The 109,263-nt window shown below is 41.6% G+C and overlaps 11 protein-coding genes across 13 annotated transcripts; 3 read left to right on the top strand and 8 right to left on the bottom strand.

The window, feature by feature from the left end:
* Nucleotides 1-23,982: 23,982 nt before the first annotated feature.
* Nucleotides 23,983-25,302, bottom strand: LOC128723319 (tubulin beta chain-like). Its single transcript, XM_053817048.1, has one exon. The coding sequence runs from the start codon at nt 25,300-25,302 to the stop codon at nt 23,983-23,985; it is 1,320 nt and encodes a 439-aa protein (XP_053673023.1).
* A 6,609-nt stretch (nt 25,303-31,911) lies between these two features.
* Nucleotides 31,912-37,322, bottom strand: LOC128724366 (uncharacterized). Its single transcript, XM_053818092.1, has 4 exons — nt 37,306-37,322; nt 35,557-36,803; nt 33,113-33,291; nt 31,912-33,035 (listed from the first exon to the last, which is right to left on the bottom strand). Exons 1-4 carry the CDS (start codon nt 37,320-37,322, stop codon nt 32,313-32,315), a joined length of 2,166 nt encoding a protein of 721 aa, XP_053674067.1. The 3' UTR covers nt 31,912-32,312.
* A 1,056-nt stretch (nt 37,323-38,378) lies between these two features.
* LOC128725609 (arfaptin-2) lies at nt 38,379-39,705 on the top strand. Its single transcript, XM_053819367.1, has 4 exons — nt 38,379-38,430; nt 38,556-39,391; nt 39,479-39,586; nt 39,661-39,705. The coding sequence occupies exons 2-4, from the start codon at nt 38,582-38,584 to the stop codon at nt 39,703-39,705; spliced, it is 963 nt and encodes a 320-aa protein (XP_053675342.1). The 5' UTR covers nt 38,379-38,430; nt 38,556-38,581.
* Nucleotides 39,706-40,759: 1,054 nt separating this feature from the next.
* LOC128725564 (protein arginine methyltransferase NDUFAF7 homolog, mitochondrial) lies at nt 40,760-42,197 on the bottom strand. Its single transcript, XM_053819318.1, has 4 exons — nt 42,069-42,197; nt 41,311-41,985; nt 41,070-41,249; nt 40,760-41,001 (listed from the first exon to the last, which is right to left on the bottom strand). Exons 1-4 carry the CDS (start codon nt 42,180-42,182, stop codon nt 40,822-40,824), a joined length of 1,149 nt encoding a protein of 382 aa, XP_053675293.1. The 5' UTR covers nt 42,183-42,197; the 3' UTR covers nt 40,760-40,821.
* A 566-nt stretch (nt 42,198-42,763) lies between these two features.
* Nucleotides 42,764-44,606, bottom strand: LOC128724364 (sodium channel protein Nach). Its single transcript, XM_053818090.1, has 10 exons — nt 44,390-44,606; nt 44,213-44,328; nt 44,014-44,147; nt 43,827-43,926; nt 43,667-43,759; nt 43,414-43,597; nt 43,304-43,351; nt 43,140-43,233; nt 42,962-43,080; nt 42,764-42,906 (listed from the first exon to the last, which is right to left on the bottom strand). The coding sequence occupies exons 1-10, from the start codon at nt 44,604-44,606 to the stop codon at nt 42,764-42,766; spliced, it is 1,248 nt and encodes a 415-aa protein (XP_053674065.1).
* Nucleotides 44,607-50,000: 5,394 nt separating this feature from the next.
* LOC128726513 (uncharacterized) lies at nt 50,001-51,571 on the top strand. Its single transcript, XM_053820328.1, has 3 exons — nt 50,001-50,325; nt 50,393-50,686; nt 50,772-51,571. The coding sequence occupies exons 1-3, from the start codon at nt 50,001-50,003 to the stop codon at nt 51,569-51,571; spliced, it is 1,419 nt and encodes a 472-aa protein (XP_053676303.1).
* Nucleotides 51,572-56,076: 4,505 nt separating this feature from the next.
* Nucleotides 56,077-56,496, bottom strand: LOC128725288 (helix-loop-helix protein 15). Its single transcript, XM_053819020.1, has one exon. It carries the CDS (start codon nt 56,494-56,496, stop codon nt 56,077-56,079), a length of 420 nt encoding a protein of 139 aa, XP_053674995.1.
* Nucleotides 56,497-59,362: 2,866 nt separating this feature from the next.
* LOC128723357 (mitochondrial pyruvate carrier 2-like) lies at nt 59,363-60,146 on the bottom strand. The gene is made up of 3 exons (XM_053817088.1): nt 59,996-60,146; nt 59,862-59,902; nt 59,363-59,780 (listed from the first exon to the last, which is right to left on the bottom strand). Exons 1-3 carry the CDS (start codon nt 60,078-60,080, stop codon nt 59,535-59,537), a joined length of 372 nt encoding a protein of 123 aa, XP_053673063.1. The 5' UTR covers nt 60,081-60,146; the 3' UTR covers nt 59,363-59,534.
* Nucleotides 60,147-62,975: 2,829 nt separating this feature from the next.
* LOC128725554 (deformed epidermal autoregulatory factor 1) lies at nt 62,976-71,731 on the bottom strand. The gene is made up of 5 exons (XM_053819307.1): nt 71,663-71,731; nt 64,236-64,920; nt 63,552-64,070; nt 63,230-63,465; nt 62,976-63,146 (listed from the first exon to the last, which is right to left on the bottom strand). Exons 1-5 carry the CDS (start codon nt 71,729-71,731, stop codon nt 62,976-62,978), a joined length of 1,680 nt encoding a protein of 559 aa, XP_053675282.1.
* Nucleotides 71,732-75,252: 3,521 nt separating this feature from the next.
* Nucleotides 75,253-87,956, bottom strand: LOC128725533 (catalase). 3 transcript variants are annotated; one of them, XM_053819286.1, is made up of 2 exons: nt 87,797-87,956; nt 75,253-77,039 (listed from the first exon to the last, which is right to left on the bottom strand). In XM_053819286.1, exons 1-2 carry the CDS (start codon nt 87,848-87,850, stop codon nt 75,579-75,581), a joined length of 1,515 nt encoding a protein of 504 aa, XP_053675261.1. In that variant the 5' UTR covers nt 87,851-87,956; the 3' UTR covers nt 75,253-75,578. The 3 variants fall into 3 exon arrangements, with proteins under 3 accessions (XP_053675261.1, XP_053675262.1, XP_053675260.1); XM_053819287.1 differs by lacking the exon at nt 75,253-77,039 and adding an exon at nt 78,978-81,144 and having other exon boundaries at nt 87,791-87,956; XM_053819285.1 differs by lacking the exon at nt 75,253-77,039 and adding an exon at nt 78,978-81,147.
* Nucleotides 87,957-92,410: 4,454 nt separating this feature from the next.
* LOC128724363 (ficolin-2-like) lies at nt 92,411-93,583 on the top strand. Its single transcript, XM_053818089.1, is given in 2 exon segments — nt 92,411-93,375; nt 93,454-93,583. Coding segments are annotated over 2 exon segments (1,095 nt in total).
* The last annotated feature ends 15,680 nt before the right edge of the window (nt 93,584-109,263 follow it).

The raw sequence follows: 109,263 nt of genomic DNA, 5'->3' as shown, positions 1-109,263 counted from the left end.
ATTCGGGTAAAGTAATTCTTAAATGGAGGGTAATTATGACATAGATTACTCCATTTTTGCCTATCTTTTAAAGAATGCACTCTCAAACGTGCGTTTCAGTAGCATTGAAATAATACTTCTTCTTCTAAAATGGTTCAACAGCTGCTGTCGCGAGTGAAATGTAATATAATAAATGGTCCTCCACGCGATCTCGAAGAGGATGCGCGTTAGCGAAACAGACAATGATCACTAACAGCCCAACGGCCAGTAATGGGCTGGTTGGCGCAAGCCCGGGCTAGTGGGCGCATATAAATACCGATGGAAAACGCGCCATCGGTCTCTTTCTTAACCAACCATCCAGAATAAAGGCAGAAATTTTAAAACTCCCCTTTCAGATGTTAAAAAACTACTTTAATTCATTTAAAAAAGAGGTTGCATTCGCAACAAATGCTGTACAATCAAAGCCTACCTTGTTCAGGCTTTCTATGACATATCCAAGTAGTGTGTCCTGAGCAATAAAAAAAGAAAATTTCTAAAACAAAAACTAAAAATGTTGAAAATTTTGCCTTTATACGAAGCTGAAACTTTTCTTGCCACATACAGCTAATTTGTCTACCTATATGTCGTACACAGTCAGATTGCCTCTTTATCTTTGGTACTATCCCTTATAGTTGAAATCAGTTCAAAACAATAGCTATTAAACCCATTGCGCCAACAAGCCAACACTGTGACGAGATGAACCATCAACGCTAAACAAAACCGACCAATTTAAGTATTTTAACTTCAATCTTCTAGCTCACTCATTTAAAACGATTAATCAATTTCGGAATAGCCTTCCCAGAATCCTCGCCTGCAGCGTGTTCCGAGAGTTAAACGACTCAAGCGTACACCGGCGCAAACGGCCGAACCAGCAAAGCCCTTAGAACGAAACGATTGACAAAAACTCTATTCAACTTTAAATCATTTTTCGCCTCCATTTACCTCGAATGCGGGTCGGTTTGCGTGCGCCCTGCTCCTTTTTTTCTCTTTCTTTCTTCTTGTTGTCTCTGCTCCATTCACCTGCGTCACGTCATGATGACGAAAAATATCCCTTCTGCTCGGGCTCGGACAGGTCGGCAGCTTGCAGCCAATCCGTTGAAGGATCCGGATGAATTTCCTGATTTCCCAGCGAAAATACCCGCGGCCGTTGGACCGGAAGCTTAACCGAGTTTAAAACCGCGTCATTCGCACACCGCACTCAAACATCCCCCAGGTCCGCTTTCTCTCTCTCTCACACATTTTATGTGGGTGGGTGTGAGTGTGGGGTTTTTTTTCTTTCTTTTCGTTTTTTGGTTTTGCCATTCACTCAGCAATGGCTTACTGGCCTCGCGCTTTCGGTCATCAACGCCGGCTAATGATATTTACCCTCGTAACTTTTTAATGGAACTTTAAAAGCTACAACCCCGTTCGGTAAAGCGAAGCCAACCGACCGGTCTGTGGTGGTGCCACCTATCCACCCCACCGACCCCCCAAATGCGGGTAATTTCCGACATTCCGGCAGGTCAAGATCGTAACCGGATCGTCGGTGAACTCGCTGGCTCGGGCGAGATGGGATTTCGGGAGCCTCCAGTTTCGCATTTCAGCGGGCACCGTCCGTCCGTATCGCTTGACGGATTAGCAGTGGTTTTAATGAAATCATAATGAAATTACTCGGTTTCTGGCCGAGCACAGCCTTTGTGGTGGCCAGTGCCATCGTGGACAACACTGGATCACTCGAACCGTGATCGTTTGCTGCAGAAAATGGCTGGTGTGCGAGATTTCACCTCCGCTAAGGTGGTTGTAATTGCTCACAGAGATCATTTCCACGGGGGTTTTTTTTTGCATTTTTCACTTCGTTTGTAAGTGCGGGAGAGTGTAAACGGTCAATTTGAAAAAGAAAAAACGAGATCGTTCACAACGGGAGCAGTACTTTAGCCACTTACTTGCGTAATGACACACAACGCGCTGCGTGAAACGTGTCCTTTTGTGTCGTGGCGTGAATTCCACCCGCTATCTTTCCTTCACCATTCACACCCAAAAAAGTTTCCCACACGAGCCACCACAACGGGCGTAAAAGCTCGTCGCAGCTCGTTGCGTTCGCAAAATAGTTTGCAAACGCTGGCCATCGAGCTGGAGCTCGAAAAGCTCGCAAAAGAGCTGACGTTATCAACTTTCTGCCATGGCATACGTACGTACGTAAAGGTCGAACCGGTTCGTGCCGGAAATGTGGGGGGATGAGCCAAGTGCCTAAACACGTCTGGGAATTGTTTTAACCCGGCGAGTCTGCCTGCAACAGCTTCCCCTTGGCCGACTGCAGGGAAAGTATGCAACTGCTAATGCCCCGCCAGCAGTTGTCCCAGAAAGTAGACATCATTTATCACAATTTATTACCACATGTCTCCCTGATGCTGCTCTCCCAGCGCTCTTATCCGGTTCCGGGCTCTAGAGCAGCTCGTTCCAGTGTGTCCCCATGTGCCCTAGCATGCTGAGCGACGAAAAGTTGTGGCTTCCAGTGGAACTGGTTCGAGAGCACCACAAGATCCCGGAGAAATGGCCAACGTGGTCTCTTGAAGGCGCGATGGGAGGCAACCAAAAAAAAAATAATATCAATTTTATATTTATGGAAATTTCTTTATGGAAAGCCCCGATCTGAAAGGATGGGGAGCACTGCTTTGTCAGCAGCTTCCAGCACCGTCGTCGTCGGGTGGAAATAATCGCGTTGCAATGGCGTAATGCTGGCGAAATAACAGCGTTTGTGGCGTATCCAAAATTCATGCATGATTTTCACCAACCGGTTCACAACCAAGCTCGCGATTCAACCCAGACCTTCGACTGACCAGGGACCAGCCAGGGTTTCTTTCGTGCTAGTGCTCTCGTACAGGGAAGAAAAAAACCCCACCATAACCCGTGGTCGCTCGAGTGCTATGCAGCGTGCATTCGAATTGTTCCAGTGTTCTGCACCGCACAAGCAGCTCGTCTGCAAACGCGATCGCGCTAGATAGTTGGGAGAAAATTGAAAATTTTGTCCACGGATTGCGCGCGGATTTTCCCGCAAATGAAACCACCGAGGCTGGACACCGATTGACGAACATTTCAATGACGGCGCGAGCGAAAACATTCCCGCACGACCGGGCGTAGATAATTATAAAACTTTTCACCCGTCCACGGATCGGGTCGGGCCAAAAGCTGCATTGTTCCATGGCCGAGGGTTGCAATGGGGCTGATTTTGGGAAACAAACGACAATTATAGCGAACGAAGAGGGGCACCATGACTAGCCCGAATGCTGCTGAATGCAACCACTGGCGTTGGCGTGGCGTGAAACATAGCGATCAAATTGAAAATATCTTCGAACCCAATTCAACCACCTCTTGCGTTCGGGAGAAGGAAAACCGCACGACCTTGCCTGAACCAACATCACCCTGCTGCAGGTGATCTTACCAACATTCAGCACATTTGCGAGGTGAGTAAAGGCATGTGTAGCCGGCGCATGGGAAACGGTGGTAAATTTGAAGTTGATTGCCTCTTGATTTACTTTCACCCGGCAGCGTAATATTTGCGGGCTCCTTGTCGTGCTCCCAGTCGTGCTCGCCGGAATGCGTCTTCAGGATGCTGCCGCACGTTCTACGTCCAGATTATTTTTGCAACCACAAATGGGCGAACAGCTTTTGTGTGCAAAGCGGCACAAAAGCATAATGCTTTTGATGTGCAAAAATTACCCACCTAAGAGGATGTGGGACTGGTGACCTTTGGTTTACTTTGCATGTGGCTTATTCGAAGAAGCATGTTCGAGCAGATAACATTAGAATTTCATTTAAATAATAATTTACCTCGAGCCGGGAGAAATGTCCTGCTGGGAGAAATGTTTGTAAAACTGTGTAAGATTGAACGGTGTTTTTGTAAAAAAAAATGCGCTTCTGAAGTACCCATGGAGCTTTTGTAAATCGAGAAAGACCAACGAAAGGTTACAAGAGATGTAAAAATGTTATCATCTCACGTAATACCATTTTTGTAAAGAAAAGTATGAAATTTTGATATTATTACAATCATGTAAATCATGGCTTTTTAAAGTAAATCGTTCTGCTACATATTGCACAAAACCTCGTTGACACTTTCCCAAACACTTCACTCCCTCTGTGATACGTAGATTTTGCAAAAACCCATTCCATCATGTCTCACCCCGAAAAACCCGGACATTTGCATACGCCTGCCACATCTGCCAAAGGCTGCATGTTTTCTCCATTGCCTTTTCTCATTGCCAGCGGCAGACGAACATACCGTTGCATATGCTGGTGAGCTGATTTCTGGATTATGGTGTCAAACTAACAAAGTATTACGGAACAACGGGACCCAGCCCCACCCACCCGAAGGGAATCGAACACGGTGAAACAATGAATGTTTGAAAAGGATACTTCCAAGAATGGAAGAACTATTACGAAGCCAAACCAAACGCTCGGCGGATACAAATGCTGCCCGTCTGCACCGGCCAGGGCCATGGGGGATAAATTCTTGTGTCAATATGCTCCGAATAACGGGGCGAGCGAACCGGAACTTCCTGCGATCCTTTCCATTCCTTTTCCCGGGACCAACTTCAGCCCCTGCCCCTGGTTACGGTTCGCCGGCAAATAGCAGCCCGAACGACGGTGCAAGAAAAGAGAGAAAGTTTCCCGGCTATTAAATTTGTTTGAACTTTGCATTAAATCTGCACCGGATAACCAGAGGAATTGTTTTCCCATTTCTCATCGATGCCAGGCTTCGCTACGCCACACCGCATCCGGGTTCTTGTGAGCGGAGTTTGCCACGGCCAACATTCCCGTCCAATTATGCATCGACGGAGCAACGTCACCCTCAAGCTGGAAGAGCTGGCATATTTTCCACGTACGGTACAGTAATTCAAAATATGCATGATCAGATAAATGTAATCTAAGCATCGGCGTGCACGGAACACCAAACTAGCAGCCCGCTTCTTAAGGGTGCTCTTTTTTTTTATTTTACAGCGCCACTTTTGCGACTTCCGGGAAATCATTAATTCTGCGTCACTTCGCGACCGGTTTCCAGTGTCTGCCTTCGAGCTGAGGCTTATAAATGATGTACCTCGGTGGTGACCTGCGGGTGATCTACGAGCCGGTACTTAGCACGTAATCCATCTGCGCCTTTGCAGCGTCAGTCATTTGGGAGTCTGACTTTGGACGCGAAAAAAAAAAACCGGGCTACTACGATCCCATCGTTCCGGTGGCCGTGCGAAATTTTATCGTGTCACAAAAGCTAATGGCAAACGACAAGATTCAAGCAGACGACAATTGATAACAGACGCGTGAAGATGTACAGCGTGGAGGGAACATGTTGGGGAGAGAGATAGAGAGAGAAAAAAAACAGTCCCACACACCCACACACTCACACCACTTGCACGCGGAGCGAACTTTGCCAACTGCAAATGGTACGCGGACATGAGCACGAAAAGTGCAAAAGTGTGACATTATTCAATGTCGATTGCGACGAGATAGAGTGCACTTCATCCGGCGAAAGGCACCCCGCAGTCGAAGCGGTCGAAGGGCAAGGACGAAAGGAACAAGGACCCCGGAGAACGTGTACGAGCTGGAGATGGAACGAGAGCCCGGGAAACGGTTGCCGACATCTTCTGGGTAACATCTGGGCAAGATATCCAAGTTGGCGTTGCTTCTAGCGTCTGCCGTCTTTGGATGGAATTTGCTCGAAAGTTAACGCGCACGAGACGTCGTGCAAAGAAACTAGCGTAATGACAGTAAAGTATGCTCCCCCAGCAGGGCAGGGAGTTCGGGGGAGTTGCATGGAAATGAAATAAATGAGAATATTATATTTTTAATTAAATTATTCTCCCCTCCCCGGGGCAGGTGTTCATTAGACAGATATTTATACATCTCGGTGCGATCGTGAGTGGTGATGAGCTTCGAGTGAATTGATATTGAGCTGAACAGTAGGTATGGTTTTCCCTCAGCGATGCACCGGGTGATAAAACAATCCCTGAAACATGTTTGCAAAGTTACATCATTTATCACCATTGCTTATTGCAATTGACTGCGATGCTAGATGGATTTAACACCTTGCGTGGCAGGCGTTTTTTAGGAAAGTGCACAAAATGCCACGATTCAAGTGTCTCTTGCTCATACGTCCGAGCCAAAAGTTTTTCAGATACCTAGAATGTGAAGAATAAGAGCCGGTGCAACCGTGGCTATGACATATAAGCAAGAAACGCTTGAATCGTGGCGTTCAATGTAATTTCTATTTAAAAAAAAGTTAGCCAGACAAAGTGTTAAATAGCATACTTTAAATTTGAAAAGATTTAAATAAATTCGTTGACAATTTTGCAACCTCCTTCGGTTTGGGATTCACCTTGAGTTTCTTATACGTTTAAATGTTGTGTATGTTCTTATGTTCTCATACGATTAAAAGTTGTTAGCTCATCAACGAACTTTAATGCCAGTGAAGCTTACATTAAAAAAATGTAGATCATGTTGCTCATGTTGATGAAATAACTTCTAATGCAGTTGAAACTGCACACTGGCTCTTTGACTTGGTTGAACCCCTTCAAACACAGGTACATTTGAGCACCTGCTTCAATTTCAAATTCAATCCAATTAGCCTGCCTTCTGCATCCTTAGCAACAAGACAAGTTTGAATCTATAAATATTGCCCCACTTGGGCGGGATAAGCAAACTTATGAAATTTTCTTTTGAAGGGCAGCATCTCAGCTTCTCTAGGCACATCAAACACCATCTCTTCCCAGGGCTGAAACTACTCCGTGAGGTTTCTGGTTGGTTCCTCATGCGGAAACAAACGCAACCAAAGGCTCAAACAATGCCATCACAACAAAGTGCACGACCTACCTACTGGTGGCTACCACATGCTTGCGTTACAACAGTTTCTCCTTTCTTTTTTTTTTTTGCTCTTCTTCTTCGCCCAACTCCAGCAAAGGCTGCAGGTGAGCAAACGCTTCTGGCAGTAAAACTTCATTACTTATACATTGACATGATATTGATTTCGGTTCGAGCGTTCGAGCCTTCCACTCCTGACGCCCGTTCGTGAATGATCCTTCGAGCCGCAATTGTGCAATCGGGCGTCCCCGGAGCAAGGTAAACATTGGTGCAATCGAGCCACTGCCAGCGATGCCAATGCCGAGACAGTGCCAAAAACACGGTAGCACTTTGACTTCGATGGGAACAACAACACGTCAACCGTTTTCGGTTGAAATTTATTCCGCAAAGTTCCCGTTGACTGGCTGGTTTTTAGCATCAAAGGACTTTGCCGTAGCAAACTTATCTTCCGGGCCATCGGCTCGTGAAATTGAAGGAAACTGCACGTGGAGCAGTGCTTCGAGTGGCAACCAGGCCAAACATTAGTGTGTGTGATTTTTTTTTTTTTTTTGGAAAGAGTTGGCAATAAACATGCTCCCATGGTCGAGAGCCGGTGCGCTTCCTCGCACTTACTACAAAGGACCGCACAAAGTCGGTACGCTTCACAACACTCATGCATATCAACTAAGGCGATCAAAGGCAATGAATTTTAAATAAGCGAAATGATCACACACGACGCTCATAACCCGGCGGGGACGGAGATGAGCAAAACTCCCATCGTCCACGGGGCCATGGGCCACAGCGTTGTTATTAGTTTTCCGGGCTAAGAGCTGCTGAGCTTTTCCACTCAGAAGGCGTGCAGAAAAAGTCGGACATTGGAGGGCATAAAACAAAACGCCCAAATAAAGTACTAAGCCCCCACAAAAGCGTGTAATCATGGTCGAAATGGTCCACCCATCGCACCACGCGTATTTACTACAGCGCAACAATTAGCGTGCAGTTATTGGAAATGTTGACGATTCGCATGTTTACCACCACAAACCGCTATTTGGTCGCACAAAGCGATTAAGTAATTGCGTTTGTGCGCGTTGTGTCGACTCCGAGCTTCCCCCTTTCTCGATGCGGCTTTATCTCACCGTGCTCGCACGCCCGGAAAACGGATGAAACCGAGGCCCAGGACACGCTTCCTTATTACATAATTTTCATGAATATCCCCCCGGCGATAATCAGCCGGACGGGTGGGATGCGCCTACTGGCTGCTGGCTGCGTGTCAGTTTGCCGTATAATTATATTCGTCCACTTGCCACGTCACTCAGGCCACCACCGAAACCGAAAACCGACCGTGTAACCCGAAGCAGCATTTTCCCACTTTCCGAGGCCCCAAAGCTTCTGCAGCCATTGCTGCTGCTGCTGCTGCTGCTGTCACGTTGTTTATTCACCAATTGTGTTGAATTAAATTACTCAACAACGCGAACACGGCCACGGTTGCCCGTGTTGTCATCCCCAAGGAGCGTTAACGAGACTGACCTGGCCCCTCGGTGGAGTGTTCGCGATGTCCGCTGCTTCTCACCGTGGAAACCGTGAATTGCCATTGTCGCTGAGCGAGAAGATGAGTTTTCCGGCCCATGGTGTGCCCCGGCACAAAGGCCGGACGACTACAGAAAAGGACGACAGCTGTCATCTTGCGGGCATTTTTGCCTGCCCACTTAATTTATGCGGAATCGAGAAAAATCTAATTATGCCTGGATAACCGGATACCCCTGGCTGCCGGTGATACGCTGATCCCGGCACGTAAAGTAGCGGTAAATAGTTTATCCCCGCTCAAATTAGATCAACTTAAATAGACGTTATTTTATGGCTGCGGTCACGGCGGAAAACGAATCCGCGTGCTGTCTCGGGTTAGGCGTTATCGCGTTATCACACGCTCAAATCCTCCCTTTCATAAAGCGAGGATTTAGCCAACGCGCGAGCTCTGGCAAGCTAATCTACCCACTAGGAGTGTGGAGCAACTCGTGCAGTTGTGATCATTTGTGATCAAACCAGGCCGAAACGAGCGCGTGTAATGAATTTATTTCCACCATTATTTAGAAAGAACTCAAAACCGAACTAAAATAGTACATTTTCATTTCACCCAAGTTGGGGTGTTTTTATTTTGTTTCGTTCAATCCCATGTGCACCGACGCTCGGTCAATGCTGGAAGCTGGAAGTAATAAATGTTAAAAGTTTTTATTCCATTCTTTCCCCCACACTGCCTCTCCCTCTCTCCCTCCTGCTGCATCCCCCAGGTCGAGAGAAACGAAAATATTTGTACATTCCTTCGCATTCCGGTGCTGTATTTCATTTTTTTTGTACATTTTTTTTTGCCCACTCGCTTCCTAAGCCCTTGAGACAAACTTCATACGCTTGACGGCACGAAAAACGTGCCTCATCGGAGTAATATTTCCATTTATCTTCCGCTCGCTTTCCCACCACCACGCGTTATGACGCCTCCCACAAGCTGTAGTTTCGAGCGAGCACACAGACACACACCCACCCACGTATGGCACAGCCGTACGGTCGTACAATTTAGTTTCCGTAAACATATGGTCGTGCCCGGGCCCACTTCCGGCTCGCTGTGGGAGCATGTGGGAAGTTTTGTTCAGTTTTTGCGCCTCCCCCCGGGACGTTGCAATGCACATGCCCGCTTGCACAGGCCGTCCCGGTGCGGCCAGGACCCGCGTGTGGCCTCTAACAACGAGCGCATACCAGCGCAGGACCGGAACGCGGAAACAGCTGCCCCTTTTTCGGTGGCTCGGTACGATCGTAAAGAAGCATCGCCGACCATCGCGTCGGTCGCCAGTGGGTGAAGCTAAGTTTTAATTATTTTCCAATGGCACGTGGGCGCGTGGGCCGTGCGCCCACAAACCGCATTGTTTTCAATTAATTTTCAACAACAAAAAAATGGCGCCCCACCCGCGCGCTTAGTGTGGACGATGATCGGACGTACCTCGTACCGGGGCGATCGGAAATGTAATGAGAAAAGTTACGGGTCAAGCCAAACGGAACCGGACGATTATTTCATCTGTCGAGGTTGGTGGAGTCACGGCCATGGTTGCCTCACAGCACACTCTAGCAGGTTGGTGTTTGAATCGCTAAAAAAAAGAAGCAATGCGAAAAGTGTGCGATGTTTTTTGTTTACGTTTATTTTGCAAATGTCATTCGCTACCGTCGCAACTGTCAAAATCAAGAAAACGCAGCAGCATATGAAAACGGAAACAAATTACGATTTACGGCGGACGCACAAATCGGCGATTAAGCGAGCAAACACAAATAAGACATCCGTTTTCTTTTTCTTTCCAGTTTTTTCTTTCTCCCCTTTGCCCGGCTCGTAGATCAAAATGTTTGTTTGATCATTATTACTACGCATTCGTGTACCCCGCCATCATCCATCAAATAACATGCAATCGCTCGAAAACTTTCCCAACGCCGCCAGCCCGTGCAACCGTTGAGTTATAACGCGACATAAATTATGCTTACGTAGCGCCGTAACTGCGCGCCATCAAAAATACACCGTTCCTTGATCGCCGCCCTGAGTGTCTTTTCTGACGCGTAGCGTCCGTGCTCGTATGAAGACATTTAATATCCGAGGTCGCGATCACTTCAAACAGGTTGAACTTGGAATCCACGCAACATGGATCACTTTCGCTCGCTTTTACGGGCGTTTTGTGATGGCGAACCCGCGGCGTGAAAGCACAGGCCCTCAGTACGCTAATATATGGCTGGGTGCCATAAACCTGATTGTTATGGTTATGACACTCATTTTCCACGCTGATAAGAAAAGGTGGCCGTGCGCCGGGCAAATCACTTTCTCCCGACATTGGTGGTGGTGGTGATGGGTCGCCTTCGCTCGTTGTGATGGTGGTAGATGGTGGATGATTGATCAAAGCAGCCCGGTTTGCATGCCAAACGCGACGCAGAAAGGACCCACGAGCGGCAGCGGCACCCAAGCACCGTTCATCGTAAACATCCTGAAGTGGACAATCAATCATTGTTAGCCGGTGGTTGGGTTGGGTTGGTGTTGTTGCGCCCGCCAAACAAATACGTCTTCATTCGGCTGAACGAATGCAATATTAATATTTGATATCTATTTGTTTAATGAAAAGTAAATACCGCCCGGTCCGAGGTGGTTTTGCGGTGGCGGTAACTTTTCGTTCCACCAGCAGCAGGGAAATGAGTAGGCAGAATGGCGTGCGAGCGGCGGGAAAAGCCTCTAGGCTCTGGGATCGGGGGCTGATCCTGACACCGGGAAGCACCCGACCGAAACGACGCTCGCTCCCGCTCGCTATTTCCTTCCAAAGGTTGCCCTTTCGCTGGCTTTACTCGACTCCACCCTCGCACGTTTCCAGTGAAATTCGCGCCATTTTCTCGCTGGCCCACCGCTGCGCGCTGAAGATGATGAAGTAAAACCCATATAAAATGATGTACGCCTTTGACGCTCGCAACATAATAATCATGATCGTAATGTTTGGCCATCAACAACAATGATGACAGCGCCAGACAGCCACACGCGGTGTCCGTTGCCGTCGCCGACGCCGTCTCTTCGCTTCATTTTCCACCATTTTTTATGTTTCGGTTCTTTCATGTTTTCACCTTCTTTTTTTTTGTTTTGGTTTTCGTCAGTTCGCTCGCTTGTTTGGCTCTTCCCAGGCCGACGGCGCTAAGCAGCCCGTTTTTCGCACCCTGTCCAAAATGGGGCAGCCCGTAACCCATCGCGGCACAACATCCGGGGCCAGATTTGAAGGGGCTGCTGGCAAATCGAGGCGGCTGCAAAAGTTACTGCTACATTTTACACTCCGTTCCGCCAGCATGAGCTCGAACGGTGGGCTGCTCGCCCGAAATAGCCCCGAAGAATGGGAGCCAAATCGAAACGCCATTGCATGGAGCGCGCGTGTACTCGGTGTGTGTTTTATTTTGTGCTTTATGAACCATCATCTGCGCCTAAGTATCGCAGCTGCACAGCTGAAAGCTTGGCCCTCGAATGGCCAAGAAATCGTACCTTTTTGGTGCTTTTTTTTTGAAGGGGGAAAAAAGGAAAAATGATGCACGGATCAGCATTCGCCGGGGACTCAAAAAAGCAGGTGCGCCGGTACACACTTTTTCATGTTCAGTTGGTAAACATACGATTAAGGGGTCAATGGAACTCGACATACAACTGGCACTGATCTTAAGAATAGAATTATGAGAAGGTCGAAATAATACGGAACTTTAATCTTTCTTCTATTTGGGCCTGTTTTTTTCTAAATAAAACAAAACTAACAAAACACCGATCAGTTGAATGCAGATCATTTATGAGATTGGCCTAATATTGACGTATAATGTACATATACTGCTTTTGAATTCTAAAACTCACTGTGTTTCGAATCCTGTGCTGTGAAATTGAAAATTTAAGTTAAATTCCTCTTAGCCTTTGAAGTTTTTGAGTATTATTTGATCTCACAATGCACTACCTACATGCTGAGTATTGCATTTTGAGATCAAATAATCCTCAAAAACGTGAGAATAATATAGCTGCTGCATGTGTGCACCTTTCGGTTTGTTCTCTATTCATCCCCAAAACTATGCAGCCCAAAGTAATAAGCTACACACCTGTGGTTTATTCCAAGTATAACTCTGAGCTGAGGAGAATTACTGGCTTAGCTTCATCATTCGTTTCGTTTTTTGTTATTTTTTTTTGCTTTTTTTGCTTTTGTTATTTTTTTTTGTTGATATAACCGAATTAATCTAAATATTTTTCGAGTCGCTTTTCTTCTACGTATAAAGCATAACAAAATTTGCTCTAATCATTATTTCAGCAATCAGAAGTTGTTTGAGTTTCGATAAGGTAATTTGTCTTTCTAATTAAATAAACTTAAGTAGTTCTATATTCAAGTTCTAGTTCTAACAAAACAAATAAAAATATAAAAATTTTATTCAACGCTCAAAATACTCCATTAATGCATACTCCATTAATAGAGCTTTTAATAAATTGTTGATTCGAACAGCTTTATGCGCTACACAATAAACAAAATATGCTATTGAGCAATTGACGCAATCTAAAGCAAATACCCAATTGTATGGGGATTGATACAAGCTGATATGTTTTGTCTGCCATTATGGTACGTCCAACACCAGATCCTGTGGGCCGATAAATTCATTGGAAATGAAACTCAACCATGTCACCATAATCAGCTAGAATGTTACCTTCGAATCGATTGTAATCGTTCGTTTTGGTCAAAGACTGAACCGCCTGGAAACTACTACAACTGCGACCGTAAGATATGTGGCAAAGTTTCTTGGGTAACCGGCAAAGGCTTAATTATATTAATGTTAATGTTCAGCTTATGCACGGTGCTATCATAACTAACCACGCTCCCAGAGGTTTTCCCCACCAAGAACCACAACCTTTCGCATAACGTCATGTCCAGCAGGCAAACTACCGAGAGCGGCACACTTTAGCCCACGCCAGAATGGCGCAAAACTATATACTTGGTACGAAATGTGTTCTCAATGGGAGCTACGCAACGTGAAACTGCGCTAGTGTCGGTCGAGTAAACTCGATTTTTGGATGCGAGAGCACGTAAATACACGAACCCGAAACGTACCTCACCTCGTGCACTTGGGGGGTAATGGTTAAGTAATTAACTTGTATTGCTGAATTTATGAGCCAACACAGATGGCATACAGAACACCGAGCATGTCACATTCGCCAAACATTTCGCCACTATTTTGCTAGTGTAAATAAATGTTAACACGATCGCATGAAATGGATAGAGATTTTTACATCACTAAATTGAAAGCCATAGTAAATGTGTATCAAATGCTGCGAATTATTGCAATTTTATTACTGCAATTAATTTTTTTTATTATAAAACTTTATAAACAACTCTGAAACATCGTTAAATTTTTAAGTTCACGAAAAACTACCTTTCAAGTTCGAGTTCTAGAATCAAACAATTTGATTAACTTGGAAAATAGTACATCTATTTTTAATCATTTTGTTTAGTTTGTTTGTATTGACACCCCTAAAATATAGTTAAACTAACCAGCTTGCAATTTTGAAGTTCGCTTTCTATTATCGAGCAATTTACCTAACATAAAAAACGCTCCATATTTTTTGAATCATTTTCCTCACAAATTCTGTCATGCCAAATATGACAATATTACGATATAATACACAATTTTGTTTGATAATTTTTGTACCAGTTGCCAACGAACGTAATTCCAAGTAAATCCAACACATCCTAGAAACTAACTGCATTCTTTAGGTACATGAAAGGAGAAAAAAAACACACATTTTCCGCTACGTCCTTTGGTGCCACGGCGGAAAGAGGCAAACATTTACCGCTATTTATCCTTCCGATTGCGCCACGCGATAGCGCTTCGTTTGCCTAAATGATTACGTACCCGAGGCTGCTCGAGGCAACGATGAATGGTTCGCGGCAAAACAAGCCATCTGCATCCGGGCGCTCATTTGCCGGCTATCAGCTACAGCCCGTCAAAAGGATACAAAACCACCCGCCCTATCTGTCAAAAGGAAGGCACAATAACGGGAGCTCCAACGGGCACAGTGTAAGGACTAAAAGGAGAAAAATCTTTTAATTTTCCAGAAATGCACAGACCACTATTATTATAGCAATCAGTTTAGCCGAAGAAAAGAGCGGCCAGATCATACCGCTGACAATGGACCCGAAGTACCCGGGTGGGTTTTGTTCCTTACGCTCTTTTGTTCCCGGAATTCCTTCCCATCCTTTCGTTTTTTCGTTTTTGTTTTTTTTTTTTGAGCGGTATAATGCCACCTCTAGCTTGCTGTTGCTGACTGGCTGGCTGGGTGGCGTGGATGCTCCTTTTCTTTTGCTATTATTTGCCTCCCGCTTTTCTTTCGCAAATGCGGGTAATGTCATCGAGTGCCTGTTGCTGGCAGGGATGGTTCATTCCTCAGCAAAAGGGCCGAACGGTGCCACGCAGTTGCCGGTTTTGTGCACAAATGAAGAGCGCTCGCAACGAGTCCGGGCATAAGAAATAGCGTGGTAAAAGCGAGCAACAACAACGGCAACAACAAAAACGCACCGAGCACCATCACGGATTCCGTGCAAGTTCCGTTACCTTACACTTGGGGGAAAGTTTCATAATTTCCGGCATGGTTTTGATGCAAGATAGCGAAGGGACTGTGAAGCAGCCCTTCTCATGATTGTCCCATGATAAGTGTCCAGGCGGTGGCAGCATTGCAGGAGAAATGAACAGCACATACACACACGCAAAAAAAATACACCACGCCACTTTCTCGAAAGGCCAAGCCGGCCAAGTCTTTGAGCTTGCGCTGAAGCTGAGCGAAAAGTAAACGAAGCAGTTAATAAGGGCTAATGACATATTCGAGGCTTTTGTGCTCAGAAGCAAACTCGTGCCGCAAAATGGCTTTATCGGGTGCATAAATTATCTCCCAATACGGTTGACTGAATCGAGAGCTTTGTTTTGTTCGGCTGACGCGGGAATTAACAATCTTTTTTAACATCTAAAAGAATCGTACGCATTGTTTGCCTACATAATTAGACCATCCATTTTAGTAATGATGCGCATTATGCAATGCTGATTTTTGTTCCATTAAATTGGTCCCATTTCAATACAAGTTTCTTCTTCATATTGCTTGTGGTCGCTACAGCTCAAAACTACTAACTTAACCTGTGATACATTCAACTTTCCCATCGTTTGGAATGCAAAAAAAAGGGAATGATTAAGTTCAAAGGGTAAAGGTTGCCTGTTTACGTTTGTTGAAAGAAACGTTCTGTTGAAAGAAACTTTCCGACACGCCGAAGGACATCACACCTCGTCTGTTTCCTTAACAAACTTCAACGCATCGAACCCTTGTCACGCGATTGAATAGTGTGTTTTTCCTGTCGATCCTACCTCCACAGACATCCCATCGGATTCTTTGCGGGGCTACCCAACGGTTAACGGCTAACGGAAATTGATCGCATCACTTTTCTTCGACAAAGCATCAACAAAATCGTGGTTCTTGCCGTGCCACAGGCTTCGCGCATCGCGTCTACGTTAATTTAAACCGATTCATGCGCCGTATGTAAATTTGAAATAAAAACACCCCGCCAGGGAACGGCGACAGGGAAAGAAAAGCCAAACAACTCCAATTAAGGCACCCAAATGTTTATCATCTCCCCCACGGCGCCAGACAAAACCGCAATTCATCAATATTAAAACCGCCAATCAGCAAAATAGAGAGCCTGCTGTAAGGCGAACGTATTGTGTTCCACTCGTGCACTCCTTCTTCCAGGCCGCATAACAAATGCAGCACACTGAGGAACATAAACAATGACGAGTTTCCGGCCGTCGAGCTAGCGCCTTCCGTGCTTTGCTGACGAATACCTGCAAGTTTAATGACAACCCCTCACTGACGAGGGCGCCAAGTCGGTGCAAATAGCTGCAAACAAGTACAAAAACAGACACCATCGGGTACCCCGTCGAAAGTAAAATAAAAAAAAGAAACGACTACGAGGATCTCTTGTCTCTTTTTTATTTATTTTGAGCTCTTGTTTCTTCAATGACCACAACATTATCATGCAGCGCCCGGCCATTGGCTCCTGCTGCTGCTGCTGCTGCTGATGGTGGTGCTGCTGGTGGTATAGAAAAAAAAAAGCATGTTTTCCTGCCCTGCTCTCATATTCCGGGCACGTACCAAGATTATGGGACCTTCTTTTCCACCAGCAACTGTAACTGCCAGTGCGTGCATTTTATATCAACATTTTCCTACATTTCATCCATCCCGCAAGCCTCCCGCAATCGTGTGCCTTTTTGGCCACGCCGTCACGAACCATGAGCCCCGCGCTACATCTGTGTGAATTGGAGCGCCAGATAAATTTTACGAGCCGGCGCGAGAACACGCTGCCGGTTGCAACTGTTTATGAACAATCCGGAATGTGTCTTGGTTGGAACGGTTTGGCCCTGCCGTGGCCGCTCATGCACACCAGCAAATGGAAAGCGTACGGAAGGGTTATGTATTTGCGAGCACTTCCGCTTTTTTTCTTTTTTTTTTTGGGAGGCTGGTGATGAATATCAAAACGCTCCAGCATCACTCCAATCACGCGAAGCATGATCAATCACAATTTTTGGCCAACGCCAGCAGGGTGGCTGCTTTACCTGACCTGTCCTGATATTGAGCTGCGTTGTACGTGGATTAAAGATTTGTTGGCATACATTTCCTATCGAGTAAAGGTACTGAAAGTTAAAGGCTTGTTTGTGTGTTTCGAAAGCTTATTGTTATGCAATAATACTCTCGTTCATGAGAATACGGAATTTCTTTAGCTTGTGTTTGTATTTTGTTCTAAAAGTTTTCTTTTTATTAGTTTAAGGGTTGAGGAAACATTAGTTGAGGGTTGTTGACATGTTTCAACAACCGGTAAATTTAAAAGTATATGTTACATATATAGTATAAGTGTATGATATTCAATTGACCTTTCTGACACTGGTGGCAGCATTCCAACTTAGTTTTCGGTATAAATTCAGGGATATGAATCAAAAGCATCTAAACCAATGCATAACCTCAATAAAACATTCTTACTGAGTGGTTCACGATTGAAAATAATCATTCAAGACATATACCGATTTAAATATCATTCCAAGATTTACCAAGTGGGATTCCAAACAATGTTTCAGAACAAAACTAAAAAAAATATGTTTCATTCAATTGACAAGAAAAGCATAAAATGTTTTAATTATGCAGTTGCGCACTAATGGAGGCGCCCAGTATTTTGTAATATCTTTTTTTTTTAAATAATCTACGCGCTAGTTTATCGGTTTTTACTGTTTCCAAAGTTGCAAAACTATGCATATACGATAAAAACAATAATTTACACTGATAGATCTTGTTGCGATTGTTGTGCTGAGTTTTAAATGGACTTATTTTTTTTTTTAAATAGCCAAATGGAGACGCCCAGTCTTTTATTACTAAACGCTATCAAAAAAACTATCATACATGAAAATGAAAATATAAAAGCAATAAAAAAATGTTTCACCAATACATTTTATCCCTTATATTTGCAAACATCTTCCAACGCAAGTTTTGTCGCAGTTAGAATATTAGAATTATAAAACCACTCTAAAAACAAATTGAATCAAACAGCAGCTAGAACGAAAAGTGTCCCATTAAACTGAGTTTGAAGTTGCTGACCCGTTTTTACTGCAGCTTGATCTCGTTCCAATCAGAATTATTATCAAAAACCCTCACTAGGAACTTTTGAATCGCCTTACGAAACGAAGCAATTGTGGACAAATTTTGCCTCGCGCTGCTAATACGCTGCCGGTACACCGACAAGGAATGTCATCCCGCAATCCCATTCAACGAAAGAGTTTACTCCGCTTTTATCACACCCTATCGCGATTCTGCCAAAGTTATTGCGCTAGTTCCGTCCGCTACCCTGTCCTAGCTCTGCTGCACATTTATCTAATGTCAATCGGCTCCGAAGGATTTGAGCGTGTTTGAAGCGCACCAAGTTTTTCACTTTCGTTCGCGCATTCGAGAACCCCGTACAAGTCGTTTCATGTTGCATTAGAAACCATTGAAAGAAACGTACTAATGATTTGGTATGCAATTGCTCGCGGATTACTTCCGCTACGAAGTTTGTCCTCGCTCCGTCGGCGCTTCGGCGTAGTGCCGCACGAGGACCGGGTTTGGCCGCAAAACTTAAGAAATCCTACTTTTGAAAACTCAATTTACCTGCTTTCGAAGGCGGAAAAGCAGCTCCACAACTGCACAAACTTTGGGCTGTGTGCGGCGTGACGCGCGGCGAAGCGCTTCCGAGGATGCCGAAACTGGAACTCAAACGAACCAAATATCAAAACCCGTTAAACTCCCGGAATAGCGCGGAATGCAATCGTGAAACAGCCGTAACCACAAACGCCCACTCGGTGCATAAACTTTCCGCGGCATTCGTTTGTGCTTATGCGGGCGTGAGTGAGCATGGGGTTTATTTTTCGTATCAATGTGTCGTTTTCGTAAATTATACTCAATTGTTTGCATTTGTTGAGATGGACATTAGTAGTCCTATACGCTACGTGAGATTTTTGCGATTGCAATCACTTCTGTGAACTGTGTATGTGGAGTCTAGTCTTTGAAATGTAAGCTTAGTTTCCTTTTGAAATGATTATTTTTCTTAAGATATGTTTTCTTTATTTTCAAATTCTTTTTTAAATGGTTTCACATAAAACTTTCTAATGTCCTTACAATGATGTAGAAATGATAAAATGGTATGAACGTTCTTACATAGATTCTTCCTCTTCTGCTTTGTTTATTTTAAAAAATGCATCCCAAATTACCACCGCACCTGCATCACGAACCAATTCAGGAATTAATTCAGCAATCTAATTAAAGCGTCATCTGCATCATATTCAACCCATCGTATCGCCATGCGGTACCATTTCATCAATGTGGTCTGATTTCGGTACCATTTCATGTGAAGTGCCCATGTCGAGCAAACAACCCTACGCCCGCCCAGCCAGCGACACATAGCCATTTTGGTGGAGCTGTCGTTACGACTCCACATGCCCACTGCCTGCTTAAAATATACCCACCCCACTCGCCACCCCGTGCCCGTCCCGTGTGACGTACAAAAATAATGAGATTATAAATATTTCATGACTTGCTGTAGTGATAATGCATTATAAATGTGTGAACGTCGTAAGTAAGCCGAGCCGCACCGAAGCACGAACTGCAATTGCGATTCCACAGCATGCCGACATGCGGTTACGTTTTTGTGCCTTCATTTTCGCGAATCTTTTTGCCCGGGCTGGGTATATTTCCTGAGTAACTTACTGCTTCAACCGGGCCCTGGTGATGGCTTCTCGGCCAGTCGGCATACTTTTCGTTCTTCTTCTTCTTCTTCTTTTTTCTCCTGTTCCAACTGGCCGTCCATTAGACGTGTCTTGGCGAGGCACTAGGCACTCGAAAGCGCGACTAAAAGCGCGCAGACACAGAAAATATGACTTGCTTCGTCAGCAGCTGACTCGTTTAATCCGGATAATGCAATTTTCCATCCCAGAACCGCTAACCGGGGGTACTTTATTGTAACCCCTTGTCATGCTATTATGAGTACAGTAAGCAAAATAACTAAGTTTACTTTAGAGTTTCGCATTCTTTTCCGTTTTTGTTTTCGTACCCACCGAAGGATTGTAGCATTCCATATACACGTAAGGAGGTTTCACCGGTACTTTTATTTTGGCTTCGCTTAAAGGCTTATTACATTTCCCAGAAAGGCTTACGCTCTTTAAATTCGTATGATGTATGTAAGGGAACTGTACGGCATTTAGAACTCAAGTTAATCACGAAGCTAAATATACGCTGTCAAAATGACCATGACCAACTGGCATGTTTTGAAAATGGCTACAATATCCTTCGATAGTCATCCAAGCAACCAACCATTGAACGGTTACGTAGCCAGAATAATGCCACATACCTATGGCATGTTTTACAATCGTAAAAACGCCTGCTTCGACGCGATCATGCGTATGTTACTTTTTAACATTCCAACCGGATTAAGTTACATTGCACACAATCGCACTACGTGCCGCACAAACGTGCCCCGTGCCATTCCGAAATGTGCCCGTTAAAGCGAATGTCGAGCGGGAGCGAGTTGAAAAAAAAATAGCGATCATCGAGAATACAAAGCCCGCGGCGCTCTTATTAGCACATCGCACGTACCCGGCACCCATCAAACCATCATTTGCAAAACCGATTGCAATGCTTTCCCTGCTCTGGTCTGTCCCCTCAACCGCATGCTTGTGGCAACATTGATCGCATGAAACCAGCCCACTCGGCTGAAAAACAAACATCACGCAACGGCTCCCCGTGAGGTCCTGTCGCCGCACGCTTCCGTGCGCGCACGGAAAAGGCACAGCAACTATTGACGAGCGGTAAACACTAATTGAATGAAACCGGAATGTTTTATCCGCCTGCACCGGCACCGGCGAAACGACATTCCTTCAAATCAGCGAGAAGCGCTCCGAACGCAGTCTACTGGACTGCGATTAAATCGGTGTTGATTACATTCCAATTTTAGCACTTTGAAGTCAATTTTGTGGAACGAATTTAACAAATATTCCCGGGCTGTGGGAATATTTTCACCAAAGTATCAATAGTAGCGTCTTTTTTATCTCTCTCTCTCTCTCTATTGCTTTCCCTTCACCAAACGATCTTGTGTAATGAATCGCTTCCAAAAATCGTTCTCCGCGCAGTGAAGGTTACACTTTCGTTTGCCGAGGCACATCCGTTGAACGGAAGGTATACGGGCCACCGAACAGGGCGAGGCACTAACAGTATTTTGATTCAATTTGCTTACTGATTGATGGTAAACATTTGTGTGCCATCATTGTGATATGAGAACAATCCGTTTGCTGTTTATTTGATTTCTCAAAATGTTTATCAACACAAACATGGCGTATTTGAACGTTAAATACCGTTCGGTACGCGACACACCAGGCACATGCGCCACAAAGGATTGAATCGCATGCTTTGTGCGATCCGAAACACCCGTTATTGTGTCCATAATTCTGTTCAAAATTGAACCTTTTTTTCAAGACCAAGGGTGGTTTTTTTTTTGGAATATTGAAGAGGTAGAGATATTGTGTGTAGCAAATGCTCGCCAGCATTGGCAGAATACATCTTGTTTTCTTGAGGTTGAAAAAAATAAAGGCATTGAAAGAGAAATCGAAGCAAAGCATAATATGCATAATATGTGCAGAGTGCGCATAACAGGAGTTCCATTCACACATTTTCTTACCATGCAAATGTGTTTTGAAAACATTTAAGAAACAGAAAAAAACCCATAGTATATGTTGTACACATTAAACCACAAAATGGAATATACTAAATTGTTGCATTCGATTGAAAAATTGTTAACAGGCACTCAGTGTTATATTTCCTGAAAATAAATGTATTAAAAAAATTGCTGACTACATCACAAAGAGGTAGCCCAATATCTTTTCAATGAATATATTTTACTATTGTAAAAAATTCCAACCAAATGCCCACTCAAGGTCAATTCAACTGCAGTTCCCGTTCAACGATCCCCATTTCAGACCGCGACGTGCTTTGGTGAATATTCATTTGCCGTAAAAGAACAAGGACACTTTATTTTGTTTTTAAATTGACTCCGTAATAAACAACTCTGTTTGCGTAATTTGGTGTCTTGCGTTCGGCTATCGTACCGAAACCGAAAGAACCAAACGATCATATCGGTTGTTCGCTGTGCGCAACCAATTTGCATGTTCGGTTGGCCGCGTTTTTTGCCTTTTGTTTTAATTATAACTTCAGTAATCATATTTAAGTTTTCCAATAAAAATTAAGCGAATTTATGATTTCATTCCACGAAGCTCCAGCGATGTAAAGCCCCAAAAAAGAGAACGTACTGACCCGAATGTAACCGTACGTGCCGTTGTCGGATGATGGCCGTTCGCCCCAGGCTTCCAGGTATGTATGTTTTTTATTTAGTACAAAAGAGAGTTAATACCTCGTGTTGATATGGAACGGTGGATGTAATTCTGAAAATTGTACAACGAGCAATAACTTTGATCTTAAAATATGTTTAAAAATGTGTCCAATTGGAGATTATAAAAACCAGCAATTAATTATTATGTAAAATCGAGAAAGATCTATAAATTCAACTAAATATTATTGAATCATATGATTCAACTAGATATTATTGAATCATAAAACATGTAACTTTATGATGGGCTGTATGTAATGTTTTTCGTATCAAAATTAAATTTAGCTTCTTGTATTTTTTTTTTCACAGAGAGTAATTTTTTAATACATATTTGAGCCAATTTCTATGTCAGTAATTGTATCTGCATAAACACATTTTTAATTTTTTTTTGTATGCATAAACAAAAGTTTAACAAAGTTTTATCATTACAAATTACCGCTATGGTTAAATTTCTTTTTCATTTATTTTCAAACAAATGGTTTTTCATTGTTGAAATGCAAAAGCACGATTTTTGGCTCCTGCATAACCCTTGGACGATTAATGTTGTGCGGGGGCCTTATCATCTTTCCTTTCCCATTTCCCTACTGGCCAGCCAGCGCACGTTTCCAGCATACCATCCCCATTGATGCTCGAGCACGTTATGAATAGAATACCGAACGATGGATGGCACAATGGGAAGAAAAACGGCATTTTAATATTCCCCATTTCAACAACATTTGCCAAGCCCGCCAAGGTTAAGCATTTGCTCAGCTTAATTGTCAACAATGTGCCGCAAACCGCACGCTCACGGCAACCAGCCAGCCTCACAAACCGCATGCCAGCGGGCCACCGACACCTAAACCACATGAAAGATTAATACTCCCTAAATGCAACCTCATATTTCATAGCCCACTCCCACGCTGGAAAGAAAAGTACACCCAATTTCGCTAAGTTCCCGACCCCCGACCCGGTTCCGGGCGCCACGAAACGGATCGGTCAATATGTGTAATTAAAAGCCATTCGTCATACTATCCTCGCCGCCGTCGCCGTTGACCGCTGTGCGATCTTTACCTAAACGAGTCCGGGAGCCCAGATCTGGGCACTCCGTTATAAATGATGTCGGATATTCATCGCTGACTCGGCACGGAATTATTATATCTTACTCTCGTGCGTCCGGCGAGCTTCTCTTCCAAAGGGCAGCCAGGCCACTGCTCCATCGGGTTCGTTCAGCTTCGGTCAGCTTTAGCGCAAGATGTATGGTTCCTTCATGATCCGGTGCACGGGGGTTGAAACAAAAATGGACATTGACACGAAATGATAATAAATTGCCCCATCGAAAACGGGACATCGCACCCGGTCCCGGGTGGCCAATCGGTTGCTGTTTTTTTTTTTTTTTTTTGGGGGGGTGAAATGTTGGAAAATTATACGCAAACGATACCCGGATTTAACTTTTCGGAAACAATCGCTCCCATCAGCTCCCAGGGTCACAGATTGCTTGAAAGGGTCCGATAACACATAATAGACCGAAAAAAAAACGCACGAAAATAAATTATAATCAAACACGCACACACACATTCGGATATTGTGCGTAAACCAGCGGAGCAGAGATCCTAACTGAAGCGGTTTATATTTGCTGCTAGAAAAATGAGCTTATTTCACGTGTCTTTCGCGCATGTTACTCATCATCTGGATATTCGACCTTCACATTACCCGCCTGTTCGTAGCTTCCGTACTCCTCCACCAGTTCTGACAGGTTTTTCTCCATCTCCGTGAATTCCGCCTCGTCCATTCCTTCGCCCGTATACCAGTGCAGAAATGCGCGCTGTCGGTACATGGTCCCAAACTGATCCATAATGCGCTTGAACAGCTGCGTGATGGCCGTCGTGTTGGCGATGAATGTGGCCGCCATTTTCATGCCTCGCGGTGGCACATCACAAATGGCCGACTTGACGTTGTTCGGGATGAAGCTGCAGAATGACATCTCTTGCTTCGAGCGCACACTAGCCATGTGTTCTTCGATCATACGCGTCGAAAGTCGACCTCGGAAGATCGCCGCTGCCGTCAGGAACGTCCCAGCTTGAGGATCACAAGCCGCCATTAGGTTATTCCGGCTAAACAGCTGATACACGAGCTCGGGCACGGTTGTCTGACGATAACACGCCGCATCACGACAACATAAAGGGGCGAATCCGGGGACAAAAAAGTGCAACCGACGGTACGGCACCATATTCGTGAGCAACTTGCGCAAATCGGAGTTCAGCTGGCCCGGATAACGAAAGCTACACGTAATGCCCGCCATTGTGGACGCGATCAGATGGTTGAGATCATCCAGCCCCGGTATTGGGAGTCGCAGTGTGTTCACACAGATGTCGTACATGGCTTCATTGTCGAGACAGAACGTTTCGTCACTGGAACGAATCATCGAGCTAAGTGCGAACAGGGCGTTGTACGGTTCAACCACCACCTCGGACACCTTCGGCGAAGGGATAACGCTGAACGTGTTCGTAATTTTGCCCGGAAAGTGATCCTTAAGCGTTTCCAGCAACCGTGTACCCAGCCCAGATCCGGTGCCACCACCAATCGAGTGCACTAGCTGGAAACCCTGCAGACAATCGCATCCCTCGACAAGACGACGCGTGTGATCATCGATCTGATAGAGAAGATCTGCACCCTCGGTATGATAACCACGGGCCCAGTTATTACCAGCGCTCGTTTGCCCAGCGATGAAGCTATCCGGCGAATAGAGATTCCCGTATTGACCACAACGGATGTAGTTCAGTGAGCTTGGTTCGAGATCCGCAAAGATCGCACGTGGTACAAAGTTGCAGCACGGCGACTCATCGAAGTAGACGTTGATGCGCTGCAACGGCAGATAATGCTCTCCCACGAACTGCCCGGACGTGTTCAGGCAGTGCTCTTCGCAGATGTACTGCCAAAAGTTTTCCGCCACACGGTTACCACATTGGCCGAGATGAAACACTACAATTTCTCGCATATTTCTTCTGACGTTTCTATTTTTTTTATTTATTTTCTAATTAAACTTCCCCTCAGACGCACTAGAATTTGGAGCCGCAACTGATTGACATTATTTTGAGAAAATAGCGCATTTCATGGCATTGGTTTTGTCATAGCCTACATAGCATAGGCTCCATCATCGATGTCTTCGATCTGCTTCAAATATATGTCAGTGACAAAAAGGTGATCGTAGTATGCTTATTGGGTTTATTTTCCCCATGCAACGAAAGTCGCTTTTCTACGCATCACCCGCACCAGGTTTTCATCATAAATGAGATGCAACGTGAGACCGTGCATCCGAAATAATGCAGTGCTACTCGTGCTGCACTGCGGAGCCATTTCCTATTCATATGAACTAATAACGACTATCAATTGAATTCCTGCCAACACATTCAAAATTGGCATTTATCTTAATGCGATTTTGAATATTGATACACAAACTACATATTTTATCACCGCCGCTGTCGCCGCCGCCGCCGCCAGCGATGTCCTTAGTCCTGGAGCATCTCGCTGACAGTCAGAGACGGCGCTCGCTCGCGTTTCCGCCTAGAAGGGTCGCTCTCAGCACGCAGAACCGAAGCCAGCCGGTTCCTCCCTCGTGGCTCGTTTCGGTGGCCGGCCGCGCGCCCACAAGCCTCTATTAATTCAGTGCAAAATTGATGTACCCTAATTACCTGTGATTAAGATTGATGCTGTTTACTTGCGAGCGCATTGCCAGCGCGCCAACCGAGTACGGGCGGCCCAGGCGGCAAATGGAAAGGATAAAACATTCAGCAACATCACAACGAGCCAAATGGGATCCGGTGTCCCGGTCCCACCGGGGGGAAATGCCGTAAATTGGAAAGTTAATTATTCATCGGGCCCACCCCGGAAAAAGCGACATGGCTTGTGGGTTTGATTTGTTGACCGTGCAACCCCGTGCCGTTCGGTGGTGCCTTTTTTGGCGTGATGTATAGTTTTCTTGGGCGGAACTTCTTCGCATACGGAATGAGCTGGCCGTTGCCGGGCTAGCAAAACTTATTAATTACAGCCGGCGAATACCGATTTACCCGCGTCTCGCCGTCTTTTCGTGGCAAAACCTCACGCCCTGAGCAAGTCCAAGTGCTCGGGATCGATTTTGGGCCGGCCAATGGAGAAAGCCTACCGGGACCGGTTGGGGAGCTGCCTTTTTCTGTGCTTAACTTTCGAGAGTCCTCGGTAACGAGTTTTTAGCCGAACTTTTCGCGCAATTCTTCGCTTGGGGTGGGTTCAAAAAGGGATTATACTGTCAGCGTGTGCAAGTCACTCTGGAATGTGGCTACACAACTTGTACTTTTGTTCTTTCGAGGCACCATCAACGATTATTTAGTTGAAACACGATGTACTGGGTTCGCTTTGAGAAAACTCTTTTGGAAAATACTTCATCCATACGCCATTCAATCAAATTTGTGCCATTATTCGTACTCGGTATTCGATTTTATGCATCATTTAACGTGAATATTTTTCCATATTAGCAGAAGCTTTTCTCAAACATTAAAAATATATCGTGTAAACTTAATATTGATTGTGTACGTGGAAATTCAATGGGAAATAATGCTACACTACTTATATTTTTGTATAATCGAAAATATGTATCGCAGTGAATTATTGGAAATTGAATGTCTGTCATTCGACAAAAAATCCTCTTAACGAAGCGATTTCGTGTTGCCATAACGTAACGCAAAAGCTTCTTTCTTTGGAAATGACTCATATAAATTCCCCACCGGAGGATTACAGAAATTCTACGGCGGAAAATATTCACCCACGCGCCGTCTCTTCCGCAAACTGAAGCTTCCCTTATCCATCACCTACACGATCGCAGTATTTCACCCAAGGATCGTCCCTTAATCAGACGGCTTTCGTGCGACGAAAAGCGCATCCTTGCACAAAGTGCATCGCGCGCAAAACCGCAACCTGCAATCATAATCGTTATTAACATCAATTAAACCCCACCCTGGTGGGCGCGCGATCGGTCACGTGTGCACCTTTGCCCCACCCTTCCTTACCAATTCGACGCCCGTTGCATATGATTGGCTAATTAAGAGCATTATTCTTGTGCGTATAATCCTATTATCGCCGCGAAACACCGCCCTCCGGTCGAACCAGCGCAAGCAAAAGAGCAAATAAATCTCGATCCAGCGAAATGGTACGATTTCCGCCATTATTTACCACATCAATTCAATATTCATTAAATCCCACCCATTACACCCTGCCGCCAACCATCGCCACGTAGGGGTGGGTTCAGTCTTAACCGAGAGTTTTCCACCTCCATGCCATCAACGTCGCTAACAGCCCTGCGAGGACGTGTTAATGTGTCTTTTTTTTTTTGCTTGGCCTCTCACTCCCAATGCCCCTTCAGTCCATCCTTCGGTAGGGGCACCTTTCGATCTGCGGCAGGATCGGAAGTCGGAACCGAACCGACCCGAATGGTTCGGCCACTCCGTAGCACAATTCCCCAACAATCCGTTAAAACCAACCAATCCTCACGCAAAAAGAGAAGCCGACCTTTCGGCGGCGGCCAAAACGGACCAGCGATAATCCCTTAAAGCTCGGCATAACACTTTATGTGCCGCCCGCGTGGCGGTTCCACCGTTGGCGACCACATGAAGGGATCCTTTTTGGGTGCCGGGCGGTCCAACTGCCGGTAGGTGAGCTCAGGTGTCGTTCGAATTAAAATTGCCACCCCCGGGCCTGGTAGCCGGGAATATTGGAATGTATCGAAACGGGTGAAAAATCGCTGGCCTCCCCCAACGAAAATCGTCCGCTCAGGCGGCTGTGACGGCAAAAACCGGAACAGGAACCGGAAAGTGGCCCAGGCTTCGACCGACCGGAAGCCACCGGAACGGATGGACGGCTGGGGGCGCTGTTTTTGGGTGGCGCTACTTGCGAATTAATTTTATTTTAATGGTGCTTTCACGAATTTAATTTCGCCGTCATTCACAAAACGGGCTCCAGCAATTGGTTGCGTGACCGAGACCAAGCGCTCGCCAGCCAGGGAACAAAAGGGCGCCCCCACTCGAAACGATCCAGGGGGGGCGTGAACCCTTTCGCGTGGTGCCATTTGGTATCGATGGGATTTTTCTGTACCCGGGGTGATTTTTTTTGGCTTCAGTTGCTGCCCTTTTATTCAGCGTAAAGTACCCTTTCCGAGTGGGACTACCCTGTTCCTGCCGTCGAGCGATCGAACCCGCCCGATTTGCTTTGCCAACAGCCACTAAACGATGGTACGAACGTACACAGGGCTGGCCGACGGCGCGTACGGTTTCACTGTTCCAATATCCCATTTGGTGCACTGGTGCCGACGATTTTAAGGATATTTTTTTTTTGCTTTTTCGTTCGGCGCAATAAAACGAAACTACAAATTGTTCGCTCACAATTTGCTCCGATCCAAGCGATCGTCGCACAATCGTTCGGACTGTGCGTTCATGGCCAACTTGATTGCGCGAGAGAAATGGAAGAAAAAAAAGCTCCTCAAAGGCGTAAGGCGTCAATCAGGGGTTTGGATATTTCGGATTTTATCGCCAAAAATTACCCCAAAAACTATAATCAGACCGCTCAGGTGATGATGCAGCAGTTAAGAGTTGCAGCGAGGAAGTAGGAAAAAATATTGTTACCTTACGGCGATTGATTGCTTCAATGATAATTCATGTTTTGTTTGCTACAAGAGATAAATCCACTGAAAAAAGTAGTTATACAGTTGCACAAAATTGATCTTATTTTCATGCAGGTAAACTTTGTTTTTTATCAACAGGACAGGGAGGTCCAAATCCCGTAAAGGAATTTCAATGAACAAGGATTTTGGTTTGTTAGAATTAATTTTAAAATACGTACTGCCTGGTAGATATTTATCGTACTGGCGTTAATGTTAACGTTAAAAAAATCATAAACGAAACAAACAATATTCTAATAAATGCATTGCCGAGTTGGAATTGTATTCCACTCAGTTTCACTTGATACATTTTATTTTCTCCAAATGACTTTATTCTTTGAATGTTAGGAACGGAGCCAATTATATTCTCATCATATTCTTTCTTCCTAATAGCGTTACATTGTTCGACAGTATATTGCACTGAGTATATTCACAATGTATCAGCAATTCAAATGAATAAATGTTGCATTGATGGCTAATTTATAAGCACGTTGCATATTTGCTTCAATTCAATTGAAATAACTGCTGATTGATTTCAATATAATCAACCGAAACATGAACATGAATACACCTCCAAATATGAAACATGAATATTAAGGATAAAGACCCCTTAAGATTGTAGAAAGTAAATCAAACAATGAATCAAACATCATAGCAAATTTTTGATGAAAAAAAAACTTACATTCTATTAAATCAAATACAGTTTCCAATTAAGTTATAAATAAATGCAAATAGATATGCACTCCTGTACTAAACCGAAAACATAACGCATTTTACGCGATACTACTCTCCTCAGCTGCGCAGGAGCATCATTATTAGGCTTGTAAAATAATGGCGCGGCACAACCACGTTCGCAACGCTTTTTGAATGCAACGTTTGTGCTCATTTCTTCCTCGCCCGAATCAGCAAATGAATCAGCCGCCGAGTGTCCGCGCAAAAGCTTCCACACCGGACAATCCTTTCGCCAAAGTCGCCTGCGGATAGCTTCAGCCTTTCGCGCGGTATGATCCGTTTTATTGAATAAAATATTAATGCGCCACGTATTACTTTTCCGTTCTATGCCGTTTTATTTGGATTTCGCCCCGGCATTTGCTTTTTTAATCTTTCCCTCTTCTTTTAGTTTGTTTTGTTGAGTTTGCGCTTGCCTTGACTGCATTTTCACCCGCGCGACGATGCTTTTTTTTTTGCTTGTGTCTCTCCCTTCGCCCCACCAAGGCATTTGCTCACAATCTTCAGAAGACCCTTACCAGCGAAGGGCCACTTTGGCGCTTTAACTAAGCTCTCCACTTTCGCCGGTTGCCAGCATCAGCAAAACTGCCAACACCGGGATATGAAAAATGCAAGAATAAACAACACACCGCGGGATGAAACCACGGGGCAGCGCGTTTTTGCTCGAGCCGAGTCCTGGCAAAATTGCGGACGAAGGACGAAGGACGAAGGCACACTCCTGGCACACCCGCTGGAAATGGGAATCAGCCGCAAAATGGTGACCTACGTACGGCGGTACCCAGAACGCCGACAACCGGCAAAGATGTGAGGCTGGAATGGTGGATTTTCCAACCCACTCCACTCTGTTTTTCAAACATCCAAGCCTCCAAACCCACACACCACGGTGATTGTGAACCTGCAGCGCTGGAACCGGTGCCCGGTGTGTCATCGCGCGCGTTTTCCCTATCTTATCATGCACGTAGTAAAGTTTTATCGCACAATGCTGGCTGGCGTTGCTGCCGCCCCCAACGAAAAGGGCCGTGGCAACCGTGGCAGCTCGTGCTGGGTTGACACCTGCGGTGCTCACGGTGCCTGGTTTAATGCACACCGTACCGTGCCGTTACGGGGGCGAAAAGGGGCCTGCCATTTTTCCGAGCAGTTTTTCCATTTTTGCCACCACTGCCGTTTTATTTTGTGCCGCACTCTTATCCACTATCGCACGGGGGGGATATTCCGCTTGTTCCGCGCTGGCCGCTAGCTTCTAATCCTGGAACTTTGCCAAGTGAAAAGTTTCCTAAGCTAGATTATTGCATTATATATGCATCTTTCGGCGGCGGTGCTTATCAAGGAGCCACCGTCTCTTACATCAAACGTGTAATGGAGCAGCTTTTTCGTTGCTGTTGTTGTTGCTGTCATCTTTTTGCTTAACCTCCACAATCTGAATGCTTTTGTTTCTTTCACTTTTCGGTAGATAAATGGCGCCGGATAAGTAACATCCACGCGAGACCATATGGGGCCTTTGTGTCGGCGAGTATCCGGCATTAGTGATCGCAAGCCAACCGCTCGTGCTGGTTGTGGGAAGTGAGTAAACAAAAAAAACACACACACACGGACAGAACAAGCAAACAGCAATATTTAAAACTCATTCAATTAGCGTGATATTTGATCAACACACTTCATTGGAGCGAGTTCTCTTTGCTTCGTTTGCTTTTCCAGCATGTAATTCCAATGTTAATTTAGCCAATGTGTATGTTATGTGCTGTGTGTATTTATGGTTTTAATCAACCATAACATGCTAACTTAGGAAGATAATTACTTACATTAAGTGGTTCGTATTTACCCAACATTAGACAGACTTAGTGGGTGTTTAATTATCGGTGCCTGATAAATGTTCTGTAAAGCAGCAGCAATCGAAACGGATCAAAACCACCTTTATATTTCAGTCAAAAAAGTGCATCTGTTTATATCGGCTATTGTTTTTAACAAGCTGGGAGAATGAAATTTCCATCCAACAATCGAAAAAAAACCATAATCAATCAAACCGTCACCATACTGGATATTATAATGTAGAAAATTAAAGAAATACATTATTTTTGTGAAGCTCTCTCTATGCAATCGACAGCATCCGATGGAAAACTAGCAACATTTCCTTCTTAGAACCAAACAGTTGTGGAATCGAGCTAACAACACTTCAACGGTGTACAGTTAAAAGAAAATTCTTTATTGATATTCATCCGGAAATATTTCAAAATGTTAATTAGATTGTTCATAAATACGCGCTCAAATTAGACCTAGATGTTGCGCCGTTACCGTAAAACTAAGTGCGTCTATGCATTTCCTTAAATTACCATGTAGAAAGCATTGTATGTAATTAACGTAAATCATTTAAAATTAATGCAATCGAATTTATCCATATAATACAGCCGAAACAAATTGTCACGAGTTTATGAGGTTATTGCCGATTCCCATATATCTTCGCGCTTCCTGTGCTTGCCGAACGAGGAGTTCATACATGTTCCTGCCATCAGCCATGATCAGTCGATACGATGCGACGATATAGGTGCGGACGTAATGTAAAAATATAAGGAGGTGGTATGGCGTGGGCATCTCGAGCTTTACATGCCACCCGTTACCATCGACGGCATGACTCCTCGCGCAGGTGGATATCCGTCGGCTCGGGCGATGGCAGTCGGCGGAGGACCAGCGTACTGATAGCCCACTCCTGCGCCATAAGGACCGTTCAGTGCCATACCGGGATGCGCGTAGGCAATTGCACTGGCCATGGCAGGGGTAGCGGACAAACCGATGGCTGCTCCGGTCGGTACTCGTGTGCGATCAGCTTCCGAACGCCGAGCACCGGCTGCTTGGGCGGCGTAAACGCCTCCACCATACGCTGGTTGTACTTGACTCGTGGCTCCGTAATGTCCACCGTAGCTACGATCGTCCATTCCGTACGGGGCTGCAACGCTGCTGCCGGCAAAACCGTTTGATGCCATACCGTTGGTCGTGCGAGACAGTCCACCGACAGCGTAACCTCCTCCGACACCGTAACCACCAGCACCGGGACGTGATCCAGCATCCCGGTGATCGCGATCGCTCCGACCAAATTCATCCCGACGCGGATACTTAGGACCACGATCTTCATTGCCATTGCGGTATATGCCGTCATCGCGTCCTGGTTTCGAATCGCCGAATCGACTACCTCCGCCCATTCTTCCACCGCGAGGACCACCACCACGGTCGCGGCCACCATTACCCATATTTCCACGCATGCGACCACCGCCTCCACGGTGACGGCCTCCACCGCGGGCATACTCTTGCAGTTCCGGGTTGATATACTGCAAATGACAGAAAGCGTTAAACATCCACGCGAATTATGCTGCTTTGAATTCAATCTTATTTGCTCTTCCAATACCTGATTGGCATCCTGAAGCACACTGATCAAGTCAGTAGCCTTCGATGAGTTGGCTGGAGTGAAGAACGTGTACGAAGTACCTTTGTTAGTTGAACGCCCCGTTCGCCCAATGCGATGAACATAATCTTCGGTGTTGTTTGGGAAGTCAAAATTAACGACAAACTTTACATCGTCCACATCTGGGAAGCATCGGAGCAAAAGGCGTAACGTAATGAAAAAAAAAAAAACAAAAAAGTTTTACTAAACAAGATATTGGTGGACAATTGTAAACGATTGGAATAAACCACACATCACGGTCTAAGCGCTTGCGGTTATGCCAAGCACTTTTCCCTTTCATCGCAGAAGCGTACACAAATACAAAACAGAAGCAAATCTACATACAACTAACGTAATGCATAACAATCGGAAAATCGGTCAGTCATTGCGATTTTAGAACGTGATCTCAGCTCGTTTAAAAAAAACGATACCTCAAAGTGGGTCATAGTCAAACAAACGTAGTCATTTAAAGAACGCAGCATCGACATATTCGTCAATAGAAAACTATAAAGTAATGCAATCGGCTCGTAATTCGAAATTCGGAAGGAAAACGACACACGTTACTGAAATTTAAGCAAAATTTCATGAACCACATCCAACACACATATTATGTAAATATAAAGATATACATTTTGTTTCTTAATCTGGGTTCAAATTTTCGACAATAAAAAAAAAACAGAGTAACCCCCTTAGCGTCATAACAAATGATATAAATATTAACACAGAACATGAGAACAAACGAAGCTACAAACGAACGAAAATATGTTGCCATCGGTTCACCCTACTCTACCGATTATGGTTCCCCTTCATTAATGTGTTAATGCGCGAACAGTTCCTTAAAGCACTCGTATGCCCTGGAGCATTCTGCTATAGTATCCATCTGTCGTACACCATAATATTGTGTTTATGCTTCCCAAAAAGCTCAAGGATTTGAAAGGCTAAAGCTGTCTACGAGTCGCCTCTCTTGTTAGCGAAACAATTGTAAACGTGTGCACTATGAACTCTCAACGTACGGATGTGCACGTATAAGCAGGATGTACATCTAAGCGGAAACCCTAGCCGAGAATAATACGGTCCACTGTCGTAAGAGTTGCTCTACAGAGGAGATGGCCACTTACCTATACATCAATTCGACCATCCAGGCGGTCATCCTTAAAATGCCATCTCCATCCATCCCACGTTGATCTCGTCAACTCCGTACGGGACCGTATCTTTGGGCCCTTCTATGCCGCCAACAAACGAACTATTATCAAAATGCATGCAATCCTGTTCCTACGTGCACGTCGCCAAACAACTGCGTTGGCGATCCGTTGAGATCAAGGGCAAGTGCCACGAAGTCATCGAGCGATATAGGACGACGATCGCGCCACCTCAGACGATTAGGCGACTCTATCAGATCTGGGCCTTTTGCAGATACAGTGGGGATAGTGAGCTGTACCCATTTAGGAACTGGCGCGCATTACCGACTATAATCAAAACGCAACTAACGAAGGCGAGGCCGTTATGACTCATCACTCAGAAAGATAAGAGGGGGCACGAATTCGTTAGACACCCTTGACGATCCCTAAACTTGTCATTTGTGAAGCGGTAATTGCACCAATCAGCAAAAACAACCAGAAAATCTATCAGGCAACGAGCACTCCCTATCTCCACGTGATTCGTCGTCATCGATCAGTCCGCACGAAAGCATCTCCACACCAGCCACTATCCATTCTCGATCGCTCGGTTGGCTGATATGGCATACGCATCAAACGAGCGCCTGCCAACGAACACTCGACGGACGGAATCCGATTTCTTCTATCTACGAACGGAAACACCAAGCATTGACAATCATCTACAAACCCTGCTCCGCCGTGCGACGCTTTCTGTAAAAGAAATATAAGAATAAACGAATAGTTTTGTTTGCATATAGCCGATTGTCAATTGCGTTGGTAAATGCGTGCTTCCGTTCCAAGTATGATCGGAGGTAAATCCCTCTAGGCATGGATTCCGTGCGACAAGAGAACGAGTTGAGATTTTGTCACGCTGGTGCTGATAGTTCCTCGAGACAGATGAGCGGACACCACGAACAAACGAACACTGGTGTGGTACGCCTTGTTCGCCATGGCATTATAATGTTGTGCCACTCACCGAACGATGAAGCACAAAATCATTTTGTCTGTTGATTCATTTTGTTCGTTAACACGCTCGATATAAACAACGACTGACCAGAGTTCGTAACCAGATACGGTTAAAAATAACAAAATGTAAGGAAAATACGTTCGAGAAATTCAATTACATCGTCCCTGCTACCATCCACTACTACCACAAAACAGAGAAAACCAAAAATGCAAAAGGCACATATATGAAAATAGGTTTAGCAGTTTCGCCAACTGCTGGCAAATTCTACCGTATACAATAATTCTCACCTAAACCGCGCGAGGCCACATCTGTCGCGACCAGGATACCATTATTCGAGCGGCGGAATGTGTTCAGAACGTAATCGCGGTCCTTTTGAGATTTATCGCCGTGAATTCCATCCGCACGCCAACCCTGCCGACGAATTACGTTCACAATTTTGTCCACTTTGCGCTTCGTTTCGACGAAGATGATGGTTTTGCCATCATTCTGCGCTGAAATTTGCTCCAGCAACTTGAACATACGATTCTCTTTCTCATACTCTTCGCAGCAATCGATAATTTGCAGAATGTTTTCGTTCGCAGCCAGATTCAACGAGCCGATGTTTATCTGAATGTAATCGCGCAGGAACTCCTCAGCCAGCTTGCGGATTTCCTTGGGCCAGGTAGCGGACCACATCAGCACCTGGCGATCGGGACGGATTTGCGAGATGATCTTGCGAATTTGCGGCTCGAAGCCCATGTCCAGCATACGATCGGCTTCGTCCAACACGAGGTACGTGCAACGGCGCAGATTGGTTGTTTCACGCTCGAGAAAATCAATCAACCGTCCCGGAGTGGCGATTACGATCTCAACACCACGACGAAGATCATTCTCCTGCGGATATTTTGACGCTCCTCCAAACACACACGTATTGTAGATGCCCATTCGACGTCCGAAATCGTCGCACACCTGCTTTATCTGCTGGGCTAACTCACGCGTTGGCGCCAGAACCAGCGCAATGGGACCGTCACCTCGCACGATACGCGGCTGGTTGCTAATGTGCACCAACGCAGGCAGGATGTAGGCGAGCGTTTTGCCACTACCCGTCTTGGCGATACCGACCATATCGCGACCGCTCATTGCAATAGACCAACCGACCGCCTGGATGAAGGTCGGTTCTTTAAATGCCTGTCTCTGGAACTCATCCAGCATGTACTGCGGAAAGCCACTCTCGTGAAAATGAAGTATGGGTGCAGGCACATTCTTTCCGTACACCGTTATCTCGTTCTTATCCAAGTACTGATCGACCTCCGCTCGAGAACGGTTCAGGACGCTGCTAGCTGGCTGGAAGAAGTTTTTCTGGAAAGCTTCCAGCTTTACCTGATCCCACCGGATGCTGCGCAAATTTTCCCCGTTTCGTTCCATGCGATCGAAACGCTTCTCCACCCGGCCACCGTTGCGGTCGTTGCGTCTCATTAAGCTAGAAGTACCTCCGCCTCCGAAACTACGACTACTTCGTTCAGCACTGCGACTGTCTCGGCCACCACGGCGTATCCTGCAAAAACGAAAAAATAACGTTAACATTGTGCCTTACATTTACACGCGAATGGTTGCTGGCTGAAATGCCTACATTTTCAATACCCAATTTCAAGCAAATAGCACCAAATAGCCGCAGGAAATCCAAACGAAACCACAGCTGGCTGCCTAAAACAAGATGGCGTACGGTTGGAAAACTTTTGTTTTGTCCACAATTCAACAAACCGCTGTCGTTTCTTCGAATCGTTTTCAAGTTTAGCGTAGGGAGAGGTGGGAAAACTACCGTGATTTGACAAATAATGAAAATTTTGTCTGACACTTCAGAGCCAAACTGAGAAACATAAATGTTAGTTTAAAAGCAAACTGAACGTTGTTCACGATAGTTTCTCTATCTTTGCGACTTTTTATTAAATGATGTTGATTGTCAGCCTTGAAAATGAGATAGTTTTTGCTTAAAAAGCCTTAATTAAAATCCTAAGCCAACGTACAATATTGCAGCAGAAAACACGTTTTGATCCAACCTTGTGTACATCCACATTATGTTTCGTGGTACTTCGAACAAAACATTACTACAGTAAACAAATCAGTTTGAACAAAATGCGCAAACTGCAACATGGATGAATCTAACCGTGAAGTGTTATTTCTCTCAAAATTACAGTTTTGTGAGTTCAACAAACCGTTACTTGTGGAAGAAATTGCTCTAGCTGATCATCCTGCTTACATTCACTATGGTAAATGCTCAGTCATAGGAAAAATAGCATTCATCGAAAATAGCTTAGAAAGCTTACATATTCCTGATCTGCCTGAGTAAGAGACACTGATTTTTTCATTTGAAAATGCGTCAATGAAATCATGTCTCCATTTTTTTCATCATTTCATTTTTTCCAGAGAATTACAGCTCGCTGATAGTACATGCAGTATCCAACTTCATTTGGAATGCTACCATGGTCCAATTGTGAGAGCCAGCCATGTCGAAGTAACAGGGATAGTAAAGTTACAAAACACCACGAGTGATTTCATAACGGACTCGGAACATTTGCGAAACACTCTGCTTATGCATACAGATCGTTCCAAGTTTAAACAAGAATTCGAAGCTATGATAAATAGCTATCGCCCATTTATTGAAGTCAACGATATTCGCACGGTTGCCAAGGCACGAGAACTAATTGCATGTAATTTAAAAATGAGAATGCTTAGCTCTTTTCAAACAAAGTGAAATTAAAATAGAGAATCTTTCAACTTATAGGCTGGGTACCAAAATGAGCATTGTATACATATCAAGAAGTATATGTGTGGGATATTTTATTCAGTAGAATATATGATAAAGTATATTATAAATTGAATTTCCTAACGCATACCTTACAAGCAAAAACCAGCATGAAATCGCAAGATAGAAAATGAAACAATGGTTTCCCGTTGGCCGATTTGCCAACCCTGCAAATAATATCAGAAAGCCGGCATGACTTGAGTTATAACTGTCGAACGATCCAAACAGCTTTTGACGTTTGGTGTGTTTTCATATGCGCAGGCGTTCGTGTCAGATACCGTGGAAGGATGACGTTTGTCGCGAAGTATACACAAAACGAAAAAAATCTTACTATCTTCTAATTTTCATCTACGAAAAACACTGTTAAATTAGAGTAAAGGTAATTGCAAATGCCATTAATATAAAGAATAAACAACTTTTATTTCCGCCATTGCCCTATCGTGATTTTTCCACGAGAAACGTTACAAAATGTGCACGATTTCTGATTCTTTGTTTCATATCCAGACAGGAAGTGAAGTTAACCAGCAAGTATGAACAAATCGAACGAAAAAAGTATACACGAAATGTTGAAAAACACTCCGTCCATGAACGATAGTACCGATGTGGTACATACAGGCTCCGAGCAGCAAACCATAAAGCACTCTACCACGTTGACGCTACGCAACGTCAGCAATCACAGCCTATCCTCGCCGACATCGGTCAGTCTGGAAGACGAATCGGCATACATTAAGAATGGCTCTTCAAAGCTAGATTCATTTCGAAACTGGAGCATCACTACGTACAAGTGCACCAAACAAATCATGCTCGAAAAACTCGGCAAATCCACACGCACAGTCGATCTGGAGCTTGAAGCGCAAATCGATCAGCTGAAAGAGACGCAGAAAAAATATCTCAGTATATTGCGCTTATCGCGTGCGTTCACTTCACACTTTTACAATTGCATGCAAACGCAAAGCCTATTGTCTGAAACATTCTCCGATTTAGCGCAAAAAAGTCCCGAATTGCAGGAGGAGTTTCTTCGCAACGCTGAGACCCAGCGTATTCTTACGAAGAACGGTGAACTGCTGCTGAATGCGTTGAATTTTTTCATATCGTCCATCAATACGCTGTGTAACAAAACGATCGAAGACACGCTGCTCACAATTCGGCAATACGAACTGGCCCGCGTGGAGTATGATGCCTACCGAGTAGATATGGAGCAGCAGCGAACAGGTGGGAGCGAACCACAGCAAAAGTATTCGAACGATGAAGTGCAGAAAAAATATGAAAAATGCAAAGACCAGTACGAAAAGCTGCGTTCGGACATAGTTGTTAAAATGCAATTTCTTGAAGAAAACCGGGTAAATAATCCTTCTCGTTGGCGCACATTGCCTTACTCATACCCAAGTTTCACAGATGTTAATTTATTTATTTTACTGGATCTTTAGATCAAGGTCATGCACAAACAGCTGCTGCTCTTCCATAATGCCATTGCAGCATACTTTGCCGGAAATGCGAATGGTCTAGAAAAGACCCTACAGCAGTTTAATATCAGCGTGAGTATTACCCCAAAATATATCGTACAACATGTACTGATAACCGATAATATTTCTGATTTTTCGGATTATAGTTGAAGAGTCCAAATTCTGTTACTAGTTCATGGCTGGAACAGTAGGATGTAATGTCATTCCAAACAACCCGAGGATCTGATGAATCATTGTCGTATAAAGTATTTGAACTGAATGTGATTTTGGCTCCTAACGGGCACGAGGATCAGATGTACGCATTGTATTTTCATTCTCACTTAGAACAGCCCGTTCATGATGATAGACGACATGGCTCCACTATACGAGGAGAAGGAGTATTTGAGATTAATTCCCAATTTCTACGACGTTGAATATTTCTCATCATTTTAGGTTCCTACACTGGAGATTTCGCTTTTACTTTTAGTTTGTTTGCTACATGCTTTTTTTGTATTTAACCTAACACCTTAATTAACGCTGTAAACGTAAATTATTTTGCATGTTTTGACCAACAGTAAAAATAACCTAGTCATATTTTTATTTTTGAATGACAAAACAATACGATTGAAGCACCGCTTAGTGTTTGTTACATTTAGGTTTCTACAGATTGCAAGTGTTCTGCACACATCTGATCATTTCACTTGGAAAAGCTTATCTTTTTACCTTAGAGCCTGCAGCGAAAAAATCGTTGGATAGCGTACGTCCATTGTCCCTGTATAGCATTTTCCAAAAAAACAGAGAGGGGCTTTAGGAGATCAGTGAATCGGTCACTATCTTCGCTGGCTACGGTTGAACGCCAATCGAGAATGAATATAGTCAGAAAGGATATACAGCACCATGACCGCACACATGAACCCACTTAATATTAGGAGGTAATACACAATCACACCAAAAAAATACTCGTAAAAACACGTAAAAAACTCACATTGTGGAGTTGAAGATTCTGGGTGTAGGCAGTCTGTACACTACATTCTCACATACACGCTCACGAAAGCAGAACGGCACGTGCGATAGGGGTCATACAAGAAAAAATAAATAAAAGGAAGCTTGCATGGCGTGATTGTGTTATTGGATGACGCCAATGTTCAAAAGTTCGAAGCAGAGTTGATGGAAAAGATGTTTTGGTTTTCCATGTAATAAAATGTAACGTAAATTATAGCTTCTCAAAAATAATAATTAAACTAAAACAATACCTCGAGTTTTTAATTTACTTAGATGAAATCACTTTAATTTTTATTTTAAAATGTCCAAGTTTTAATTTATCAAATTTACTCTTTTGGTTCAAACCCAATCACTTTATTGGAGGCCTGCAGAAAGCTCTTCAAAGACGAAGGAAAAACCGACAACAGTTTGAAACGGTCACCCATTTTAGACGGATTCGTCAATTCCTCATAGCCTTGCTGCAGGATTACCTTGTAATTTTCATCAGCAGTTGCATTCAACAAACTCTAATGAAGACAGGAGAAAATTTTAAAGCTAACGATAATCATTTCTTTTTTTTTAGTTATCAACTTACTTTCAATCGTGTAGAACCCTGCATCGCTTCAAGGAAAACACCCTGCGGAACAGGGCCGAGCGTAATAGCTGTTTCGTCCTGTTCGAGGAAATGTTTTAAAAATCCGAAATCCACATCAGCTGTCAAATCGGCGCTTCCAGGATCTTGAAGCGGGTCATGCAGTTGATGATTTTTGAAGGACTGTAATACATTTCAAAAAAAAAATGTAGCGTATACCTTTGTTGTGATAAAATCTGCTTACTCTCAGTGTATCCGTTTTGTCGCCCTCATGACCGTAATCGATTATCAGGCCGAAGCCACCATGTTTTTCAAAACGTTTCGCTATATTTTGGACGATTTGTTCTGCTTCAAATGAAATTTCAAGTCGTGTCCGTTCCTTCAGAAGGTGCGCTTTGCTGTCGAATCTTTTCCCGAACACTACCGAGTAAGGCGTTGCTTTTGAGGATTGTATAAATCGGAAGCCAGGTTCGCTTTGTTTAGGATCTATGTCTACAAGAACCTCTTTCCATGCCGCACTATCCTCCTTGGCTTTTTTACAAAACACGTGCACCGGAAGTGCATCGAAGAACTCATTTGCAATAACGATGGAAAATCCTTTCGGCACATCCACAATGTCGCTGTACCAACGAACGCTGACACCGGAATTTGTTGTTCCTTCTTGCACGTGCGAGTCGTCCTCATCGATTGACAGGCGATGTGATTTCCCATTGCAGAGCCTTTCGGCTTGTACTTGTTGCAAAAGTGGACTCATTTCCACTAAGTGCACACTGATACGATCCTTCGATAGGCCCAACTTTTCAAATACTCGCAACATATCTTGCATAAGCGTACCTTTACCCGGTCCAAGTTCAACAAGCTGGATTTTACCATCGTAGTTGAATTTTTGCAACTCATTTATACACCAAACCGCAAGTAGCTGTGGACAGAAAAGCAGAGTGTTTCAGTATGGAAATCATCGTAACGACCTAAAAAAGGAATGGACAATTGTAGCTAAGTTACCTCGCCGAAAATTTGACCAATTTCAGGAGCCGTTACGAAATCACCGCCTGTACCGAAAACCTTGCCTTTTGTGCTGTAATATCCGGCACTGGGATTGAGCAGGACCTCTCGCATGTATGTTGCGACCGTAATCGGTCCCGTGGCGCGTATCCTAGCATGCAGTGTTTGCGCCAATGGTCTCCTTTCCGAATTGTTGGGAGCCTCCTTCGCAACCTCGCGACGTAAGTTTTTTAATTCCGTAATTGCTCTTCGGTTAACGGCTTTGTAGCATTGTGACCGGCAAATTACACGTGTTGTGCCGTATACTGGTGGCGTACTTAGCAGTCCTAGTAAACGCGAATTGCAACACTTTCGTAACGTATTCATTTTGCGCCGGCCAAGACAACAACACGGCCCGGCTGATTTGTCAAAATAAACGCATACCCACGCACTTACAAAACTACGGACGGAACAACAAAATCTGTTTGACAGCACATCCAAATAAACACAAATTGGGGAATTCAAATACGAGCATCCCAGATCTGTTGCAAATGAAAACCTTTTTATTCATCCTACAATAATTAGTTTTTTTGTTAAGCAAAAAAGTTATATTATATAAGTGTGCCAAGTTTGTTATACAAAACATATCAGGAATTTCATGTGTGATTGATATTTTGAAAACGTATAATAGCAACATATATTTTTCAATTAAATTTTTACTTTTTATCTATTACGATCCACTTGTTATTGGAAAATTTCACTTTCAGGTTGTATGGTTTGAAGAACATTGAGTAAATAAGCTCTATGATGCTTATTAGCGAGACTCCAAAAAATAATCCTCCAATGCCACCTAATGAGACTGAACATAATATTTTACAATTTTTAAAGTCAACGTCACCGTGCTCGTGACTTACCGACAAAATCAAGCTTATTTCGGATTACACGTCTTTGGTAGCGGAAAATTGGGACATTCAGCACTTCGAGTATGACTTTTCCTGGTTCCGAAGCTGTTTCTGTAGACTGGTACGTTTCACTAGCAATCGAACAGTTGAATGCAGGTTATTGTGAGAATAGTGCGTTTGGAATTCTTACCCAATCACGTGTGTTTCCAGAGATTCACATGATTGCATGCATGAACTTTCTTTATGCACGGCATGTACGTGTTTGGTATAATATTTTACGTTTGCTGGAATACAAAGTAATGAGCTGTGACTACTCATATGAGATCTTTTTCTGTCGATACGCTTAGGTCATACCTTTGTTTATGCAGAGAAGACCTTTGAAATCGCAGTAGAACTCTTCAACTGAAAATAAAAAAAGCTTATAAAACCTATGCAAAATAAAACAAATACAACAATGTGCTCACATTCTTTCGGAGACGTTGGAATGGTGCAGTTGCAAAACTGCAGCTCGAGTTGGATTCGATTATATAAAAAACACTGCGAAAAGCTATACGCTAACGTCGGCGATAGTCTTTCAGAGGGAAATTTGCAGTTCCGTTTGTCGATCGGCTCATCTTTTACCTCTTGCTTGTTGACGGTTTCGGTGATCTAGCGAACGGCAGAGTACATTTTATGCAAAAGTTAAAAAGAATTTAAATGATTTTGTTACAATCGCACCTGAAGCATGAAATGAGACACAAAGCCAGACTTTCTGAGCGCATAAAATGGCTCCACAAAGTTGGGATAGTCTTCGGGGCTGTGAATGTACATCTTAAAAAATGAAAGAAGCAAAATTCTGAAGCATTTTGGAATGCCGTTTCCGTTCGTTGTTTGTTACCATGTAATTGATAGTATCGTGATTTCGATAGCGAAACTCTAATCTTCTTTTACGGGTCCAAAAGTTAAACTGTAACGGTAACTGTTCAAACTGTAACCCACTAAAATAAATAAAAATGTTATGGAAAAAAGTACTCGAGCTAAAATAATGTATCACTAAATACAGGATGATAAATCATGGAACCTACTGATTATAGATACTGTTGGTCGTAAAGCAGCTCCCCATTTCGGTAAGCGTAAATTCGAAGAGACGGTCACAATCGTACGGTTCTCCAATAAACTTCACGTCAAACAAGACCTCCTTACAATCGGAGGGAAGAAACTAAAGCAACCAGATATTAATCACTCAATCGTCGTTTGTAATATACATTTGGAACATTTACTCACTTTAGTTTTCATTACTTGCAGATTGAGATTACAGGTACTGTTAAGACCCTCGCATATACCGGTGATGTCTTCGTCCAGGTTACTATTTGGGCTAACGAACAGATAGGTTTGCGCCACTTTCGGCCACTGGTAAATCGAACTGTAAATTAAACAACCCAACATCAATCAAGAACCTACTAGCGAAGGCATTCATAGTAGCCCACCTTTTGGTTGGAGTAAAGTTTGTGGCCTGCCAATACTCCTTCAGAAAGTTCGATATCTGATTGGTGCGACCTTTTGCGTAACATAACGAGATGGCCGGAAATGTGCTGTTCCATTCGAGATAGGATGTGTCTGGATTGACGCTGATCGTATCCTCGTACGTATCGATCGTGAAGAGCAGAATACACACCATCGATGCGAATGATACGCACAAAATTAACACCCAAAAGCATCTGCAAAAAACTGACTTTAATATTCTTAACAGTAATAAACCTTTTTTACAAAAATATCTAATTGGTTATCCCTAACATATGATACTTATAAGTACTAGAAACTGGCAAGTTAGATTAAAACAAATAACCTAAAATCTAAATATACTTTGTAACATTTATCGCATTGTTTTCAATAACTACAAAACATGTAACGCAACTTTCAAAAGTTACATATGATTTCTACGCTCAAAAATGGATCCATTTATTTTGCAGAATTACTGCTTTGCCATATGGCTGTCTGCTTTTAGGGCGACAAATAACAATTTCTTACAGGCTTTTCTGCTACTGTACGGCTTACTAAAAACAAACTTAGTTTTCTGGTTTCCTTTAAATTTGCTTACTGTCGACAATATTTTTATTCATATCATCGTAATCCGTGTACTATGTGCAATTGTCGCACACTTATGAGCATAATAATCTATTTCATCCAAACTAAGGATAATATTTTTTTTTCATCAGACATTTAAGCATAACCAAATAGAGCCATTGAGATTATTATTTGCTTCATATAACCTAGGTAATTGTGATTATATACTATGTTTAAAATCTATGTTTTACTAAAAATAGTTATAATGAACAGTAGTTCATGAAATAATCTCTGATATGTCATTTTCAGCATAATTGGAATCAGTTACTTACCTTCCATAGTTGTTACACCTAGTCCCAAGGAATTTGATTCCATTTATCGTACTGTTATCTACTGCTTGTCGCAGACGATAGCTAATCAAGAGTTTGGTCTTTAACGCTCCCTCAAGCTTGCGAGATTTCTTTTGCGGAACAGAAAACGTTTGTAAGTTTAAATTGGTTTTGCGACGTTTTTTCGCCCACTTTGAATAGTTGTGTTGTTTTTGTTTAAAAGCCAACCAGGATGTAGTATGCATGGGCATTATTAAGGCATTGAATGCAACACTCCTGTTACGCTTTGCTATTTTATTCTATTTGTCACCACACACCGGAAAACGCAGCTCTAATGAACTCTAAACGTTGGTTTTCCAACCGCTGCAAAGTGATAATGGATCTTTTAGTAACTTATTCGATTGCTTTTATGTACTTGGAACGATACGGACTTGCGTGTTTTATCCAATACTGCTTTCGTGTTATCGTAACGAGCTCGATTTTTATCAAAGTCCAGCATATTCTGCAGCACGTTATGCTAATTACATACTGGTTGTTCTCATATCTACACAAGCCGTTTAACCGGTCATATTCACAATTATAATTGCGTGCAGGATATGATTCATTTACAATTACCTTTAATGCTAAAGCAAATCATAATGCTGTTTGCGTATTTTACGAAAAAAATATGTTTTAAACATTTTATCATTGATTATCTCATGATTGATAGGTTGGAGGAATCATGATGGATAGATCAGATTTAGATTAATTGGTGGAATAAATCAACATTTGAGTTATTTCTACACTTTGAGAAATTTTTCCTATTTGCTTTTTTTCCGTGTGTATTGCTCATTGAAAAAAGCTACATATATATTCCAGTCGGAGCCCCCGACAATATCAAACATATGTTCAAGCGAATTGTGTGGATTACTGCGCCTGAAAAATGCCATTAATCTTTTTTCAGCGCTGGTTATAAAAATAATTATAAATAAACACCACTTTCCATCCCAACCGGCACCACCCACCGACCGGCATTAAACGCAAACCATGCTTGAATGAAAATCCTTGTTTTTCCCCCAACGAGCAAGTTCCTCTTCCAGCAGACAAGACAGGAAGGCATGTACTTTAAGCACGCGATACAGCTGTACAAGCCATTTTCACCAACGGCTCAGGGGTTTATACAGCGAAAATAGTTTAGCACACCCAGGGAGGTGGAACGAAAATCAACCCATATTTGCCCATATTAAACAGAAGGGCGTTTTTCATGGCATGCTACGAGATTCCATTTGAAAAAACAAAGCTAAATCTTCTTTTGCATAATATGTGTTCCGATTAATAAGGGAGTAATCGTGACAATTTAGTTTATAATTTTAGGCTTGATTTTATACAAAAAAAAATTGTTTGAGCTTTAAGTCGTGCTTCGCGCAAACTCGTACCCAATTCTTACGAACGAACGGTAGCGGAATGTTCCAGCCAACATCGACATTCGATCGAACGAGCTGCAAAATGCCAACGTACTTCGTGCCTGAGACAAAACAGCCCACCTCAACCAAGCGACCGAAATGCCACCGATAACCCACAGCAACGGGTTCGTTGTTTATCGTTGCACAACACGGAGTGCGTTTTTCCGCGAGGAAAATCAATTTCCACGCGATCAGCATAGCACAACACAAGGACCAAACGTTCCCGCAACAGCAGTGTACCGGACACAGCAGCGATCTAGCTTGTGCAATAGTGCGTATCGTGAACAGGGTGCAATTCGTTTTATTTTACGCTGATGCATGTTCCGTTCGAACCGTAATCGTGTTTGGTGTTGATCGTCTGCAGTACACGTTTTCCGGTGCGGGAAAGCAGTGGTAAGTGGTGTAATCCTGCAGGACTCCATCGGGCTCAGGCGTCGCCCTCCGTTTGTGAGGCCATTCTTTTTTTTGCGCCTTCCAAATTACAAGTGGACATCGGGAGACGTCCACTCGTCAGTCGAAAAGTGATTTAGACCTGCCATCTTACCGTACTCCTGGCGACCTATCGATTGCACTGCAATACGATCCAACCCACACCTAATGTAATGATGGTAATTTTCCGCCAAATAATTTCCCTCACTGAGCCTTAGGAGGCCTTTGTCGCCCGGCGGAAAACCCACTGTGAACCAATTGTTTCGTATTTAACAATCCGCCGCCCACACACACACGCAGCCGGCGCACCCTCGTGCCAGCTTCGTACAATTACGCAGGGTGTCGAAGGGGCGGAACAGCAAATCCGGTAGTGATAAATTGTTCCCCAGACAGATTGTGAAATCCCATTTTGGCAGGTTGGTCCTGTCGGGTACCGACGAGCGCACATGTGTCCCTAAACGTGACGACCGTCTCGACCATCGGGTGGGATTTGGCGGCCAGCTCTGGCTGCAGACAGGTCCCTGGGAAGGTCCTGGAAACGGTGTGGCAGGAAAGGCAGTCCTTCTTTTGCAAGTTTCAACGCGTACGCGTACGTAACCCGGAGCACTTGCAAACACCCTCTCGTGGGCAGGTTTAAGTAGCCACGGGTTGCCGCATAGCAACGACGGGTGCTCGGCCTACTCCGTGTTTGGTGGAATGTCTGCAGGAAGAAAAAAGAAAACAACAACCAATTGTCATAACCGTAACAAACAATGCGCGCTGATGGCAACGATCGTTTGTAGAACGTTGAGTTTAGAGTCGCGCTTTAGTGTTATATCCTTTTTTCTTTAAACCATTTTATCATTGATTATCATGTGGAGTCCTGCGTCAGTCCGCCAGATAAATCGCTATTAACATCGCAAAATAACAAACAAAACCAACCTCGCTTGAAACAAGGTCATTAAAATGTATGATATTTTAAGCCTATTTTGCCGCTACATCAGACACCCTTAGCTCAGTGAATGCATTGCTACATGCGTTCGTACCCAAACTCAGCAAAAAAAAATCGCCGATCCGATGTATCGGAGGGAAATACAACTCGGAGGGAGAAAACGTACTCTCACCCTACCAGTAAAACCACTACGCTCTAGGGTAATTGAAACACGTGTTGATTTCGGGATTAACTTAGAACCCGATGGCGCATCCTTCCTGGCGCTGCCGGTGGATTCCCTCGAGAGCAATGCTGGTGGAAAACGGCGGGACACATTCTAATTTTTCGGACACCCAGCTTCAAAGCGGGCTATGAATGCAAACGCCCATAATTACTGTGTAATTGGTCGATCGTTTTTGAACGGGCAAAAACTCCACTCAGGCCAACACCTGCACCCTCATCGTTCGTTGCCATCGCGAGATGTGGCCTTAAAGGCCGCGCGGATTGTTCGCGAAGGCGTTTCTAACCCCTCGGTACGGATTAACCACCGGATAACCGAACCGGAAACGATCCGATCCGTCACGGTCACCGCCGATTGTGCGGCGTAAGTACACATTATGCACCTAGTGTGCACGCTCTCAGAACAGCGCGTGTGAAAGTCAAACGTCGTCCTGGGCGTGGGTCGCCTTACACCAGGGGCACCGGACAGATAAGTGCGTGTGAATTGGCGATGAAAATATGATACAACATTCAATTACAATTACGCCTTGAGGGTTTGCCGCTGGGAGATAAACTGGCTCACTAATCAACACCCACAAGGAATGGTTGGGAAAGTGTCCGCCTGCAATTAGAAGCAGCGCCACGTTGCCGTGGAATTTAATCTTCCAAATTGTGTAGGGTGGCATTTAGATCGCCTCTCCATTAGATGGGCGGGAGCTGTTTGTCGTACACATTTACACGCAGTTTTGAATTTTTGTAAAATTGAAATCAACGTGCACACGAACAACACGTCTGCACGTGGTTGACGAATTGGATTTTGGGCCGTTGTTGGTTGGAATGTCGTGCCGAAGGAGGAATACATAAAAGGCAAACCACATAATTTGGAGCGTGTTTGTGGAATTTCTGAATTATGATTATCGTTCTTGAAACCGGTAGGAATATCATTTTTTTTGTCACAATCGAAAGATGGGCTGTGAAATGATTGATGAACAGAAAAACCTCCATACAAATGAGCACATGTATGGGTGTGCTTTGTGTTGTGCGAGAAATATTGGAATAACATTTTCCTTTAACTTTTATGTAAAAAAAACCACCAACTCTGTGCGTTAACAAATTTAAATTTAACATTTATTATACGATTTTCGATTTGTAGGCAAACGTAAGCAAATCAGTTTCTGGAAAGCGAATATGACTTATCGGCCGTAAAATATTGCGCAGGTTCTTTTTTATTTCCATCATGTTCATGATGTCTAACAATTTCTAACATTGATTGAGATTTTATAAAAAAAATTTATAATTAGATAACAAAAAGTAGCTACTCCTCAGTTTAAATATATTTTCCATGTATTTTTTACAAGTTGTCTACCACATGTTGTATATTTATTGCCATTAAATACAATTTCAATTATTAAATTAAATACAATTAAGATCAATTTAGTAAATTCTGAACTTAAAACAAGCTGAATGAGTTTGTGTGAAACGAGATAGTTTTAGATACCGTTTTTTTTTAACTCTACCTTCTTGTCCCCAAAAATTATGGTGATATCTTCTACATACATTTTGTAGTTCCATAGCGATCTCCTCATGAAATCTCGTTTGCCAATAGCTGAGCCATTAGCTTAACTCCAACTGCTCGTTCCTACCGTCCTATCCTAGATCCCATTAGCTACCACGACAAAATGAACGACATGCTCTCACCCGACATGATCAGCCGGTTTCGCGACCTAAAGCTGCTGGAAGCAGGTGAAGGACCTCGACCCGATCCACCCCAGCACGAGGATGGACTGCCGCGTCACCAGCGTGCCCTCGGGGCACAATCTGCCGCCACCAAGTCACAGTTTATTCCGGCCATCTGCAACTTTCAAACGGCTCGGAAAATGGCACAGGAAAACCTCGAACACCAGCCGCTACCGGATGCGGTCATCGACATTGCATTCCGCAAGGCACAAGCGGCCGGTTTTCCCAACCCGGGCATGGAACTAAGTGTCGGACCGTACGCCACAGGTGAGACATCCGGTGGGTTGGCCGCCCTTTCAATTTTGCCGTTTAACCGCGCACACACTCATTCCAGGTGTCGGTTGCAAGAACTACAAGGCAGGTCCAACCAAATGCACCAAGTACCGGGTGTATCGGCCAAAGACGTGTGGCGTCATTCCGAAGGTTCCGAGTGCGCTGGACACCTTCGATCGGCCGGAAAGTGTCCGCGTAAAGAAGAAGGTAGGTGCGATGGATTTGGCCATCGGTTGGGAATTTCGCACCAAACACGAACCAAACGCTCAAACGTACATGGACGGATCGAAACCATCGGTCGCACCACCCATCTTTGAGGTGGTCGAACCGGCCAAGGACCTGAATCTGCCCGCGGGTAAGCATACACAACCCTCAAGGGAGACGGACTGTTTGCTTGTTCAATCCTTTCAATTCCCTCACGCGTGTTTGTTCCCTGACAGTGGTGCATGCCGGCGGCGTGTTCTCCAACACCCTCGGTGAGGAGGACTTCTTCGATCGGGACGTCATTCGGCAGCACAAGCGCCTGGTACGGCCAACCTCCAATCGCTGCAAATGTGGCAACGGATCGGCTCGTTCGTCAAAATCTCCCAATGCCACACGTCAGCAGCACCAGCAACAGCAGCAACATCGCAAAAGCAGTGGCCACAGCAGTCAGGATAGCCGCCGGGAGCAGACACAACAACGGAAACACCAGCAACCTGAGCAATCCGGCACGACGGAGATAAACAACAACAACCTGCCGGCGGTTCGTGGCTCAGCTCGAGGCCATGGCAAAGAGTTGGCAGAGTTACAACGTCATGGTGCCAGTGCCAGTTCGACAGAGCGTCGGATGCACGAGGCTGCGGCCAAACACGCGGAACGCATCGAACGATTCTGTCACAAGTTCGCACCGGAGGACGATCATCAATTTCCGTACAACTTTCACCAGGAGTATCGGTGCGCGTTCAAGGCTGGCATTCCGCAGAGCAACGTGTCGGGAACGCTGAGTAGCTTCGACACGGCACCAGGAGGACAACCGCGCAAACAAACCGACTACCGGAAGTTGCTGCACATCCCGAAACCGCGGGAACCGTACACGAAGAAGAACTACGTGATCGATACGCTTGCGCCACCGTTCGCTTTTTGGAAGAAGGGTTCCGGCTATCCGGACTACTGGCGGTTGATCAGCGTGTACCAGCAGGCGTACAACAAACCGATTGAGAAGCGGAAGTACCCGCTGCTGAAGACCGTGTACCAGTAACTGACGCACATCGCCACTAGAGGGCGCGCATCAATTATTGCAATAATCCTTCGTCCTTCGTGCACCCAGCTCCAACCAGCCTTTTCTTTTTTTAGTTAATTTGGGTTCTTTTTTTCTTTTGTTTTAGATGATTGTCGATTGTCACTGATAGCGCGCGCATCTAACGGGGTACTTGAGGTACTCTTACGTGCACTTTGTAGTCTGATACGTGACGCAAATAAAAATAAATAAATAAAAAGGGACGTTTCCGGGGGTCTCCAGGGAAAGGGAGATCTCTTTGCCAAAAAAAAACCCGCATGTTTTTTTTTCCCCGATCGTGTGTTGATTGCATTTCGATTTCGCAGGGTCGCGTTAAATTTATCGTCTATTAGTAATCGATTATTCATCGCAGCGGGAATCGATTTTCTGCGAGACTTGTTCGTGTTATTGTGTTTGCCGTTTATTAGGTGGCTCAGTTTTGTCACTTTACGCTCAGGCGCAATTTTGCTAAATGTGTGTCCTGGGAAAACTTTCCTCAACACTTACACGGGTACCCCGCTCTTATATTGGTGGCGTTTCCCAACCGGCCAAGCGGTGGTTCTAGTGATGAATTAGCTCTACTAAGGAAACTACTGCAAACTCAACCAATTTAGTTGATTTGCATCTTTTTTTTAAATCCTTCTGTGCAATGGGTTTTAGAATTTTTAAACAAGTTTGTTTAAAATCTCATTAAATCGTTTTTCTTCAAAACAACGGCTACCCCCTTTTTTCTCACACTGCAACTACATCCGTCTCACTCACATAATAGGAGCTCGTAACTGATTGCGAAAGAGAAAGACTCTCATTCTCCCGTGTGGCCCACTCAATAAGAAAATAGATTCTACAAATATGCCTATAAAATCTATTAAACGCAAGAACTACCACGTTTTCAACCAAGGCAACTCCACCGCGTCCAGTCAAAATGACTGGTTGTTCAAAAGCAAACATTTTTTAAGATCTGATTATTATTTGCATATAAATTTGAGGTTTTAGGTTTTGATTAATGAACTATTGATTGGTTGTTGCTAATACTACAAAAGAAACTATTTTTTAACCTAATTTACATTGCAATTTACTTGTTAGGTAAAATAACAACAAAAAAAAGTAGTTTGTAGCGTTTCACATTCAAAGTTTGTTTTTATTAGTTGCTTCATCATTTCTTTTAACGATTTCAGTTTTTTTTAGTTCACATCATTCAACAAAAACTTAACTAAAACTCACATACATTCATTAGCAAAACGTTTTTTTTTACAAATGTAGCCCTTATTTGTACCGCATTTGCCGCATACATACTTTTTACACACGTAACACATGGTTTCTTTTGTTTTATTGTTGTTACAATATCCAACTTGACACCATTTTCTTGTAAGAATTTGATCGTTCGCTTCAGAAATTGTTTTTAAAGTTTTTCTTTTCGAGAGATGCTTTTTGGAGCTTTCTCAGTTTTTGTTTCTATCCACTCCTCTGTAAGATCTTTTGCTAGATAAAATAAGAATTTCTCTTGCGTGGATTCCTGTTGTTACTTTGTACAGTATCCATGCATTTATTCCAGCAAAATCCAGAATGTTAAAAAATACATGAAGTGGCCATCGCCTAGAGGCATATTTTACAGAGTATTTTTTGGCCATCTGATTGGCAATATCTTCACCACATTTCGTGTTATTGTAATATTCGATGGATTCAGTTAAAAATATTCTCCTTTTTTAGCCACAACGACCGATTTATGTTTTGTGCTTAGAATAATAACTTTCTTCTTGGGTTTACTTTTATATACCGTGAGTGAGATATTGTCAGATTTGTATTCAACAGATGAAAAACGGGGCATGGTGTCCTTTTTTGTGTTATGAGGTTCGTTTGGATAGTAATTTTGACGCAAGTGGTATGCTTGTAAAAAAAATTGTCAGTAGTTACATTTCATCCTGCCATAGTGTAAGGCTCTATGAGCCTGAGCACAACATACTTCCCTAGGGGTTGAGAGTCTGGTTTCTTATCGTCTTTTCCAAGGTATGGAAACCCATTTAGAACGTATTTTGTTTGCACATCACAGGCCAACCAAAACTTGATGCCAAATTTGGCCGGTTTATTTGGCAAGTATTGCGTGAATCGACATGTTGATTTCGTTTTAAATAGTTGTTCATCAATTGTTACATTTTCCCCAGGTTTAAAACAGTTTTGGCTATTCAGAAAAAACTTTTTCCAAAGTATGGATCTCATAGCGAATTTATCGGCATTTAGGAGGCGTCCAGATCTTTTTTCTTTGTAATCGAAACGGATATATTTTAATATTTCTTCAAACTCCTTTTGGCTCATAGTGTTAGCAAATAATGGTGGACCCCATTCTCGGCTCCATAAGTAAGACAACTTAAGATTTTTCATTTCGTATGCACTCCGTGCATAAAGTATTCCCAGAAATGCTTTTAATTTTGCTTTCGGTAACTTTCATTCTTTTTTCAACACACGCAATGCCTCGGCTTCCGTACAATCTTTCACATGTTGAATTATTGTATCATCGATGAGAAGTGAAAACGCATTTATTACACTTTCCGTCATGATGTGTTGTTTTGCATATCTTGTAGGACCGTTTTTTTAAACTGTTCCATCGGAACATTTTTCGTGAATTATGTTCGATTCACTTCCAGCTTCGTCCGAACTTGATGTTATGCGTGCACGACGTTTTAGTACTGGTATAATGTCTTTTGAGTCATTCGTATCATCATCGCCAGTGATGGAGTTGTCGTCTATGCTGAAATGTATATTCACGTTTGCATTGCTCTCTTCTACTTGAAGCAAATCGCTGTCTACTAGATTTGAATATTCCATGGCTACTGTTCTTCAAATAACAAACTGTTTTTAAATAATGCAGCGATGACACTGAAGCAGCTAACGTCGTCTACAACTGAGCAGATACACAACGTGTCTTCAACTGATAAAGTATGAACAAAATTATTTTCAAAGTGCGAACGATAAAGCAATAACTTCTTAGAAAACTTGACAATGCATGCAAAGTGAGTCAGGTCGGCATAAAAAGAATTTTTCCGTACTCATACAAACTATTCCAATAATTAGAAGCTCCCACGACGTACTTATTCGCTTCCAATTGTTTCAATTGTGAATTGATGAAACTGTATACAATTTTTTTTATCAAAGAGTAAACTCTATATTGCAGTTGGTAAGTCTATTTCTGATAACTTTGTTTAAGCATTTTACACAGAAACAAGCTGTTCAACATTCGATCAAAATATCAGTCAAAATGACTGGATCCGGTAAAGTTGTCCATGACCGTAACTTAATCCAATATTTAAATGAATATTTTATTTTGGAATACAATAGAAAGATTATTCCATTCAATGTGTAAAAGTCATGCATTAACATCGGTTGAATCATTTTACCCTAAAAAATAATTACGATTGAATGGTAATGACTGATCAAAATGACTGGTTCGGTGTTTCTAGTGGCTTTTCAAAAGATGAATCTTCATAATTACCAAAAGGGTTTGCACGTAAGAGTTTTCATGTTGTAGAAATAGCACTTTAAAAATCATGTTCGACGGTGGCTATCAAAAATGATATCCATGGTAACCAGCGTTTTGAAGGATTTTCTTCTTTGTTTGCTTTCCCTTTAAATTTTACCATTTCAGATTCATTGTTTGTCTGCTATCTTTGTCCTGTTGACTGATGCTAAATTGGGCACATTGAGCATCAGGTTCAGTTCAATATGAGCCAAAGGGATTTGTTTATGTTGAATTCCTAGTGCAACTTGGACTAGTGCTGGCTGGAACGGCTGCAAATGGACTATCTCTCACCGACAAAACAAGATGTAAAGCTGAGTGAAGGTCATCTACATATTTATTTAGTTTTTTATCATTTCTATTATCATTATTATTACTATTGCAACATATTCGTTCGATAGCAAATTTTCACAACGATGAAATTGATAAAAAAACACAAAATAAGTATATATTAATACTATAAACATTCCAAAGCAACAAACTCGATTGCCTCTGAGCATTCTCATATGAAAAGCGTGACAACTATGGGTTCGCATCGCTATCATGCTTAGGCATTTCAAGAATTTAGTTCCATGAGAATCATTATATGATTGATGGTAAATACATATATTTCACTGCAGTCACACTGGTTTGATGTTCAAATTCAAGTAAATCAACCACCCACTCAACAGTAGCAGATTCTGTTAACATTACAGGCATTGTACAGGCATTTCACAGCTTGCCGAATCCGCAACAGTGCAGGAATCCGATACCCTCATGGAGCTATGCATTTGCACATGTTGTGTATTCCAACTTACCCAGCATTGTCACTACTATATTTTACCCAGCTTTTGGCAATGCTTTGCTCTGGTTCTCCGAACTAGACACTAAGCAAACGGCGTTTCTTTCCAGTTGACAACGCCTCGATTTAGCACGATAGTTTGTATACAGACTGACGGTTTATTTAGCGAAACTTAGAAACAACACAACAAAAGCCAAATCATGCATCCAGCACGTGATTCAGATACGAGATGTAACAGATGGCCAGCTTGAGGATCTCGATTTTGGACAGCTTTTTGTCTGGTGGCAGCGTCGGAAGCAGCTTTCTCAGCTCCGAGAACGCCACGTTGAAGGCTTCGACGCGAATCCGTTCACGTGTGGCGTGAGCCGTGCGGTATTTGAGCGTGGCACGCCGTCGTCGGCGTCGTTCCTCACGGGACAGGTTGGAAAATTCTGTCTGCATTGTTGGGTCTTGCTGTTTGCGCTGTCGTACAGGACCTGTGCTGCCGTACACCGGTTGGTGGCCGGCGGGATGGTGATCGTGGCTGGGTGGGCAAATTTGGGGTGTCTTGGTTCGTGGCTTACGGACACCCACCGCACAGGAGGAAAGCTCCATCGGATCCTTCAACTGATAGACCATCTGCAACGGATATGGCCAAGACCACGGGAGAGGTGAAATGAGTTTGGGGTCCTTCCTTGTTATCTATCGAGCATGGTGTTTGGGGAAATGCTCAAAGATGGTATTTGTATTTTGTTTCTTTTTTACATTTTTCGTCTACGAAAATGTTGTCAAACATCAAACGTTACTGTTACACTCTCCTTATTACAAGCGTTTTTTGGGGCTTTTAATTTTGAAAGAATGTTTTAGAAGAATCTTTTGTCTGACATTAAATGGTAGGGCTTTTTTCTAAAATGTCTAGGCTTTAGCATTTATGTCGTTTTGTTATCATTCTCATAGGCTTGTATTACTTAATACCTTCCGCTCCTATTTGTGTTACTATCATCCACTAGCAGCAATACCTCTTTTGGTCATAGAAGGTCATTTCAACCAAATGCTCCTTGCGTTATTATTTATAAATAAAACTAAAGTTGCTCATGTATCAAACACTGTTAACCAATTATTGTTTGCTATTGACTTTAATTATTCCAACGATACAAGCTACCGTATTTTATCGAGTATAGTGCGCATAAAAAAGAATTCTGATAAAATAGTACCTATGCACTTTATTCGGAAGTCACCAAATCAGTAAGTGAGATTAGCTGAATAACTTTGTGCAGGAAAAGATTTACCGGGTGAAACAGCCTACTGACAGATAAGCTGGTTAATAGTTTTGGTTTGATTTCTCTTTACCACGATTATTGTTTCCAACATCAAATCAAAGTCAATCAGGCCTACAACATCACAAGTTTGCCAATGGGTCCTTGATGCTTCGGGTGGCATAAACAAGGAAGTCATTGAGAAGTCATTCAAGAAAATGAGAATTTCAAATGCTTTGGATGGAACAGAAGATAGTGATCTCTACAAAGATGACGATTCAGACCTTGAAGATGTAGCTGCTCTGAAACGTGATGAGATCGACAGCGATGATGAACAATTGAAAGGATTTTATGAAGATCAAACCTACTCAGTTTGATTTTTGTAAATAATTTTTTTTCAAAAAGTTTTTTTCCCCAAAAATTTGATTGTAAAATTTAGGTGCGCGCTACACATGTATGCGCACTATACTCGATAAAATACTGTAATTACGTAAGAATAATTTAAGAAAGAGTTTTCTATCTAGAACTTTTGATCTTGATAGTTGGCGTAGGATATTTAAAAAACATGGTAATCAAACAAAATGAGCATATTTAAATCTCATATCGCCGTATGTCTTTAAATTATATTTAATTGCAAAAAGTGGCATAAAAAAACTAGAGTGATTTGCATTTGAAGTATCGTGGGGAAATTTAGAGAACCGTAGAAGTCTCTATGTAGAACAATGTATTTTTTTCGAAGCTCGAACGAACGATAAACTTTGATTATACAGATTTTAACACAGCATTTTATTTTTATAGGTCGCATGTTTTATGTTACAGTACTAACATTTGATTTTGAAAGTGTTTTTTCTTTACATTTTCAACCTGAAACTATTATTTTCACAATAACCACATGATAGATATAATTACTTTTAAGCACTGCAGCTTCGTCGAAATACACTTCTTTTTCGTTCGTTCGAAATATAGGGAAAGTAAACAGTCTCTTTACACCAAACTCTTAAGCAATGCGTTTATCAGAGTCCATTAAAAGCCAGGAAATATCTATTCCCTCAAAGTATCACCGTTTCACTTGCAATGTTCAACGTCCGCTTCAATTGGAGTGCAAAATTGTACTGCATAAAACTACGACCAGCAACAGCATCCAGCCAAGCAGCATCCTGCTCGGCCATTTTGAAAACCCAGCATCCTTGCGCCTCGATTGGTTGACAGACGACTGTAGCTCCTCCTTTCTAAGCCCCCGGTTGAATTTAGCGGATATTATTGTTCTTGCAGCTGGGTACCGATTACGTGGCACGCAGGTGCAGCACTTGAAAATTTATAAACACCAATCTGAAAGAGTTTTATTCTATGTGATATTTAAAATCGATAAATGTTTCCAACAAAACTGCAGCGAGGATATACATTTGTAGTGAAAAATATGTATGCTGTATTCTCTTAGAGCTTACAAATATGTTGCAGTATTGTTTATTTTTATATAATCTTATTTCTGAAGTCTTTTTGATGTATTTTTGTATAATCATGTTTTTAAAGCAGAAAAAAAGGTCACATTTATCGCTACTAACAAGTCTAGCTACAAAACGCGTCGAATCGAATTTATGTCGAAATCGAAGAATAAAATTGATTCATAAATATGTAAAAAATTCGATAACCATCATAATGGTTACAAGAAACAATCCTTCACAATGATAATTATTAAAACGAGTAAATATGTTCTGATGAATTCCTTCGATTTTTCATGATTCACGAAACATTAAATTCGACATAGCAGAACATCAAAAAACAAACAAACAAACCGCATAAAGCTTGAAATTCTTGAATTTAAAATCATATAGCGTTATCAGCTATTTAAACTTTAGGAACTTTGAATTAATCGATTAATTTAAAATTAGTTGAAAAAAACTAGCAATTTTAGGTTAAAGCTTGGTGATTACGATTGATAAATGAATTATAATATTATGATATAGGTTATAAGATTCGTAGCATTAAAATCCTTTCCAATCCGTATGCACTTCGTTTAGTTCAAAATCTGGGAGCAAATTCTCATAATTTGTATACGCTTGTCGGCATCATTCATAGCACCTCAGATCGCATTGCTGATTTGTTGAAAAATCATAATATTTTAAGATTAACATAATTTCTTTCAAGAACATAATGTTAGTCTGCATGTTATATGTTTAATCGTTGTTGAAATGATTTTTCTTTCTGTATTTATAACTAATGAAACACTGAGTGAACAATTTATATTATCAATTGTGATACATTTTGTGCAATTATTTATACTGTACACGATCTATTAACATCATTTACATCAAATTTGCACCGTACAGTTTCATAAAGAATATGTCAATCTGCAATGTTTTATAAACACTGCTGTGGATCATTCGCTGAGAATTCAGATGCATCATTCGCTTACGTCGACGATTATTCCTTATTCGTCGTATTCTCTACCTTCGGTGCCTTGCGAGAGAAATCCCAAGCACGGTACAACTGCAATATTTGCGTCCCGGCAACGAACAGATTTACCGAAAATAATCCCCAGTTTTTAGGGATAATCACCAGCGAATATCGCGACCAAATGATTCCGGTCGCCGCCAGAGAACCGGCCTGAGAAATTGACAGCTGATCCGCAGGACGTCGAAGGTCACTCAATCCCGCAACTACCAGGCCCTTAAAGCAAAAGTTTTATAGATTACAGCTTATTGCATCGCTATTTTCTGATATTGTAGCAGAAAGGAAACATTAACGAACCCATTTGAAGACGGGTGCCCAGAAAAACACAGTTTTGGGACCTGCAAGAGAACGGTTTATTTACCATTACTGAACAACAACACAACCAGCACAGTGTTACATAAACATCATCGGGAATATGCAATTCGGCTTACCAGCAGCATGATTCCACAGGGGTCTTAAAGCATTGGGCACAAATTTGTCGGCCACATTCACGACACCATGGTATATCTTCGACATGTTAAAGGATATTCGAGGTAGTTTAGGAAATTAACAGCGTTTGTATCAGCCGCAAAAAGAACTAAAAATAATCATCAACACCACCCCAAAACATATGATACATCAAAACAACTGTACATTGAGTTTACAGCTCCGGGTGAAATACTGCATACTGGAAGGACAAACGTATCCCTTTTCATGATGTACATAGAGTTTTAAGCATACCTAATGCAAAAATTAGTAATATTTCATTTGTTGAATGTAAAAATTAGTTTTAGTAAATATATCATAGTCTATTACATAAAACTGCCTTATCACTGGGGTTTAATAATGAGCAAATTTTTACAGTTAGCTCACCATCGAGCTGTAGCTCAATACAGTGGTTGTCAGAAACGTATTGCATCGTTTCAGTTTAATTTTCCAAATCAACAGTTACTTATCAAATATATACATTTAAATACGGAAAATCGCAGAATAGCTTCATCGCGAATCCCATGTTGCAATTTTAACTAGATTGGTAAGGTAATTCGTAACGAAATAAACGGAATGGAATAAAAATAGATGATAGAAAGTCAAGTTCAATGTATTTTTTTATATTTGCCTTCATTAATGTTAGTTTTCCGTTTATTACAGATGAGTCTGGTACCTGTATTTTTGCTAAAGTACAATTTGGTTTCACACTATGCTCAAATATTTTACATTGACATTGAATGATCATGGTTCTTCATTTCCTAGCTTTTATTCTTGCTAATGTGTTGCTGTGTTTTGTAAAATCCATGGTTGCGATTTCAATGATCAGTTATATAAAGAATGATCTACGAAATTTTACTTCAAACGCGTAATTATAGGTAGTATTTTGATTTTGAAACCAAATAAATGGAATATTCTATTCAATTGCTGAAGAATGTCATTAGCATGTATTTGCATTGTGCACATTCTTGTGTGTTCCCTCTCAATCATTCACATAAAATATGTATCTTAATTTGGTCTCTAGCACTATTGACTAATTCACTGCTACAGCTCCAAAATGATAATTGATAAACACTTTGAAGAACCAAACACAGCTACCATACATGCAAAATGTGTCGTCGATACTTAATTTAATCTTACATTTAACTCGACATGCCATATTTTCATTTACTTGATACCCGAGAAGTATTGGTTCATGAGTAGTAGGTAAGAATAGAATGCTATTTTGGTATGGACACGATGATAGTATGAGCAACAACTTATGTACTGTGTTGGAGTCATAAATTTTCCGGTTTTTTTTTTCAAATATCCCTTCCATAAATCCTACCAGCTGCCAACAGTTTTCTTTTTGCACTGATATTTTGATAGTGCGTGCGTGCGATCAACCAGTTGAGAAAAATAGCAAACGGCCCAGAAGAAAACAGCGATCTATTATCGTTTTTAATAATTCCACATTTAAACCTCGCACATGAACCATGCTGCAAATTTTATACACGCTACATTTAAGCAAGAAAAATTGCACATGTACTTTGAAGAAGACAACTCTCCCTTTACAATATTGTTGACGAAATTTTAGCAAAAAATTGCGAATGCGGTACACACGGTAAATACGTTATGCTCGTTACTGCGTAATTTTACTCATAATGACGAGCCTGAACAAAAAAAAAACAAATCTGAAATAGTTCAAAGAAACACAAATGAAATAGAAACATGACAAATAATAATTGCGCAACGAATTTCAGAAGAATAAATGAAAAAAAGACAAAACTTTTAAACAATTAACACAACAAAAAAGAAACAAACGGAGAATATTTTATATAACCTTGTTCATTTTTTCAAAACCATTTTCTTTCTTTCTACTATGCAGTCTTTCTATGTCCTTCGTCTTTACACCTAGGTTATCGAACGGATGAATTACGGGCTATATTGACGATAAAAGTCAACTTAGTTCAATCTTCCTATGCACACGTCAAGGGAACTTTAATTGAATTGCATCGATCCGTTACGTGGTCTATGCCACCTAATCTCTACAACTTTTCTCTTTCGATTAAACTTATTTTTAAATCACGCCTAAAATATCTGCTGCCCCTATAAAATCGACACAATTTACTTTAAATCGGAAGTACCTCGTGGTCTACGCTTAAATGACTACTTGCATGTTATTACACTGTGACCAAAGCGTAGCTTATCGTGGAGATAAGGCTAAAAATCAAACAAACAAAAACATACTTGTACGTATTTTCCACGTGTTATTACCAATAAAGGACGTTTTCTAATAGTGAATTAAATCCTCATCATTTCTCGAATTTAACCACAATAACAAAATATATAATATATAATAATATTACAAATAGCAATAAAAATATGTCCTGTACAATATTTGCAAATATCATGCAGTTCAAGGTGAGAGATGCTTTGATTCCGAACGGGAAAAGTCATCAGGATGCAATAATATTAGCGAACCGACAGAACGCGTGGTGATAATATTTTGCCCCCCTTTGTCCTAAAGCGAATGAACGTATGTGAAAGTCTTTGATGCTCATCTGAATTCGAATGCTGCTAGCTTAGAATACAATTAGCAATTGTGTGAGTGTTGTGTTTGTGTGAAAACAGGAAAAATATAAGTCAGCATACAAATATCCATGACAAAAAAAAACACACACACAATTAACCTATCGGACGAGACGGGAACAGACCTGAATTAGACCATGTTACAGCTCTTGTGATTCGTACCGCCGCGTTGGATAGTTTCCCATCCAAATGATAAATATTTTGCTAGTTTAGGAAACTATCCAGCACAGCGTCAAAGCTATGCACGGATTGGTAAGTTGGTGGAGTAGCCTCTAATGTTCATCATCGGAGCCCAGCCGTACGATCGAACAGCATGTTGGTGCCTATTGATCTGGCTTTTCCCTACCGGGATGGGTCCGATTAGAACATTAAAGGCTATTGCGTTTCGTCCACTATTAGCATAATCTGATGTGTGGCTTCCTGGGTGCTCCTTACGCACTCGTTCTGATGCGTAATCCAGTCTTTACGTTGACAAAACGTGGAGCAGTATGGCGTCCTTCGGCACAGCGAGCACTCGGCCAGGGCTTCCCGGTTGCAGTTGGCGCACTAAGAGTGTCCAAAGGGCAGATCGTTAGCATGATTCGGAAATAAAATGAATCCCTGTTGCCGTATCGAGCGACCGTACGTACCTTCTTGTTGGCGTGGATGGATCCCGGCGGAATGCAATTACTGTTAATGTTCTGCTCCTGCTCGAGCTGCGTCACGGTCAGTATTGCTGCGTCCCGTTCCCGCTGCATGCAATCGATCTGACGATTGTGGAGGTCTTGCGTTTCGGTAATGCACTTGCGCAGGTCTTGCATATATTTCGAAATTTGCGTGCAAAGCGATTTCATTTTTTCAAACGGCAAATTGGCATCGGCTAGAACTATCAAAAAAAAAAAGAGAGACGACAAGGTAAAAACCTCGTAAATCAAGTGGGTAAAAAGCCTTTTGCGAAAAGGATCAACTTACGCTGTGTCTGTTGGTCCACGAACTCCGTCGTTGCGTCAATACCATCCGTTAATGACTGCCACGGTTCCTCTTTCGCAATGGCCAACTCGTTCTGCAGATCCTGCTCCTGCTGAACAACCTTAACGGTTGTGGTGGTCGTGGTGGTGCTCGTGTTGTTGGTAATAATCGGCGTTGCATTAATCGTCGTCGTCCCCAGCTGCTGCCGTGTTGCTGCATGCACTTGTGCCGCCTGAACCGCAACTTGCTGCTGGTTGGCGAGCGCGGAATTAACCACACTGGTGACGGTCGTCCCCGCGGCATTATTGCTATTATTGCTGATGATGGCATTGTTGGTGTGGTTGCTGGTCGCGTTGTTGACGACGGTTGCAGACGAGTTGGGCGAACCACCGATCACAGTTGTACTCGTGCCGCTGCTCACAATGATCCGTTTTTTCTTCTCCAGTTGGGGTGGTTCAGGATCGCTTTGGTTTCGCCGACGGCGCTTATAGGGTGTGAACAGACGCACTGGGCCGGTTGCAGCTGGAAAGGAGAAGAATTAATATTTATTTCACTGTTACATTCCATAATTTGTGATCCTGGTGCGATCTCTTCCTCCATTTATCCTGTTTGATCAAAGCTGCATGTTCAACATGGCATGCAGCAAAAACGTCAAAGGATCTCATACCACCGGAAGCGGATACTCACTTTCGCCTGACTCATCGTCACAGCAGGCCGAACAGGTACAGCTGGTTGCGTGCGGTGTCAAAATGCCCTCATCGATGAGCGTCTGCAAGCTTCGCCCGCCGTACCTTATCGATCGTTTCCAGTCTTTACTCGATCCTCGGCCACAAATGTTCTCGAACTCACTCGGGGTGTACCAACCGTCTTTGTGCTTGATGCACTTCCCCCGTCCTCCCGAGCCCAACCGGCTCTTGAACAGTTCGCCCGTCGTGGTTTTGCAGCGAACCTGCAGCACCTCCAGGTTGGCCATTTGATTCGCCAAAACGCTATTGCTTTCGATCCGATACTCCTGGGTGGAACCTTGTTGAGAGCTTTGCTGGGAGCTGTTTTGCGATTGGCCACCTTCCACTAGCACTGAGTCGTCCTGTTGGGTGTTTGCATCGGAGGCACTCTGCTGCTGGATAACGATATGCGTGTGGGGCTTTAGTTCTCCTCCCAGCTCACTGACGACGGTGCTGCTCGAAACGAATCCGTTGTTGTCCACGCAAATCATCGGCTTGAAGTGCTGTATTTGATCTGAGGTGAGCACATTGAATGTGGCACCTCCAATTAATGTACCGACCGGGAGAGATACTGGCACCTGCACCACCGTATTGCCCGTTTGCACGTCCGATGTGGTCACAAGCCTTGTTCTTGGAGGTAAAGCAACCTAGAAGGAGTAGCAACAGCAAAAAAAACAAATTAATGATTATATTCCGTGTTATGTTTTTCATCGTCTTCTTGATTCTCTCTGAGAAAGGAATAAATCCTCATGTGATGTAGAAACACTAAGGACTCGATTTCATCAATCGGAGGCATACATTTTCTGTTTTTTCTTCAAATTGAAATAGTTATTCAGCCGTCTCATTGCTGTCAATATTCAAATTGGTTCAAAAATTTCACTGAACCAACCACGTGTTTACTGCATGATGCTGCGCGTGTGCTGGTAGGGTTTAAAACTCGCCAGAAATCCTTCCTGTACAGCTTATATATAATATACCAGATGCTAGCATGATCAGCTCTCCATGACAATTACTTGCCAGTCGGCAACTCAAGAAACGAAATGAAACATGTGGGCTAAACTATAAAGAGATCGACTATAATGAAAAAACCGTAATAAGAATAACGTTACAAATAAAAAGTAAAAAATATTCTTTAGAAGTATTGTCTATTATGAATACTTAAAAAAATGCAATCAGCGAATGGCATTACCGAAAAAAAAATGTTCGCATTATTATCATTAGCTCATACATTAGCAAAGAATGTTTTAAAATCTTACTTTTAATCGAATCAAAAGATTTATGCAAGTCCGAAGCTTGCTAGTAGATGCAAATTAAATCAAACATCTGATACAAGTTTTTTAGTATTGTTAGTTTTATTGTATTGTGTTTAGTATTGTTAGTAGAACTACAGCATACTGTAGAGACTAAAACACCCTATTTTTTGGGACAATTGTAAAATTGATAATGATTTTAATTTATTGGCTAATGATTCAGAAATATTAATTATTGCGAGTAGATAATAAATATTCAGGCTGATTAGCGACTACCAAATACATCTTATTACTTGGATACCCATAAGTATAGATTTTTCTTCATTTTAAATAAATTTGAATTTATTCATGCATTTAATTTGTTAATTTTTTGAACCGGTGTTTGGACGTGTGTTTATCCTACACACAAAAGCTTTCGGCTATCAAAGATGCAATCTTTAGACAAATTATTTAAAACACAGGAACCGTACCATAAGGTAGAAAAGTTAATTCACGATAAATTAACCCCTTCACTGTCTTTTGATTTTAGAAAAACGGGTCAAAAAATTGTCACCCTTTTTTATTTGTGTTTTGGAAAAAACGTGCTCTAAAATTCATAAAATTAAAAGTTTGTGTTGTATTTTGCTGATTTAAAGCAAAAAAAATGTTAATTGTTAAAATTGTAAAAATTTATAAATTTATTACAATTTAACTAAAAAAGTAAAAAATTCAACAAATAACAAAGAAAAATTAAAAAAATTGAAAAAATAACAGCGCTCAAGACAAATGAGGAGGAATAAAGAAAAACCAAAACTGCCCGAGCACTGCACGTTGGGAAATTGCCGGGATAAAAATAAAAAAAAAATTTAAGATTTTTGAAAAATTTTGATTATTTTCTTAAAATAGAGGGTTAAACTTAGTCAACATTAAAATATTGTGGGCCTAAGTCCTCTATTCTCAGAGTAACAGCCTGTCAAAGTCAAAATGTGAGAAAAAAAATTGAAAACTTTCAATTTTTTTATGCTATCTTTAATAGTTTTTTCTCTTAAACTAAGCATACTAAAATAAAATTATTTATCATTTTGAAAAGATTATCTTATTGTTATAAAATTGAATATTTTCAATTTTTTAAAGAGTTACATCATCCAAAAATTGAAATTTTTTAGAGAGTTACATCATCCAAAAATTGTTAAAATATGAAAAAAAAACCATGTAGAATCATGTTTTTCTTTATAAAAGACGATTTTTTTATAAAGCTTCAAAAGTCTTCAAGCTAAAACATCATACAGGTTGTAGGTACAACAGCTTATCTTTCATTTCAATACAAAATCTTCTGCCACTTTGTGCCACAGCACAAGATAATCATTTTCTTGTGAGCCACGATACAACCAACCGTTTGTGAGATTTTGGTGAGACATAAGGAATAAAACTTCTGACGGTAATTTAAGCAAAATTACTTTGAATGTGGACCTTTTTGACAAAGTTTATTGAAAAACAACACTAGTAAGACAACACAAGAGTGTGTTTTGATAGATCAAGTAGGGATTTTATGCACCATGAAGGTTTTCCATCCCCAATTTTCACCAATTTTTCCTTCAAATCTCTTGTCAAAGCATCAACTTTTTGAACTTAACGGTAATCGTGTTTGGAATAGAGGCAAAAGAAAGAATTTTGCAATCAGATCAGAAAATTGAGACAAATTTACCTACTCTACTTGAAATGAATGTGTAATTGAATGAAACCAGCAATAATTTTTTTTTACATTTTGACTGCTGGCTTATGTTATGAGTTGTTGGCTTGTATAACAAATACTCTCTATATATTTTTGCTACGCCTAACGATCATGAGAAATGTTTTTATTATTCGGGCCCTTATTTGAGTTCGTTCTCACGTGATAAGCATTTGAAAGTAAAGAAACAAAATATACATCTTTGTAATATCAGCGTCATTTTTGTATGTAACATAAAATTAGCAATGGTTATAACCCCGGTCAATAAGCTGAATCGGATATAAATACCTTGTCCAACAAGAGATATTTTGGCAATTGCATACATACAGGCGTTAGAATACATGAAAAAACTTTTTTGAGGATTTTTAATATGCAAAAGAGCATGAATTACGAATAACTGATCATATACCAAGTTGTACGTTTCAATCAAATTTTTCAGTAAATAATTCCGCTAGACTTTTATCCCGGTATTTGTATCGGAGTGCCCACTGTGCACTGCTCGGGCAAATCAGTAGATGCACACTCACTGTTCGGGCAAAACTGTGAAGGCGTTAACAGGGGTATAGCTAACATTCGTCTATGTCCAGGAGCAAAATGCTTTCTCTCAGCCAGTTCTAAACAATTTAGTTTAGTCAGCTCTAAACGGCGGTACGATTGAGAGAACCGTAGAACTGATCCCAATCGACAGGCTAACATCGGTGCACCGTAGCTAAGCTAGTGAGACAACTAAGGAATGACGTTCAAACCAATGCGAACCACCTTTTATCTATTTCAATCGTAATCGAATCGTTGAACCGAACATCGATGCCACCGAGTGTGCCCCGAACGGCGTTACAAATCGGCAGAAGAATGTCGGCAGCCCTTTCCCCCATCGGGAGGATATGCAGACGTGCTCGGAAGTGAAAGTAAATCCCCCCTCTCTTGTTTGCGCGTCAGCACCAACAAAAAGGGCGCGAGAAGAGGAAAAATAGACCGGTGGCTGCTGCTGCTGATGATGAACAGGTACGCCCGCTCGTACCGGTCGGTTTCACTATCGAGAACAAGATTTAAAAAAGAAACGAGAAAAGCGAGCAGCTATCGCTAGGATTTTGGGGCCACATTCACCCATTGTTCTCGTCTTGAAAATAGTAATCGAAAGCTAGCGATCGGTTCTCCTTCACGGCAAAGGGTGTCCTTGCGGTGCAAATTTTGCTCCACTTTCTTCTTTCACCGTCCGCTGCAACTCGGGCAAGGAACTAAACCTCGAGAGGCCGACCTTTCGCGCTCTCGTGACCAAACACAGTGAGACGGTCGTCCCGTCGCATCATCAACATCCCCCAAAGGAAAGATCACACTTACGCATTCATCGTAAAGCGGTGTGCACTTATATTTGGTGGCGCGAATGACGCGAGCCATGTGCGCGTTGCGTTGCGTTGTCCGTTACTCCATGCGTTGGGGAGCCAAGTTCGTACGATAGTGTGCAAGATGGAAGAGCAACGAACGCTGGCACGAACATCGGAACGTTTGCGTTCTTCGTGCGATCAGCTGGAGACACCGACACCACACCGACCGTCGTGTTGCCAAACATCATCTTGAAAGCCGAACGACCACATGGGGCACGGTTGGGCAAAAAAGCTGACGAAGCTGGGACGCCACGCCACATACCGTCAAAGCCGATAGCCGGTCAAAACGCGAACGCACCGCGGTGGATCGTTTTACTCCCCGCGTTTAAGAGTGAGGCCGATTTTCGGACCGGCCCCAACACATCGTTGCTGCTGTCAAACGCGGTGGCGGTCGGTCGGTCGGTCGGTCGGTTTTGTGACGGGGACCGGTCGGTTTAGGTCATAAACGCGTCCAGCTTGGAGTTGTTGGCCACGTCGGGAGCAACACACAGGCGGCAGACGCATCGCCACAAAGACGGAGGAAAAGAAAGAAACAACGTAAACAAACCCACCCATCGGGCGCCCGAAAACGGGCGGACGCGGAACGAACGTGGGCAGAAAGCAAAATCCGACCGACCCCGATCCGATCCCACAACCGTACACGACCATTTCCGAACGGCAAGCCCACCAGTACGGATGTACAACAGGAACCGCGGTGTTACGGCGTTTTTCACGCAAACGTCCTGGGACCAGACAGAGCCGGAGCGCGAGACAACGGCATCCAAAAACAAAAAAAAAATAAGAAAAGTATCAACCGAACGTCGAACCATTTAGAACCCGAGGAGCTCCAACTCCGTGACCGTAACGTGTCTGTATTGTCCGCGGCTAGTCTGAAGCTCTCGATGGTGGAGCAGCAGCAGCAGCTGTTGTAGTGAAGCCAAGCCATCGAATTGACAGCATTCTACACGGTGTGGTGTGCTGCAAGGATTCATTCTACGTTGTTGGAGCGAATGTCCTGACACTGGTTCCGATTCCGGTGAAGGAACACGGTCAGAGGCCTACATCATACAGTAACATCGTTGCTGCTGTGTGTGTATGTGGGTGTGTGATGGCCGGCAGATTGCCCCCCCATGAAGGTGTTGGATTGGGAATTAATACCATTCGATCCATACTTTTAATCACCGAGCATCGAGACTATTTAGTGCTCTAACGTACGGTGGTCGAACACCTACACGAGAATGCTTTTGGAACGTCCGTCACCTTATTAAAACCCACCGAAACACCCGTGTCTCGAGTTTAAAGGGCAAATATCTAACCCTCTTTCCCATTTACGGCGTGTGTGTGTGTGTGTTTGTGACAAATGGCGTAAATTAAAATGATGTCTAGTCGCGTGATAATTCGCCCCTCATAGCAGGAGGAAATGTTTCTGCAGCTACGCAGCATAAAATATGGCTGTCGTATGCGCACACGCACGCTTTTTCCAGCCGTCCCAACACACACGACAAGCGCCACGAACTGCCACGGGAACAAATACATGTGCATGTGCTCCACCGCCTGCCTGGTGGCCACACCTGGATGGTGTGTTTTGCTTTCACACACAAATTGTTAACGCTTCGCTCCACGGCAGCATCTTTCTGCAGCAAACGGTGGCGCTTTTTGGTACAAATGGAAGAAGAAAAAAAATAAAGTCCTTGCGCAAAAGGCTGCACCATTTGGGAGACTTGTTTTGGGTCAACTGCAAACAGGAGCAACAACAAAAAAACGGAGCTGCCCGCCCCGTTTTAAGTAAAAAGACCGCTTTTTGACAAGCGAATGTAAGCGCTTCGTTTTGTGGGATGGAGGTTTTTTTTCTCGCTCATTTCGCGCAGCTATCTCACCCTGTCTCCCTGGGGCTGTTGGCTATGTCTTTTCTCTGTACAACCAACGCGTGCTTACGTCACGGGCCGCCAAGCTCCGTTACCGTCCGAAGCGAGATAAAACTTCTCTCCGTTCGCCAACGGCAACCTTCCCCAAACTAGGTCTATAAAAGGGGGACTGACTGACTGGCTGTTCTCTAGAGCGAACACGTATTTCTTCGGTTCCGTTCTCGTGTCTCGAGACTCGGCAAACGATTAACCGCGGTGTGCTGTGCAACCAGTCCTGCTGCCGGGCTCCAGCGAAATGTTGACGCTTTACTCCCAAAAAATCAGCCCTCCGGTGTATGCGGCGGCCGCGATAGGAAAACGACGGGCGCACGATGATCGCGAAGACGATTCGACATCGATGATGACGATGCTGATGAAGGTGATGGTGATGATGTGTCGGTCGGTCGGTCGGTCGGTCGGTCGGTCGGGAGGACTGACTGCGTGTGGCCACCCACCGACGACCCACCGGACGGGTGGGCAGGTTTGGTTTGAATGTGTGCGTAGCTGGGAAGTTCCCGTTCGGGGACACACGGTCCACCGATGACACGCGTTCGTTCGCCTTTCGCGTTGCTCGCTGCCGAGATTTGACCGATATATTCGGACGAGCTGTTTTTCTCTCCGTGTCCGATCGATCTCGCCTCCGATCGGGCAGCATGCTCGGTCGGTTTTTTTTTCATATCTGCTTTTGTTATTGTTTCTCTGTTGTCAAGCAATCGCTCGGGACTGGCGGGAATGAAAGGCACGACCCCGCGAGGCGAGATCCAACACTCCTCTGTCCAGTGGCAGCATCACGAGCAGCATTTATGAACATGAAAACAAAAACCCGTGCGTTGGTTGGTATTTTGTTTTAACATTCGACACAAACCCGAAATTACGCAAAGCACACGCAAGCAGGGCTCCGCAGCAGCAGGATGTCAAAGTTCCACAACAAACTTGGCACAGTGAAAAACAACTGGCACAGCACAACTGTCAAAAAGCCAAAACACGTCAAAGCGCCTCCTTCGATGGAACCGCACCAAAAGCATTGGGGATTTATCGACTTTTTTCTTCATATCACCAAATGAACAATGGCCGGTTGAAACTGATATGCACATCCGGATGCATAAAAGGGCGGCATCGGGCACTGCTGTATGTGTGTGTGGCGTGTGTATGATGTGACACCTTACCTCATCACCGTTCTCTAGCTTGACGTGTTCCTCGGCTTCGTCCGAAAGGTCCGGAATCTCCGAATCCATCGAAGTCTAGGCGTAGGTTGGGGAAGCGCAGCTACCGGCTGGTGGGTTTTAACGAGAGTTACCACCACTAGTCGTTACAGCAAGGACGGAAAACTGCGAAGGATACCCGGTCCGTTCGGGGCTGTCTACGATTGTCGGACGATTACGGGGCGACGATGACGGGCACAACCTCGGGAAAGCCTCGAAGCAGCTTTCGGCCGAATGGTGCGATTCGCAATGTGTGCACCGGACACAGTTACCCGAGCGGTGCCAGGGACGCGCGGACACGGATATATTTTCCTTCGAGCTCAACTTTCCTTCCCTCGGTTTGGTCCTTCCGGCAGGCACACGACAACGCGACACCGACGACGGGAAATATATATATATATGTTGGAGTTTCTCTGTGCGCCTGTCTGCTAACTGCTGCTGGTGGTGCTACTGCTACTGCCGCCTAGCGGATTGTGCCTTCTTGGGCACTGTGGGGCGCGCGTGCGTATGTGTATGCGTAGCGAAAGGAATCCTGTGCACACGCGATGCGAGAACAAGGGTCGACTGTACTGAAGGGCGCAGCTGCAGCGTGGGGGTGTTGGAGCCTGTGAGGGGAGGGGCGGGGGGGTGGGGCTGTGAGGTGAAGGAAGGGCGGATAGATTCGGTGTGGTTTAGGGAGGTCGCGTGCCTGTGCGATGTGTTGTTTTGCTGGCAGAGAAGCGCGACACCATCCGAATCGACCAACCAACCGACGACCGATATTCGCGCGTTTCGACGAATGCCAACGACGCCGAAGGAACGGCCGAGCGAACGCGCGCGCGATATTTTCAACACACGTAAATTCGGTTTTTCTGGTTTTCCCGATCCACCCGCCGTGCGTGTGTGCTTCTCGGGTGGCGCTTTCGCTTTCCCGACGATGGCGCGTGGACAATCGTGCGCTAGAAAAAACACACAGGCTCGACGTGTGTAGGCTCTCGACGGGCTGGGCCAGCCACGGTCGCTTCACAACCGCACAGCCGCGTTGTTCATCGGTGTGGCCGCTACAGTCCGCGACCGAAAAAAGGTAAACTTGCTTTCGTAGTTGCGACGCGTAAAACACACCACCGCGCACAGTCGAACAGATCCGGGACACACGCACAGGATTTTTCACCACATCCGGAACTCGTTCGCAAGGACGGCTGCCGCAGCGGCGTTCAACGTTCTACAGTTCGCCGATTTCCTGCCACTTGAGGGACAATGCGCGCACCGCAGCAAACAAAAGACGAACCACACGCAAACACTAACGTCGTCGAGTGAGAAGAAAGCGCGCGGGGCGTCTTTTTTGACATTTCCTTTGCTGCTACACAACCGTCAAAGCAAGCCTTGCGTTGCTTCTGTTTGTTGCGACTTTTCACACTCCTGCACACACACTCCTCCGCCTACGACGAATTCGCTCTCTCGTTCCACATTGTTGCCTGCTGGTAGAATTTTTTCTATCTTGCGGTGCGTGAATCCTCCAAACACAATCGCTGGCGGACGAAATTTGGCGTTGTTATTTGCCGCTCGAGGCAGGTTTTCTTTCTTTCTCTATTGCACCCCGTTTTATCAGCGGCGTGTCGTTCGGACAGGGAGAAGAAACAAATCGCCAAATGTAACTCGGCCACCACAGATTACGACGAAGAGCGTGTCTTCTTGTTCTTTTTGCTTCTTCGGTTGCCCGTTTGGCTGAACGAGAGAAACGATCATCTGCGCTCTCTTTTGAAGTGAGGCTCTCTCTTTTCTCTGTTTCGCACTTCGGGACGATCTGCGTTAGAGATGTGCGCGCTTATTCCTTTTCATCATCTCTTATCTGAACAATTTTCTACACGTACGTGTGTTTATTTTATAAATAAATTGTTGAATATTTTTAACTAAACTATTAAACATTCATTTCCAACATTATGATGTGTTCAAGTGAATTGCTCAGCAAAAATTAATGAAAACCGATACATAATGACCAAATAATATATTCATTGTGTAAATGACGTTAACAACAAAAACATAAAACCATAAAATTTCTTGTCTCCCTTCGTCGACAATATATGAGCGTCGCTACAATTTGTATATCGAGAGTGATCTTGTTTTGTTTATACGCACCCTAATAAAAAATTTTAAAACACAAAGCGAATGGACAGTCTGACAGGTTTAAAGTCGAGAAGTTACACAGATGTATAAACACGTTATTGAGTAATTGAATTTTGCAATTTTCGAATGACGGAAACGAGCGCGTTAGTTAAATATATAAAAATCTACATTACTTAAAGCCAATTCTCGAGATAATAATATAAACTACACACTGTCGTCAATATTTTACGGCCTAAAAAGACCGTTCTTTATCACTAGATGAATTATTTCTAATTTTAAATTCTGATCTGAAGATTTTATTAAGGTCCTGGTGAGAAAGAATTGAAAATTTTGAACACGTAAAATGCATAATTTGAGAACAAGATCATTCTCAATCATCTCATACTACGCAATCACAATCATCAAACAAGATTTTTCGATTTTTCGGTAGCACTTCAGACATATTTCTCAACTTACACCACAATGCGGTTATGCCATTCATATGAACACTTTAGTCGTGCAAATTCGAATAATAAAAATTTGAACAATAAACTCAATAAGGAAATATAACTTGAGCATTATTCTGATCATTTTTGTCGTGTTACAGTATAGTAGCATAGTAAATACTAACTGGATTTAGGATGCTTATTTGTGATGAATATATATTATATGTGCACTTATCATTTTTGTTATAGATCACGCTTATTCCTAGCATCGACCCCTTTAATTATATATAGCTCAAAGTCCTCTGACTAATTCTCACCAATTGCTAAGAAATCATTCCATTAAAATGAATGCTTGAATCTCTTTCCCCTATATGCGAATTGTATTCGAGGCAATTTTTTAAAAACATGAATTCGTGCGTTGTGCTCTTTAACATGCTTGTTTCATTTACGGTCACGTTTTTGTCACGCAAAGGATGTCCCTAACGATATCAAAGAATGGCAAGATAAAAGAGTAACAAAAAGAAAATAGAAAGAGAGCTGAGTATTAAATCTTTTAAAAATCATTCTTAGAAAAACTAATGTATAACTGATATTGGAATTTATGCCAGAGTACATATTCTACCAATTCAGAATTTACATATCATTGCACTAGCATTTGGGTATATAACAACAGCAACTGTTCAAAGCAGTCCGTGCACGAAAGCCTTCAATAAACCATACGATTGTTAAATTGTCTTGCGAAGACAGATGTTCTTGAAATAAAGAAATGACTAAATTTGATAAGAAAATTCTTGTTTACACGACATAAATTTTCTTGTTGGCACCAGGCATAGGTCATGTCCTGCAAAACGTGCCACTGATGGCAAGCTTTTGGTGCTTGACCAAATTTGATAAGAAAATGCTTGTTTACACAAAATAATCTTTCTTACTTACTCCAGGCATAGGTCGTGTCCATTTCAATGGGGACAATGCAGGCAACATGCGAACCGTTTCATCGATGCTTCAAGGAAAAAACAAATATTGATTTTTCTTCTTTTTTTATTGAAATAGATTACAAAAATAACAAGATAAACGAGCGTTTGACATCCGTGTGCGAAATATTGCCGCTCTGAAGTAGTAGTGATGCATTTGGGAATGAAACGCAGAACAAACAAAACCAAAAATACAAGAAAACAATACAGCCCTCCAGCATCGTAAATGGGTTTTGGGAAATGATTTCTGATATTGACGTGCGCCTCGGAATGTTCGCTCGATCGCACAAAAAACGTGTGCGATATTACAGCGCGTGATCGAACGCTTAGTAATGGATCGTGACGGACAAGAGTTGATCTCTTGTTGCCCCCTCCCCATTCTTACAGGTTAGCAGAGCGTTGCAGCTTCAATCCCTCCGAAAGCTGGCGTCCGAAATCCGCATCAACCATCGCAAAGTTCTTGACTGCGCGCTCCTGCAGGAACGGTGAAGCGTTTCTCAAGTGTCCCACAATGTTGCTCACCAGGCGCTTACGACCGGCGTCATCCAGCACGCGGCGATAGAATACGGTTGCCTGCGAGAAGTTGTCCTCATCTCCCGACTCGAACCTGTTAACATCGCCCGACGCCTGCATGGGAGGGTTCTGCAGTTTGTGGGCACGCGGACAAGTTTGCGGACCGCTGAACGAGTTCGGGAAGTAGTTCGGAGCGCCGCCTTGGTTGTCGGTTGAGTTCATCGGTCCATCGCGCTGGAAATTACGCGTAGCTACCCGGTAGGGGCAATTGACAGGGAGCATCAAATAGTTCGCGCCAACGCGATGACGGTGCGTATCGGCGTACGCGAACAGGCGCGCCTGCAACATCTTGTCCGGGGATGGTTCGATTCCGGGCACCAGATGATTAGGTGCGAAAGCGGCCTGTTCAACCTCGGCGAAGTAGTTGGTCGGGTTGCGGTCGAGCACCATGCGACCGACGGGGATGAGCGGGAACTCAGCCTGCGGCCAAATCTTGGTCAGATCGAAGGGATTGAACACAACCTTCTCGGCTTGCTCGAAGGTCATGACCTGGATCTTCAGCGTCCAGCTTGGGAAGTCCTTCTTAGCAATTGCGTTGTACAAATCGCGAATGCTATAATCCGGATCGGAACCAGATAAATCATCGGCCCGAGCCGTATCCAAGTTCTTGATACCCTGATCCGTTTTGAAGTGGAATTTGCAGTACACCGGCTTGCCATCGGCGTTAACCAGCTTGAACGTGTGTGAACCGTAGCCATTCATGAATCGGTAACCGTCGGGAATGCCACGGTCCGCAAACAAGAACAACACTTGGTGCGTCGTCTCGGGACGGAGCGAAATGAAGTCCCAGAACATGTCCGGATCCTTCAGATGCGTCGCCGGGTTGCGCTTCTGCGTGTGGATGAAGCTCGGGAACAAGACGGGATCGCGAAGGAAGAAGATGGGCGTGTTGTTGCCCACCATATCCCACACGCCATCGTCGGTGTAGAACTTGACGGCAAATCCGCGAGGATCACGCGCCGTATCAGCAGATCCGCTTTCACCACCAACGGTGGAGAAACGAACCGCCAACGGCGTCTTCTTGCCAACCTTCTCAAACAACTTAGCGGCGCAGTACTTCGTGATGTCATTAGTGACCTCGAAGTAGCCGAAGGCGCCGGCTCCCTTAGCGTGCACTACGCGCTCCGGAATTCGCTCGCGATCAAAGTGCGCCAGCTCGTCGATAAGATGCACGTCCTGGAGTAGGACCGGGCCACGTGGGCCGACAGTCTGCGAGGCCGTCTTCGTACCAACCGGTGCCCCATGGCTGGTGGTTGCCGTCACCTTATCCTGCAATAAACCGGTAAAGTAGAGAACAGAAGAAATAGGTCAAAATCGGCTGCATTAGCGAAATGATAAAGTTGAGATAAGATAAGCTAAACTACACCTTATTTTTAAAAATAACACCGAATAGCGAATCTCCAAATTTTAATAAATTAAAATAGAACATTGGAGTAAAAATAAAAAATATATTGGAAAATTTTCTAAAATACCATTAGCGAATGTAACCAGACCACAAAATATAAATAATAGCTCAGTTACCGTATACAATATTGCTCGGAAATGGTTTGGGTTTTCGTTTTTGCAACAGCTAAGCATTTACGATAGAACCAAAGAAATGACAAGACAAAAAAGGCATGTATTTAATGCTATGAGATTATATTTTCCTTATTGTTTTACGGTTATCACATGAACTCCACGCACGGCACTCGTGGTGTATGAAATAATTTTAATCACACAAAATGTATAACCCGAAGAGGAAAAGTTTTACGACACCATAAATTATTCGCATAAAAAATCTGCAAAGCAAAGGTCTTAATGCAAAATTGCTGAGCTAACCAGCAACACCGACAAGACACGACAACAAGAAAAGCTTCTTATAATAGAGCGAATTTAGAATTTAACCCCTAAGCCGTTTTTGTCATTTTTTTACACAGATGTACACCGATTATAAGATCAGGCAACGGCTACACGTGTTGCTTCAAATCGCTACAGCCAAATATTATCTTATCATCATAAAGGACGGTATTTTTATTAGAAGGTCAGTTGGACAATAACAACGAGATAGTGAGTATAATTTTAGCAAAAACAGTTTTATGACCAAGCATTTATGGTCTACTAATGTCAGATGGATTTTGGTAGAGCTTGAGGTAAACCTTGCAATCGATGCTCGCATTCAGTATTACGACACGCAGTGAACAACAACGATCGCAAGCGAGAAGATCATTTCCTCTGGAGTGGACATCGTTCCATCGCATTGTGGTTTTGCTCGTGAAGCATGGGTGGTTTGTGATTCATAATTGCATGTATTCTAAATAATTTGTAAAAATCCGTAGAATTGTTAAGCAGTGAGGGTGTGCATTAGAAAAAAATATACTTTTAAATTCATGTAAATATCACGTTCGCAAAAATTTACGATTTAACGATCAGTCAAATTGTTTTCAAAAATCGTGTTCGATTCGTTTTGCATACATTTTAGTGTTGGGCATTTTATTTCATCCGAACATGTGATCGCTGTTGTTGACTGAACTTAAAATGTTTAATTATCATTTGCAAATAAAGTGAATTATTGTAACAGGTGTGAAAAGGTGTTAGGTTGCTTTACAGCAAGCAGCATGTACTAAATAGAGTCACTAATAATTCCACATCACCCTGCATTTTTATCTTTGTAAAAGTTAAAACTAATACTTAAAATTCTAAATTCTTAAGAAGTTATGCAGCTACGGAGTTCATTCATGCAGTCATGAAAGGTTTAAATGATTTATCGATAAATGATGTTTCCCTAACACGTTACTATCATTAAAGTATCACGTTAACACGTTATTATCCCTAAATCGTTACTATCATTAAAGTAGTAAAGTATATCATGCGAGGAAGCATAGGAATAAAGAATGTTGACAAACATATCACAAGGAAAATGCGTTTCTAATCGTAAAACATACTGTATGTAGGTAGGGCGTAAAGCGAAAAGGATTGTCGAATCTATGCTAGATCAAGGATTCGTTTTTTTGCGAAAGAAAAAAATCCCATCCGATGAATAATTGTTGCAGAAGAGAAAATTGAATACAATGATAATGATAAACTAAAAGAAGCCATATATTTTCAACAATAATGAAGACAAAATAGGCTACACTTGCATACAGATGGCAAACATTATTGTACATAAGCGAATGGAAAAAGAAATAAAGCAAAACATAAACATACATGTGCTTATAGCATCATTTATTATATGCTTATATAAATAACAACAATTTTTTAACGTAAAACAATTTTTTATCGTCAAATCTAATAAATGCAACGTTAGAGGCTTAAAATATTTGTGATTGCGACACAACATGAAGTCGTTCAGCTTATTCGATTGCAAAAATGATGGTGTTGTTTTCACTTTCTTTCTGCTCAATTGCAATCAATGTATCGGATGACTTATTTTCGCTTCTTGGATTTTGGCAACTCAAGGACACATATCATATGTCCCATTCAAGAGCAAGATGGAAGAGCGAGGATGCATACGGAGTACATGGTGCAAGATGTGAATCTTCAAAGCAAATTTGGGCGAAACAGTTTGTTTGCAATTGAATGCACCGCAATATCGAAACGTATTGTTGAACGTTGCATCCAAACGGCAAGTAGCTTTCGCATGCAGTGATATTTTAACCCCAAAAGCGAAATAAATCGTCGGTTTTTTTCTAATTATGCACCAATTGACCAGTATTGTGTATATTGTTTCATCAATAGATTATTTAGTACCCGTATTGAAAATAAAGCATAATATAGCGTTCCGTCTCGTGTTCTAGCGTGTATAGAAAATCAACCATTTTGCAAACTGTTGCCATGTAGGCGATGCGTTCTAGACTAAATATCTCCACACTTCACGGGGTAAGGTCGTCTGTCTGAGCGCAACAGTCCAATTGATCGTGCTTGGTTGGTCTCTTTAAAGGCTGGCAGTGCGATGCAGTTTCAGGCCCTCAGTAAGCTGACGTCCGAGATCACTGTCCACCAAGGCAAAGCTCTTGACCGCACGCTCCTGCAGATGCGGCGAGGCATTTTTCAGGTGCACAACAATATTGTTGACCAGCCGTTTGCGGCCAGCGTCATCCAGCACGCGGCGATAGAATGCGGTCGCTTGGGTGTAATTGTCCTCATCACCCGACTCGTAGCGGTACACATCGGACGACACCTTCAGCTCGGAATTTTGTAGCTTATGCGCACGAGGACACGGCTGAGGTCCGCTGAACGAGTTCGGGAAGTAGTTCGGAGCACCGGCCTGGTTGTCGGTGGAATTCATCGGTCCGTCGCGCTGATAGTTGGCCACACGAGTTCCCACCTTGTACGGGCAATTGACAGGAATCATCAAATAGTTTGCACCGATGCGATGACGGTGAGTGTCATCGTACGCGAAGAGACGCGCCTGCAACATCTTGTCCGGGGACGGTTCAATTCCAGGCACCAAATGCGACGGCGAGTATCCGGCTTGTTCCACCTCGGCGAAGTAGTTGGCCGGATTGCGGTCGAGCACCATGCGACCGACTGGGATGAGCGGGAAATCAGCCTGCGGCCAAACCTTGGTTAGGTCATACGGATGATACGGAACCTTTTCGGCCTGTTCGAAGGTCATAACCTGGATCTTCAGCGTCCAGCTTGGGAAGTCCTTCTTTGCGATCGCGTTATACAGATCACGGATTGCGTAGTCCGGATCGGAACCAGACAGCTCATCGGCACGAGCCGGGTCCATATTCTTGATTCCTTGGTTACACTTGAAGTGGAATTTGCAGTACACTGGCTTGCCTTCGGCGTTGATAAGCTTGTAGGTGTGCGAACCATAGCCGTTCATGAATCGGTAACCATCCGGAATGCCACGGTCCGAGAAATGGAACAGCGTTTGGTGCATTGTCTCGGCGCGGAGCGAGATGAAGTCCCAGAACATGTCCGGATCCTTCAGATGGGTCGCTGGGTTGCGCTTCTGCGTGTGGATGAAGCTCGGGAACATGACCGGGTCACGGATGAAGAAGATGGGCGTGTTGTTGCCCACCATATCCCAAATACCATCCTCAGTGTAGAACTTGACGGCGAAACCGCGAGGATCACGCACCGTATCTGCGGAACCAGTCTCACCAGCGACGGTGGAGAAACGGACCGCCAAAGGCGTCTTCTTGCCTACGGTGTTCAGAAATTTGGCGGCGCAGTACTTCGTCACGTCATGGGTGACCTCAAAGTAACCGAAAGCGCCGGCACCCTTAGCGTGCACTACGCGCTCCGGAATGCGCTCGCGATCAAAGTGCGCCAGCTCGTCGATCAGGTGGACATCCTGGAGCAGGACCGGTCCACGAGGACCGACCGTAAGCGCGGCTGACTTCGTGCCAACCGGTGCACCATGGCTAGTCGTAGCCGTTACCTTCTCCTGCAATGATATTATACATCTGCTGATCAACCAGCCATTCTAGCAGCTCAGAACAACCGTCGATCACCCAATTATGCGTAGCAATGCGGACGACACGTAACCTGAAGCTATACGCAACTTCTAGCTTTCGTAAGCTCTTATATTAAAATGCGATAAGATAATGTTACGAGTTACACACATGCACAATTTAACCAACATTCTCGTCGTTCATCATCAAAACACTTTTTGTTTAAGGCTTTGTGATCCGTAGTCATCTCTCAAACGTCTTTAGAGCAGATAAACATGTTTCCCATCTTGCTCAAATTGATTGTTATTTCATGCTTTCGCGGCTAGTCATGCTTAGCGATTTTTCTCTCCCATACGCAGGGAGATAGTCACATTCATTGTAGCAAGACAATGTGTTTCCTACATGGAAGATGAAAATGTTGCGTAATTCATTTCCGACGCTGGCGTTTCACGATCACCTGGTCGACTTTAGTCTTTATAATAATAATAATGTTTTTGAATGGGAAATAATAAGTAATAACTACTAAAAGGAATCATATTCCGATACTTTAAGTCTGCTATCAAGATGTTTAAAGCTCCGATCGTTGACCTTTTTTAATCTAAGATCACCCTTTAAAAACCATGAAAACGAACTTTCGCTTTACCAGTAGCTTTGAATAGGTGCGTAAAGTAGTTAACCCACAAGAAGTCAAAATACATAGTCAATTTTTGTTGCTCTCAGACCAACAGTTTTGCTCTACCCTTTCAACCATTTGCTTTGCCGTGTTAGTTCTGTATTGAAATCAACTAAACGTGCATGGGAAATGTACTGGACATGCCTCCGAGGTGCTCGGGGGTAGGGCAAAAATTCCGTATCTGCATCACGTTTTCTTACTTGCCCCGATCTTGTCTGGCTCATCAGCTCGAAAGTGCGACTAACCGAAGCGGTCGAAACGTAACAAAAACACCAACGGTTGACCCAAATAAATTTCAGGTGCGTTAACGAAACGAAACCGTGGGTTCCCCTCGATGGAGCAGCGTTTGCGTTACTTTCGAATGGCATACGATCGTGAATTGCCCAAGACATTCACCGCTCAGTGTTAGGGCATGGAACGAGGGGAAAAGTGTTACAAAATAGCCCGAACAAATTAGAGCCTTACGATAAGTCCTTTTTGTCGCGAAAAAGTGCAAACAAAAATTAGCTCTTAGAACCAACGGTTATTTTGTGGTGAGGGATAAAAAAACTATTGAATAAAAAAATAATGTTTATCGCTGTGAATTCGAATCTACAGCTAAAGGTGTAAGTATAAAGAGTTATACCATTTTTTAAATTGAATACGGCCTGCAGCACCGGTGGAATAAAACAGCATCAAATCGTGGCTTGATTATAACAATCAAATTAAAAATATGAGTCATTCTGGAACAAAGGGTATTTTTCCTCGAAACAAATCATTGCCAATAATTTTATACTAATATTGTGGTTTATTAATACAACCTTCATTTCTCCTTTAGTGGCATGGAGCTTTGAATAAGTGTGGGGAATAGTAACAGAACGCACCAACCGGCACGATTCTCGAGAGGTTCGTTCCTCCCAAGACCAAGACCAGTTAATGTTTTGCAGGGCGTTTGACCTTGGAATGGTCAAACAGACCGGAAAAATGGAAAACATGATAACTTGAAAAAAGATATAATAATATTTTCACTTCGCCTTTGTTCGATTGAGATCATTTGCACACCGCAACAGAGAATGAAATGTTAGTAAAAATAGTTGTGTTAGCAGCTACCTGTTGCATTCATAAAGCATATAGTATATTAACACATACAATAAAAAGTAGAATAATAATCTCAAAAACTTATGATAAAACGAATCATTTTGTCCGTAACAAATGAGATTAAAATTATATTGAAGTCATTTCGTGTTTTGTTTTGTAAATCTTTAAGCTGGCTCTTATCATATTTTATCTACAATCAAAATGTTTCTGATATTGGTGCACTATTTTGTTGTTGTGCTGTTATCATGGCAGCTAGCCGTCGGCTTCAAATCGAGATATAAAAACCGGCGTGTAAGAAAGCGACACATAGTATAACGAAACAAACATAATTAAAATCGATAGCAACACAAAAAGCGAAACAACAAGAGTTAACGTAAATCTGCAAAACAACCATGGTTCATCTTTAGATCATCGTTTTACAATCATTGCGCTAACAAAATTTTATGAGTAGATTACAGTTAAAAAAGATGCAAAACGTATCACGAAAAATTGCAACATCACGGTATAGCTTTATCTTATCAGACCGTTACTTCTAAAAAAACCAAAACAACAACTCACTTGGTAACCACGTAAGTTGAGTCTATTTGGGAATGAGTTTTTTTTCTTTTGCCAAGTAAAATGTGGATGTCATACGATTTTAAAGTTTACTTATCTTATCGAGTAAGTTGGCGGGGTTATGCAACCGTTTTATAAACTTTAGAATTTAGCATCAAGACATAGATATAAAACCTCAGCTAGAATATTTGTTTCGTTAGATTATCAAAACCATTGAAGGTAAACTCAAGCGAATAATAGCACTTAAGTCGTGGTATGTCACCGGATGGAAAATAATGGAACAAACCACGCAAAAAGCTCGTCTGGTACCGGTTTGTGATTTTTTTTTGCCGGTAAATAACCGGTCGTACTTAGTTTTCAAGAGATGTGCTGGTTATGTGTTTCCTCCAGACGAAAGAAGAAACGGTGGCAATACGTTCAATATGTTGTTTTCCTGCTTTCCATTAGCTCCAACGTAAGCCCAGAAGGAACGTTGCCAGCCAAGGGCATATGGGCATGCGCGTCCGGTTAATGCATTTCATCGCAGAGTTTGCGCTAGTAAACAGTTTTCGCCCACTTTCGCAAAATGAGCGGTCGCATGTACACCTTCTGCGACACGGAAGAAGAATCGACAGTTGAAACTAATTGAGATAGGTGCGCGTATTAGAAGCGACTTTGTTACGACAAAAAAATGCAAATGTTACGCAAAATGAAACTCAATGCCAACTTCCAGCGATCAGTTCATTCGAAAAATTAAATCATATGAAAAAAAATGGTGTCAAAGTAATGTGTTCGAAAATATGCATATGAAGTGTACATTTGAAATCTATGTATGTATTGATTAACGTTAGTGTTATATGAAATGCAATATTGACTGTAAATTGAATGTTGGCAATATACCAAAAACTTGTTTTGATGTCGGAATATCTCAACCGTACGTGGGAACTCTCCTTGCCACATACGCAATTTCGTAAGAACTCATTTTTTACTTAACGGCTTCGAGCGACCTGCACTTTTACTTCATAATGGTCAATCGAGCGACCTGCATATAAGCTTCTTAGTTTTGTTCTACTATAGTGGGGATTTTTTTTTTCGAAATAACATTACATTAATCCGAGAAATGACAAGTTTCTATCCAAGTTACAGCATACTTGTAAAGGCATTGCTGTGTATTCCTGAGAATGAAGAGTGTCTGCAAATGTTTTTAATTATTCTCATGCAGCAAATCAGATAACATAACAAGCTCAAATTTAGCAACAATGGATTGATAAAGCAGTTGTTTTGCTTCCTTACTTCCACGCACACTTTGATTGTTGCATCTTTGTTCGAGCTACAACACAATCGAGTGTGGATTCATTATCATACTTGATTTCACGTTGCCATTACATTAACTTTTTGACATTCACAGTTGATTAAAATGCAATTGATAAAAAACAAACAACTTGCCACAAAAATACTAAAAATAAATAGCAAACAAATAAATAAACTTATCGCAATAGAAATCCTGCAATACATAAGCTCAGCAGGAAGTGATTTCGTCGACGAAATTTACATGTTAACACAGATGTTGGGTTGTTGTCCAAATATTCTACTCAATGAACATTTTTACCAAAATTTGCCGATTCGCTGATAACGTATCGCAAACGCTATAAAATTGAAGGCAAAGCAATCACCCGTAGGTCAAGCATTAAAGCGCAACACTTTGATACGGTATTCCAGCCATTTGTTTCTGGCTACAATTTGACAACCTAGCGCTACCTCATGTCGGGCAAGATTGGAACTCTTGACCGTACGAGCTTCAAGGACAACCCCCCACAATGGAGGGCATCCTTTTCAGTTCCATCATTAAACCAACGCTCATGTGATTAATGTACGAGACAGGGGAAGGACTTCAAAAATACAAAATCGTATTGTCACTGCTGCAAAAATATACCGTTTCTTATAGCGCTGAGAAAAGCTTACAAACAATGCCTCTCTGAGGGGTATGTTATGTCAGATGCCGCGTAATTTCTCGCGTAATCTCAAGAGGCTCAACAACTGTCGTCTTATCAAAAGATTGATAACGAAACCGGCGCAAAAAGCCGTGCGCATACTGTATCAACTTGCGATACTCGGTCACGTACAGATACGCAGGGAACTTTGGCATCAAAATTGAACCGGGGATGAGACGATGGCATGAAACTCCATCGAGACATTGGCTCGATTGCCAGCGTCGAAGGAAGGTAGCGTTCATATCAGGCAACATCTTCAAGCTGCTCACGTAAAACCACGATCTAGATAAATTGTGGTGTGTGTAATTATTTTCCACCTGATCAGATCGTCCTCTCTTCCCATCCAATCCCCGGCGGCCATGGTTCGGCGGCCATAATTATCTCCCGCTGGACATTGTCCAGTGCGTGTTTTTATGACGATTTAATAGCTGTCAAAACATGCATCACCGGGTTGCAAGGCACCGGCGCTACGCCTCGACGTAAGGTCAGGCCAGTATTTAATGCTTTTTTCCTCCTTCCAACCATCCGTAATAGATGGAGCAACGACAGTGTTTAGAACAAAACGATAATCGATAGAAAAAGATGACCCACATACAGAAGCGGCTGAGGTTGTGAAATCGTCTCAGCGGTACACGGAACGAATGTTGCTTGATTTGTGCTATTCTAAGGTAACATCATTCTATTCTGTAAGCAAGACAGTAAGACAAAACTGCGGGCAGTACATGCACTCGGACAACTTGGTGTCTAGTGTCTCACGTTTCACCACCCTTAGCCGCTAATTGACACGACGGATGCAGGCATGACTTAGCGAAGGGATACGCTGCTTAATCTTTGCGGTGAAGGTAGCACGAGAGACATAATAGACGATCGTAATGGGTGGTGTTAATGTTTTGCGTCGATTATTTTTGCAGGCGTGAGATGATAGATGATCATGAATGGTATTCTAACACCACCATTCTGATGGATCACTAATCATGTTTCAGGGTGCAAAAGTATCAATAATCAATGTTTTAAGATGCAAAGTATGAATGGAACAGTTAAATTTGTTTCTTTCAAACACACGAATTATGATCATTGTGCGCTACATGCTATGTCCACTCGAGCTAATGACCATAATTAATTGCCAATTTCATTTACTTGCTTGCTGCCAACATTTACAAAAGTGCTGATATTCGGTTGAGGGTCAACAAATAGTAGCCAGCCGGCCCAATAAACAAATATGAAACTTGATATAATAACCACTTCGAACTTCTTGCCCGTCGATGTGAAACGGGCGTGAATCCGTCGCACTGGGTTTTAATTGAAATGAAATAGAGCTTTCAAATTGATTATGCTTTTGCATGCAATATTCTTTGGCCGTTGTTGCAAAACGCCATCGAACCGGAACTAGTACCTACACCACTCTAAGCTTAGCCACTAATAGATTCACGACTTGTGGTGCAAAAATTTGCAAATCATTCTCATCGACGAGGCGGCAGTTACGATAGTGACATGGCGTTACGGTGAGTCAAATAACTGAGACTAAATAAAAAGCGCACAAAACGTAAGGCAAACAGTTGAAACATGCTCATTGTCGACCACTCGATAAGGAATTGTTTGCATTTGATGAAATATTTGCATTACTACTGGAGAATGATACATCGAGAGGCACATCTCGAATGCAATGATGAAATATATAATAATATTAAAAAATCTAAACCACGAACTTCTTTCACTTTTGTGTCGCAAAGCGACAGGAGATATAATTCCAATACCTATAACTTTAATATTTTAAATACTTTCGAAAAAAAACTGATTTTAATAACAAACACTCCAGTAGCACTACGCTTTTATTAATCCTACAACTTTTTTTTGGAACAACATATCTACATTTTAAGCTTTTAAATTGGTATTAAAATGAATTCACTTGTTTCTATCAGGAACTTTGATATCTACTATCTACTAATCTATTAATCATTGATTTATGCGTTCAATGACATCACGCTCGTAAGATCAACGAATGTGCGTCGTATGAGAGTCATAATACTGATCGGTTCGGGGCTAAGCATAATATTGCTACGCAATTATTCCTCTTGATCATACAGACGATCGAAGGGTCAAAGCCTAGCGATTGCTTGGAAAAATAAAACATCGGCACCAATCTATTCACGAGATGCTACCACACGGAAAACTGACCTCATGATGATCAGCGCATTACCGGCATAAATGCATAACAAGCGTACACAAAACACAAACTATAAAAGGCAGCAGCAAGAAAGGAAATGGATTCGGCTCGGAACGTACATACAGTTGAACTTCTTCCAAAGTCCACTTACAAATATAGCCTGCGATAACACGTTGGTGAAATGGCCGAATGTGCACCCTTACCTTTTGGGCTTCCTTGAACAGGTTAAGCTGGTTCTCAGCTGGATTGCGCGACATGTTCGTTGCTTTCTTGATCACTGTCTCAACACTGGGAACAAATAATTCACGATGCTAAAGTCGCTTTATAAACAGTGCTGTTTAAGCGATGGTGGCTCACCGAAAGGCACAGTTAAACAACGATACGGGTACTAAGCGCAACAGGACTTATATATAGTTGACGTAGATTTATTTTTCGTTTGTTGTTGAACTGAGTTGAGGTTATACGTACACAAACAAACCATGACTTTTGACAGCTGTCATTACAGGGTGCTTCAAGAAAGTGTTTCGAATGTCTTGAAGTCGTACAAAAATGGTTTCGGATTATGGTTTTTCTGGAATAGAATGTTTTTGGAATAGAATTGCATACTGCTACATTTTTGCAATTGAGATAAAGCTAATATGTTTATATGTACAATTTTAAAAAAACCTTATTAGGAAAGAAATAAAATGAAATTTTATTTTATTTTTCAAACTTTGACATGATTATAAATTGCTCTCTATTTCTTTTATGGAATGCCCATTTTGCAAACATCCCAGAAGGTTGAAAATAGAAAAAAAGAAGGAACTAATACAAATAGCATTGAAATCATAGAAAACTTGCTTAAATTGTTTGCATCTAAACAAGAGGGAATAAAGCGGTCGGATTGTCGAAAATAATGCATTATTTACGGTTGTTGAACTTTTTTTTTATTGTCCGCTTATGTTGTTCAGACATTTTTGTTCCATTAACATGCAAAGACACGAAATATTAGATTGGCATGGAATAAAAAAGATCTTATAAAATCCAAATGCAGACGAAAATTAAAGCGATATTTTAACTTTCGATTTACGTCTTTGAAAATTGTTCACTCAACAATAAAATAAATAGCAATCCGACGATTGGCCAAAATTATCTCTCCATGGAATAAAAAAAATTACAATGATAAGAGACAATTAGATTCTAGGTTGAATAAAGAGACTTTGAATCTAATGTATTATTTACTTCAATTCGGAACAGCAGTTCTAGATAAGAATAAAATTCGCACATATACAAGTCGGACTATCAGCTCAAAACCAACTTAAAATCCATAAAATGGAGCCGTATGTTGTTTATAAATTTTATTTATTTCGTGACTAAGCAGATGTTTCTTCCACCGTTATCGTAATATACGCAATCAACTAGAATGATATTTTATATTACCCGAAAAGCTTGTTTTTAGGATCGTTTATGGCTTGCAGATTTCATGTATTGATAAAAGCACACAATTAGTTTACTTACAGAAATATGTTGAATATTTTTGTGTTAATGTTTTTTTGTTTAGTTTCTTTGCTAATATTAATCGAGCATTGATTGATAAATTAGTTTGATTGAGTTGTTTAGTTTCTTTACTAATATTAATCGAGCATTGATTGATAAATTTTATCCAAGAGCAAGTTTACAAATTTTTTACTACATTCTAGACAACCAGCAAGCACAGCTAAACAAACAACACTAGATTCTCTTCTATCGAAAATTAATTGTGTGTCTTTACTAGGTCTATGAAATGTTCAGACAAATTACATTTCTAAATTGAAAATTTTATATACAGTTTGATAGAGGTTCAGCTAAATAAATTTAACGGTGATAAATAAGCTTCGCGAACCAAAAATATATCATTCTTAATTCAGTAAGGATCTGTTTCTTTTTAGACAATAGACAGTAAAAAGTAATTCTTTTTTGTTGAAAAACCATAATTTTTATGATTTATAAATATGATGATAATCTAACTTACAGATCTTGACCTGTTCCAAAGCAAACCGGAACTTCTCGCTGTCGCTGGCGTCTAATTTACTGCACGACACAGAGGTTATCGTACAACTCATACACCTTGTCTTTGTAGCGGCTCCTTCCTTTGTTCTTTTTCACATACGAGGATAACAATCTTTTTTGTATTTTACCGGGTCTTTACAGTGAATTATCCTAGTTATCATATATGGAGTTATGACATATGTGCACTCGTTGCCGGTCTATCGATTCATTGAGATTGTAGAGTATTACTCTTAATTATTGCTTAATACAAGAGAGCACAGGGAGTTGAAAATTCACATTGTACCGTGAATTACAAACAAAACAAGCGGTAACAAAGAGAAGAAGAGTTATCTATTAGTCAAAACTCAATATATAGCCTGAATAATTAGCCTCTTCAAAATAGAAAGGGTGCCAACATAGCTGCAAAGCAATATAAAGACAAATATATAATTAGCCATTTTTCTTTTGTGCTCTCATCAACAGGTCATCAAATAACACTAGTAAATATTAACAGTAGTCGTTAGTTTAGAGCACACTAAAGTCTTTTAGGAGTGAACAACTAACCCGAAAATGATTAATACTTGCACGACAAAGCTTTGAGTTATAAAATAAGATCCTTGGAAGTCATGTGAACAAATAACTTAGTGAAGCAAATTTTTTATCCTTTATAAAATATCATTATGTAAATCAATATCTCTTATCTCAACAAGAGGAGGAATTAAGGACAAATCAGAGACAGCGGTATGTAATAGAGCGTAACTAAACGCGATATACAATAATGTTTTCTTGAAACATACACAACACAACATCTGTTAACAAACTCAGATGAGCAGTTCATAACGCTTCACAAATTATAATAATTTAGACAGCACTGCAACTGGCCGTCAATTGGTGTAACCCGCACAAGTGAAAGATCTGAAAATTATAAACATCAACAAGGAAGGGCAATGAGAAAGCATCTCCAATCATGATAAAAATAGTTCTGCATTTAAGTATTTGAAAGTTGAAAGTACTCCTGATCGCATGAATGTATTCGGCCAGCCTATACTTACTTACTTATCAATTATTACGACCGCTTCAGAAAAAGCCGGAACCGTCTTTTTGGCGGACGCATCTACGCCATCACTTCACCTATGTTTGGGCATACTACGTCTCCTTTGTCCGTGTGGGAAGTCTAACTTTGTGGGCCGGGTCGTCCGTTTCTATTCTGCTGCCATGACAGTCCTCCGGAACCTTTCGAGTCTAATTCGCTGCCTAGACCTATGCTTAGTTAAAAAAACAGACTAAGATGAACATTAAAGATTGTATATCTAAAGCCTGGGTTCCTGGGACATGGTCGTAATGTCGAATGATGACGTAACCGGCGAAATTCGAAGATGCACCTTTCTGAGAAATCGAGTATTATCGACCGCATGGCGGGCTATCTTCTGTGATGTATATTAACGTGAGTTAAGGATGTCAGATTCTTGTCCGACCAGGTGTTTAAGTCGACCAGGACCTGCAGGATATTGGGTGCTGCTAGGTCTGCTGCCATGGACCGAATGACCTTTAAAATTGGTTTTTGACCTGACGTGGGTCAGCAGGACGTGTTCAACTATGAGTGATTAAAGAATGAGAAGAAGAAGAAGAAGAGGAAGGTGTTTGCAGCCGTTTGAATCATTGTCGTTAAACCAGAAATTCAGATAGTTTACTGCATCTGCAAAGTACAGAGATGAAGCTGTTATGAATAAACTTAGATCGGTCAATTTTTTAAAAATCCACTGTCAGAGCCTTGCTAACAAATGCAAATGCAAGTATACGCAGCCGTGATGTGCAGATAGATAAATGCACTTTTGAAGTATTGATCATAATTGATCGTAAAGATGGCGTGGAAACATTCACACTAGTTAACACAATTATTACAAAACATTAATATTTATAAATATAATATATCTCTCGAAGTCTCGAGCCGTTCAAAGAAATAATGGACCGCCGAGCTAGCATTTCAACTCCTTGGATTGATGGTGTTGATAGTAGAAATATATCCCATTCTAATTTCATCATTTTAAGCCAAGTAAAAACGTGTTCGTCGACAGACGAGAAAGGTAGAAGCAGAAAAGGTGCTTGAATGCGAAAGAGAAGATTCGATATAAAATCTAATCGTTTGTGTGATAGGCGATAGAGTAGTATAGAGACGTGATAGCAAAGGAGGTTGAGAAGATAGATTTTTTAAAGAAGGAGTGCAGATAATTTGGAAAAGGTGAGGTATAGCTAATTGTTTAGCTTGCTTCATGACCTGGAGAGAAAGAAGGGTGGCTTGTTTCCTTATCTTTGTTTTTATTAGCGCTTATACATATTAGAGCGAAAGGTGTTCTAAATACGGCCAGGCCGTTCTTAAATAAATAACAAAAACAACGAAAGATGTCCTTATAACAACATCGGCCCGGATGAAATCGGGCAAAGAGGAAAGAGAAGTTTAATGTTCTTAGATAAGGACGCACATTGTGCATTTCGAGTATTTTGGACAAGTTTGCAACCCTCCATGTGCCTGGGAGTTGAATGATGATGCTAGTGTAGTAAGTACATTAACGAAAATATTTTAGCAAGCTGATTTCAATTGCAATCGGAGCGACAAACAAAATATTTTCTATTTTTATTAGTAACCTTTTATAAGCAGATGCTATCGTAATTCTTGTTTCGATTTTTTGCATAGTGCAACATGTGATTCCCAGAGGGGGATTCTCCCGCATTTTATGCCAGCGTCATAAAAATAACAATGATCAACTTCCTATCTTGTATTTTAGTTTCACAATATTGTAGCCGTGATCAACATGTCTGGAAAGAGTGCTCTATTTGTGATGGCATTCTTTCTTGCCGTATTTCAAGTGAATTGTGAATCTGAATTATCAACTACGAATGTATCGCTTCATAGTGGTTTTGCATTCGAGTTGATCATGACAAAACTGAACACGCTGGAGCATCATTTCATAGAGAAGCACCTCGAAACTGATGAGAAAATCGCCATTCTCAGCTCCAGAATTGATAGCATGGTAAAGTCCATCGAACATTTGGCCTGGATTGCGCAGCAAACTGGTGAAACGGTGAATCAACTTGGCTTGAATGGAAAGCACATCGGGCAGAATCTCAGCGTGATACAGCACGATCTCACGAATGTGTTAGCCGAGCAGAAACTCCTTGTCACAGGTCATCAGCTCAGGGAATACCTTCATCTGAAAGGATGCAACTTGACGAGCATGGATCTGAGTGAATCTCGTTCTCGATTGTATGCTTCTTGCAATAAGGTACCGATACCGGTATCTGGTGTGTACCACATACGACCAGAGAAGCCTTTCAAGGAACCGATAACTGTGTTTTGTGATCAAGAGTACGACAACGGTGGGTGGATTGTGATTCAGCATCGTTTTGATGGATCGACGAACTTCTACCGTAACTGGCAGGAGTACAAGAATGGCTTCGGGAACTTGGATGGAGAGTTCTGGTTGGGGCTGGATCGCATCTATCAGTTAACGGTGTCGGGGCCTCACGAGTTGGTGGTGTTGTTGGAGGATTTTGACGGAAACAAAACATATGCAAGATACGATCTATTCGAAATAGGGGACGAAGCATCGAAGTATGTCATCAATAATATCGAGGGATATTCGGGAACGGCTGGTGATTCCCTTTGATTTGTTAAAGGAATGAATTTTTCTACCTTTGATAAGGATAATGATATTTCAATGACACATTGTGCAATCAAATTTTGTGGAGCGTGGTGGTACAAAGATTGTCATGCAAGGTTCGTTTTTCGTTGTTGAAACATTACTACCAGATTAGTTTGTGCGAATAAACCACAAGATTTGTATTTATTTTTCAGCAATCTGAATGGAAAATACCTACGAGGGGAGACTAAAGAGTTTGCTACGGGCATGGTTTGGAAAACATTCCGTGGACATTACTATTCTTTGCAATCCTCGAAAATGATGATTAGACCTAAACCATCATGAAAAACCGACTTGGAGTATTAGTGTGGTCGATTATATTGCTTCGAGCCAACGTTCTTCATCGAAAAACATCCTGACAAGATATTTGAAAGGAGTGTTAAATATGTTTTTAGGAATTCAAATCAGGAATCTAATATGATTGAAACAACGAAGATTATAATTCAGGTTTATGCATTCTCGAAGCAGTCAACAATACAGGAAAAATTTCTCCAACACATCGGAACGGTTCAAAACAGACACAAAAACAAAGGAAGCCCACATTGTTTTTTTTCCATTGTTATGGGAATTTCTTTTCAAGTTTTAATTTTTCTCATTATAAACCGTAGAAGATTTTCTCTTTCTAAGTCTTGCTCTTTGTTTTATGTCCTCTTTATCATTGTTTTAAATTTTATTTGCATATAACAAATTATCTCATTTATCTCGAAAAAACTCCGAAACTCGTGCATCGGTACAACGCAATCCTCGAGAAACAATCATTTCTTGAGTAGGCTTAAGGAAAAGCACATAACCCCCCATACTTGTATTTTTTGTCAATGAGTAAATGTTGTGTGACCCTACGAATCTGTCGCTTGATCACTTGTATCTCGTACTGATATGTAGTACATGGCGATGACGGACCTCAATTTGATATTTCCAATGCAATCTTCTCATGTAAAAGTTGCGTCCACCCGTCCAGCAGCATTGTTATTCAGTACCATTATGATTTATTTCCTTGTTACATGAATTTTCCAAAAATAGATAAGCTCACGTGGCCATAAATCCTGCGAAACATTTTCTTTCGCAAGCGCCTGTTTTTATGCAACTGAAAGGATTTTGACGGTGTAAGAAAGCACTTTTATTGGAGGAACAATTGCAGAGTGGTGTAATTAGCCATGGAATTAGAAAAGCACTAAGTAACGCGGTATTTGAGAACTTATCTAAGTGGTATCAATATACATTATGTAGAAATGTAATTTAAGGTAACCAAATTGCATAATCTTTTCGGTGGATTGGGAATTCAAGTAGCATTGAGAGCAACCAGTGTAAATATTCATTTTGTGGTTTGAAGTGGTCTTATTGTTAATGCTGGGTCTTGATCTATGTTTCGAGGAAATGACTTTTGGTAGGTGATGTCTCATAACGAAACGTATGAATGTTCGTTGATAGCATGCTGAAGGAGGAGGTGCAGGTGATCAAAACATACGCCTGAATAAATTTGTCTAAATGTAATTATAAAATTGAACTTCTTTATTTTTTGTTATTTTAATTTCAAAAACACTCATTCACATTGTGTTTGATCGCCATTTTTATCAATTTACTACGTTTATAGTTAGTTTTTCTATAGCTTAGAATACACGAATGAAACGTCATGCTTATAGGTTCAAGAGGCAGCTTGCTAGAGAAGAGAGTATGTGATTACGAATGTTAAGTAGTAGTGATCTAGATCTAAACTTCGATCACGCCATCGAGAAGCGATCGCGCGATCGAATAACAATTATGACATTTATGCTTTACATTGTCCAAAAATTATGTCTACGTTGCTGTGTGCTCGATTCCCTTACACTAATTCTTTTTCGTTTATCTACCGCTACACCATTGCTTGTTGAAGCTCGCGCACGCCAGTCCTCAGTCACAAAATGGTACGGCTGGTGAGTAAGGAGGATTTTTTTGTTGAACGCGTAAGATCTATGAGTTGACTTGAATTGGTGATGTGGGCAATCGGGATTGTGTAATAGATGCATTCTGTTGAAGGACGGGGAGCATGTTGGATTCTCGGGAGTTATTGGGAACTGAATTCATATCTTTAGCCAAAGCTAAGGGCTGAACAGTAGTACATATGAGAAGCACAATAATAGTAACATTTTGGCTGTTTCCTCGTCATTCAGTCCATTACTCGGATCGATTATCAGGAGTGGTTGACTCTATGGTGCATTCGATGTATCCTTATTCTTGTACATAGCTAGTCGATGGGCTGACAGGGAATAAATGTTGTATGGATCATCTTGTATCACTCTCGTGGATTCTTTTTTTCGCATGTCAAGCCATTCGGAGTCTTCATAACGTATGCATGCATCGTGGCGTCAGGAAATCTTAACGCTCTTCTTCTCCACTATTGCTCTGTGCATTCGAGTTATTATCTTTACTTATTTACAGGCCCGCTCATCATAATTGAGCACGTCGTAATGACATGGCCTACCTTGCTATGCTTAGCTAAGGCTTTCATGACTTGTTTAATTACTCGTAGCTGGATAGTCAGTTCTGCGTAGGGGGGGCTCAGACGAGATTCGATCCCGATACTATCGTGTATTTGTGCCGCCCGCTAACGCGTCGGCTATGGAGCTCTCCCCCCAAGTTGTTATCTCCTCATTATATGTCCTCATTTTCTCACGTGTCCTCATTGTGTTGGTGCTGTCGACCGTTTTTCAATTCCGTAACGCCCGCTCATCCTTACTTCGTCAATCATATTCGAAGCGTTAGTCCATCCTTACTTCGTTGATCATCTCCATAGCGTCAAGTCGTCGGTTGGGATGGTTATTTCTTCAAGCCATGGTGTAGAGTATTTTCTTCTTTCGTTTAGCGACTAATTAGCAGCAAATTATCCTATTACTTTTTTGAAAATACTATTTGCCTTATTCTTCGCCCCATATTGAAATCAGGATTCTATTGGTTTTGAAATTGGGTATTGAAGCGAAATTCTATTGGTTCCGAAGCTTCTACTACATCTAAGAGCAACAGAACATTTTTCCTCTTAGGCAGCTTTTCACCGTTATCATTATAACTAAACTTATCAGTACCGTCGTAGTGGAAAACCACCATGGGTATTTGTAAGGTATATATGCCCGGCTTTCTAGTACTATTGGATGCTGTTTAAGGGCGTTTATTCCGACACCTAAGTAGAAAATATTTTTCTTTGTCTTGTACGGAGCAAATTGGATCTGATTTTTTCAATAACGGTTGTTTTCTGTAGTGAATCTAAAGAGCTTTTTATAACCGGTAAAGACTTTTGTGTAACACATTTTGATTTTTTTTGTTGTCCGTACCGTTTTCTTAATAAGTTATTTCAACATTGTCTGTTTCCCCGGTCATATTATGCTCAATTATAATTTCTGCTGCACCAATTACAAAGAGTGTGGATGATTTTATTCTCGTTTAATGTACAGTGCTGTCTTTACCGGTGTTAAAAATTTCTATATTTAATCCTCGTCTGCTGCGAACCATATGCCTTTTTCTGATTTTAATAATTTTCATTGCACAGTTTAACGCGCTATTGTGGGACAATACGTGTTTGGCACAAAGTTCTAGTTTTTTTTAATTTCTCGAAGTGCTGTTACACTACAAACTATGAACTATGGTTTTGCCGTAAATATTATGTTTTTGTTCATTTCGATCATTGAAATAGCTACCTTTGCGGTACTACTGCTATTGCGGTGCTACTATTTTCCTGAAAGCCGATGTCTGGAACTGAGTAGAAATCATTAGTTCCTTCTCGTTATGGGGGATTTTATCAAGATTTACATAAACATGTATTTTATCGTCTTCATCCATGCTATTACAAAAATTTTCATGAGCGTTTTGATATTTGTTTCCCAAAAAAAGTTTGATAAAATTTTGTCTTTTTTCGGGGTGATTTACTGTATTTTTAAGCTCTTCTAAATTTTATTTATAAGGAATGTGCTCGGATGAAGACCATGAATTTTAACATTACGAGGTGGTGTGTTGAATAATTATTTAAAGTTCTTTCATGCTTTGCTCGATTCCAGAAATATTAATATAAACTTCGAAATTATACGTACCCTCGGATACCAGAATCTCAACCAGGTCTTTTCATATCCCTTCCGTTGCGTCTAGTGAGGACAGACTGCCAGGAATTTTCGGGGGCACATTTTGCTTGGCCGAACCCCGATATCCAAATACTGGTAATTATGGGCCGAGCAAAAATAATTTTTGTCTGAAACTTATGTTCGATCTTCCTTCTTCTAATGATAAAATGGTTAGAATAAAAAAATAAAGATGAATTTTAACAGTTGCATTATGTTGTAAGGCAGGGTTTTTTTTACTCAAATATAAGATAGTGGTACGGTATTAATCGGTTGATATAAACTTTCTTCAATTCTCTTCCGTTTTTTAAAATGCATTTCGATTTGAATAATCCCATTGTAGCATACCTGCTAAACACCTGACTGATTATTTCGAAAACATACGTATGCTGCTGAAGTACATTCAACCTGAACCATTTCGCACCGTTTCCCACACTCAAGTAAAGAATGCACAAAATAGATGATCAATGCACTAAAGAAAAGTGACACACTTACCGACTCAGGGAAAACAATATATCCGCATGAACAAGGTAGCCACCTGAACAGATAGCCAAGCAAGCATTTCTTCGCGTAAAGCAATATAGGGGTCATCGCGACCGCATTGGAAACACTTAACAAAACATTCATGTTTATTATGATACAAAGTCAACCATGTTATTAAATAAGCTGCAAAACCCGAAACAATGTTCAAGTATAAATAAAGTCAATTTTGAGCTGGACGAGGAGACACAGTCCGATAAGCAAATCTAACGCTTCGTGTTTATATTCAAGAGCTTTGAGTGTCCCTCTACCCAAGATAAGGCCTCAAAGTCTCCAACACTCCAGTATGGAAAATCACCTATAGATTTCCAATGATCGCCTGGACGCTCATATCCTTGACGGCTCCACAATTTCATAATATTATATGGCGACCGTGCCACTAAGCTGCAATCTACGAATATATTATTCTGATGTGAATAGTGCAGTGCAACTATAAGTGAAGTGAAATTATAAAAATGGGTAACTCTGGTGCTAAGCCCGAAACAAACGTTAAAGGAGATCATGATATCACGATCATCCAAAACCAAGAAGCACATACCGAACAGCACATTTCGCAAGAACTGAAGTTGAACTTGTTATGCATATTGGTGGCAATGTTATTAATAATCAAAGTTGGGTCAGTGGTCTATAACCTACTAAAGACACAAGCAAAAAAAACAAGCAATAAAGGCAATTCTACCTCAGTAAAAAAAAAAAGAAGTGGATAGCACTGTGCCACAAATCAATGGAAGTGCTTACGGTACTAAAGACATGTTAGTGGCGACCAAAGCGTAACACAGTGGACAAAGTGCTGGAACAAAAAAAGATATATATAAAGTGCTTATTTGACCAAGTGACAATTTTACTAGAACCATATAAAAAGGGCCCAAGTGAGTGAAAACATCATTCAGCCGCAGATAAGCAACAACAACGAGCACTATGAACAACAAGCAGAGCCCCATGGACACCACCGAAGCAATCGAAGACAGCGAAGAATACGCCCAATGGGAAAGATGGGTAGCTAAAACCTGCTGCCCGACAACCACGGAAGTAGAAGAACTAATACTACGCGTATTAGAAGAGGTGTTAAAACTCTCGGACGGAAAGTATCAGGAGGCCTTCGACGAATGGGCAGAAACGATACTAAAGTACAAAAAATTTGATATTAACAAAAAAACCACCTACGCGATATTAGCAGACCTTCAATATGAGTTCATTAATAAAACCTTACAAATGAAAATATAATAAAAAAAATTATTTTTTTTAAATATAAACCTCGTCCGTTTTTATTCTTAAAATCGAAAAAAAGAAAAATACTAATGGAACGATATACAAAAGATATGAGAAATAAGAGAATTGAAATCGTCATCAAATGAGTTCAATAGAGCTCCATATTCAAGCTCTCAAACTAACACTAAGCACACTAAGGAAAAATCCGAACAAAAAGTATAGGTATAGAACATTAGTAGAAAAATTAAATAGAAGCAAAATATCATACAACACCATTTTAGAAAACTTGGGCAGCCGCAAGGAATCACACCAAGAATTCGAACATGCCTACGATCAGTTTGTATCGGGAAGTGAACGAATAAACGTTAAAAGTGAAGTGAACAAGTGTTACTATACAGTCACCGCACTCTTCTCGGACAACTCTCTATTCTCCATCAGGCCTGACGCCGCTTCTTCATCTGGTGACAGCGGTACTGCATAACAGCGCGCAGGATAGCCAAATCTCAGTTAGATTGAGAGGTAAGTATAAGTAGATTAAAAATATAATAAATATATTGTAGCATGCCTGCTAAATACCCTACTTTAATGAAGACTGTTACACTGCTGAAGCACATTAAGCTTGAATCACTTTGCGAACACACCGAGTCCCACATTCAAGCAAAGAATGCCAAAATGGATGACCAATGCACAAATGTAAAGCGACATCATATATCCGCAAAAAATCAAAGTAGCCACCCAAACCAGGCAGCCAAATAAGCATTTATTTGCGCCAAAGCAAAGGTCGGTCACCGCGCCCGTCACAGAACCATTGAACCAAAACATCAACACAAAACATTTTGTAATAAACAAATCGGATATAGCAAAACTGTAATTGACTATAAATAAAGAGAAATCTTAAGAGTGGAGAGAGACACAGTCCGATAAGCAAACCTAACGCTTCATGTTTCTATTCAAGAGCTTTGAGTGTCTCCCTACCCAAAGTAAGGCCTCAAAGTCTCCAACATTCCAGTATGGGAAAACTCTTCAAGATTTCCAACGATCGCCTGGACGATCAAAACCTTCTGCCGAAGTAAAACCTTTTTAATATTACATGGCGACCGTGACTTCAGTCTGCAAATCTTCAGATGCGAAGTGGACCGTGACCATAAGCTGCAATCTTCTCATAATATTATTATTATAATATTAATAATATTGAAAATAATTTCATGGCACGGATGTGAATAGTAAAGTACAACTATAAGTGAAGTGTAATTACAAAAATGGGTAACTCTGGTGCTAAGCCCGAAACAAACGTTAAAGGAGATCATGATATCACGATCATCCAAAACCAAGAAGCACATACCGAACAGCACATTTCGCAAGAACTAAAGTTGAACTTGTTATGCATAGTGGTGGCAATGTTATTAATAATCAAAGTTGGATCAGTGGTCTATAACCTACTAAAGACACAAGCAAAAAAAACAAGCAATAAAGGCAATTCTACCTCAGTAAAAAAAAAAAGAAGTGGATAGCACTGTGCCACAAATCAATGGAAGTGCTTACGCTACTAAAGACATGTTAGTGGCGACCAAAGCGTAACACAGTGGACAAAGTGCTGGAACAAAAAAAGATATATATAAAGTGCTTATTTGACCAAGTGACAATTTTACTAGAACCATATAAAAAGGGCCCAAGTGAGTGAAAACATCATTCAGCCGCAGATAAGCAACAACAACGAGCACGATGAACAGCAAGCAGAGCCCCATGGACACCACCGAAGCAATCGAAGACAGCGAAGAATACGCCCAATGGGAAAGATGGGTAGCTAAAACCTGCTGCCCGACAACCACGGAAGTAGAAGAACTAATACTACGCGTATTAGAAGAGGTGTTAAAACTCTCGGACGGAGAGTATCAGGAGGCCTTCGACGAATGGGCAGAAACGGTACTAAAGTACAAAAAATTTGATATTAACAAAAAAACCACCTACGCGATATTAGCAGACCTTCAATATGAGTTCATTAATAAAACCTTACAAATGAAAATATAATAAAATTTTTTTTTTAAATATATACCTCGTCCGTTTTTATCCTTACAATCGAAAAAAAGAAAAAAACTAGTGGGACGATATACAAAAAGATAAGGGACATAAGAGAATTAAAATCGTCATCAAGGAAAAATCCGAACAGAAAGTATAGGTATAGAACATTAGTAGAAAAACTAAATAGAATCAAAACATCATATAACACCATTTTAGAAAATTTGGACAATCTTAATGAATCACACCAAGATTTCGACCAAAAAATTACTAATACGAAGAAATAAAAACTATAATAGACAGCAAAATTCTAGAAGCAGGAAGACTTTCCTTCAAAACAACAGCCAACATAATATATAATCTAATAAAACTTAGGAAAACTTTACAAAAATAAAAAATGGCGACATTCGATTTAAAAACAGCATCTTCAATAGTCCAAACGTATAATGGATCAGCAGAAAATTTAGACAACTTCATGGATTTAGCTAAATTTCTTAAAGAATATAACCCAGGAGTTCATGAAGATATATTGATAAGATTCACAAGACCAAAATAACCGGGAAATCAAGAATAGGGCTCCCCTTCTCTATAAATAATTTCGACAGCTCACTACAAGACATAAAAACAAGATGTCAAGAAAAAATCACCCCAGACCGAATCATTGCCACTCTATAATCAATCAAGCCAAAAGAAACAAAGGCTCTATGTGACGAAGAGTAGAGTGATCGAACCACGCGCGTTATGTTGTCGTTCGACATATATGACGGTCTAGCAAAGAGCTAAAACCTTTTATATTACAATGGGGAAAATCCAGAAAGTATATAGCGAAAACTTTGGTCGACAAAATATCCTAAAGATTCGATTCACTCAAATATTTTTTGTAGACACAGAATCTCAATCTAAACAAATTGAAATAATATGCCAAAAACATAATCGAGCACATAAGGGCGTCGATAAAAACAAACAACAGATAATTCGAAAGTATTATTTCGCCAAAAAGAAGGCAAATGTTAAGGATTCTGTAAAAAAAATGTTTGATGTTCAATGAATGCAAGTATAACAGAAACCCAATTCGAAAACCTTTACTGGAGACTCCGTTACCAAGTACACCATTCCGAATTATGCACATCGGCATTCTTTTTCTAGAAAAAATATATTTTTTTACTTGAATCGATAAATTTATCTAATTTGTACAGGTCAGAGAAATAGAATCAAGGGCAATAGTAGACGTATTGCCTGTTGTATTATCAAAACAACAAATATCACTAACGACGTAATTGATCTAGTAAATCTAATCGTACACAGGTATAACAATACGATACGTTCAGATACTAAATTTACTCCAATGGAATAACATGAGCCATATATGGCAAAATCAAGGCAATAATAGATAGTAAAATTTCAGAAACAGGTAAACTTTCTTTTTAAACCACAGCTAACATAATATATAGATAAGTACAACTCAGAAAAACACCATTCAAAAAACAAAAAATGGCGACTTTTGACAAAAAAGTTAGCATTGTCATTAGTCCAACCATATAATGGAACGGCAGAAAATTTTGATAACTTCATAGACTTAGCCAAATGTCTTAAAAACTGTAACCCAGGAGTCCTAGAAGATATATTAATAAAATTCATCTTAACTAGAATAACCGGCAAAGCAAGAGTAGGGCTACCAACCACTATAAATAGCTTCGACGGTTTATTAAATGACATAAAGTCAAGATCCCAAGAAAGAATCACCCCAGGTAGCATCATAGCCACTGAAGCGGTTACACCGCATCGCAGTCATAATATTTATAAGACGTAAGCATAAGCAGAATAGTTGTTTATCGATCGCACGGTCACACCGCACCATAGGCTTAATTATCTGAGCCAAAATTATTCTACATTTGTAAGCAAAATCGTTGGCATGTGTCTTGGGCCAAGTAGGTATCGAGGGAACCCGGAACAGATGCCTACGATCAGTTGGTATCGGGAAGCGAACAAATAAATGTCACAAGTGAAGTTAACAAGTGTTTCTATATGTCACCGCACTCTTCTTGGACAACTACCTCTTCTCCACCAGGCCTAACGTCGCAAAACGGACGGATCGTTGGAAGAAGGAATACCTTCCAACCTTAGTAAAACGAAACAAGTGGACAAACAAGGTGGAGCCTATCAAAAATGGCGATATCGTTGTTATAACCGATGACAACGCTCCACCTGGAAAATGGCTAAAAGGAAGGGTTACCGAAACTCACGTAGCTCCGGATGGGCAAGTGCGATCCGTCAGTATAAAAACCCAACATTCAATTCTGAAGCGACCAACAGTCAAGGTTGCGGTGATTAACGTGGAGCAAAAGGAGCATCTTCTCAAAATAACCGAAAGGCGTACGCCAAACCCCGTTCAATCATCCCCAACTGAATTAACTTCCTCGATTTCTCAGGTACCTGACGTTGTAAACAAACGCAAACGACGCGTTGCGCCATGCATCTGGGGACACAAACTGCTAGTGCTGACCACCATGTGACCACCACTTATCTACTACGCGGCTTAATAGAGCTAGAAACAGGATGTACACTGTTCTCTAATGAAATTATAATAAGAGCAGAGATAGCTAAACAAAATCTAGTAAAACACTATTTCATAAAACATACCCACATAGAAAATGAATCGAAGAGACTTTCAGTAAATAATGAAGATCAAGAAACAACAATCATAATATCATTCACAATTGTTATACTTTTGATATTGCTAATCACCACAGCAGTTTTGTTCTATTTTTCATATATAAAAAGAAATTTATAACAGCGAGAACAGAGCCTCCAGAAGAAGTTGAAATAAATAAAATATCAATAAGAAAACATTTCAAACCTCGAGACAGGCGTAATTCAGAGGAATGAATTACGTGGGGGAGAATGTTGCTAGCGCAACGGATAAGGTTGAAATAATACATGGCGCAAATAAAAACAAGCGCGCCCGCAATGGCTCGGGTTTACAACAGAGCGACAACTGACATCTCCGTCAGCTAAACGAGCTATCAGCGGGCGCAGCTCACGGGGACGATGATTCAAACCGCTGACCGGCCAAAATGTAAAACTGAACAAACCTCTTTTTTTTATTTTAAGGAAAGAACGGAACTCTCCCCTCGGCTAGGACCGGCACTCGTCAGGGTACTCTGCCCAACACAATCCGAAAGTTCTGGTGAATTCGGAACCCCCCTTCTGCGGCATAGGCTCTCCAAAAGGCGAGGAGCAACTAGCGGGAAGGTATTAGGGATCCAACGAATTCTCCAGGCGATTAACCTCGGGCAGAGAGACCCCCATTTTATAAAACAGAATTGCTACGATCAGAGGGCAGCCTCGGACAGCTGGGCCATACCTTCGCATGACCCGTTCGGGCGCCCCGCTCGTAACAAAGTAGATTAAAAATATAATAAATACATAAGTTAGAAAGATAATCCGAAACACAACTCCTGTGCAAGTGAAAACCGCGATCGGTGATCAAACAAAAGTGCGTTTGCGTAGAGTAAACTATTTAGGGTCTTTTAACAACATATGCGTCATAATAAGTGGTTAATTCCAGATGAGCGAAAGAGTATCTTTAAAATCGTTCAAATAGCAATAGCTATCGCAATAGATCGAACAGTAGGTACTTCAATAACAGAAATGAAAGATGGCAAAGCCACTACCAGCACTCAAACCCACCACCTTGGTATAACAATTCAATGCCGAATCAACAAAATTTGAGTGGGTCATATTTGAATCCGCATACTTCACTCGGGTGTACATTACCCGAGTCATTTTCGCAACATCAGCAAAATTATATTTCGCACTCTTTTTTGCCCGCACACAATTCTAAAACGGATGTGATCTGCGAAAAACCTCTGCATTTGCAAAACCCCATGGCGTATCACGCACAGGGGCGACCATTTCACAATAAATATAACTAGACGGCAATTAAAAAAAATCATTCAAAAAACTAGATGTAGGGGGTCTAATAAATAGCCACCTAGCCAGCCCCCGAAAATGAAACCAATTTTTTTGAACTATCAGCAAGAATTCCTTACGCAACCAAAACAAAAAAACGGTAATAATATACCCAAGACAGCTAGTATCGACCACAATGAAGTTCTCAATGAAATAGGAGCTCCGTTTTTGAAAAAAACATATGATCACTAGAAGCAAAAATGTTGGCACTATTAACTTAAGAAAGTCAAACGCAAAGAGTGACAATTGTGATTTTCGCTTGGCTTATAGTTACCAACATTTGGATATTAGGGTTCGGCCAAGCAGAACTCGCCCATGAGAAAACCTGGCAGTACTCACTAGACGCAGCGGTAGTGGTACTAGAAAAACTGGGTGAGATTCTAATATCAGAAAGTATGTATAATTTTGAGCTTCATTTCAATATTTCCGGAGTCGATGAAAACATTGAAGAACTGGAAAGAGTTTTCTAACATATATCAAAAACCCAGAGTAATCATCCGAAGATATTCCTTGCAATTAAAATTTGAAACAGCTATCATATAATGCAATTATAAATTTGAAATCGACGTAAATCAGACAAGCACTCACACGAAACAGCTTCGTCACTGATATCCAAACTTAATTTATAACGAATAACAGTCGAGAACTATTGAAACCTCACAAATGTTTCGAAAGCTCAACTTTGGAAAAACAAGCGCCTATTTTATTTAATTGCATCCGTTAACCAACTATTGGTTAAAATAAAAAGAAAAGATTAAAATATCTTTCAAAAAAATCTTCAAAATAATATAATATTTTGGTTAAAATCCTATTAGTTTATCGTCAAATATACACCATGAACAAAATTGCAGTAGTAACGCATCTGACTGGATCAACAGATACAATGCTAGAAATGATCAAGAATATAATATTTATAGAAAAAAAAATTCGTTATAGGGCTATGTTGGTCATAGCTTGGATGAACAAAAATGTACCCAATTGCAAAAGTTTAAAGTTTGTAGTTCAACAACACCTCGAGAAAATTAAAAAAAACTGGAACTTTGCGCTACAAACGTGTTTTTCCATATTAGCTCGTTAAACTGCCAAATGAGATACATCAAAATCAATCACGACATTTGGTTGGCAATAGGCGAACATAACACATGGAAATTTTTAACACCTATAAAGACAACGCTAAATATCAAACGAGGACATAATTCATCGACACTATTTGTAATTGGTACAGGACAAATCAAAATTGACCCTAATATGCGTATGAAACAGACAATGTAAAAATAACTTATAATGAATACGTTACAGAAAACAAAATATATTCAAAATATGTTGCAAAATTATCTTTACCGGTCATGAAAGGAACTTAAGATTCACTACAACAAATACCTCTAATAAAACATTCATATCCAATATATTCCATGCTAGATAAAGATGAGATGAAGTTGACAATTGGGAGACACAGATCAATAGTGGTGAAGATGGGAGTCCACATTTTCAGAAGGCATGATGGAAACGTCATAAGGACACCGAATGGTTTGACTGGCAAAAAAGAGGTATCCAAGAGTGATACAAGACTGAACAAAATTTATTCCCTGCCAGCCATCGTCTAGCTGAGCTCAAGATCAAGGTCTCAACACCGTATGTGCCAGCAATAAGAGTAGCCAGGCGAACAAATAGACAAGGAAGCATTTCTGTATGCAAAGGGTCAAAGTTAATCTTAAACGGACGGACAGTATCGGCCCGGCAGGCTAACCTAACTCATATTGTTTCATTTCAAGAGCTTTGAGTGTCCCCTTACATAAGGTAAGGCCTCAAAGTATCCAACGATACAGTATGGGAAACCTCTTCTAGATTTCCAAAGATCGCCTGGACGATCAACTCGTGACAGCCCACAAGTTACGCGATTACATGGCGACCGCAATGTTAGGCTGCAATCTACGGATGTGAAATAAACAGTGAAGAGCAACCATAGTAAAAAGTGACATGTGAAGTGCAAAACAAATTTTTTTTTACTATAAATCATGATAGTAGCCTGGGTTAAGCCCCAAACCATATCAAAAGATGGGAAAGACTAAAGCAAAAGTGGTAAAAAATAGCGGAGATCCGCAAGTTGTGAAAATAAACCAACTCGAAGCACATGCTGGAATGCATTTGAATCATGAGCATAAGCTAATAATAATAATGATAGTAGTACACTCGCAAGGAAGCGTTAAAAGCAGCAAAATCCATAGCGACATTAAATGTATGAAAGTGAACCTTAAAAATTACTGAAGACGAACTTTATGAAGACATATAAGAAGTGTTTACGCGATAAGTGAATGAAATGTGATGTGATGCTATAGGACACAATGCAAAAACAAAACCATACTAAAAGTGCATACACAACAAGTGTAAAGTAATCGCACGCATCAAAAGCCATATAAAAATGGAGAAAAGGAGCAAAATATTCGTTCATATTCGTCCGCAGAACCAGAACAAAGCTAGACATCCTCAAAATGGCAAACACCAACGTCTTCACCGTCGAAGAGTGGGAAAGCATGGTGGCCAAAACGTGTGGTGTAACGAAGGAGGAAACTGAGGAATTGATCCAGCGCACACTGGAAGAAGTCTTAAAGCTAACCAGTGAAACGTTTAAAAAAAGGTTTAAGCCTTTAATGGAGGTCATCAAAAGGTACAAAATCCACAAAATAACAAAAGAAGTGGCTTACGCGATTATATCAGATCACCAATACGAGATCATTTACAAAAATATATGTATAAATATACATGATAATAAAAAAATATATTCAGAATTCTAAGTAATCTCGAAAGAAAAAGAAAGAAACATAAATCAGATGTTAGAGAATAATGAGGAAGAAATCATCACCAGATGAATTTAATAGAATTACACATTCAAGCACTAAGTTTAACTTTAAACACACTAAGGAAAAATCCGAACAGAAAACACAGATTTAAAACACTAATAGAAAAATTAAACAAAAGCAAGGAATCATATAACATTATTCTAAATAATCTAGACAAGCTTAAGGAAGCAGATCAGGAATTCGAGTTAAAAATAACAAGAGCCATACACGGCGAGATTAAGACATTAATAGATAGTAAAATTTCAGAAACAGGTAAACTTTCTTTTAAAACCACAGCTAACTTAAAATATAAATGAGTACAACTCAGAAAAACACCATTCAAAAAACAAAAAATGGAGACTTTTGACATAAAGTCAGCATTGTCATTAGTCCAACCATATAATGGAGCGGCGGAAAATTTGGATAACTTCATAGACTTAGCCAAATGTCTTAAAGACGGTAACCCAGGAGTCCTAGAAGATATATTAATAAAGTTCATCTTAACTAGAATAACCGGCAAAGCAAGAGTAGGGCTACCAACCACTATAAATAGCTTCGACGGTTTATTAAATGACATAAAGTCAAGATGCCAAGAAAGAACCACCCCAGGTAGATTCATAGCCAATCTTAGATCAATCAAGCCAAAGGAAACGAAGGCGCTGTGTGACGAAATCGAATTATTAATCTCAAAATTAAAATGCATTTATCTTGACCAATTCATTCTTGAACAGGTGGCAAATGAAATGGCCATAAAAGTAAGAGTCAACACACTGATTGAAAAAATCTATAACTAAGAAACTAGAATTCCTCTTGGTTTGAAATTCAGAACAGTTGCAGCAGCATGTCAAAAAGTTCTAGGTAACGAAATTTACACAAAAGCAACACATGTTATGACAATGAGGTATAATTCTAACGAAAGACATAAAAACAATACATTGAAATACCATGATGGTAGAAGATATAAGAATAACAATAACCACACACCTACAAATCTGGGATTACAACTCCAGAGTATTTAATAGATATGGCACCACAACTCAAAGACATCAATCTCGAACTCTAAACATAAACCCATAAAACATGAGATACATACAATAATTAAAAATCAGTGTAGCATGCCTGCTAAACACCCTACTCTAATGAAGACTGTTACACTACTGAAGCACATTGAGCTTGAACCACTTTGCGAACACACCGGGTCCCACATTCAAGCAAAGAATGCAAAAATTGATGATCAATGCACAAGTGTAAAGCGACATTTATATTATTTTTGATACAGAGTTGACTAAGCTGAAAAATAAGCTGGATATAT

This window comes from Anopheles nili, chromosome 3 (genome assembly GCF_943737925.1).
Source record: "Anopheles nili chromosome 3, idAnoNiliSN_F5_01, whole genome shotgun sequence".
Classification (NCBI taxonomy): Eukaryota; Metazoa; Arthropoda; class Insecta; order Diptera; family Culicidae; genus Anopheles; species Anopheles nili.
This window is presented reverse-complemented; position numbering and strand designations above follow the sequence as displayed.

Coding starts and splice junctions, on each gene's coding strand:
- LOC128724364 (XM_053818090.1), bottom strand. CDS start 44,606: ATGGTGTGTATTCTGCTCTTCACGATCGATACGTACGAGGATACGATC. Junction 43,760..43,826: donor ACGATACTATCAATTACATG/GTAACAAACAAC, acceptor TCATTTTTTAAG/ATGTACATTCACAGCCCCGA. Junction 43,598..43,666: donor TGTCTCATTTCATGCTTCAG/GTGCGATTGTAA, acceptor GCCGTTCGCTAG/ATCACCGAAACCGTCAACAA.
- LOC128725288 (XM_053819020.1), bottom strand. CDS start 56,496: ATGGTCTATCAGTTGAAGGATCCGATGGAGCTTTCCTCCTGTGCGGTG.
- LOC128723319 (XM_053817048.1), bottom strand. CDS start 25,302: ATGCGAGAAATTGTAGTGTTTCATCTCGGCCAATGTGGTAACCGTGTG.
- LOC128726513 (XM_053820328.1), top strand. CDS start 50,001: ATGAACGACATGCTCTCACCCGACATGATCAGCCGGTTTCGCGACCTA. Junction 50,326..50,392: donor TGTCGGACCGTACGCCACAG/GTGAGACATCCG, acceptor CACTCATTCCAG/GTGTCGGTTGCAAGAACTAC. Junction 50,687..50,771: donor GGACCTGAATCTGCCCGCGG/GTAAGCATACAC, acceptor GTTCCCTGACAG/TGGTGCATGCCGGCGGCGTG.
- LOC128725609 (XM_053819367.1), top strand. CDS start 38,582: ATGAACAAATCGAACGAAAAAAGTATACACGAAATGTTGAAAAACACT. Junction 39,392..39,478: donor AATTTCTTGAAGAAAACCGG/GTAAATAATCCT, acceptor CTGGATCTTTAG/ATCAAGGTCATGCACAAACA. Junction 39,587..39,660: donor TACAGCAGTTTAATATCAGC/GTGAGTATTACC, acceptor TTCGGATTATAG/TTGAAGAGTCCAAATTCTGT.
- LOC128725554 (XM_053819307.1), bottom strand. CDS start 71,731: ATGGATTCGGAGATTCCGGACCTTTCGGACGAAGCCGAGGAACACGTC. Junction 64,071..64,235: donor TGACGATGAGTCAGGCGAAA/GTGAGTATCCGC, acceptor TCTCCTTTCCAG/CTGCAACCGGCCCAGTGCGT. Junction 63,466..63,551: donor CGTGGACCAACAGACACAGC/GTAAGTTGATCC, acceptor TTTTTTTGATAG/TTCTAGCCGATGCCAATTTG.
- LOC128725564 (XM_053819318.1), bottom strand. CDS start 42,182: ATGCGAGAGGTCCTGCTCAATCCCAGTGCCGGATATTACAGCACAAAA. Junction 41,986..42,068: donor TTGGTCAAATTTTCGGCGAG/GTAACTTAGCTA, acceptor TTCTGTCCACAG/CTACTTGCGGTTTGGTGTAT. Junction 41,002..41,069: donor AGGGTTCTACACGATTGAAA/GTAAGTTGATAA, acceptor TGTCTTCATTAG/AGTTTGTTGAATGCAACTGC.
- LOC128725533 (XM_053819287.1), bottom strand. CDS start 87,850: ATGTCGCGCAATCCAGCTGAGAACCAGCTTAACCTGTTCAAGGAAGCC. Junction 81,145..87,790: donor AGGAAGCCCAAAAGGTAAGG/GTGCACATTCGG, acceptor TCATTGCAGGAG/AAGGTAACGGCTACGACTAG.
- LOC128723357 (XM_053817088.1), bottom strand. CDS start 60,080: ATGTCGAAGATATACCATGGTGTCGTGAATGTGGCCGACAAATTTGTG. Junction 59,903..59,995: donor CCTGTGGAATCATGCTGCTG/GTAAGCCGAATT, acceptor GTTCTCTTGCAG/GTCCCAAAACTGTGTTTTTC. Junction 59,781..59,861: donor GGGCACCCGTCTTCAAATGG/GTTCGTTAATGT, acceptor TTTTGCTTTAAG/GGCCTGGTAGTTGCGGGATT.
- LOC128724366 (XM_053818092.1), bottom strand. Junction 33,292..35,556: donor TGTGGCCTCGCGCGGTTTAG/GTGAGAATTATT, acceptor GATGCTTCCCAG/ATGTGGACGATGTAAAGTTT. Junction 33,036..33,112: donor TGCTTCAGGATGCCAATCAG/GTATTGGAAGAG, acceptor TGTCATTTGCAG/TATATCAACCCGGAACTGCA.